Raw genomic sequence first — 144179 nt, 5'->3', positions numbered from 1 at the left:
ACCTGTCACTGTAACTTTGGTATTAAACAGTGTTTACATGGTATATCCAGGTTTTCACTGCAGTTCCAGACACCTATCGGAAGAACATCCAAGGAAATTCAAGGCAACAGAGTAAAGCTCCCATCAAACAATTCCAGGACAGGCACAACATCGGTTAGATATACAGTGACACTCCCTCCATACTGTTCCATCAAATATACCCAAACCAGTTACAGAAACAGTGCATACCTCCCTTTACATTGTTCCATCAAACACCTCCGGGTCAAGGCAATACAGATTAGATCCACAGAAAAGCTCCATCCACATTATTTTATCAAACACTACGAGGTCAAAATACAATTTAGGAACATAAGAACAGAAGTAGGCAAATTCAGCCCCTCGAGCCTGATCCGTCACCATCCAATCAGATCATGGCTGATCTCTCCATGGTCTCAAATCCACCTCCCCACCTGATCTCCATATCCCTTTATCCTGTTTTTTATTAGCTTCCTGTACACTGCCCCAAATTGTGCCTTGATCCTTTTTTGTGCCAACTTAAAAACTGGACAGGAAATGCAAAGACAAGAGGGCATTTAAGTAAGGGATGGATTAAAGTTTAAGTTCTAATCAAAAACGTAACAAGTTACCTTAATCACACATTCTACTACAAAGTCATATTTGTGAGAAAACTACATTTCATTTTAAAACTAGCTTCTTTGATGTCAGTTTTTCACTTTAGAAATTCAATATCAACACACAATTTGCACTGAGCAATTTTTTTGAACATCCTTAGATATGGAAATTGTGCTGGAGTACGGATTTGTAAATGGAACCTATCAGTTAAAAAGAAAGGAATAAATCAGGTAACTATAGACCAGTCAGCCCATCATTAGCTTATAGAACTCCTAGAGGCCATGGTGCAATGAAGAAAATGTACTGGATGTTGTGTGTATGACTTTTCAAATGATAAATGTCACATTGTAGTCTTTTTGATAAAATTAATGTGGTCCATTTTCAGATGATAGGATAGATATGTAGTTAGCTTTTTTTTCAGAAGATCTAAGGAAATTGCAAAGGGATATTGATAAGATAGAGAAATGGACTAAAAGGTGACAGATGGATTTCAATGTCAGGAAATGCACTTTGGTTAAAAAGAAGTCATTTGAATAGACTCAGTGCTCTGAGAAAGCAGAGGGATTTGAGGTTATAGATTCACAGAACAGGCTGATGAAGCCATCAACAAAGCTAATGGAAACCTAGATTTTAACATGAAAGGTATGGAATATACATGTCAGAAGGTAATGATGAGTTGATATAAAACCTTAATATGACCTCGATTAGGGTAGTGGGCAGTATTGGGTCCCACGCTCTGAAAAGGAAATTGAAGTTTTAATAACAGTATAATGCAAAGTCATAGGATGCCACCTGGTAAACATAAAAACATAAGAAAAATCCATGGCACATTCAGACCATTGCGCTTGCAAAATAGAACTTTCAAGTCTAATCCCACCTTCCAGCACTTGGTCTGTAGCCCTGTAGGTTACAGCACCTTAAGGAGAATCCCAACGCATTTTATTCATACGTTAGGAACAAAAGGGTTGTCAGGGAAAAAATCGGACCTCTCAGGGACAAAAGTGGGGAATTATGCTTGGAGCCCAAAGAAGTAGGGGAGATCCTAAATGAATACGTTGCGTCGGTATTCACAAAGGAGAGGGATGTGTTGACTGGGAGTGTCTCGGAGGGGAGTGTTGAACCGTTGGAGAAAATCTCCATTACAAGGGAGGAAGTGTTAGGTTTGTTAGAGAATTTAAAGACTGACAAATCCCCAGGGCCTAATGGAATCTATCCAAGGCTGCTCAGGGAGACGAGAGATGAAATCGCTGGGCCTCTGACGCAAATCTTTGTCTCGTCACTGGACGCAGGTGAGGTCCCAGAGGATTGGAGGATAGCTAATGTGGTCCTGTTATTTAAGAAGGGTAGGAAGGATAACCCGGGTAATTATAGGCCGGTGAGCTTGACGTCCGTGGTGGGGAAGTTGTTGGAGAAGATTCTTAGAGATAGGATGTATGCGCATTTAGAAAGGAATAAACTCATTAACGATAGTCAGCATGGTTTTGTGAGAGGGAGGTCATGCCTCACTAACCTGGTGGAGTTTTTTGAAGAAGTGACCAAAATGGTTGACGAGGGAAGGGCCGTGGATGTCATCTATATGGACTTTAGTAAAGCGTTTGACAAAGTCCCTCATGGTAAGCTGGTGAAAAAGGTTGGATCTCATGGGATAAAGGGGGAGGTGGCTAGATGGGTGGAGAACTGGCTTGGTCACAGAAGACAGAGGGTGGTAGTGGAAGGGTCTTTTTCCGGCTGGAGGCCTGTGACTAGTGGTGTTCTGCGGGGCTCTGTATTGGGACCTCTGCTGTTTGTGATTTATATAAATGATCTGGAAGAAGGTGTAACTGGGGTGATCAGTAAGTTTGCGGACGACACAAAATTGGCAGGACTTGCAGATAGTGAGGAGCATTGTCAGAAGCCACAGAAGGATATAGATAGGCTGGAAATTTGGGCAAAGAAATGGCAGATGGAGTTCAATCCTGATGAATGCGAAGTGATGCATTTTGGTAGAAATAATGTAGGGAGGAGCTATATGATAAATGGCAGAACCATAAAGGGTGTAGATACGCAGAGGGACCTGGGTGTGCAAGTCCACAGATCCTTGAAAGTGACGTCACAGGTGGAGAAGGTGGTGAAGAAGGCATATGGCATGCTTGCCTTTATAGGACGGGGCATAGAGTATAAAAGTTGGGGTCTGATGTTGCAGATGTATAGAACGTTGGTTCGGCCGCATCTGGAATACTGTGTCCAGTTCTGGTCGCCACACTACCAGAAGGACGTGGAGGCTTTGGAGAGAGTACAGAGGAGGTTTACCAGGATGTTACCTGGTATGGAGGGGCTTAGTTATGAGGAGAGATTGGGTAAACTGGGGTTGTTCTCCCTGGAAAGACGGAGGATGAGGGGAGACTTAATAGAGGTGTATAAAATTATGAAAGGCATAGATAGGGTGAACGGTGGGAAGCTTTTCCCCAGGTCGGTGGTGACGTTCACGAGGGGTCATAGGTTCAAGGTGAAGGGGGGGAGATTTAACACAGATATCAGACGGACATATTTTACACAGAGGGTGGTGGGGGCCTGGAATGCGCTTCCAGGCAAGGTGGTGGAGGCGGACACACTGGGAACGTTTAAGACTTATCTAGACAGCCATATGAACGGAGTGGGAATGGAGGGATACAAAAGAATGGTCTAGTTTGGACCAGGGAGCGGCGCGGGCTTGGAGGGCCTGTTCCTGTGATGTATTGTTCTTTGTTCTTTGTTCTTTCTTAAATGTGATGAGGGTTTCTGCCTCTACCAGCCTCACAGGCAGTGAGTTCCAGACCCTTACTATCTTATTGTAAAATAGCTCTTCAATTCCCCCCTTATCATTTCACTTTAAGTTTATGCCCCCTGTTTTTTAACTTAATTTCTAATGGAAAAAGGTCCTTCATATTCACTGTTATCTAGGCCCCTTATATACAAATATGAAGCCAGACATGAAAGGTGGACTCTTTTATTAGAACAACATAGATAAGATAAAAATTATGAAAGATTGGGACAGGATAGTGAGAAGCAGCCTGTTTTTAGTTGACAGGCAAGGGAGATCAAGAATGTTTGATTTGATTTATTGTCACATGTATTAACATACAGTGAAAAGTATTGTTTCTTGTGCGCTATACAGACAAAACATACCGTTCATAGAGAAGGAAACGAGAGAGTGCAAAATGTAGTGTTACATCATAGCTAGGGTGTAGAGAAAGATCAACTTAATGCAAGGTAAGTCCATTCAAAAGTCTGACAGCAGCAGGGAAGAAGCTGTTCTTGAGTCGGTTGGCTACGTAACTTCAGACTTTTGTATCTTTTCCCCGAAGGAAGAAGGTGGAAGGGAGAATATCCGGGGTGCACGTGGGGTCCTTAATTATGCTGGCTGCTTTGCCGAGGCAGCGTGAAGTGTAGACAGAGTCAATGGATGGGAGGCTGGTTTGCGTGATGAATTGGACTACATTCACAACCTTTTGTAGTTCCTTGCGGTCTTGGCAGAGCAGGAGCCATACCAAGCTGCGATACAACCAGAAAGAATGCTTTCTATGGTGCATCTGTAAAAGTTGGTGAGAGTCGTAGCTGACATGTCAAATTTCTTTAGTCTTCTGAGAAAGTCGAGGCGTTGGTGGGCTTTCTTAACTATAGTGTCGGCATGGAGAGACCAGGACAGGTTGTTGGTAATCTGGACACCTAAAAGCTTGAAACTCTCGACCTTTTCTACTTTGTCCCCAGTGATGTAGACAGGGACATGTTCTCCTTTACGCTTCCTGAAGTCGATGGCAATCTCCTTCGTTTTGTTGACATTGAGGGAGAGATTATTGTTCCAACACCGGTTCACTAGATTCTCTATCTCATTCCTGTACTCTGTCTCATCATTGTTTGCAATCCGACCCACTACGGTGGTGTCGTCAGCAAACTTGAAAATCGAATTGGAGGGGAATTTGGCCGCACAGTATAATAGGAGGCTGAGAACACAGCCATATGGGGCACCGGTGTTGAGGATGATCAAGGAGGAGGTTTTGTTGCCTATCCTTACTGATTATGGTCTGTGAGTTAGGAAGTTCAGGATCCAGTCGCAAAGGGAGGTGCCGAGGCCCAGGCCACGGAGTTTGGAGATTAGTTTCGTGGGAATAATAGTGTTGAAGGCTGAGCTGTAGTCAATAAATAGGTGTCTGATGTAGGTGTCCTTGTTATCTAGGTGTTCCAGGGTTGAGTGCAGGACCAGGGAAATGGCTTCTGCTGTGGACCTGTTGCGGCAGTAGGCAAACTGTAGTGGATCCAGGTAGTCTGGGAGGCTGGAATTGATTCGTGCCATGACTAACCTTTCGAAGCACTTCATAATGATGGATGTCAGAGTCATGTGGGTCATTGGTAAAATCCTTATTTTGAATGAAAGAGATTTATCAGTATTGAAGCAAAGAGTAATGAGGCTATGGAATTTACTTCCAGGATTAGTGGATGAAGCAAAAACTTTGCCAACGTTCAAGAATAGGAATCAATAGGTAGCTTAAGGAATGTGGGAACAATGTAGGTATGAATGTGATTAGGGTAGTTGTTCTGGAAATAGTAGAGAGATTATTTGGGCTGAATAGCTTGTTTGGTGATGTAATTTTATATTTTTCTGCATATGCATATCTCTTTGAAAGGACTATTAATTTTGTCCCAATCTCCTGCACTGCACTATTTTTTCTTTTAAATATTTATCAATTTGCTTTTAAAAATTGTTACACCACCATCCCTCCACCCTTCCTCTTCTTTGATTCATTTGGTGAGGATTTCACATTGATGCCATCTCTTCACCAAGTAGTGAAAATAATTTCCTTTCCCAACTAGAATATTTATCAACGCTTCAGATCACTTTTTCATCCACTTAGTTCCACTTTTTCTGCTTCCCCCTTGTAGCTAGAACTCTACTGTAATTTTAAGGACAAACTTCATTGGATTTCATGATCATGCTCTTAAGGCCTGTAAGAACTAGGAGCAGGAGTAGGCCGTTTGACCCCTCGAGCATTTCCACCATTCAATAAGATCATGGCTGATTTTTCGTGGACTCAGCTCCACTTACCCGCCTGCTCACCATAACCCTTAATTCCTTTACTGTTCAAAAATCTATCTTTGCCTTGAAAACATTCAAAGAGGTTGCCTCAACTGCTTCACTAGACAGGGAATTCCACAGATTCACAACTCTTTGGGTGAGGAAGTTCCTCCTCAACTCAGTCCTAAATCTGCTCCCCCTTATTTTGAGGCTATGCCCCCTAGCTCTGGTTTCACCCAGAGCTAGGGGGCATAGTGGAAACAATGGAAACAGTGGAAACAACCTCCCTGCTTCTATCTTATCTATTCCCTTCAATAATTTTATATGTTTATATAAGGTCCCCCCTCATTCTTCTGAACTCCAATGAGTATAGCCCCAGTCTACTCAGTCTGTCCTCATAAGTCAAGCCTCTCAACTCTGGAATCAACCTAGTGAATCTCCTCTGCACCCCCTCCAGTACTCAGTATGTCCTTTCTCAAGTAAGGAGACCAAAGCTGTACACAGTACTCCAGGTGTAGCCTCACCAGCACCTAATACAGCTGCAACATAACCTCCCTGTTTTCAAACTTCATCTCTCTAGAAATGAAGGACAAAATTCCATTTGCCACTTTAATTACCTGCAAACCAACTTTTTGTGATTCATGCACAAGTTCACCCACAGCAGCATGCTGCATTTTTTTTACCATTTAAATAATAGTCCATTTTGCTCTAGGGCTATACTGTGTTGCCAGTTAACCACTGGTTGAGCCATGTCAAGTGAGTTTGTTGAGGAAAAGCACAAGCTGCTGGAAATACTCAGCAAGAAGTTTAACAACACCAGGTTAAAGGTCCAACCTGGTGTTGTTAAACTTCTTACTGTGTTTACCCCAGTCCAACGCCGGCATCTCCACATCATGAATACTCAGCAAGTCAGGGAGCAACTGGAGGATAAAAATAGTGAACATTTCAGGTCAATGACCATTGATCAGAACTTTCCGGGTGCTACCTGACATGTTGACTATTTCCAGCATTTTATGTTTTTATTTCAGCATCTGCAGTGTTTTTTGCTTTCGAGTAAGTATCTTGAGTAGTGGTTAATCTACTTAATTGGTTAATTGCAAGACAAAGAGCTGCAGTAATTAACCACGATACCCTGAACCTAAAGCACACCCTTACATACTTTCAATTCGATTGATTTTCAGGGGGAAAGGATCTACAAGTAGGTAAATATAATAGATTCAAGGAAGGGTGGAGTCTCTCGGTTTGAATGCAGACACAACAGTCCCACCAAAAAAAGTGATAATTAAAATTATCAAGGGGTTCAATAGGATAGATGTTGAGATATTGTTTCCACTTGTGGATGAGTCTAAAACAACAGACTATGAATATAAGTCTATATATAATGAATCTAATGAGGAACTTAGGAAAAAACTGTTCTGCTATTCATACATTCTGATCACTTAATGAACACTTTTAGCACCTTTCTTTGTATTTATTTACATTTCCTTTGTCAAATTACAACCCCCCCCCCCCCCCCCCCCATATTATAAATCCCTTCTGATTTTCTTTGCTCTTAGTTCTGAGGAAGGGCCATCCAGGCTCAAAACGTTGGCTCTATTCTGTCCACGCAGATGCTGAGATTTTCCAGCATTTTCAGTTTTTGATAAACAAGTTCTTTTTCCTAACAGAGTGATGATAAAATGAGACTTGCTACTACTGTAAAAAGAACAATACAGCACAGGAACAGGCCCTTCGGCCCTCCAAGTCTGCACCGATCATGTGTTCCTAACTAGACCATCCGTTTGTATCCCCCTATTCCCAGTCTGTTCATGTGGCTATCTAGATAAGTCTTAAATGATCCTAGCGTGTCTGCCTCAACCACTTTGCTTGGTAGTGCATACCAGGCCCCCACCACCCTCTGTAAAAAAACGTCCCCCACATATCCGTTGCCCCTTGAACCTTACCTTGAACTTGTGACCCCTTGTGTTTGTCATTTCTGACCTGGGAAAAAGCTTCCAACTGTTCACCCTATCTATGCCCTTCATAATTTTATAAACTTCTATTAGGTCGCCCCTCAACCTCCGTCATTCCAGGGAGAACAACCCTAGTTTACTCAATCTCACCTCATAGCTAATACCCTCCATACCAGGCAACATCCTGGTAAACCTTTTCTGCACTCTCTCCAAAGCCTCCACGTCCTTCTGGTAGTGTGGCGACCAGAACTGGACGCAGTATTCCAAATGTGGCCTAACCAACGTTCTATATAACTGCAACATCATATGCCAACTTTTATACTCTATGCCCCGTCCAATAAAGGCAAGCATGCCATATGCCTTCTTCACCACCTTTTCCACCTGTGCTGCCACCTTTAAGGATCTGTGGACTTGCACACCCAGATCCCTCTGTGTGTCTATACTCCTGATGGTTCTGCCATTTATTGTACAGCTCCCCCCTGCATTAGATCTACCAAAATGCATCACTTTGCATTTATCTGAATTAAATTCCATCCGCCATTTCTCCGCCCAATTTTCCAGCCTATCTATATCCTGCTGTATCCTCTGACAATGTTCATCACTATCCGCAACTCCAGCAAACTTCGTGTCGTCCGCAAACTTACATCTTCTTCCAAATCATTTATATATATCACAAACAGCAGAGGTCCCAGTACAGAGCCCTGCGGAACACCACTAGTCACAGAATTCCAATCAGAAAAAGACCCCTCCACTGCTACCATCTGTCTTCTATGGCCAAGCCAGTTCTGTACCCACCTAGCTAGTTCACCTTTGATCCCGTGAGATTTAACCTTTTGCACCAGTCTGCCATGAGGGACCTTTTCAAATACTTTACTAAAATCCATGTAGACGACATCCACGGCCCTTCCTCGTCACTCATTTTTGTCACCTCCTCAAAAAACTCAACCAAATTTGTGAGGCATGACCTCCCTCGTACAAAACCATGTTGTCTATCGCTAATGAGACTATTCAGTTCTAAATGTGTATAGATCCTATCTCTAAGAATCTTCTCCAACAATTTCCCTACCACGGACGTCAAGCTCACTGACCTATAATTACCCGGGTTATCCTTGCTACCCATCTTAAATAACGGGACCACATTTGCTACCTTCCAATCCTCTGGGACCTCACCTGTGTCCAATGAAGAAACAAAGATTTCTGTTAGAGGCCCAGCAATTTCATCTCTTGTCTCTCTCAGTAATCTAGGACAGATGCCATCTGGCCCTGGGGATTTGTCTACTTTAATGCTTCCTAAAACACCTAACATTTCCTCCCTTGTAATTGCGATTTGTTCTAACGGGTCTACACGTCCCTCTGAGACACTACCAATCAACGTGTCCCTCTCCTTTGTGAATACTGATGCAAAGTATTCATTGAGGATCTCACCTACTTCCTTGGGTTCTAAGCATAATTCCCCTCCTTTGTTCTTGAGAGGTCCGACTCTTTCTCTGACAACCCTCTTGTTCCTAACGTATGTATAAAATGCCTTGGAATTCTCCTTAATCCTGTCTGCCAAGGACATTTCGTGACCCCTTTTTGCCCTTCTAACTCCCTGTTTGAGTTCTTTTCTACTTTCTCTGTATTCCTCCAGTGCTTCATCTGTTTTTAGCTGCCTGGACCTTATGTATGCCTCTTTTTTCTTTTTGATTGGACCCACAATTTCTCTGGTTATCCACGGCTCTCGAATCCTACCTTTCCTGTCCTTCCTTTTTACAGGCACGTGCCTGTCCTGCACTCCTATCAACTGCTCCTTAAAAGACTCCCACATGCCAGATGTGGATTTACCCTCGAACAGCCTCTCCCAATCAACAGCCACCAAATCCTGCCTAATCCGGCTGTAGTTAGCCTTCCCCCAGTTCAGCATCTTATCCGTAGGACAACACTCATCCTTTTCCATGACTATCCGAAAGTTTACAGAATTGTGGTCACTGTTCGCCAGATGTTCCCCCACTGAAACTTTGACGACCTGACCGGGCTCATTCCCCAGTACTAGGTCCAGTATAGCCCCCTCTCTAGTTGGACTATCAACATATTGTTCCAAAGAACCTTCTTGGACACATTTTACAAATTCCTCCCCGTCCGGATCCCCAGCCCTAAGGGATTTCCAGTCTATATGAGGGAAATTAAAGTCTCCCACTACAACAACCCTATTTTTTCTACACCTGTCCAGAATCTCCTTACATATCCGTTCCTCAACTTCCCGTGGGCTGTTGGGAGGCCTGTAGTATACCCCCAGCATAGTGACTGCGCCCTTCCTGTTTCTGAGCTCTACCCACAGTGTCTTGTTACATGATCCTTCCAAATTGTCCACCCTCTGTACCGCTGTAATATGCTCCCTAACCAGTATTGCTACTCCCCCACCTCTTCCAGCCCTTCCTCTGTCTCGCCTAAAACACTTATACCCCGGAATATTCAGCTGCCAGTCCTGTCCTTCTTTTAACCAAGTCTCTGTCACTGCAACCACATCCAAGTTCCGCGCATGCATTAAGGCTCTAAGTTCATCTGTCTTTCCCGTTACGCTCCTTGCATTGAAGCAGATTCACTCCAGACCTCCAGGCCCACTGAGTTCATCCTCCCCCAGATTGCTTTTCCTCTTGGATAGCCTTATCCTGGCCCCATGCTCGTCATGATGTGGAGATGCCGGTGTTGGACTGGGGTAAACACAGTAAGAGTTTTAACAACACCAGGTTAAAGTCCAACAGGTTTATTTGGTAGCAAATGCCATTAGCTTTCGGAGCCCTGCTCCTTCATCTGATGGAGTGGATATATTGGGAGCAGATATCCACTCTATCTGACGAAGGAGCAGGGCTCCGAAAGCTAATGGCATTTGCTACCAAATAAACCTGTTGGACTTTAACCTGGTGTTGTTAAAACTCTTACTGTGCCCATGCTCGTCCCCAGTCTCTACGCTTGCTGACCTATTGTTCTGAACCCCACTTAACTGTAAGCAATTAAGAAGAATTCTAAGGACGCATTGAAGTGAACGCTGGATGAACACATGAACATGAAGTAATGACTGCTTGTAGAGATGGACGAAAAGAGGTTGGTGTGGAGCCAAAAGAGCCAGCATGCACCGACTGGGACGAATGGCCTTTGCTGTGAATCCCATATAATTGTAATTTTCCTGCCTTCTTTGCTGTAAACTCTATGTAATTGTAATTTTCCCACAGTATACCAATTATACTACAAGCTGTAAGATAAAATGATTTATTGGTAAGTTTTTAAAAAATTGCCTCACACGACAACCGTCACCCTTCAAGTCCCGGATGCTACTTCCATCTAATGGCATTGAGATCTGAGGCCCCGCCCCCCCGATTCCCATGGCGACCAACCATTGTCCGAGTGGCTGAGGGAAGTGCGCCGGCGCGGACTCTGAAGCTCGCGCTTCGCCCGCGCAGCGAGACAACCGGGCGCGCGACGTGGCGGTTTGCGACCAATGGCAGCGCGCGCGCGGGAACCCACCAATGGGGAATCACCGATGTGGCGCCCGAGGAGAGGCGGGAATACGGGGGGCGCGCGCTGATTGGCCAACGGCAGCGGGTTCATTTCCGTTTGGGAGCAGGGGTGGGCAATTTCCGGTAGACCCCTTCAGAGTGAGAGTGTCCAGGAGACAGGGGCTGAGAGATTTGGTAATGATGTTTAATTTAGTTATAATTAATGCTTTAATACTAATGATTGTTATGCCAATTGACTACTAAATGACCTGCAAGGTATCTTGCAAATCTAGCTAATACAGGGTTAAGTATGCCAAATGTTGGGGTTAAGTATTGTTTTTATAATGGGTAAAATTTCAGTTTCAAGTTTACAGAAATGATGATTTTCTATCGGAGGTAAATTGTATTTAAGCCACTGAACCGTTAGACCGTTAATTGCTCAATGTTACAACACAGTTACCAAATTAATTTAGATCAGAGGATCATTGGGCAATGATCCCCTTTTGAGAATGTATTGTAGGGTTGGTTGACCTTTGTACTTGCAATTGGATTCCCCCACTTTTGATCTTAAATTTGAGGGTTGGTCAAAAGCAGGCTAAATAACATCTCAGCCTGGAGGGTTAGATTTTGTTGCTGTCAAGTTGGGTAGTATAATATTTTTGCTACTCAAGGAAAAAAAGCTTGTGTTTTTCACAAGCTTGGGGTGTGCCAAATAAATGTATTTCTGATAAGTAGTCATCAGAAAGGATGTAGAGGCAGCAATTAATTTGTCAGGAGAAGGTTCCATAAACATGAATGAGCTAAATGATCAGGTAGCTTGTTTTGATGATTAAGGTTTAGATATTGGCCAGAACACTGGGGATCTCCTTTTTGAATAATGTTATGCCCACCCTAAGAAGCACAGTAAGAAGTCTCAACACCAGGTTAAAGTCCAACAGGTTTATTTGGAATCATGAGCTTTTGGACTGCTGCTCCTTCACCAAGTGAGTGTGTATCAATATGAATGATCTTCTTGGAGATCCTCTCCACTTTGAGCCACCTGATGAAGGAGCAGTGCTCCGAAAGATTGTGATTCCAAGTAGACTGTTGGACTTTAACCTAGTGTTGTGAGACTTTTTACTCCCAGTCCAACACTGGGAGTAAGAGACTGGTGGCTACCTCATGGCCACCTTAAGAGGGCAAATGGGACCTAGGTTTAATGTCTTGTCCTGAATATTTTGCATAACTCTCTCGGGTCAGTTTTTGGAATGGAGACCAAGATCATTATAGATCCCTGGGTTTCTAGCTTTTGAATGCTTTAACTATAAATAAGAGTTAATCAAGCATAATTGTGACACCTGTAGCCTCACTTACTCTTGGACAAAGGAGCCATTTTAATTCTACCCTCAATCTGTGTTTGTGTTTAGATTAACCAGAAAGATTTGCGACCCAATGTGGAATGAAGTCTGTCTACTAGCTAGGTTCCAGGTTTGACCCTGTGCTTGGTTGCCAGTTCTCTGCCAGGGTGTAGTAACTGGCTCAGCATCTTTGAACTAGGGAGAGATTCTCTCTCCTGAGGTGTAAAATGGGATGGTGCAGTATGGTATTGGCTGTGATGCTTGATGTTGATGATGCACATAGACATGTAATCAGAAGTGGACTCTTCCTATGAAGAAATACTATTCTGAGGTGTCAGTTTTAGTGAATCAGGGATGAAAGAAATAAGAGGGATTCACTTAGTATGCCTGGAAAGGAAGTTTGTGTATATAAATTCCTCTTGACATGCTTTTGAGTGTTGGTATCTGTAGTCTCCCACTGTCCCATTTGATATGTGGATAAAAGCAATGTTTGCACTTACTAATGCACTTATTGCAAGCACACAAATCCATAATGCGGTAGAGAAATTTATCTTCATCAGAGATATCTGATAAGACTTATGAAAGTTTCAATACTTCCTTTTTCGTGGTTTGTCACTGAAAAGTGGTATTGAGTTTCAAGTGATTGTCCTCCGCCTGAAAGGAATCCACTTTTGATCTTTATAGTTGGATATAATAAAGAGGGACTTGCATTTACATTGTGTCTGTCTTGACCTCCGGACATCCTAATGCCAATGAAGTACTCTTGAAGCATAGTTACTGTTGTAATGTCGCAATGGTGACTATGTGGCATTACAAAGCAGAAGATCTGCTTTCAACTGGAGTGAGGCCCCACCTTGAAAAATTCTAACCTCAGCAGCACCACCCCAATCTTCCAATGAAGCACAGTGGTAAATGTTTTGAGATTGATCATAGCCAGCAGCACACAAAGGAATATCAAAGCTTGGATTTTGGTGAGCATTGTGAATTGTATGACATTGGCTTGTGCACTGGTGCTGGAGACAATTTGAGTGTCACAGGAAAGATAGATTGCACTTCAATGTGATGGTTGATAGACTAACCATAGTATTAGGAGTTAGCACAGAATGATGCTGGTTATTACTTTTTAAGCACAAACTTAGAAAACTGAAAATCTGAACGTGTTATTGGGATATGAGTGTCACTGGTTAGGCCAGTATTTGTTACTCATCCCCTATTTCCCTTGAGGGTGGTGGTGAGCTTCTGCCTTGAACTGCTGCAGTTCTTTCTGTAGTCTTCTGGTACCACTGAATGGCTTGCTAGGTCATTTCAGAATGCAGTTAAGTGTCAACCACATTTCTGAGAGGCAGGTGTTAAAATGTAGGCCAGATTGGGTATGAACAGAAGATTTCCTACCTTAAGAACATTAATAAACCAGACGGGTTTTCACCAACAGTGATCATTTCATGGTCACCATTACTGATACTGGCTGTCAATTACTGATACTGGCTGTCAATTCCAGGCTTGTTAATTGAATTTATATCCTCAGAACATTAGCCTGGACCTCTGGATTGCTAGATGTTACCACTATGCCAATCAAGATGTTCAAGCATTGTGTTAATTACAGTTTTTTATATAACCCAGCATTTTTTTTGTAGAGAGTGAATGGAGTAGTCCGCACATTACGGAACCTTATTGTGAGGTCAGGAAGGAATGTGGATCAACCTGAAAATGAAGAAATCTAACAGTTTCAGGGAAATGGCAACAGTTCAAGAAATGCATCTGATGCAAGTTGAGGAAATAGTTTTTTTTTATTGCCAGGACAGGGATATGCGGATGATGTTTTAAAAAAAGTTGAGTTTGAGGGGGGTGGAGCAGAGGGTCAAATTAAACGAGTGTGCTCGTGTGTATGGAAGGAATGGTCATGTTCTAGTAACCTGCAATGATTGAGACTTACTTGCCCAAAAAGATTTAAATCATAGCTAATTGACCTTTTCTTTGGCTGTATTTGGCATGGTGTTGAATCCTGGTGAGTTAGCTGCATCAGTTTCCACCTTTTTTTTAATACTAGCTGAGAATATAACCAGCATCTATTTTTTCTTGTTGGATCGTTTTTACAAATCCAGTTACGTTTGGGCTTTTATCCACGAATGATTTTCCTGGTATCAAGTTCTGAAAGCACCTTTTTTAGTACTTGAAGCAGCGAGATGAAGACATTTGATTCTTTAACCTCACTGTCTTATTGTGGTAATGGCTAATTCTTATAATTTTATGTGACTAAAACGGAATTTGTAGAAAGGACCGTGATCAGTCATTTTACAAAACAATTAAGGAAATTGAGTTTTAAGATCTACTTTGGTTGGGTTTGCTTATGAGACAAATGAATTGCATTTATTAAGTGTCTTTCCCGTCCTTGGCATTCAAAGCTTTTCAGTCTACGAATTACTTTTTGAAGTGCAGTCACTATTTTTGTAGGGAAATATGACAGCCAGAACATACAGAATGAGATAAATAACCAGTTTTTCTTTTGGTGGAGGGATAAAAGTAGGCTGGAACACCTGGAGAGCACCCCAGCTCCTCTTTAAATAACCCCATCAGATTTGTTTGAGGCCTCTTCAGCAGATACAGACTCTTTTATAGGTTTTTGCATCATAAAAACTATCTTCAATGTCACAGCACTGAAGTGACTAAGTTTTGATGCCCAGCTTTTTATCTCCTTGCAATTTACTCCTCCTGTGGCATGTGGTGCCCATAGATGTCAAATGTCCTGTAATACATCACCAAATTGGCCAACATGGGAGGCATTGCAGCCAAATCCGATTCTGGCCATGACTCTCAGCCACGTGCACATTCTGTAGCAAGCGTTAGTTACTAGATGGCAATCAGAAACTGGAACCTTTGTTAGTTGCAGGAATATTCATTCAAAGGTCAATGAAAAAGTAAATCTTCTACAAAATCACTGGCATAGGCATGGGGGCTCATCCGATTACCGACATGGGAAGAGCTGGCAGAATGCTAAGGCAATTGAACAAAACTTAATTGCTGCTCTTACAAAGCTTCGATGTTCTTGGTACCCAGTTTTCTTTTTAATTTCAATTCCAGCAAATAATGACTTCATTTATTTAACTCTCCCCTTTTCTTTTGTTCAACATCACAATTGTTCACACACGACCAACTTTTTGAGGGGATTTAATACTCTTCTTTCCTTTCAGAAAGACGACAGACATGATGGGTTTAACAAAGCTGGTTCTGTACCTGACCATGTGTGGTGTTTATGCTCTGAGCAAACCTACTGAAAAGAAGGATCGTAGCTTCCATGAGAAGGAGCTGAGTGACAAGGTGCACGATGACTCTGAGAACTTTGAATATGACCACGATGCCTTCCTTGGAGCCGAGGAGGCAAAGACATTCGACCAGCTCACTCCTGAGGAGAGCAAAGAAAGGCTTGGGTGCGTAAGAACATGTCAGAAAATATAATGGCTTGCATTAGCTATCGCACATGGCTAACTTTTTTATTTCATTTGGAACTATAAATACTGTATTGAGTTTGGATCTTGGACCACTAAATATATGCGGACTCTCAGAATGTGAGTTGCATTCTGTACCACTTAAAGATGAACAGCTTCCTCCTGTGGGAGTTGAATGCGCCAATATGGTGGTAGTTCTCTGAGCGATGAGGCTTTGACCCGCACTGTAGAAATAGATGAGACTCCTTGGCTGTTGGTCACTAACAGCAGAGGGTTAGAAACTTCAAATCAGTTCTACTTATCTGGATTTGACATTCTTATTTTAAAAAATAAACAAAACTTGAGCGCAGGATTTAAGTAGTCCATTTGTTGGCTTCCTCTGTAGAAACAAGTAGCCAGGTCATTTAGCTCCCCTTATTCTGATTGTTATTGAATGTTCTCTGAAATATGTAGTTTATAAAAGCCATTAGTGGGACCCATTTCAACTCCCTATGCCACAACTGTGGGTTTGATTGTGCTTTACCCTTCCTTGCTGCTAGGATTCCCCCTCCAGAATGGGGTCTTAAAATTTTAAGAGTGAGTGAAACGGAAAAAGTGCTGAATTTCAGTGTGGCATTCAACACTTTTTTAACAGGGCCATTTAATATATAATGTCCAAATGTATGCAGACAAGGAGAACAGGTAAATGCATATCTCATTTCCCTGGGTCACACTGTCAGGCAGTAAATCTACTTGCAGCTTCAGGGTGTGCTCTCTTTCTGTTCTCTCAAACAGGAAAATATAATCAGATGGTTTAAGAGCAAAGACATTCATTTGGAATATTTTTTTTCTAGAGACGGAAACAAATTTATTTTCTATGATTCTGTACAACATCCTGCTAGGCTTTTGGTCGTGGGATGGGATTTATACATGCTTCTGTCCAGTTCAGATATACAAGAACACCGTGCAGTAAAATATAATATTCTGTCCTTGTAAACAGCTGTTATTTAATGACCCATTCTCAGATTTTGGGGATGTAATAGGTTGGATCTTCCGAGTTTGCTGACTTTACCTGGGTTGGTAGGAGGTGTGTTGCAGCTAGCCTCTGAGCTAGGACAGCTAGCTTGAATTATGCATGGTGCTCAACCATGATCATTGTACAAATGGCTCCCATAAGAAAGTTGCTCAGGTAATGAGGGTATGTATTTTCCACATTTACTATTGAGGTTTGAATGTGAAGACTAGCCACTTGGGTGTGGGATAGTGTTTACACATGGAGCTAATATCTGAGCCAATAATTCCCTCGTGAAAAGGAGGTGAAGTCTCTTTCTCTCCTGGAAGTAATGTGATGATAAATGCATGTTAACTGAGTAACTCGCTATCTTTTTAAGCTCATTGTACAACAGTGAATCACTGGGACGTACTTGAAAACTGGGTTCATTTACCAGCACTCTGAAGTTGAAACAGAATGCTTTACTTTCATTTACTTCTTTTCAGTGCATGGCCTTTCCTGCAGTTTGCAATTTAAACCCTTTTTTGTTTGAGTCAATACTTGATCATCTTGTCCCTGTGTGCAAAAACAACCTTTTGATTTCTGACTTTGCAAGTTCCTTGTCCCTCAAGGCATTGACTTAAAATTCTCACATTAGCATTTGTGTTTTTCTACATCGAGCCTTACATTGCAGCCTACATATTCTAAGCTTTCAATTCTGATCTAAGCGTTGACCCAACCAACCATCAGTGGCATAACAATTCCTTCCTCCACCAATTGTTGCCCAGAGCCCTTGATGCTTCTTTCCTCGCCTTTGAAAACCTCATTAGAAATCTAGTTCAGTGTACCTCCACCTTCTCCTAATTTCCTTTCTATCTCTGCTTTTTGTCAGACTGTAAGTGAAGTGCTATGGAATGTTCTACTACATTAAAGGTGCTATAAGTTATCTGTATAGCCTTCAACAGAAATCCAGTTAAATTGGAGTTCCAAGCTGGGCTTTGAACCTGGGTTTCTTGATGGCCTGCACTGGATCTTGACCATTTATTTTCCACTGTCACCTGCCAATACAAAATGACTGTCCACACATGTACACATCTCTGTGCAGACATCATTCTGCTGTGCCCAGCCTGCCAGAAACCTTTTTCTTAAATCAAAGGCTGAGGAAATGGCTTAAGAAAGGAAAGAAGTTTACCAGCCCAAGCAAATTAATCTGAACCCAAAGGTACTTCTGAGTCACCGATATGTCTCAGGAAAGAGCTAAGATTAGAGGCAGAGTATGTTTGAGATTCATGATAAACAGACACTGCTTGGTTTCCTTTAGCATACAGACTGCATATGTATTAGATCGTGATCTGAATGTAGATAAAATTGATAGCAGAAGTAGGAATTCATTTTGTGGGAGATCACTATCTTGATCAATTATTCTATCTTGGCTGTCAGAAAGTGATGACTGTAAAACTATAGAACGATGTGGAGATGCCGGCGTTGGACTGGGGTAAACACAGTAAGAAGTCTAACACCAGGTTAAAGTCCAACAGGTTTATTTGGTAGCAAAAGCCATTAGCTTTCAGAACAGGCTGTTCCTTCGTCAGTTGGGTGGGAGTTCTGATCACAAACAGAACACAAAGACACAAACTCAATTTAAATGAATAATGATTAGAATGCGAGTCTTTACAGTTAATCAAGTCTTAAAGGTACAGACAATGTGAGCGGAAGGAGCATTAAGCACAGGTTAAAGAGATGTGTATTGTCTCCAGACAGGACAGCTAGTGAGATTTTGCACATCCAGGCAGGTTGTGGGGGTTACAGATCGTGTGACATGAACCCAATATCCCGGTTGAGACCGTCCTCGTGTGCGGAACCTGGCTATCAGTCTCTGCTCATTATATATACTATAGAACTATAGTACGTTATATAGTACTATAGAACGCTCAGGACTAGAACTGCAAATGCGTGGCGTTGGCAACAAATGCAGCCTTTGTTTTCCTGTAATACTTGAGCCACTCCTAAGAAATGTATCCATTTGTCAATACTATGCAAAAAAAATGCAATGTGCAGTATCCCAACAAATATTTAATGTAAATTTGATCATGGCATTAAGTTATTGCAGACCAGATCAATGTTTGCGTAAAAGTTTAAAAACCACTACAATTTAGCATCCCTTCTATATTTTTCCCTACTCCAGCAATCTATGACTCTCTTCAGTTATAGGTTGTGAATATTTATGGTCAGGACAGGTTGTTGGTGATCTGGACACCAAAAAACTTGAAAAAGTATTATTTCTTGCGCGCATACCTTACTTGGAGAAGGAAAGCAGAATGTAGTGTTACAGTAATAGCTAGGGGTGCAGAGAAAGGTGAACTTAAAATGAGGTAGACCCATTTAAAAATCTGATGGGAGCAGGGAAGAAGCTATTCTTGAGTCGGTTGGTACGTGACCTCAGACTTTTGTATCTTTTTCCCAATGGAAGAAAGTATAGAGTCCTTATTTATGCAGGCTGCTTTTCCGAGGCAGTGGAAAGTGCTGACAGTGTAAAAGAATGGCAGGCTGGTTTGCGTGATGGATTGGGCTTTGCTCATAACATTTTGTAGTTTCTTGTTGTCTTGGACAGAGCAGGAGCCATACCAAGCTATGATACAACCAAATGGCGCATCTGTAAAGGTTGGTGAGAGTTGTAGTGGACATGCCAAATGGTTGAGTCTGCCCATATTCAAACATCTTGGTGACAGACTGATTTCTTCTAATGGAGCTGGAATTTAACTCTGGTCCTACAGGTGAAATAATAGATTATGTAAATACTTTTTAAAAAAATTGTCTTTTAGGTTTCCCGGTAGTTACTGGGCCACAAAGACCAAGAGTCAGTCCCTAGTTTATATAGCTGGCTGATTGGGAGCACTGGGGCATTACAGTTAGTCTTTTTACCCATGCTGGAGAATTGAAGGAAATCAGCCAAGATTGCTCTTTGAGTAAGCAGCCCAGAATGGAAGTATATTGGCATCTGGTGAAGGTAGGATTTGCATGTAGTGACACCCTTGTTTTGTTTAACTCCCTTTAGTCAAATAAACGGGCACTCATGAAGAATAGCCAATTGGATGAGGTGTTGGAGGAAATCCTGCTGTACCCAGCATGAGTCATTGCCTTGGAGAAGGTGACACCGTGTTACTAGTACTAACAATATCTGATAATATGAAGGCTGTCAATTTTTTTTTCTCTTAGATGCTGTCTGATCCTTCCTATCCCAAACCTGCACAGTAAATGTAACTGTCTTCAACAAAGGCACTTTTATATTTAAAAGGATGCTGAAAAGATAGATGTACAAGCAGTATTCCTGCAGCTGATAGATCCTCTGGATGGCGACACAATTCTATCTGGTTTTCACTTAAATCCACAACTGGAATTTTAATGTCTCTTATAAATTGCCATACCCTCATCTTTGCTGGGATAGAAAAGTAAATAGGTGACTGCAACCCACAGAAGTGTCAGCTTCTGTGTAATGCTCCAGAATCCCCTACATTGAGCATAGAAGTGCCTGTTGATCAGCTTCTCCAAGCTCCTTTTCCTAATCTTTCCCGGGTTTTTTGACTCTCCCAACAGAAAAATTGTAGATAAAATCGACGGAGACAAGGATGGGTTTGTCACAGAAGAGGAGCTTAAGCAATGGATTAAATTTGCACAAAAGCGTTGGACTTACGAGGATGTCGACCGTCAGTGGAAAGGTCATGATCTAGACAGCGATGGCCTCGTGTCCTGGGAAGAGTACAAAAATGCGACCTACGGGTCCCTGTTAGGTAGGTTTTTTGACAACCCTTTAAGGTTCTGAGTCTGACTCTGCCATCTGCACATTTTTTGTCTCTGTAGAATGATAGTAGATAAAATAGATGAGGATAAGGACGGATTTGTGACGGAGGCAGAGCTGAAGGCCTGGATAAAGCGGGCTCAGAAGAGGTACATCTTCGAGAATGTTGGGCGCCAGTGGCCAGATTTCGACAGTAACCAGGATGGGCTTGTCTCCTGGGAAGAATACAGAAACGTAACATACGGCTACTACTTGGGTAAGGAGCAGCAGCGGGGGTGGACACGAGCTGCATGCAAATAATAAAGGGGCAGGGTCAGTGGCAGTCAACGGAACAAGGAATTACGGTGCTAAACACCCTGCTGTCAGTTGTAGGAGTGATTCAATATCTAGGACTTCTGATGTTCCTGGTATTACTGGAGACTTCAACTTCTAATCTACCCTTGTAGAGGTCAGTAATTTAACAGTAAAGGTCCATGCCATCAGAAAAATTGTATTCATAATTTCCTTCGCAACTGCATTTGGTATTAGATGTACTCTTTCCTCTCTTTCTTTCCCGTCCCGTCCCCCAGTTCTGTTGCTTCTGAAGACCCTCTACCTGGACCAAGTGACGACTTTACATATATGTAAAGATCAGTGACTTGGTTGGCTACTTAATCATGGCTATAGGAAAAGGAATAAACCATTGTGTCTGTTCCATCATTGTTAGATTGTGGTTGATCTGTCTGTGCCTCGCTCCATTTTAGCTCGTCTTGTTCCATATTGTTGTCTACAAAATTCTACCAATCTCGGTCTTAAATTTCAATTATCCCAGGTGCCTTCATAGGTTTCTGTGGGAGCAAGTTCAAAATTTTTCCTACCCTTTTGTGTGGAAAAGGTGCTTCACTATTTCATTCCTGATTAGCTTTAATGTTAAGACTTGAGCAGTGGGGTAGAATGGCTGCACCTTTCTCCAGGTTACTTCCTTCCAGGATATCCACAGTTCTACCCACTACCACAGGGGGTCATGTGGTGCAGTGGGTGGCATCCCTGCCTCTGAACCAGAAGTTCCAGGTTAGAGTCCCACTCCAGGACTTGATGGTCAAGTAAGGTACATTCATAACATGGCTAGCAAATTGAGTTGGCTTCTTGAGATTAGACCAAGTTGAAGGAGCTTTAACTTTATTTGGCCTAATAACAAGAGGAGGCTGTTATAAGGCTGCTGCACCATATAAAAAAAAATCATGCTGATCTTTTACTTCAGTTACACTTTCCCACATTAACACCATAATCTCTTTCTCCTTTGTATCTAGAACTGTGTAAATCCGTTCTATCCCCAGCAGAAATTTGTGAAAATTTTTGATTTGATTTATTATTCACATGTATTAACATACAGTGAATAGTATTGTTTCTTGCACGCATACAAAACATACCGTTCATAGAGAAGGAAAGAGAGAGTGCAGAATGTAGTGTTACAGTCATAGCTAGGATGTAGAGAAAGATCAACTTAATGCAAGGTAAGTCCATTCAAAAGTCTGGCAACAGCAGGGAAGAAGCTGTTCTTGAGTCGGTTGGTATGTGACCTCAGACTTTTGTGTCTTTTCCCTGAAGGAAGAAGGTGGAAGAGAGAATGTCCGGGGTGCGTGGGGTCCTTAATTATGCTGGCTGCTTTTGCCGAAGCAGCGGGAAGTGTAGACAGAGTCAATGGATGGGAGGCTGGTTTGTGTGATGAATTGGGCTACGTTCATGACCTTTTGTAGTTTCTTGCAGTCTTGGGCAGAGCAGGAGCCATACCAAGCTGTGATACAACCAGAAAGAATGCTTTCTATGATGCATCTGTAAAAGTTGGTGAGAGTCGTAGCTGACATGCCAAATTTCCTTAGTCTTCTGAGAAAGTAGAGGTGTTGATGGGCTTTCTTAACTATAGTGTCAGCATGGGGGGACCAGGGCAGGTTGTTGGTGATCTGCACACCTTAAAAACTTGAAGCTCTCGACCATTTCTACTTCGTCTCCTACATGAAAATGTGACTTCTTTGGAACTACAGCAATGATTTTGTGTGTAAAGAGAACATTTATCTGTTTGGATGCAATATTTTACTGTAATGCTGTAAAGCATTATCTTTGGTCAGTTACAGCAAATCTAGCTGGAATAAATGTAGTGTTGATCGACTACAATAACATACATAGCTACTTGTAAAAGTGAACAGAGTTTTAGAATAATGGAGAAGGGTGGGGAAATTTGCTGAATAGATGTATTTTTTCAAAGTTCTGTAACTATTTTACAACCAGATGATCAGCTTAGTGGGACATGTGCATAAGGTAATTCAGAAGTGGTTTTGACATTGAGCCACACAAATCTATCTTGTGTAGTTATTTATTTAAGAGAACTGATTGACTTACCACTCTTGCACATCAGTGTGCTATAAGGAGCAAATCTTAGGAGTTGTGCAGCTAAATATTCGAACTTGGACCTCTGCTCATTGAAGGTGGGTGAATTGTGAGTTGGCGAATCTCATGAAAAAGTGCCTTGGGTTGTAGTTTTGGTTGGACCATTTTATTACAGAGTCCTGTCGTAAACTGAATTATAGACGTTGCATTTTCTGCTCTGCAATTTAGAATGTTGCAATCTTTGTTCCACAATGTTCCCTAAAATTGAACATTTAATTGGTATACAAAAAGATTTGCACTTGGGGATTAGCATGTGGGAAATGTATGGTGATCAGCCTGCTGGCTGGTGTGCAAGCAATCACTAATTATTTATTGTTCCATCATGAAGGGGCTTATCCTGTTAAATGACTTCTGTCACAAACTTACAACTTGTCAGTTCAAGTCTTGGTAGATCCCCACAACACCACCACCACCACGAATAGTGGTGAGCCCATTTTTAAAAAAACATAAATGGAAGGAAAGTTCACTGCGAATGAGTCTGATGTTTTGATTTTTTTTTAATGGGCTAATATACAATAGGCCCTTCTGGTTTTCCTTTTTATTGCATATAGAACATAGAACATAGAACATAACAGCGCAGAACAGGCCCTTCGGCCCACGATGTTGCACCGACCAGTTAAAAAAAAACTGTGACCCTCCAACCTAAACCAATTCCTTTTCGTCCATGAACCTATCTACGGATCTCTTAAACGCCCCCAAACTAGGCGCATTTACTACTGATGCTGGCAGGGCATTCCAATCCCTCACCACCCTCTGGGTAAAGAACCTACCCCTGACATCGGTTCTATAACTACCCCCCCTCAATTTAAAGCCATGCCCCCTCGTGCTGGATTTCTCCATCAGAGGAAAAAGGCTATCACCATCCACCCTATCTAAACCTCTAATCATCTTATATGTTTCAATAAGATCCCCTCTTAGCCGCCGCCTTTCCAGCGAAAACAATCCCAAATCCCTCAGCCTCTCCTCATAGGATCTCCCCTCCATACCAGGCAACATCCTGGTAAACCTCCTCTGCACCCTCTCCAAAGCCTCCACATCCTTCCTGTAATGTGGGGACCAGAACTGCACACAGTACTCCAAGTGCGGCCGCACCAGAGTTGTGTACAGTTGCAACATAACGCCACGACTCCTAAATTCAATCCCCCTACCAATAAACGCCAAGACACCATATGCCTTCTTAACAACCCTATCTACTTGATTCCCAACCTTCAGGGATCTATGCACACATACACCTAGATCCCTCTGCTCCTCCACACTACTCAAAGTCCTCCCGTTAGCCCTATACTCAACACATCTGTTATTCCTACCAAAGTGAATTACCTCACACTTCTCCGCATTAAACTCCATCCGCCACCTCTCGGCCCAACTTTGCAACCTGTCTAAGTCTTCCTGCAAACTACGACACCCTTCCTCACTGTCTACCACACCACCGACTTTGGTGTCATCAGCAAATTTGCTAATCCACCCAACTATACCCTCATCCAGATCATTAATAAATATTACAAACATAACTAGAAAGTGCGAAGTCCTGTTCTCAGCAGCAATTTCTGCTGTAGGGTAGCACCAAGGCAAGAATTAAGTACTTTACAGACTAGCGTATTAAAGATACTTTTTGTTTCAGCAGTCGGTCACTGTCAGTTACGGAACTTTATCTGGAACCTGACATTCTCTCCACTTTCTGTTTACTAATATTGGAATTATTTTTCCCCTCGTGCCCTTCTTCCCTACCTGTTTGATCTCCACAGATGATGTGGATGCTGACGATGGCTACAACTACAAACAGATGATGGCAAGAGATGAGCGTCGGTTCAAAAGGGCTGACCAGAATGGTGACCTGTTTGCCACAAAAGAGGAATTCACTGCCTTCCTGCATCCAGAAGAATATGATCACATGAAGGACATTGTTGTGCTGGTCAGTGCTTTGATGCTGCAATGTTTTCTTCCAGCTCTAATTTAACGAACGTTATGTAATATTTACAGCATTGAAACCAGCCATTCAGTGTCGCTAGTTTATGCTGGTTCATCCTGTACCCAAGCCTCCTTCCATGCTGCTTCATCTCCCCTTATTAGCACATCTTTCACTTTTTCTTTGTGTTTTCTAACATGATCTTTTTGATTATTTAATGCATCAATTTATAGAAGTGGTGAATGAGTATCTGTTGAGGGATGGGTTTGAGGGTTAGAAGTATAGATCCGACTGGCTTCTTGAAATTATGCAGCTGGTTAGAACTAAGTAATGGGGGCTGTGATACATTTTCATTGTTGGTTCATGAAGCACCTACACAACAAGAAAACATCACTGCGGCCCATTTGGCTCATCCCCAAAACAGAAACCCTAACAAAAATACTTTTGTCTCCTCAATAACACTGGCTCCCATGAAACCGCTGATATCCGTTCTTGTTGGATTTCAAAATTATCCTTCCACCTTCTTCAACTTCTGGACTGAAGCTGTCTCGGAATTTGGGTCAGCTGGTTCAGGTTCAGGGTTGCTCTGAATGTGGGTATAGACCAGTGCACAAGCAGCAAAGCTGAATTGTCCAAGTGTTTTTTAATGTTAAAAAACCGGGCGGCACGGTAGCACAGTGGTTAGCACTGCTGCTTCACAGCTCCAGGGACCTGGGTTCGATTCCCAGCTTGGGTCACTGTCTGTGTGGAGTTTGCACATTCTCCTCGTGTCTGTGTGGGTTTCCTCCGGGTGCTCCGGTTTCCTCCCACAGTTCAAAGATGTGCAGGTTAGGTTGATTGGCCATGCTAAAACTTGCCCTTAGTGTCCTGAGATGCATAGGTTAGAGGGATTAGTGGGTAAATATGTAGGGATATGGGGGTAGGGTCTGGGTGGGTTTGTGGTCGGTGCAGACTCGAAGGGCCGAATGGCCTCTTTCTGTACTGTAGGGTTTCTATGTTTCTATGTTACTCTATTAAAATTGATGCATGACACATTACAAAAGTCTGCTTTTTGGATAGTTGGATTTGGCTCACTGTCCAAAAAGCAGACTTTTGTAATGCGTTATGCATCAATTTTGATAGAGTAATAGAGACCAGACTTTGCTCAAGTAGAATTTCTGTGTATTCTGAGATGCATTATTGTTTCTCCTGGCAGGAAACCATGGAAGACATCGATAAGAATGGAGATGGTTTCATTGATCTGGAGGAGTATATTGGTAAGTAGAGTGTTGGAAAGATTTTAAAAACTGAGTACAAAGTTACCCCTGATCAGTTATTGATAATAGCTTGTATGACTGTTTAGCCGTGGCAGCATGTCCTGCGAGAGCTTGGACAGTATATCAGACTAATGAAGGATGTACTGGGGGGTGGGGTCATGAAGAGGTAGATTATAGTCAACTACACCAGAAGCCACAAACTCAAGAAGGGTTTTGCAGTGGCTGTCGCGTTATATATCTGACTGACCATCTCGGGGCTGTGAACAGAATTTCTGGTGAGCTGCAAAGAGAAAATTCAACCTTGGGAGAAGTGGCTGAGATTGGTTCAGGGGTCTGTGGAGAGGTGAGATATGGGGTTGACGTAGAGTAACTTGTGTTTTGAATGGTGCAAATACCTGAACAGGTAGAGGAAGTTGCATTTGTATAGCATCTTTCACAGCCACAGGACATTTTAAATGGTTTACAGCCAATTAAGTACTTGCATTATTGGAAACACAACAGGAAGGAAGAGAGACGTGCTTTTTACCTGCAGTAATTCAACTGACAATTTGGAAGAGGAGCTCTTGGTGCTGAGATGTGTGTTGTTTGTTTGAGTATGAACCAAGTTTGATACTTTTCATGCTGTATCAATATGATTCGGCAAAAATGGTTTTGTTAACTAGGAACAGGTATCAAGACGATCAAAGGAAAATGTTGTGCACATGTCTGACCGTCCCTCATTTTTCAGGTGATATGTACACTGCGGACAGTGATGGCCATGAGCCAGAGTGGGTCAAAACTGAGCGTGAGCAGTTCACTGAGTTCAGAGACCGCAACAAAGATGGCAAAATGGACAAGGATGAAACCAAAGACTGGATCTTGCCAGCTGACTATGACCATGCTGAAGCTGAGGCCCGCCACCTTGTCTATGAATCTGATGAAAACAAGGTGAGCTGTGCATGTTACTTCTCACTAAGATGAAAGCAAAATACTGTGGATGCTGGAATCTGAAACAAAAAACAGAAAATGCTGGAAAATCTGAGCAGGTCTGACCGTATCTGTGGGGAAAGAATAAAGCCAACGTTTTGAATTTAGATGACTCTTCATCAGAGCTCTGAAGAAGGTTCATCTAGACTCTAAAAGTTGGACCCTATTCTCTCCCCAGAGATGCTGTCGGACCTGCTGAGATTTTCCAGCATTTTCTCTGTGTGTGCATGTTGCTTGTTCAGTTTTGCATATTTGACTATCAAATATTTTAGTGGGGGGGGGGGGGGGGGGGGGGGCATAGTAGCACTGGGGGGGGGGGGGGGGCATAGTAGCACTGGACTAGTGGGGACCTGGGTTCAAATCCCACGATGGTAGATGGTGAAAATCGAATTCAATAAAAATCTGGAATTTTAAGTCCAATAATGACCACAAAACCATTGATTGTCGTAAAAATCCATCTGGTTCACTAATATCCTTTAGGGCAGGAAATCTGCTGTACGCACCTGGTCTGCCTAAATGTGACTCTAGTCCCACAGCAATGTAGGTTGACTCTGAACTGCCATTCAGTTCAAAGGCAATTGGGGACAACAAATGCTGGCCTTACCAGTGATGCTCACAATCCATGAAAGAATAAAGAAAAAAGTCCTATTAGTGAAATTTTCATCAATTCCCCATAGCTGGCTGAGCTTGCAGCTGCTTAGGACCTAGGCTCTAGAATATCCTCAAATTTCTCTGCCTCTGCCTCTCTCACCCACTTTGAAATACCCTAAAATCCCCTTATGTGAATCTCACTTCGTCTAAACAGATGGTTCTGTGATTTTTCACACTTAACAATTTGCATTTCGATGGCACCCTTTAAAACAGTAGTAGGTCCAAAATGTTTCATGCAAATTGATAAAATTGAACCCCAAACCACACTGATCAGGCTTGTGTCTAATGTGCGGTAGACTTTAAGGGCTTGTTTAAGTAGGTGAGTGAGTGGCAAGCATTAAGGCATGAAATAACTGCAAATTTTGTCCCAAAATGGACTGATCAGTGTTGGAATGGAGCAGCAATATGGAGGCAGAAAAATCAGCTCGAGTTCTTGTTCTCGTGATTGAAGTGCCTCTGAGCAGCATCTTAAGACATGATGAGGCTTTGGAACCTTCTAAAACAGTGGAGATCAACATCCTAACCCAACATAGATGAAAACATGACCACGGGATCTTTTAGAGGCTGCTAGCTTCTTTAAAACCCTCACCATTTGAGTTGGTTGAGAATACGCAACCAAGTTTTTTTTTCATTGAGTACTCAGAGGAGGAATAGGATATCAGTTTTTTTCCTCTACTGTAGTTAGTGAGTGGAAAATTGAGATTTTCCTCTAAAATTAGGTGGAAATTGATACAGCTAATTGTATTTACAGCTCCAATTCCAATAAAGACCAGTTTTAAAAATTCCAAACTTATTCAAGTATCAGCGCAGGTGTTGAGCAAGCATCTTTTTACTGAAGAGACATTGTGGAAAAAGTTGAGGGGAACGCATTGAAGGGGAGAATTCAATAAATTGGAGGCAATTGAATACCCTTCTAGGGAGAAGGGATTAAATGGTGGATGGGATTGATGTATCCAAGAGGTCATTCCTTGTTCTTCAAAAGCTGTTCTGCTGTGAATAGATGACTCTCATGTAATTGTTTGTCTTCCAATCTGTTGTAGGATGGAAAACTCTCAAAAGAAGAAATAGTCAAAAAGTATGATCTGTTTGTGGGGAGCCAGGCCACAGACTTCGGAGAGGCCTTAGTAAGACATGATGAGTTCTAAATATGTAGATAACTACTGCAGAGAACGAACAAGAATCCATTCCATGAAGAAGGGATAATTTATTTTTTACAATTTGCTGTTTAACTCGGTGTTCTGTTCTCAGGTTGTTTACTGAGCTTTATTCGGAAGCAGAGAAGGGAGTTGGTGGCTGAAATGAAGCGGCCATCTTGTGCCTGGAAAGTGACGTGTAATTACTGATATATATTTACTTCCCATGTATGTGTAGAACCTAACTACATTTATTTTTTGTATTTGTTTCTTCTTTGATTGGATGACTTTAGAACTTCTAACCCCATGCAAAGTCTACTTATAGAAAAGCCCCAGGCCTGATTTCTCGGAGTCCAGAACAATTGCTTGTGCATAAAATTGAAAATTGCTTCAATTTATGGAAGTGTTTTTTGATCAGATCACTTTTTTTCATACCCTAACAACAGGTGTATTTGTACAATTGCCAAGTACATGTAGATACACACACGTTGGGAACCAGATACACCTCAGTAAATTACCTTGGCCATCTGTTACACTGTGTTATACAGCATTCCACCATCCTGTAATGTACTGCCACAAACAACACGAGGGAGTAGAGTCAACCTATTAACATGCATGAAACTGAAGGCCAGATAAGCTGATCTTAATTGTTTTGGAATAATGTCATGCATCAGTCAGAATAGAGATAGTAAAGACCAGCTGGTCCATGAGCCTGCTTCATACTTGATGGCTGGAGTATCATCTTTTTGCCCTGTTTTCCTCCACTGCCTTAGCCATCATGTAATTTCCCCAGGTAATCACCTGGACTGTGTATTAGTTATAACAATACTTGCCTTTTTTGCCCTGGTCACAAACCAGTTGAGCTCATTCTGAAGGCATATTAATTCAACATAATATTGATCATGTGATTAAACAAATCATTTTTTGATACCAATTCAACCTTTCACTGGTCTTATGCTGCCTTCTGTAGCTTAAAGTGTAACAAAATTTGGAAATAAACAGTATTTTGTATTTTTAATCCAAGTGGCAGTTGGTTTTAAGGCGAGTTAATCTCTGGGATGGGGGAGGCAGGTGCTCCATTCTGCTGATCATTAAACTAAGCAGGCAGCCTTTGTGAGAATTGTAACTTGTGTCCAAGGTTAACATGAAATATTGCCCTGTAACTTTACTGGCCATTTTGTTGTCCTGTATTTTGAGGAGAAAATGTATATTTGGAGAGATTTAATATAAACGATCACAGAAGTAACATACTATTAAAAAGCACCTACATTTAGTCACTAAGTAAATTCAGTGTTATATTTGTACACAATGAGACCTGTAGTTGATTTTTCTTAGTTTTAATGCATTTATGTGCACATGGTGAATGCATTGTGCAGTTCACTTTGATAAAAAACAGAAAATGCTGGGAACACCCAGCAGACCAGACAGCATCTGTGCAGAAAGAAACTGACAGTTTTGAGTGGATGACCTTTCATTTGAGCTGGAAAACAAAAAGTTGGCAAATATTGAGGTTGGTGCTGACTAGATCTTTAGGACTATAATTTGCATTCTTTGCATTTGACTAAATTGGTGTTTAAAAGCACATGGGTGATGTTGGTGTGCAAGGTTTTGGGGAACAAGCCATGAGTCTTGTGAATTCTTCCACTTGCGCTCGCAACTAACGAGCATCTGTGGGAGATGAGGGAAGGAAACAGGAAACGTACATCAAAGCTACTGCACAGCTTTTCTTGTGGTTTCCTTTAGTGTGTATGATCGAAGTTAAACTCACATCAACAATGTGGTGTGGTTAGGCTGCAGAGACATGCGTAAAATTCTTGGTATCTTTGGTGTTTCAAGCTACACACCATATTAAGAATAGCTATAGTCTGACTTTATCCTACTACAGCTCTGATCTGTATTCATGTATTAATCAGTTGTGGATTCTTTCCTTGCCTGTGCTGCTAGCATTTGAAAGCAACTGCTGTTTCCCAGTGTGATCTGTCATTAATCCTTGCATCCAAAACATTGACCTGTGTTTCTTGTTGATTTGAGTTTAAGATCCATCATTTCCTCCTTTTGTTTTTACCACTAAAAACAAGCAATGTCTTTTTAAATGTATACTGTAGTGCTTTGCCTGTCTTCCATGCGCTCTCAAATGTAACAATCTGACCTTCATAACATGGAAATTATAGCACCAAAACAGGGCATTTACTCCAATTGGTCTGTGACAAGGAGTCACCAATACCCTCCAGTGAAGTGCCCAATTCCAAGCATTGGATACAGTTCATTGAAGCACTTGAAGGGAAAATGGGATTCATGTTCTCCAACTTTATTCCTCCCTGTTAAGTAACATCAAACAAAAGCATAGAATACTGTAAAAACTCAAGTCTGGCAGCATCTATGGAGAGCAAAAGAGTTAATGTTTCAAGTCTGTATGACTCTTCAGAGCTGGGAGAAACGTGGTGGATTATATACTGTACAAGAAGGCATGAAGCAGAGTAGAAGGTCAGTGATTGGTGGGAGCTAGGAGAGGTTGCAACAAAAATGTGTAGGTCCCGAAACAGGAGGCATTAATGGCAGAAGAAGGTTCTAGAAGTTGCATAATGGTAAGATATCAAATGTTGAATTTTAATCTGAATCTGTTCTGACAATTAATTTGACTGGTTTTTCAGTCTCAAAAGTGGCTCCTGGTGATGTGTAATTGTCAAATCACATTTCACTTCACATTGAGCTGATTGCATAACCAGGAGGGCAACTATTCTCCAATTCCTAATGACAATCTTAATGGACATCTTTTTGGATGCCTGTCTTGAAGTTGAGCGTTGAGTTTCGAGTGTCCATCTCCTTCCCTTGTACCACAGCAATTTTGATATCCCCCTCCCTGCTTTAACCAGACATTTGGAGTCTTTCTTTCAGCAAACATTAGATTTCTTTTAAAAAAATAAATGGGCAGTAACATCCAATTACAGACTGGAATCTAATCAAGGAGTTTATATTATTTTAGGATGAAGGATACCTGTGAGTGAGTTATAGACTGGACTAACGTAACTGAATGCCTGGAATTTTAGTAATTAACTTCAGTGGAGTATTTTGTCATTCTCATTTTATACCAACAGCACCATGATTTTGGTACGCTGAAGCTTCATACCCCCACCCTCCGAACCCTGTGTAACTTAGCCAATCTCCCTGCCAAAAGTGGATTAGATTATTTTCTTGTTGGCAATGGAGGTGAATACGTTTAGATTTTGTAAATGTCCTTTTTTAAATATTAGTTAAATCTAGTTTAGTAGCTACAAACCTCTTTTATTCAAAATCGGTATCAGTGAATTAGACAGATGTGTGTTTTTACAGAAAAAATCCTAAATGACATTTCACCCGATGCATGAGAGCAAAATTTCGATTGTAAGGACTAGTTTGGACTTGGATGTCACATTTCCAGAGTTAAATAACTGCCAGTGCTCAATGCCTGTAGCTGACTCTGGTTACATGGAAAAGGTATCGGGCAACTACTGCCTGTATATTTTTAAAGTGTCCCTGGGAAAACCAGCACTTTGTAAGCAGAGAAAACTAAATGAGAGAGAACCGAAAGATGGTTTAGTTTGAGGGAGGGGTCCAAATCTGCCACTCAAATCTAATTGACATGCATCTAATTGGGTGAAAAGGGCAGATGCACATGTTTGTAAATTGAATCGCTGCTTTTATCATGTGACCGGGAAGGTGTGATTTTTTTTTCAAAAAAATCAGTTGCAGTGCACCACTGGAATATTCAGCACGTGTTTGCTATATATTTTCACAAATCCATTTAACCATTGTCTTGCTGCCTGTGGCCATAAGGCAGGTCTGAGCTGTCACTCGCACTGTACTTGAAGTGTCAGTAAATAGCAAGTTTTTGATATGTCAACATTAGTATATTTTCTCCATGTAAAATGTTTGCCTGTCTGCTTTGAATTGAATTCTAATCCTCAATAAAGTCTTTTTTTTAAATAGTGTGGTCATTTATTTTACTAAGTCCCCAGTTCTGATTTTGTGCTGTCATGATTTTTTTTTTTTTGCAGTTGTTTTTGTTCTAGTCCTCCAGTGTTGTGGATCGCCAACTTTTCCTGTTCCAGTTGTAATTCTTGCATCAGACCATTTTTTTCCACCCTGAACAGTCTTGCATGCTTTACTTTTCTGTACTGTCCTCGTACCTGTTGAGCATTTGCACCACTTGCAGTCCATATTTATCAACAAACGTACTTGCCAACTCTCTTTGTAGTAGATGTTAACTACACCAACCAGAGACATTGAAACTAAACTGAATAAGAATATGAAGCAGAACAATCCTCGAATGCCAACAGGATTGTTTGATAACCAATGAATTATATCATTTTTCAGATATATTCTAGTCACAGATCAATATATTCTAGTCTAGATCAACTGTTGTCTAATTTTAATCAGATGAAAGAGTTAAACGGTGGGAATATGGTAAAGGTATGCACATGGAATTCAATCACCAGTTTAGGCATACAATTCCTCATTCCATTTTTAGTCACCTGTCTTCATTTAGAATGTAGATTTTGTATTACTATGCTTTCTTGTAGTGATGGTATGGGATTGGGTGTAGTGTTGTATATTCACATTTTCAGTTGCAATTATTAATATGGCAATTTGTACAGGAAAATGAATCATGTATGTAGGTCAAAGATGTAGAGGGTTAATTATCTTTGTATTAAATGTTAGGTGAATATATCAATGGAAATTTCAGATCCTGTAGATTGAGGGGGATGGTTTCTAAATTGGGCTTGCTGTTTCAAACTGAGCATCTCTTCAGATTATCCTGTAGATGGCAGGCTTATGAAGTCTAGTGCATACAATCACAGAACATACAATTGCCAGAGTATTCCAAGAGGAAGTTGGATTCAGGAAATGATCAGCAAACATTTTTCAAACATCTCGGTTAAGAGCGTTTGCATCACACTGGCTGGGTACTTGTCATGAGTTTCAGATGGTCTTAGAACAGTAATTTTCGATACTTTCTAAACATTAGGTTACTCCACAGAACCTAATTATGCTCTAATATTCAAGGCTGGTGAATGAATTTACCAAGTTTTAGTTTATAATCATTCAACATATCACGGGCAGGCTGCAACGCCAACTTCCTGATGTGACCTTAAAACAAAAAGGCAGTTCTTTGTTCCATTGGAATACTTGATCAGTTCAAGGATTGCATGAAACCAATATTTAGCTCTAATTTTTGTCATAACTCGGGTAAACTTGCCATTGCTCTTCTGCAATACTGTTCTGTGTTAAAGAGTTATGACATACTTTGTGGTATTTAACTTCTGTTTGATTAAACACTTAATCTTGGTTTACCAACTTGTAGCTCTAATATGTTTGTGGCTTTGTGGGCCTACTTCCAAAGTTCTTCACCTCTGCTTAATCTATGGACTGGAACACACCGCCTTCAATTTCTCAGCAATATAGAACATAGAACAGGCCCTTCGGCCCACGATGTTGTGCTGAGCTTTATCTGAAACCAAGATCAAGCTATCCCACTCCCTATCATCCTGGTGTGCTCCATGTGCCTATCCAATAACCGCTTAAATGTTCCTAAAGTGTCTGACTCCACTATCACTGCAGGCAGTCCATTCCACACCCCAACCACTCTCTGCGTAAAGAACCTACCTCTGATATCCTTCCTATATCTCCCACCACGAACCCTATAGTTATGCCCCCTTGTAATAGCTCCATCCACCCGAGGAAATAGTCTTTGAACGTTCACTCTATCTATCCCCTTCATCATTTTATAAACCTCTATTAAGTCTCCCCTCAGCCTCCTTCGCTCCAGAGAGAACAGCCGCAGCTCCCTCAACCTTTCCTCATAAGACCTACCCTCCAAACCAGGCAGCATCCTGGTAAATCTCCTCTGCACTCTTTCCAGCGCTTCCACATCCTTCTTATAGTGAGGTGACCAGAACTGCACACAATATTCCAAATGTGGTCTCACCAAGGTCCTGTACAGTTGCAGCATAACCCCACGGCTCTTAAACTCCAACCCCCTGTTAATAAAAGCTAAGTAAGAAGTTTAACAACACCAGGTTAAAGTCCAACAGGTTTATTTGGTAGCAAAAGCCACTAAATAAACCTGTTGGACTTTAACCTGGTGTTGTTAAACTTCTTACTGTGTTTACCCCAGTCCAACGCCGGCATCTCCACATCAATAAAAGCTAACACACTATAGGCCTTCTTCACAGCTCTATCCACTTGAGTGGCAACCTTTAGAGATCTGTGGATATGGACCCCAAGATCTCTCTGTTCCTCCACAGTCTTCAGAACCCTACCTTTGACCCTGTAATCCACATTTAAATTAGTCCTACCAAAATGAATCACCTCACATTTATCAGGGTTAAACTCCATTTGCCATTTTTCAGCCCAGCTTTGCATCCCATCTATGTCTCTTTGCAGCCTACAACAGCCCTCCACCTCATCCACTACTCCACCAATCTTGGTGTCATCAGCAAATTTACTGATCCATCCTTCAGCCCCCTCCTCTAAATCATTAATGACCTGAATGTCCATTACTTATGAACTAAGTTAATTTTTAAAAATTCATTTGTGCGACATGGGTGTCGCTGGCTAGACAACATTTATTGCCCTCCCTAGTTGCCCTTGAGAAGGTGTGGTGAGCCACCACCTTGAATCGCTGTAGTCTGCTGTGGGCTGACCCACAATGCAATTAGGAAGGGAATTCCAGGATTTTGACCCAGCGACTGCGAAGGAACGGCAATATATTTCCAAGTCAGGATGGTGAGTTGGAGGGGAACTTGCCCTTGTCCTTCTAGATGGAAGTGGTTGTGGGTTTGGAAGGTGCTGTCTAAGGATCTTTGAATTGCTGCAGTGCATCTTGTAGATAGTACACACTGCTACTAAGCGTCGGTGGTAGAGGGGAATGGATGTTAGTGGTGTCAGTCAATTGGGCTGCTTGGTGGTGTCAAGCTTCTTGAGTGTTGTTGGAGTTGTACCCATCCTGCCAAGTGGGGAGTATTCCATCACACTCCTGACTTGTGCGTTGTAGATGGTGGATAGGCTTTGGGGAGTCAGGAGGTGAGTTACTTGCCGCAGTATTCCTAGCCTCTCATCTGCTCTTGTAGCCACTGTGTTTATGTCCAGTTGAGTTTCTGGTCAATGGTAACTCCAAGGAAGTTGACAGTAGGGGATTCAGTGATGGTAACATCATTGAATGTCAAGGGGCAGTGGTTTGTATCTCTTATTGGTGATGGTCATTGCCTGGCATTTGTGTGGCACGAATGTTACTTGCCATTTGTCAGCCCAAGCCTGGATCTTGTTCAGATCTTGTTGCATTTGAACCTGGACTGCTTCAGTATCTGAGTCGTCGCAAATGGTACTGAACATTGTGCAATCATCGGTGAACATTCCCAACTCTGACCTTATGATAGAGGGGTGAAGCAGTGAAGATGGTTGGGTCTAGCTTATTACCCTGAGGGACTCCTGCAGAGATGTCTTGAAGCTGAGATGACTGACCAACCACAACAACAACCATCTTCCTATGTACCAGGTATGGCTCCAACCAACTGTGAGTTTGCCACCTGATAACCATTGATTCCAGTTTTGCTAGGGCTCTTTGATGCCACACTAGGTTGAATGTGGCCTTGATGTCAAGGGCTGTCACTCTCACCTCATGAATGATCATATGAATTCATACATTAGACACTGGACTAAAAATAACAAAGCTGATGTACATAGTTAATTTGGACTAGGGTAGTTATTTTAATCATTCTCATTGTAGCTGAGTATGTCAGTCAAGTAGACCCTGTTACATTGTTTAACAATGCCAATCTAATTATACAATGATTACCAGATTTTTAATTTAACAAAGGAAAATCCCTGAAGTAGGGTTTTTTTTCCCCTTCACTCTACATCCTGTTAGCACAGGTTCCTAGCCTGGCAATGCCTCAGTTCGTTTATGTTCTCATTCAAATTCCTCCATGACCTCCCCTCCCCATCTCTGCAATATTTTCCAACCCACTGATCTCTGTGCTCCTCTAATTTGGTTGCTTGTTAATCCTCCAATTGACCGTGACTTCATCTGTTTTAGCCCTAAGCTCTGGAATTCCATTCACACGTCTATCTATCTCTAACCTTAAACCTACTTCAGATCGAACTTTTAGTTGTGCACTTAATCATGCCCAGACACTGCCTTGTGATGTTTTACTATGTTGAAGATGCTATACAGATGCAAGCTGTAGTTGATTTTGTTCAACTAATGCAAATCTATTGATTTACATTAATATTTATACAGCAACTTGACCTCTGGCTATCCTAAGCATCTTGCAGACAATGTTACAATTACTGTTGTAATATAGAAATGGGACAGTCAATGTATGGACAGGAAGGTCTCAGAGCATTTAAAAATGACCACCTCATTGTTTTTAATGTCAGCTAAGGGTTAAATATTGACCAGGACACTAGAGAGTATAATGAGTTTTGCTGCAGGACCTTTTCATTTCCGAGGATAAATGGGATTGCAGTTTAACATCTCCTCTGAAAGACAGTGCCTCTGATAGATTATTCCCTCCGTGTCGTTTTTGGTGTTAATCTGGATTCTGCTTAAATTTTGTCTTCCTTTTAACCTCGATCCTGTGTTCAGTTGGATACTTCTGACTGTAGCCTTAACTGGGATCAACTCATGCAGCAGAGACCATGAGATAAACTGCTAACCATCAAGTGTGTAAGGCCCAGTGCCATAACTGGCAGTGCCCTTAAAATGCTTTCAACAAATACCTAAAGCCAGATAACCTGGTTGCATTGTTGTGTGTGAGGACTTGTGTGCGCAAAATTGGCCGTGGCATTTCCTACATCTCATCAGTGACTACACTTGCAAAGGATGGCACAAACTGTAAAGTGTTTTGAGATACCCCAAGGTCATGAAAGATGCAATATGAATGCGAGTCTTTTTTGCACACTCAAATATCAGGTGAGCTCGAAAATATTTTCACAAATTAGTAATTGTTCCCTGAAACAAAATACTGTAGATGCTGAAAATGTGAAGTTAAAACAAAGTTCCAGAAAAGCTCAGCAGATCAAGAATTAATGTGGATGGCATAGTGGCACAAGGGTTAGTGCTGCTGCCTTACAGTGCCAGGGACCTGGGTTCGATTCCCAGCTTGGGTTAATGTGTTTAGTATGCACGTTCTCCCCATGTCTGTGTGGGTTTCCTCCAGGCGCTCTGCTTTCCTCCCATAGTCTGAAAGATGTGCTGGTTAGGTGTATTGGCCATGCCAAACTCTCCCTTGGTGTACCTGAACAGTGTGGCAACTAGGGGATTTTCACAGTAACTTCATTGCAGTGCTAATGTAAACCTACTTGTGACATTAATAAATTAAATTAATGTTTAAGGCCAATAAAAAGAGGATGAAAGCAAGATTGGAAGAAATGAACTCAGTAAGGCAGAACAGGCTGATATGATACATCTACCAGAGCAATCCAGTTTGTGGATTTTGGGAAGGAGGTAGAAGTGGGCTGTGCGCGGTTGGGGATATGTGCGGTTGGGGGTATATGAGGTTGGAAGCTGTGGAGGGGAGATCTCCAGAGGCAAAGAAGTCAGTGACAGTCCTGGAAACAACATTTAAGATTGATGGATTTCATCATGCACAGTAGAAGAAAGAGATTTAGGTAAGCAGGGAAAAAAGAAAGGAGTGAGAATCATAGAATCTCTACATTGCAGAAGGAGGCCATTCAACCCATTGAGTCTGTGCCAACCACAATCCCACCCAGGCCCTATTCCCATAACGCCACATATTTACCCTGCTAATCCCCTAACACTAGGGTCAATTTAACATAGCCAACCCGCCTAACCTGCACCTCTTTGGACTGTGGGAGGAGCCCAGAGCACCCGGAGGAAACCCATGCAGACACGGGGAGAACGTGCAAACTGCACAGACAGTAACCCGAGGCTGGAATTGAACTTGGGTCCCTGGTGCTGTGAGGCAGCGGTGCTAACCACTGTGCCGCCCTGAGGAAAAACAAAAGCGATGGTCTGTGATAGGGTGAAAAGCAGGAATGAATAAATGACAGAATGGATGATGGTGCAGGACAAAAGAGTTAATGGAACAAGAAAAAGTGGTAACAGCAGCATCATTACCAGAACCTACTGTCTGGAAAATGGGAGACGTGGTTATGATTTGAAGTTCTTGACGTCAATGTTGAGACCGCAATGCTGTAAATGTCAAATATGCATGCTATTTCTCAAGCTTGCATTGAGCTTCACAACAGTGTAGGAGACTGGGCTGCAATCATTCTCGTCAAGTGACAAACTAATGCCTCCACTTCCTCATTCAATAATTCAGCTGGTTATGAAAAGCTCTGTGGTTCTGATCTTCCTTATCTCACACCATCAAAGAGAACAAATTCTAGTTAGTCATTTTGTGAACTGGCCGTGTCATGTTTGTCGACATGGCAACAATGGTTTCATTTCTGAGGTAATCCCTAGGCCAGAAAGTACTTTGCAACACACGGAGACACCATAAGATGTTCAAAAAATTAATATTTGTTTTCCACCGTAAGACTGGGTTTACCAATGCTGACTGAGTTTCTGACTCTGTGTTCGCTGACTGTATGTAAACAGGGATGAGATTTTTACAATCGAGGAGTTGTTGCACCAGGATTGGATGTAGATAAGTGAGGATGGGGTGATGGGTGAATGGAAATTAATATAAGTTCAGAGTTTTGGAAGAACTGGAGTAACTGATCTCTGATGCTTTCCCTATGGTTTCACACTCTGCAGACTGATGACAGACTTAGAAGAATATCACAGTGTTGGGAATTCAGGAGGGGTTTAAAGATTCTTCTAAACTTTAACTATCTTAAGCTGAAAAGTGAGAATCAGATCATCCTCTCCAAACAGGAGACTTCATTTAAAAAATACCTTTCAGTAAGAATAAAGTAAAGCATTAAAAAAAAACAGGATTTGTCCATAATCTCATATTTTAAACTTACAAAAATCCTAAGCAAGTCTCTTACTCCTGTTCCAATGGGCATGGTGTAGTTTTCTGCCAGATGTTTAACCTCTCTGCAAACTGCCACGTCTCTTCATCCTCAGCCTGGACACAAGCAGAGAGGCTCGGGTTACTCATACACATACAGGCAGCAACAGTCTCCTCAGGATGTAATAAGGGGAGATCTTTGCCTTGAAAAGATTTTTAAAGCTAAAAAACCTTTGCATTTATATAATAAGACACATCTCCTAGAATGTTCCAACGGGCTGTCTATCCATCATATTACATCTTAGACTGTGAAAAGGGAAGGCACCTCTCTGATCAACTGCTTTCATATTCTGTTCACGGTAAAGTTAGATAGTTAAAGTTTCTACACAGTAACACCAAACTCTCCCAGGACAAGTGCAGTATAACTTAGATACAAAGTAAAGTTCTCTTTACATTGCCAGTCAAATGTTCCTGGGGCAGGTACAGCATGGGTAAGATACAGAGCAAAGCTCCCTCACACTGTCATCATCTAACAAAGTAAGAAGTCTCACAACACCAGGTTAAAGTCCAACAGATTTATTTGGTAGCAAAAGCCACTAGCTTTCTAGATTTCTAGCTTTCTAGCCACTAGATTTATGAAAGCCTTTGGCTTTTGCTACCAAATAAACCTGTTGGACTTTAACCTGGTGTTGTGAGACTTCTCACTGTGTTTACCCCAGTCCAATGCCGGCATCTCCACATCGTCATCTAACAAACCCAGGGCAGGTACAGTACTAGTTACATGCAAAGCAAAATGAAATAACTCCTCAGAGGCCGGTGTCCCTTTGCCAGATTCCCTTTATTTACAAACTTACCTCCACTCCTAAGAATGTTTCGGGTACAAAGTCAGAATCTGGAGGGTCAGTAGACCTAACGCTTGTCATTATATACACAGGTGAGACTCCCTGATTGGGCAGGTAATCATTACCTCAATCTGGGAGCTCATACTCCAAGAAGCCCACCTCAAGGGCCTCATTGAGGTCATTACACCCCTCCCCCTTACGTCCAAGGAACCTTGGTGGTTCATGCCCCTCATGGGTCTCTTGCAACATCTCAGCACTGGATCTGGTTCCTGCAACTCAGCGCCCAATGTGGGCAGATATATTGAACAGACGCTTGTCTCTTACGCCGCGAGTGCCGGAGTTCTGGTCCACTCCATTCCTCGGGAGGCAAGGGAGTAGCCGCGGCTTCATCCGCAATCCTAACTATGAGCGACGGAGCGCCGGGGGGGAGGCCAGTCCTGGAGGAGTCTCCTCGGCTTTCAGCCCACAGGGCATAGTTGGCTCCTGGACGAACTGTGATTTCAAAACTTGCACCTGATCCAGATGTTTTTCTGAATGGCCTCACCCATGTGTATTTTGTAGGATGATGTGGAGATGCCGGTGTTGGACTGGTCCGCACAGGACCTTCAACCGATGCTATACACTAGATACATCGATGACATTTTCTTCCTTTGGAGTCATGGCGAGCAATCACTGAAACAACTATATGATGACATCAACAAGTTCCATCCCACCATCAGACTCACCATGGACTACTCTCCGGAATCGGTTGCATTCTTGGACACACGCATTTCCATTAAGGACGGTCACCTCAGCACCTCACTGTACCGCAAGCCCACGGATAACCTCATGATGCTCCACTTCTCCAGCTTCCACCCTAAACACATAAAAGAAGCTATCCCCTACGGACAAGCCCTCCGGATACACAGGATCTGCTCGGATGAGGAGGATCGCAACAGACACCTCCAGACGCTGAAAGATGCCCTCATAAGAACAGGATATGGCGCTCGACTCATCGATCAACAGTTCCGACGCGCCACAGCGAAAAACCGCACCGACCTCCTCAGAAGACAAACACGGGACACGGTGGACAGAGTACCCTTCGTCGTTCGGTACTTCCCCGGAGCGGAGAAGCTACGGCATCTCCTCCGGAGCCTTCAACATGTCATTGATAAAGACGAACATCTCGCCAAGGCCATCCCCACACCCCCACTTCTTGCCTTCAAACAACCACGCAACCTCAAACAGACCATTGTCCGCAGCAAACTACCCAGCCTTCAGGAGAACAGTGACCACAACACCACACAACCCTGCCACAGCAACCTCTGCAAGACGTGCCGGATCATCGACACGGATGCCATCATCTCACATGAGAACACCATCTACCAGGTACACGGTACCTACTCTTGCAACTCGGCCAACGTTGTCTACCTGATACGCTGCAAGAAAGGATGTCCTGAGGCATGGTACATTGGGGAAACCATGCAGACGCTACGACAACGGATGAATGAACACCGCTCGACAATCACCAGGCAAGACTGTTCTCTTCCTGTGGGGGAGCACTTCAGCAGTCACGGGCATTCAGCCTTGGATCTTCAGGTAAGCGTTCTCCAAGGCGGCCTTCACGACACACGACAGCGCAGAGTCGCTGAGCAGAAACTGATAGCCAAGTTCCGCACACATGAGGACGGCCTAAACCGGGATGTTGGATTTATGTCACATTATCAGTAACCCCCACAGCTTGCCTCCTTGGCTTGCAGAATTTCACTGGCTGTTCTGTCTGGAGACAATACACATCTCTTTAACCTGTGTTGAATGCTCCCTCCACCCACATTGTCTGTACATTTAAGACCTGGCTGGCTGTAGAGATTTGCATTCTAATCAGTATTCTGTAATTTGATTTCTGAGTCTGTTTGCACTGTTTGAGAACAGATAACCACTCCATCTGATGAAGGGGCAGCGCTCCGAAAGCTTATGGTATTTGCTACCAAATAAACCTGTTGGACTTTAACCTGGTGTTGTGAGACTTCTTACTATTTTGTAGGATACCAGCCCCGGTTTAGAGTCAACTATTCCTGGTAGCTATGCCCCCCTTGTATAATTCTTTACCAGTCCTTTTTCACCAGCCTCTGATTGTCTCTCCTGGCTGCTGTTGTTGTGGCCTCTGCATTGGTCTTCTTGCTGCCTTCCCATCTTCCCCCCAGGTTAGGGACGATCAAACTCAATCGAGTGCAGAGTTGTCTGCCCATGAACAATTCTGCAGGTGCTATTCCCATGATGGGGCTGGGGGTTCCCCTATAATAGAATAACCAATGGAAGAGCTTGGTGTCCATTGAGGCTGCCAGCTTTTTTTTTAAACAATCTTTTAACGTCCGCACCACTCTGTCCATGAGGCCGTTCGACGAAGGATGGTATGGTGTCATTCTGATTTGTCGAATCCCATTCGACTTCATGGACTGGTGAACTCCTTGCTGGCAACAGACAGTCCATTGTCAGAGACCAGCACCTCCGGGATCGCATGTATCGAAATGAAGATGTGATGTTTTTCTACCATTATCGGTGAGGTCGCCGATATGAACATCCATCCACTTGGAGTAGGTGTCCACTATGACTAGAAACATCAGGCCCAGGAATGGGCCTGCGTAATCCACATACAGCCTAATCCATGGTCTACCCAACCATTCCCATGGTTGTAGAGGAGCTGCTGGTGGCAATCTTTGTCCTTGCTGGCACTGCTAGCACCGATCCACGAGCACCACTATGTCCACGTCCATTCCGGGTCACTGAACATAGCTTAGAATCATAGAATCCTGCAGTGCAGAAGGAGACCATTCAGCCCATCGAGTCTGCAATGACCAGGCCCTATCGCCATAACCCCATGTGTTTACCCTAGCTAATCCCCCTGACACTAAGGGGCAATTTAGCATGGCCAATCCACCTAACTCGCACATTTTTGGACTGTGGGAGGAAACCAAAGCACCCGAGGAAACCCACGCAGACACAGGGAGAATGTGTAAACTCCACACAGAAAGTGACCCAGGCCGAGAATTGAACCTAGGTCCCTGGCGCTGTGCCACCATGCCACCCAAATGTACCGCTTCTTGCCAACATCTTCATTTTGGATACCCCAGGATGTGCGTGATGTTGTTCAGTTAATATGGAACGGTGGCCCTGACTTGGGATTATCACTCGTGCCCCTCATAGTAGTACGCCAGTGAGCTGCTCTCTTCAATTCCAATACAGGTGGAATTGGGGTTGGACTGGCCTTTCCATTTCCCCGTCAGCACTAATTGTTTTGTGTTCAAACCTTGGAGTGGAACCTTGTGATTCAGGAACAGGAATGATATCAACTGAGTCACTGCTGGTTGTTTTCTGGTGATCCAGTACTAAACTTTAGACCTGAATATTCCATAGTAGAATCATATAACGCAGCATAGAAGGGAGGCCATTCAGTCCATTGTGCCCGTGCCTACTCCCTTGCATTTTCTTCATTGCCCTGTAAATGTTTCCTTTTTAAATACTTATCCAATTCCCTTTTAAAAGTTAGTATTGAAACATCTTCTTCCACCCTTCAGAAAGCTCATTCCAGAGCATAAGAGCTCACTGCATAAAAGGATGTTCTCCTTTCTGCTCCTTTTGTGAATTAACTTCAATCCGTTTCCTCTGGTTCCTGACTATCCTGCAGCTGATAATGGTTTCTCCTTATTGTTGGCATCACAGCCTGTGCTGAGTTTGCTGATCACAGCTTGGGAAGAGGTTGCATGTTCGATGATACTGTGCCTTTAAGAAATGTATTTTAATCAAGTTTCTTTGTAGGATGTTTCTAGCAGGTCCTAGCATTGTAGTGGCACCGAGATGTAGCTGGTGTCCTCTAATTAATTACTGAAACATTATGCTAATTTTAATTTGGACTAATGCAGTGTCCTGGGGTTTTACAGTCCTTTGGGGATTGCTGAGTGGAGCTTAACTTGCGGATGATTGACAGGTCAGGTGATGCCTGGGGACAGATCTTTCCACAAAAAGTACAAGTTTTTAGTTCCGGTTTAGTTGCTGTTAAAAACTGGTGGAAGAAGGCAGTGTCACAGTCTTTCTCTCTCCAGAGGCGTGCTGAAAGTTCCAGGACTGGGAAGCCTCAGAGATTTGTTCCAATATTCAAAGAACCAATACACAGCAGGTGTAAAAGCTGGAACCCAGCATCATGTGAGGATACTTGCTTTATGTGCAAAGTCTAGAGAAGGGTGTATGTCTATGGGATGGTGTTTGACTTGGAACAACATAGATAGTTAGCTGTTAAGGTTTATACTGTATCATGTTTAAATCTTGGTAATTGGTAAAATTTATGCTAAATCTTTTTATTATATTTTAACTGTGTTCTTAAATAAACTTTGTTTGATAAGAGCTTCCTAGTGGGTCACTTGAATGGAGTGAAAGATCTTATGCTCACCTAAGCCAAATTCAAATGTAAAAACTTAGGGTCCCAGCTAATTTCATAAAACACCTTGGATTCTGGCCTAAGTCTTAACACATGGCTACAATTGGCCTCAGAGTCCTTGGGCGAGTGAGAAACAGATTTCCAGCTTCCAATTGCTATCCAGTGTCCTCTGGTAGAAAAGGGTGTGCATATAAATATTAGGCAAGACAGAAGGAATTTGCATTTTTTATATAGCACAACCTCAGGACACCCCATAGCTCTTTACAGCCATGATTAACTTTTGAGTTTTTGCCACTGCTGTAACATCAGAAATATAACAATCAATTTGCATAAAAACAGCAATGGGACAAATGACCAGATTATTGTACCAGTGGTGCTGGAATGGCAATAAATATTGCCCAAGGCACCAGGGAGAAGTACCTTGCTCTACTACAAGTAGTGCCATGGGATCTTTCACATCCACTTGTAGACAGACAGAGCACCAATTCAATGCCTCATTTGGAATATGGCACTTCTGACAATGCAGCATTCCCTCAGTCCTGCACTGGGAATGTCAGGTCAAATTGTGTGCTTGGGTTTCCGGAATGGAACTTGAACCCACAATCAAACTTAGTCTGTGATGACCTCGGCAGCTGAATAACCTGCTGACATTCTTCGTCGCAGCTCACACATGAAGACTGGCCACATGGGCAAGGTTCTGTAAGGTGGACGTATACCCCCAGCCAGAGTCAGGGGTGCAGGAGGTGAAGGGAAAAAACTGACAAATGGGTTAAAGCAATGGCTCTGATGTTTAAACAGAATAAACTGTGAATCTCTAATAAATGAAGGGTCATTAAGAAATTATAGAAAAATGCTGATTATTTCTTTCTATCAGCAGAATCAAAATTAGGGCTCGTCCGGGATTTGAACCCGGGACCTCTCGCAGCTTAGAATTATGAATTCCCCTAAGCGAGAATCATGCCCCTAGACCAACGAGCCCTCTGCTAGCTGTAACTGAAGACTTTTAACTTGTCTCTCACAGAACTGCCACGTCTCTGCTACTTCAGGCTGTATATAGGAGCTGTATGGAGGATGGATCAGATTACACAGACACCCAACAGTAATATAACTCACACACATGTTCCTTGTCAGCTGGGCAGCATCTAACAGAAACATGCAGAGCAGGAATGTAATCTGTACTGAGTCGTATGATCTGAACCAGCTGGTATTTGAGTTAATAAAATTAGCCTGTGTGTATATATACTGGGGAAGTAAGACACATCAGCCAAAGTTCCTGCTCCTGATCTTTGCCTCAGCTACCCCTGCTGGACAGTGTGAGGATCGGGTAAAGCTTTGGTGTGATGTCCTCCAAAGTCAAATATCTGGTCTGAGAACTTCAAAGACCCCTACTCGGGCTCATGAGTCAGAAAGTTGTGGATTCAAGACCTGCTCCATGAGTTTAATGTTTATTTATTAGTGTCACAAGTAGACTTACATTAACCCTACAATGATGTTACTGTGAAAATTCCTCAGTCGTCACACTCCGGCGACTGCTCAGGTACACCATGGGAGAACCCAGCATGACCAATGCTCCCAACCAGCACATCTTTCAGACTGTAGGAGGAAACCAGAGCAACCGGAGGAAACCCACGCAGACACGGGGAGAACATGAAGACTCCACACAAGACAGTCACCCAAGCCAGGAATCAAAGCCGGGTCCCTGGTGCTGTGAGGCAGCAGTGCTAACCCCTGTGTCGCCCATTACACATCTAACTGAGGATAGCACTGTTGGCGATGCTACCTCTTGGAAGAGATATCTGAATAAAATTCCTTGCCATTAGTTGAAGAAGAGCAGTGGAGCTCCCATCCTATGTCCTGCTCAATATTTTTCTTAACCAATACCTAACACAGATTACCTTCTCCTTTCTTGTCTGTAGGCAATCTCTAGGTGCAGTGGTAGTGTCTGGGTTCAAGTCCTAATTCAGGACTTGATGATGACGGGAGGTGTGTTTGTAAAGTGGTCAGACAGGTTGATTATCAGCCTATAGAAACTTCCAATCAGGTGGGGAGAGTTTCCTGGTCAGCCATATTACAGAAGGCAATGGCAAACCATTGCAATGCTTTGCCAAGCGTAATCATGGACCACTCCAATGGAAGTCTGTGGTTGCCAATGCCATAATAGGGCATGGTACCTAATGGAGAAGGCCATTATCCTCCATTGCTGTTTGTAGAACCATTTAGTCTGTAAGTGGACTGGTTCCTGCGCACAGATCACACTCCAGAACTATTTAATTGGTTAAAAGATTTGGATTTCCTGTGATTGGGAAAATACTTTATTTTCTTTGCTGGTTTAAAATGTGAATTATACCACTTTGCAAACTGCGAAATTCATGAAGTTTATTGCCAATCTGTTAAAAGGAAAATGTACTGCATAAATACACATAGATGGATGGTTATCTTGCAGTGTGGGTGTCATTTTGTCTGAAAGGTAGGGTAGGACTGATGAGACTAAGTCCTTGATGAGCATACGATGGCTGCAGACTCTGTGCTGGCTGTACATGGAGGCTGTTTCTGTAACCTGAGCATCCCTCCCTCTAATGGCTGCGTGCAAGGAAATCATACAGATGTGGCTGCTCTTAGAGAGATCGAGAAGCAAACCATATGGAGAAGGGCTCGTTGGTCTAGGGGCATGATTCTCGCTTAGGGAGCTTTTAAAGTCAAAATTGCGAGAGGTCCCGGGTTCAAATCCCGGACGAGCCCTGTTTTTCTCTTTCACTGGATGAATATAAACCATGAATCTCACTGTTATACATTTATTTTACAAAGTTTATTTCCTGTATAATTCTACTCCCACCACTCCAGCCTTCTCAAATAAATTTCAACCTTGTGTTCCCGAGTGTCATAGATACAGAAAGTCAACCTTGCCCATCTGTGTTCTCTTCATCCACACTCCCACAATCTTTTACCGTTTCCTTCCTGTTCTTTATGGAATCTTGCTGTGCAGATTTAAGACCACTCTAAGGAAAGTGTGTGGGGCAGGGCATTTAGGGTTTAGGAATTTGAGTCATAGAGTCATAAGCTGGAATTTTACTGGAAGGTTCAGCCCAACTTTCTGATTTATGTACGGAATACCACTATTTATGAAACTCAAGATTCCACATGTTTTGCTAATTGTGATCTCAACAGCTGCTGGGCCAGCCCAAGATCTCTCTGTCACTGCACATAGTCTAAGAAACGTTAAGTCGATATTGTCTCACTCAATGTCTTCTGTCAAAATACATTACCTCATAGTTCTCTGTATTAAATTTCATCTGTCACTTTCTGCCCATTCTACTAATCTAGCCTGTTGCAATTGATTAGAATAAACCTCACTGTTTGCCACACACCATAAGACCTCAAGACCATAAGATATAAGAGTAGAATTAGGGCACTTGGCCCATCGAGTCTGCTCCGCCATTCAATCATGACTGATATTTTTCTCATCCCCATTTTCCTACCTTTTCCCCATAACCCCTGACCCCCTTATTAATCAAGAACCTATCTATCTCTGTCTTAAAGACACTCAATGACCTGGCCTCCACTGCCTTCTGTGGCAGAGTTCCACAGATTCACCACTCTCTGGCTGAAGAAATTCCTCCTCACCTCTGTTTTAAAGGATCATCCCTTTAGTCTGAGGTTGTGCCCTCTGGTTCTAGTTTTTCCTACTAGTGGAAACATCCTCTCCACGTCCACTTTATCCAGGCCTCGCAGTATCCTGAAAGTTTCAATAAGACCCCCCCTCATCCTTCTAAACTCCAATGAGTACAGACCCAGAGTCCTCAACCACTCCTCATCTCTCAAGCTCTTCGTTCCACATCTCCACTAGTACGTTTTATTCTGTATTCCAATATCCAAGTCGTTTATTTCTAACAGAGACCCTTTGGGAACTCCACTACCTATCATTCTCCAGTCTGAAAAATAACCATTTAACACCACTCACTGTTTTCTGTCCTTAATCTATCCTTTTTTTATTCAGGCTGATATTGCCCCTCCTATTTCATGAGCCTCAGTTTTGTTAACTAGCTTTTTATGTGGTATTTTGTCAAATTCCTTCTTAATATCCATACAGACAACATTCATTGCATTTCCTTCATCAACCTGCTCTGTTACTTCACCAAAAAATTCAATCCAACAAATTTGTCCAACGTGATCGATCTTTAACAAACCCAGCCTGTGGAGAGTTGCCCCGCGATTCCCTTTGACTTCAATTTTACTCGAGTTCCTTGATTCGACGTTTGATCAAATGCAGCCTTTACATTGAGGGAAGCCGCTCTCATCTCATATTTTGAATTCAGCTCTTTTGTCCATTATCGCAATAAGGCTCTTCTGAGGCCGGGAGCCAAATGGTTCTGCCAACACCCAAGCATTAGTGAGCAGGTAAGTGGAGATATCTTCTCTGTGTCTAACCCATCAAACACTTGCACTATTTTAAGGACCTCTACATACAGTCTTCTCTTTCTAGAGAAAAAAAATCCCAGCCTGTTCTTTCTTTCCTGATTGTTATGGCCTCGCAGTTCTGGTATTATCCTTGTAAATCTTTTTTTGCACCTTCTCCCACACCTCTGTATCCTTCTTGTGTGGCACAGTGGTTAGCACTGCTGCTTCACAGTGCCAAGGACTTGGGTTCAATTCCCGGATTGGGTCACTGTCTGTGTGGAGTTTGCATGTTTTCCCCATGTTTGCATGGGTTTCCTCTGGGTGCTCTGGTTTCCTCCCACAGTCTGAACATAAGAACATAAGAAATAGGAGCAAGAGTAGGCCATCTAGCCCCTCAAGCCTGCTCCGCCATTCAATAAGATCATGGCTGATCTGATAGTGGGTTCAGTTCCATTTACCCGCCCGCTCCCCATAACCCTTAATTCCCTTAATGGTTAAAAATCTATCTATCTGTGACTTAAACACATTTAACGAGGTAGCCTCTACTGCTTCATTGGGCAGAGAATTCCAAAGATTCACTACCCTCTGGGAGAAGAAGTTCCTCCTCAACTCTGTTCTAAATTGACTCCCCCATATTTTGAGGCTATGCCCCCTAGTTCTTGTTTCCATTGTAAGTGGAAATAACCTCGCTGCTTCTACCCTGCCTAGCCCCTTCATTATCTTATATGGCTCTATAAGATCTCCCCTCAACCTTCTAAACTCCAATGAGTACAGGCCCAGTCTACTCAATCTCTCCTCATAAGCTAACCCCCTCATCTCCGGAATCAACCTGGTGAACCTTCTCTGTACCCCCTCCAAAGCTAATATATCCTTTCTTAAATAAGGGGACCAAAATTGTACACAGTACTCTAGGTGCAGCCTCACCAGTACCCTGTACAGTTGCAGCATGACCTCCCTGCTTTTATACTCCATCCCTCTCGCAATAAAGGCCAACATTCCATTTGCCTTCTTGATTACCTACTGCACCGGCAAACTGAGTTTTTGTGATTCATGCACAAGGATCCCCAGGTCCCTCTGCACAGTAGCATGTTGTAATTTTTCACCGTTTAAATAATAGTCCATTTTACTATTATTCCTTCCAAAGTGGATAACCTCACACTTGTCAATGTTATACTCCATCTGCCAGATCCTGAAAGATGCGCTGGTTAGGTGCATTGACCTGAACAGGTGCTGGAGTGTGATAACTAGGGGAATTTCACAGTAACTTCATTGCAGTGTTAATGTAAGCCTACTTGTGACTAATAAATAAACTTTACTTTAGCAGTCTGCACAGTATAATATTCCAAATACTGTACCTGACCTAGGATGTTTCATAGCGTGGCTGTATAGAATGGATATATTGCCATTTCACAGTACTGGAGGGAACTATTTCCTCCAACCTTAGTTTCCATCCTGAAACAAAAGCAAAATGCTGTGGATGCTGGCAATCTAAAATAAAAACAGAGATGCTAGAAATACTCAGAGGTCAGGCAGAACCTGCAGAGAGAGGAACAGAGTTTACGTCTTAGGTCAATGCTCTCCATTGGAGGTGATGGTCTAGTGGTATTATTGTTAGACTATTAATCCAGAAACTCAGCTAAAATTTTGGGGACCTGGGTACAAATCCCACCATGGCAGATGGTAGAATTTGAATTCACTAAATAATATCTGGAATTAAGAACCTATTGATGACCATGAAATCATTATCGATTGTTGGAAAAATCCATCTGGTTCACTAATGTCCTTTAGGGAAGGAAATCTATCATCCTTACCCGGTCTGGCCTACATGTGACTCCAGAGCCACAACAATGTGTTTGACTCTCAACTGCTCGCTGAACAAGGGCAGCTAGGGCTGGACAATAAACGCTGGCCAGCCAGCGATGCACATGTCCCACAAATTAACGAATAAATTATTTTAGAAATTACACAATGTCAAAAGACCAATGTCCGTCTATTATTATTTATTAGTGTCACAAGTAACACTATATGAATACTGCAATGAAGTTACTGTGAAAATCCCCTAGTCGTCACTCTGGCGCCTGTTCGGGTACACTGAGGGAAAATTTAGCATGGCCAACGCACCTAACCAGCACGTCTTTCAGACTGTGGGAGGAAACCAATGCAGACACGGGGAGAACATGCAGACTCCGCACAGACAGTCACCAAGCTGGGAATTGAACACGGGTCCAGTGCTAACCACTGTGCCACTGTGTCACCCTAGTTTGCAGTACTACAGACATGGTATGGATTTTATGGAGTAGAAACCCTCCATGACCCTCTGTGCCCCTGTGCATGCAATGCCCTAACCCCAACTTCGGAATGATCCTTATGAGAACCAAATAGGCTGCTTAGAGATGGTTTATCTATACCAGACGGGGTGAAATTCTTGACCTGCTCAAACTTGCTACCATATGGAGTAGTTGAAGCAAATAGCATTGAGGTATTTAGTGGAAGCTAAATAAACACTTGCTGGAGAAAGGTATAGAAGGTTACATTAAATGGTGAGATGAAGTGGGTGGGAGGAGGCTCATGTGGAACACAAATGCTGGCACAGACTAGGTGAGCTGAATGATTCGGTTTTGTGCTGTAAATTTCTCTGCCAATCTATGTAAATCTTGGGTCAAGTTCAGAGAGCAGTGTCCCGGACAAGATTTTCAATGTGATGGCATCTACCCACCTTGGGCGTGGATGGACTGTACTCAGGGTCTATGACACTTCCATATTGAACATGTCCATTGTGGATGAGGAGACCGATTCATGAACCTTCCACAGCTCTGTTTGCAGTTTCAAAACCACTAGTCTGACCATCATTTTGTAGTTTGAATTAATATGTTCTTAAGCATTCTGTGCTAAATTGATAGAAACCAATTTAATAAAATCTAAACCAACATTACTGGAAAGCAGCCAGATCAGTTAAGTAGACAGCCTTAATTGTAAGACAATTAAAGAATAAATAATTCATTTATAGATATATTAGAAAGGCTGGAAATGTAATTTGGAATACAAAAGTTTATAACTTTTATAATTATAACATACTATTAACACTTGATTACGAATATAGATTCTTAAAATGCTGTGGGAATTATAAGCTTGTCCCTTCTTTAGGGACTTTAACTTTCAAATATTGATTTGAACCTTTGTAGGTCAAATAGTTCGGATGGGGCAGTTTTTGTGCAGTGTGTGCAGGAGGGTTTCCTGACACAATATGTGGATAGGCCGACAAGAGGTGAGGCCACATTGGATTTGGTACTGGGAAATGAACCGGGCCAAGTGTTAGATTTGGTTGTGGGAGAGAACTTTGGAGATAGTGACCACAATTCGGTGTCTTTTGTTATTGCAATGGAGAGGGATAGGGCCGGACGGCAGGGCAAGGCTTACAATTGGGGGAGAGGTAATTATGATGTGATTAGGCAAGAATTAGGGGGCATAAGTTGGGAACAGAAACTGTCAGAGAAAGGAACTAATGAAAAGTGGAACTTTTTCAAGGAACAAATACTGGATGTCCTTGATAGGTATGTCCCTGTCAGGCAGGGAGGAAATGGCCGAGTGAGGGAACCATGGTTCACGAAAGAGGTGGAATGTCTTGTGAAAAGGAAGAGGGAAGCTTATGTAGGGATGAGGAAACAAGGGTCAGATGGCTCGATTGAGGGTTACAAGTTAGCAAGGAATGAGCTGAAAAAGGGGCTTAGGAGAGCTAGGAGGGGACACAAGAAGTTCTTGGTGGGTCGGATCAAGGAAAACCCCAAGGCTTTTTACTCTTATGTGAGGAATAAAAGAATGACCAGGGTGAGGTTAGGGCCGGTCAAGGACAGTAGTGGGAACTTGTGTATGGAGTCAGTAGAGATAGGCGAGGTGATGAATGAATACTTTTCTTCAGTGTTCACCAAGAAGAGGGGCCATGTTTTTGAGGAAGAGAAGGTGTTACAGGCTAATAGGTTGGAGGAAATAGATGTTCGGAGGATGTCCTGGCAGTTTTGAATAAACTGAAGGTCGATAAGTCCCCTGGGCCTGATGAAATGTATCCTAGGATTCTTTGGGAGGCAAGGGATGAGATTGCAGAGCCTTTGGCTTTGATCTTTGGGTCCTCGCTGTCCACGGGGATGGTGCCAGAGGACTGGAGAATGGCGAATGTTGTTCCTCTGTTTAAGAAAGGGAATAAAAATGACCCTGGTAATTATAGACCGGTTAGTCTTACTTCGGTGGTTGGTAAATTGATGGAAAAGGTCCTTAGAGATGGGATTTACGACCATTTAGAAAGATGCGGATTAATCTGGGATAGTCAGCACGGATTCGTGAAGGGCAAGTCGTGCCTCACAAATTTGATAGAATTTTTTGAGGAGGTAACTAAGTGTGTTGATGAAAGTAGGGCAGTTGATGTCATATACATGGATTTTAGTAAGGCGTTTGATAAGGTCCCCCATGGTCGGCTTATGATGAAAGTGAGGAGGTGTGGGATAGAGGGAAAGTTGGCCGATTGGATAGGTAACTGGCTGTCTGATCGAAGACAAAGGGTGGTGGTCGATGGAAAATTTTCGGATTGGAGGCAGGTTGCTAGCGGAGTGCCGCAGGGATCAGTGCTTGGTCCTCTGCTCTTTGTGATTTTTATTAATGACTTAGAGGAGGGGGCTGAAGGGTGGATCAGTAAATTTGCTGATGACACCAAGATTGGTGGAGTAGTGGATGAGGTGGAGGGCTGTTGTAGGCTGCAAAGAGACATAGATAGGATGCAAAGCTGGGCTGAAAAATGGCAAATGGAGTTTAACCCTGATAAATGTGAGGTGATTCATTTTGGTAGACTAATTTAAATGTGGATTACAGGGTCAAAGGTGGGGTTCTGAAGACTGTGGAGGAACAGAGAGATCTTGGGGTCCATATCCACAGATCTCTAAAGGTTGCCACTCAAGTGGATAGAGCTATGAAGAAGGCCTATAGTGTGTTAGCTTTTATTACCAGGGGGTTGGAGTTTAAGAGCCGTGGGGTTATGCTGCAACTGTACAGGACCTTGGTGAGACCACATTTGGAATATTGTGTGCAGTTCTGGTCACCTCACTATAAGAAGGATGTGGAAGCGCTGGAAAGAGTGCAGAGGAGATTTACCAGGATGCTGCCTGGTTTGGAGGGTAGGTCTTATGAGGAAAGGTTGAGGGAGCTAGGGCTGTTCTCTCTGGAGCGGAGGAGGCTGAGGGGAGACTTAATAGAGGTTTATAAAATGATGAAGAGGATAGATAGAGTGAATGTTCAAAGACTATTTCCCCGGGTGGATGGAGCTATTACAAGGGGGCATAACTATAGGGTTCGTGGTGGGAGATACAGGAAGGATATCAGAGGTAGGTTCTTTACGCAGAGAGTGGTTGGGGTGTGGAATGGACTGGGGCCTGCAGTGATAGTGGAGTCAGACACTTTAGGAACATTTAAGCGGTTATTGGATAGGCACATGGAGCACACCAGGATGATAGGGAGTGGGATAGTTTGATCTTGGTTTCAGATAAAGCTCGGCACAACATCGTGGGCCGAAGGGCCTGTTCTGTGCTGTACTGTTCTATGTTCTATGTTCTCAGACAGAACAAAAATAACGTGACTTGTTAACATTGACGGAAGGGAATGAATAGGCTCCTGTTTAAGATGTGTCAACTTTTAATGACAGAGTTATGTTAACTAATTATTGGTAGACACTCAAGCCAGCTCAAGATAAGAGGTATAAGGTGTGGTCTTATGACCTTGTCCTGCCTGACCTTTAGTGACGTGAGGTGATAAGATCGGGCAGGAGGCCAAAAATCAGGTTCGTACCGGTTTTTCGTCTTCCCTGATTGTACTGCCACTGTTTTGCCAGTGAAATAAGTTATTTAATATTTAAATATTAGTGACATCATTTGAATGTCATTAAAGAGTCCCGGACATTATCATCTGTGCTCACTTACCCTACCACCTTGCCAGCCAAGTTTTTCCCCGGCGAGAATCACGTGTTGTCCCCACCAACGGGGACCAGATGTGACTGCCTCGCTGGGGGGATCGGAGATGGCTGAGGGCATGACCGGGTGGTGCACATGGGGAAGTACCATTACCATCCTGGCAGTGGCCACCTACACCCTGGCACTGCCCACCCGTCACCCTGGCACTGTCCACTGGGCACTATTACTGTGATGGGGCAGTGCCAAGGAGTGGAGCTAGAGTGGAGGTGGAACCAGAGTGTGGGCAAAGCCAGAGTGGGGGCAGAGCCTTGGGGTGGATCTATGACAGTGGGGAACACAAGCGGGGAGCTCCACAGGGGTGGGAGAGAGAGAGGGAGCACTGCTAGGGGGCGATCGGCAGGAGGAGGGAGGGAAGGGGAACACAATCTGGGGGGGGGGGCGGTGCAGTGCAGGGGGGCTTGGTATAGGAGGGAGGGAACTCTGCCAGAGGAGCGGTCAGCAGGCAGGGGGAGATACTCTGCTGGGGGAGGGAGGCGCAATCGGGGAGGGAGGGAACTCTGCAGGGGGAGGTAATTGGCTGGGGGGAGCGGCTGTGGTGATGTCTATGGGGGGGGGGCCAATGTCCATGGGGTGCGAGGTGGCAGGTGATCTCCCAGTACAGGTGTTGAGAGGTGCTGGTTTTACATGTTATCCACATTTTTGGAGCCGTCATTACACATCCTAGTCTAAGAAGAGTGGCAAGAAGTCAGTTCAATTATTAAAATTAAGTTTTCTAGTCTTACTGTAATTAATTACTGCCAATTGATACTACTTTTTATCTTTCTGACTTGTTACCTTTTTAATGGTTAATAAACTTGCTGAATTCACTAGTTAAAGTGTTCTTTTTTGCCATATGGTTAGGTCTCTGGAACCTAGTGCGATTTACAATTTGCAGGTTATTGCAAACAAGTGAGCCCAATAAATCCTAGTTCAAATAAATCAAACGTCTTACAGCTGGCACAGGTGAATAGTGTTGGCCCAAGGTCAGCTGATGTTTTTTGCTTGCAATGGGCTCTGTTTTCCACCATCTGCTCATTTCTATTATCCTCTCTCTTTTCCATACCCTTCCTGACTGTTTGTCTCCAGGGACTCCAATCGGCAGCGAGGACTTCCCATGTATCAACTCTGTTCCTGGTCAACTTCATGGGATGTTGGCATCACTGCCAGCATTTGTTGACCATCCCTAATTGCCCTTGAACTGAGTTGCTCAGCCATTTCAGAAGGCAGTTAAGAGTCAAGCACATTACTGTGAGCCCAGAGTTGTATGGAGACCCGACCAGGTAAGGATGGCAGATTCCCTTCCCTCAAGGACATTAGAGACTCAGGTGGGCTTTTACAGCAATGAGTGATGGTTATCATCAGCAGTGTAGTGTCAAATTTAGAGGTGCCAGGGTTCTAAGAAAATATGTCGCCCATATCATTTCAAAATCTATGTACATTATTTTCTTATGTATCAATTACTTGAGTCCCCAAAAGTCAGTAAAACTGCCTTTTAAGTGAAAAATATTGGTGTCCCCACTACCACCAACCTCTTTCTCACCCCTCCCTCCAACAACAGCCCTCTAAACCCTCCTTTGCACAGTGATTAGCACTGCTGCCTTACAGCAACAGGGACCCGGGTTTGATTCCCAGCTTGGATCACTGTGCGGAGTCTGCACGTTCTCTGAGTGGGTTCCCTCCAGATGCTCTGGTTTCTTTCTCCAGTCCAAAGATGTGCAGGTTAGGTGGACTGGCCATGTCAAATTCTCCCTCAGTGTGCCGCAGTGTGGTAACTAGGGGATTTTCACAATAACTTTATTGCAGTGTTAATGTAAGCCTACTTGTGACACTAATAAATAGACTTTAAAAACTATCTGCACACACCCTCCTCATGAGGTGCCAGAGCAGCACACTGGTAGCAATACACCCCTGGTTATTACAGTCGCCCTCACTGAGACTAGTGTTCTATTCAGATTTTTGTGCCTCTTGTGGAACAGAAATTCTGACAAGGACCAAATGGCCTATTTCAATGCTTTAGATTCAATATATTTCGATGCAATCCTTACTAAACAAGAACTATCAATCTCAGCCTTGAGAATTTTACTTGACTCAGCATTCAGAGACATTTGGCGGGGGAGAGTTCCAGATTTCTACTACGCTTTGTGTGAATAATTGCTTCCTGATTTCACTCCTAAATGGGCTAACCTTAATTTTAAATCTGACCTCTCTTGTTCTGGATTTCTCCAGCGGAGTTCCTGTCCATCTATCCTCTTGAATCCTGTAATCAGTATAAAGACTTCAACCGTTCAATCTTCTAAACTTGAGGGAATAAAAGCCAAGTCTACACAGCTTGCTTCTTAATTTAATCTTTTGAAAATAAAGAACTGCATTTATATAGTGCCTTTTTACCACTCCAGGAGATGCAAACTACTTTACAGCCAATTAGTTATTTTTAAACTGTAGTCACTGTTGTAATATAAAAAATATGGAAACAAATGTGAGCACAACACCACAAAGAGCAATGTGATAATGACTAGATAATTTTTTTTTAGTGATGTTTATTATATTGGCCAGGACAATGGGGATAACACTCCTTTGAAATAGTGCCATGGGATCCTTTATGACTGCATGAGAAAGCAGAGAGAATCTCAGTTTAATGTATCATTCAAAAGATGGCAACTTTGATACTGCAGCATTCACTCAGTGCTAAATTGAGTTGCCAGCCTAAAATTTTGTGCTCAAGTTTTTAGAGTGGAACATGAACTGACAACTTTCTGGCCCAGTTGAGAATGCTCATAATCTCCATATTGTTCTGGTGAATCTGCATTGCACCCACTCAAGACCCAATATATAATTCCTGGGGTTTGTGGTCAAAACTAAACACACTGCTCTGTTTGGATTTGGACCAAGGCTCTGTACAACAGATGAATCGCTTCCTCCCTGATGTATTCCAGCCCACTTGTTTTTTATAATGTCACTGTCAAACTGGCCCTCCTCTCCCTTTTGTCATTTGTGTTTGATTGTGTCTCAATCTCATCTTTCTTTGAAATGATTTCTTTGTGTGTGATATAAATGGAGACACATGCACACCGTAGTGTCAATCTAGGCTATATACTGAAGTGGACCTTGAATTCACAACCTTCTAAATCAAGGTGTTATTAGCTGAACCAAGTTGACACCCAATTGCTGATAATACAGTTATTGCCCTTGAATGAATATTTGAAATCCATCCATCAGCTGATGGATGTGACAAAAAACATAGGAATAAGAAAAGGCCCCTCATGCTAATTCCACCATTTAACTAAATCATGGCTGAAATGCATCAACAACACCACTTCTCTGCCTTGGTTTGATAGCCCTTAATATCATTGACTAACAAAAATCTATCATTTCTGTTTTGACATTTTAAGTTGACGCTCAGCCTCAATAATTTTTTGTTTTTTACCCCAGATTTCCACAACCCTTTGTGTGAAAAAGTGCTTGCTGGCATCATCCTTGAGTGGCCTAGCCCTAAATTTAAGGTGATGCACTTCGTTAGGAACTATAAAGAGGTCACATACTTCTTGGATAATAAGCCTCTAAAAGGGGTAGAGGAGTAATTAAGGGATCTAGGCATAGTCATTCACAACTCAGTAAGCATGTTAACATGACCATGAATTAAAAACACGAACTGGGATTCATTTCTGGAGGAATAGAATTGAAAAGCAGGGAACTTACGTTAAATTTGTATCAAAGAGCACAATTGCAATCCTGTTCTTTCTTTATTCTTTCATGGGATGTTGGCATCACTGCCAGCATTTGTTGACCATCCCTAATTGCCCTTGAACTGAGTTGCTCAGCCATTTCGGAAGGCAGTTAAGAGTCAAGCACATTACTGTGGGCCCAGAGTTGTATGTAGGCCCGACCAGGGTAAGGATGGCAGATTCCCTTCCCTAGAGGACATTAGAGGCCCAGATGGGCTTTTACAACAATGAGTGATAGTTATAATCAGGGATGTAGTGTCAAATTTAGAGCTGCCAGAGTTCTAAGAACATGCATTGGCCATATAATTTCAAAATCTACTGTACATTGTTTTCTTATATATTAATTATTTGAGTCCCCAAAGGTCAGTAAAACTGCTTTTTAAGTGAAAAATATTAGCGTCCCCACTGCCACCAATCTCTTTCTCACCCCTCCCTCTAACAATCTCACTTACCCTCCCAACTATCTGCACACACTCTGATCGCAAGTTGCCAGAGCAGCGCACAGGTTATTAGTCACCCTCACTGATACTAGTGTATATTCAGATGTTTTAAATTAATTGAATTTAAATTCCATCAGCTACCATAATGGGATTTGAATCCATGTCTCCAGCACATTAACCTGCTGCACTAGATAACCAGTCCAATGATATTACCACTACACTACCTACTTCCTCAGGTCTCCATATTACAAGACAGGATTGGAAAGTGGCAAAAATGATTCACAAGGCTGATACTTGAAGTGAAAAGATATACTTGTCAAGACTGAACAGATTGGAGCTCTATTTTCTCGCAAAGGGAAGGTTAAGCGGTGACCTGACGGCCTACCATTATTAAAAAGATTTGATACAATAGATGTAGAGAAGGTGTTGATATAGAGAAATTGTGGGAGTCCAAAATTAGAGATAATAAATATAACTTAGTCATTAATAAATCCACTAAGGAATTCAGGGAAAAATTCTTCACTCAAGCACTGGTTGAGACAAATAGCATTGATGCATTTAAGGAGAAGCTAGATATGCATGAGAGAGAAAGGAATGGTAGGATATGCTGATAGAGTTAGAGGAAGAGGGCGAAGAGGTGGCTCTTGTGGAGCAGCAATTCTGACATGGACCAAGCGGCCTATTTCTATGCTGTAGACTCAATATATTTGAATCAATATAAGTTTTTGGAGTGGAACATGAACCAACAACTTTCTGGCCCAGTTGAGAATGCTCATAATCTCCATATTGTTCTGGTGAATCTGCATTGCACCCACTCAAGACCCAATATATAATTCCTGGGGTTTGTGGTCAAAACTAAACACACTGCTCTGTTTGCACTTGGACCAAGGCTCTGTACAACAGATGAATCGCTTCCTCCCTGATGTATTCCATCCCGCTTGGTTTTTATAATGCCACTGTCAAACTGGCCCTCCTCTCCCTTTTGTCATTTGTGTTTGATTGTGTCTCAATCTCATCTTTCTTTGAAATGATTTCTTTGTGTGTGATATAAATGGAGACACATGCACACTGTCGTGTCAATCTAGGCTATATACTGAAGTGGACCTTGAATTCACAACCTTCTAAATAAAGGTGGAGTTGTTATTAACTGAACCAAGTTGACACCCAATTGCTGATAACACAGTCCTTGATTGAATATTTGAAATCCATCCATCAGCTGATGGATGTGATAAGAAAATAATAAGAAAAGGCAATTCAGCCCCTCAAGCTAATTGCACCATTTAATTAAATCATGGCTTAACTGCATCATAACTTCTTCTTTCTGCTTTGATTTGATAACCAAAAATTTATCATCTCTGTTTTGACATTTTTAATTAATGCCCAGCCTCAATGGTTTTTTTGGGGGAGAGTTCCAGATTTCCACAACCCTTTGTGTGAAAAAGTGCTTCCTGGTATCATCTTGGAAGGGCTTAGCCCTAAAATTAAGGTTATGCCCCCCCAACCCTCTTCACCATATGGTGGGGAATTAAAGCAAGCCTTTCTTTTCAACCTCTATTTTTCTCCTTCTCTGCTGCATTATAGTAGACCATGATGTGGAGATGCCAGCGTTTGACTGGGGTGGGCACAGTAAGAAGTCTCACAATTCCATGTTAAAGTCCAACAGGTTTATTTGGAATCATGAGCTTTTGAAGCACTGCTCCTTCATCAGGTGAGTGGAGATTAGTTCACAAACATGGCATATAGTATCACAGGTGCTGGCTTCACAGAACTGTCTGAAGTGGCTATTTGTCTGTGGATTGGGTTGCACTGTGGTTAGCAGTGCTGCCTCACAGTGCCAGGGACCCGGGTTCGATTCCTGGCTTGGGTCACTGTCTGTGCGGAATCTGCACGTTGTCTGTGTGGGTTTCCTCTAGGTGCTCTGGTTTTCTCCCAAAGTCCAAAAGATGTGCTGGTTAGGTGCATTCGCTGTGCTAAATTCTCCCTCAGTGTACCTGAACAGGTGCCAGAGTTCGGCAACTAGGGGGTTTTCACAGTAACTTCATTGTAGTTTTAATGTAAACAAACCTACTTGTGACAATAATAAATTAACTTTAACTTTATTCAGCTACAGGGGGAATGATATTGAATTTTTCTTCGAAGATAAATTGGAAACATATTCCAGTGAACAAAGAACAAAGTACTGTACAGGAACAGGCCCTTTGGCCCGCCAAGCCTGTGCCGATCATGATGCCTGCCTAAACTAAAACCGTATGCACTTACGGAATCCGTATCCTCCCATTCCCATCCTATTGATGTATTTGTCTAGTTGCCCCTTAAATGCCGCAATCGTATCTGCTCCCACCACCTCCTCAGGCAGTGCGTTCCAGACATTCACCACCCTCTGTGTAAAAAAACTTGCCTCACACATCTCCTCTCAACTTTTCCCCACGCACCTTCAACCTATGTCCCCCTAGTACTTGACTTTTCTACCCTGGGAAAGGGGCATCCACTCTGTCCATGCCACTCATAATCTTGCAGACCTCTTAAGATTTTTCAGTTACTCAAAGCATCATTACCCCAGTGGAATGGGAAAGATTGGTGTGCTGTTTGGTGACAGACAGAAGGCCAGGAGTCCATGTGTGTCAAGGTGTGTCTGTGTTGACCTGGCAGCTTCCTGCCTGTGCGGAACCTCAGAGTGAGAGCTGGGTGTTCCAGTCGGAGGGTTGATTGTGTGAAGCCGAGTTCCGGTGCGGGCTCAATGGCGGCAGCGAGAGCTTGTGAAGAAATTTAAAAAAAAACAGAAGGAAAAAAAACCAATAGGGATTTTAATTTCGACGACCCGAACGAAGGGAGCGGGGCACGCCGGCGCACCGAGCGGCTTCCAGTGCCACTGTGCTGCCCACTCGGTGCCGGAGCTGCCGGCGCCATGGCCGGGGACAGGCCCTCGCTCACCGTCGTCTACCAGGCCGTCAAGGCGCTTTACCACGACCCGGACCCGGCCGGCAAGGAGCGCGCTTCCGTCTGGCTGGGCGAGTTCCAGAGATCGGTAAGGGGGGGGGGGGGGGGGAATGGAGGGCGGGCTGCTCGAATCCCGGGGCTTCAACCCTGGGGGCCTGCGGGGCTCCTCTCATCATAGTCCGGAGAAGAGGCCGAGGCAGAGAGAGAGAGAGGCGGCAACGGAGACCGGGGCAGGAGGAGGAAATGGGGAGCTGCGAGCTGGGAAAGTCTGTTCAATTCAATACAACTTGGCTTTAATGTCACGGATTTCGGATCAAAAGGGGCGCAATGAACCCAAAAGGGAAACTTGTGTCCAAGTGAACTGGGATCCTTGTGATTGTGGATCCTGTGAGCTCAACAACTCCACAGTTAATGTTTATCTAAACTTGTCACCAAGTGAAATTCAGCTAGGGATCCTTTTAATGTTGGAACCAGAGGAGGAGGAGGAGGAAATCGTTCTTTAAAAATCACCATATTCAATCTGCTCCACTCTGATATCAATTTAATTCCTTTGGATTAATATTAAATGTAAACTTGTCAGGAAGTTAAAATAAACGTTTTAATAATAGTACCAGTGGAGAGAACAGTTTAAAAAAACTTCATACCCAATGGCTTCTAGTTAAATAATTTTACATTTAATATGTAATCTGAAGGTGAATATGTCAAGTGAAAAAAACATCTAAATTGTTTTGATACTGGAGGAGAGAAAACAATTAAAAAATTCAGGGAACTCCGCTCTAATATAAGTCATTGCGTATTTAATATTAATTTAAAAGGTTAAACTGGTAAAGTGAAAATAAACCAATTGAGTCAGTGGCAAGGCAGGCAGTTGGAAATCTTTACCAAATCCAGGATGATCTACTGTAATGAAAGTAATTTCCTACTTGATAATCTTTACTGAAGTGTTGCATTTCCAAAGTCTGCAGCATTTCCAGACTGAAGAAAAATGCTGTTTAAAATAACCCAGTGTCAAATTGACTCCCCATTTTAATAATTCTTATTGCTTGTTTCAGATCTTCAAATGAAATATTGATGAGAAGGATGGAGGATCAATGAGTGTGCATCTCTTTAGAGAAATACATTGATTTAAGCTATTAGAATTCAACAATTATTAATTTAAGATAGTAGAATTTAGTGATTATTTGGATTATTTCAGATCTGACTGATAGCCTTAGAGGTTTACAATGTAACTACAGTTTAATCTGTGTTGAAACATCAGGTCCCAGTGTTCTCAATTATTTTGGGGATGTGGACGATGCTGACAAGACCACATTTGTTGTCTTTGTGTATGAGGTGTTGGTGGCCTTGTCCTTGAACTGCTACATCTCTTGCACCAGTGCTGCTACCTTCAGAATATTCCAGGAGTTTGACCCAGCAAAGGATGGTGATAAATGTCAAAATCAAGATTGTCGTTAATGGATAATGTTTGTGTTGGCTGGAGAGTGGATTGGTGTCATGTGTTACAATGACAAAAAGGCGCTTGTTTTAGCTGTCAGCTCTGGATTAGTGTGTAGCCCTCTCCTCTGAGTTAGGTCATAGATTGAAGTCCCATTCCAGAAAGATGAACACATGATTCAGGCTGATACCTCAGTGTGGTGTTTGGAGGGGGGAGGGGGGGGGGGGATGGTGTTGCACTGTTGGCGGCATGGTTTTTCTGTGAGATGTTAAACTGATGCCCCATCTGTCCCCTTAGGCGAATGTAAAAGATCTGGTTGCATTATTTTGAAGAAGAGTGGGTGAGGATGGTGGTGTTCTCCTGATTTCCTGGCCAATAATTATCTTGCAACTAAATCACTGGCCGTTATCTCATTGCTGTTTGTCAGACCTTCCTGTGCACAAATTGGTTTCTTCATTATCCAGTTTTACTCAGTGACTACACTTCAGAGTTACTTCATTGGCATTGAAACACGTTGAGATGCTCTGACATGAAAGATGCTATCTATATAAATGCAAACAAAATGGTGTTTAATTTATTCAAAGGTCATGTAAGCATTAAGAATATTTGCTGAAATGTAGCGTTTTTCTGGTATGTAATAATACGATGTTACTTAATTACTTAATGTTGAGTTTTAAGAGGCAAAAAAAAGCCTCATTGCACTGTAGAGTGTGTAATCTGAGAGTATTCAAGCACTTCACGTTGTCACGTGCTATGTGATGCATTTAGGAGTTTACTTTAACTTACCTTTGCTTGAAGAGATTTTGAGAAAGAAGCTTTAATTCATTTCTCCCGACCTGTAGGATAGAAATTAATTTTGAGTTTTCTAAGGAAGCAACAAAGAATGTTCTCTGCAGCAGAGGTGTTTAGGAATTCTACATGCTAGATGATATTCTGAGCAGAAGGTCCCAGGTTTGTGTTGATCTCCAGGAACATTCACATGATCTTGGCTATGGGCCAGGAAGGGAGAAATCAGGCAGTTCCTGTTCCTGATTGTTAACCAGTGACCTTTGCCATTAAACCTGATACCCTGAGCAGGCAATGATTGCTGTGTGGGTGTGATTTGAAAGGTCCTGAGCAGGCAATGGTTGGCAATGGTGAAATTGAAAGCTTTGAGCGGTGTGCACCCCCAACCCACCCGGGGTTGGGTTGGGGGGGGGGGGGGGAGGATTTTTAGTCACTTGCTAAGCCGCTGTCATGTTTGGCACCTGAAGTGGAGCTGCTCATATTTAATCTTTGAACAGGTAAGAACTAGCATGAGCAGCTCTGGCTTACTGGCACTGCTTCTATTGCTGTGTGCTCAGTATGATACTCCAGTGCAGTGAGCATGTGAGGTGAAGGATGGTGCAAAATGGGCAAGTTGTGTTGTCTGGTGGGAAAGGGTATGGGTATGGAGTGTGATGTGAGGAGGGTGTAAAGTTGCAGTGTAATGTACAAAGAGAACAAAGAACAGTACAGCACGGGAACAGGCCCACCAAATCTGTGCCGACACAGATGCCTCGCTAATCTAATATTTTCTTGCCTACGTAGTCCATATCCCTCTATTCCCTGCCTATTCATGCATTTATCCAAGTGCCTCTTGAACATTGTTATAGAATCTGCTTCCACCAACTCCCCCAGCAGCACGTCCCCCACCTCACTTTCAACCTAGGTCCCTGAGTAATTTACCCTTCGACCCTGGGAAAAAGACTCTGACTATCCACTCTATCCAAGCCTGTCATAATCTTGTAAACCTCTATCAGGTCCCCCCTCATCCTCCGATGCCAGTTTTGTATCCATCTTAGCAGCTCCCCTTGGATTCCATATGACATCACCTTTTGTATCAGCCTGTCATGAGGAACCTTATCAAAGGCTTTACTAATGTCCATGTATGCAACATCCACTGCCCAGCCCTGGTTAATTTTTTTTTGTGACAGAAGATTAGCTCATGCTGTCATTCTCTTTGTTTCCTTGTTGTAAAGTAATTTGGAACTCATTCCCTTGGTGCAGTGTGAAATTGATTAATCACAGAGGAACATATCTATTAATGTGATTCTTCCCAGATCTATCTTCTGGCCATATGACTCTGCAGCTTCAGTCAGCTGTTCACTTTTTTTGTGAGTGACAGGCAAGATTCCAAAGACTGATGCCAATGCGGAACAGAAAATGTGCTTTACTGCATGAAGAAAATAAAGCTTGAGCAGAATTTTATAGCTTGTCTAAAAATTGAAATTAACTGGAGATAGTGTCAAAATAGATAGCATTGTATGTTGAATGTTGGTTGCCACTGTGATTAATTCAATTTTTGCATTCCCTTGCATCTTCATTCTCTTGCCTTGTCTGAAGAGTCTGCCTGATCCTGTACCCCTATTGAGGCAAAGTCGCGACATGGCATTTTAAGTTGGTGACACGATATGGAAGAGAAAATAGAACTTCAGTGATTCATTTATGTCACTCCCCATTTTGCAATGCAACTTTGGGCCAGTTGAAAGACCAGTAGGATGATTTTAACTCTAATGGCTTCTGTGAAAACCCATCAGTCACTGGCTCTGTATGCTGTGTACTTCCTGCATTGCTGCATATGATACAACCACTGTGGAAGCAATGGTGACATGAGGAAGAGCATTTTTGAGCAGCAAATGGTTAGGGTTTGGAATGCACCACCAGAATGTATGGCAGAGACAGATTTAATTGTGGCTTTCAAAAGAGAATTGGATCATTATCTGAAGAGGAAACATTTTCAGGAGCACATCACAAAAGTAGGGGAGTGGCACTATGTGATTGCTCTTGCAGGGATTTGGCACAGATATGGTAGCCTAATGGTATGATTCTAAGCAAGATCTCCTTTCTCAGCTGTTGTATGTGAACTTGTCTGACATGTTTGTGGCGAGCACTGTGTGGCTCAACTGATTGCATCCACTTTTAGAAGAAGGATTGTATTGTCAAATTTCTGAATTGTTGAAATTGTGTCCTTTTTCAAAAACTGACTTTTGAGTAATGCAGCTGAGCCTAAAAGGAAGGAAGGCTTTTGGTATCAGTAATCTTGAAGTATGCAGAGCTAAGTAACTTTAATTCATTTTCTTCCAGCTTAGTTTTGTCCTTTTTGTTGCCTTCAACAACTTTTCTAGAACCTATTATCCTCTGCTGCCAAAACAGGAAGGCTCATAATCCTAACAATGCAATGATATTCTGGGGGGGAAAAAACATTGTTCTGTGCTGACTCTCTCTAACTAGAGCCTGACGTTAAAGCTGACTCCTTAAGTCTGCCCTTGATCAATGTCATGATGTGGAGATGCCGGCGTTGGACTGGGGTAAACACAGTAAGAGTTTTAACAACACCAGGTTAAAGTCCAACAGGTTTATTTGGTAGCAAATGCCATTAGCTTTCAGAGCGCTGCCCCTTCGTCAGATGGTGTGGATATCTGCTCTGATCAATGTCTCCAGCATTCACTGAACAATTGAGTGCTGGTCAATAATTTGAAGGATCACCATTTACCCCCTTCCAATTTTGCGGAGTCCATTTTAAATATTCCAATCCATGTGGATGCTTTCTTATTCCAGCGAGCTTTTGAAGGATATCGACAAAGGGATTTGCAGTCACATCATCCAGTTCCACCAATGCACTTTGATGGAATTGGAGTGCTGATCCTTATCTGCAGTTTTTTAAACCTTCACTGTACAAGGGGCCCCAAGGTGCTTTACAGAGAGGCAAGTTAAAAATAGATAATTTCACTGTTTTATAGATGTCCCTTTCCTGATCCATCCCTGCACATCAGGATTCTTAAAAAAATGTTATGTGAATGATACTCAAAGTAGACAGCATTTATGCACATTAAGAGTCAGCCACATGGTATGGGGCAAAGATCAGGTCAGGGAAGCAGAAAGTCATTTTCCAGATTTATTGAATTCAGTTTAATAACTGCACAGCTTGAGTTATGGACTCCTGATTGCTCGGCTGTTAGTCCAGCACAGTAATCACTGGGCTACCTGAAACTTTTTTTATAACTGGTCTGGCCTCATTAGTCCTTTTGTGATGTTGATGTTTCACAGTGCTACTTAGAAAAATCTGGACTGTTTAATATGTGGATACAGCTCTGATATTACAAATTACCCAACTTAATCCTGTCCTGGGGAGTTGCCTCGTTGGGTAAACTTCCTTGTATTTGGACCAAAGAGCGTCATTCGATATTCGCCTTAGAAGTAACCTCTTACCGCCTATTCAGTTTCCCTACACCAGCCGTCCTTCTGGTCTTTTAGACTCCATCTAGTTGTTTTGTGTCCCATTTCTGAACCTGTGATTTTCGGGAGCTTGGCCAAGGTTAGTTGATGCAGGACCTTCCATTGGCAGAGAGAGAGAGACTCTTTTCGGTGGACTAAATTCCCAATACAGTTGAGTTTGCAGTGTTAGTTGCATTTGTAGTTTTGCTACAGCACAGTCAGCTCTTGAAAAGGAGTCTCACCATCAGTACTGAAGTGAGTTGCATCTCCTTAACATTCTTCGTTTCTTTCTTTCCTGTGTTCCCTATTTTGGCAAGAGCAATGCTGGTGGCTTAGTTGGAAGAATTAGATGGTGGGAGCTATTGAGTCGTACAGAATGAAGGAGCTGAATTATCCTGCTTACCCTAAATGGCTACCGATGAACATCATAATCTTGGTTGTTGGTAGATTATGGGTTCATTGTCATCTCAGCCTGCATGCTGATCCAACTTCCAAACATTTGACTTTCAATCTTTTTGCAACCAGTACAGTGTTTCTGATGGTGATCCAGTTCCTTCGCACTAACTGAACTCTATGACCCTTGCTCTGGGTGAAACAGTGTTTGGAGTCCACGTGTGACTACGTCCCAAGCACCTTCTTTCCCTGCGTGGGGAGGAGGAAATGGCTAAAGGAGAGTGAGGAAATCTGAGATAGTTTTGCCAGATATTTACATAAGCCATTTGCTCAAAGGTTGTGTGCTTGGAGAATGAAATTATTCCATAAGGCCATAAACCACATCCTTTTTGGACCAGTGGTTTATCCTCAGTTCAGTAGAAACACAGAACAGAATGAGGCCATTTAGCCCATTGAGCCTGTTCTGGCATTCAGTCAAATTATGGCTGATTTGGCCTCTGGCCAGATCCCTTAATAGCTTTGGTTAAGAATTTTTAATTTGGGGTTAATAGATTAATAATTGACCGAACATCAACTGTTGTTGGTGGAACGGAGTTCCAAACATTTACCTTTTTTATTTACAGCTGTTTCTGAACTTTCAGTCCTAAAAGGACTAGTTCTAATTTTTAGGCTGTGGTCCCTCATCTTGAGACTTCCCAACCAGCAGAAATAATTTCTTTCTACCCTATCTGTTACTCATAATATCTTGAAAATATCAACCAGATAACCTCTTAATTTTCTGAATTCCAGAAATTGGTCTTTATTGTGCTAATCCTTCAGAATAATTCTACAGAACAAAGTTAATACTAATAAAGAAATTTATCGAATGCCTTTCACAACCTTGGGATGTCCCAGAGATCTTTAAGGTCAATTAAGTACTTTTTGAAGCATATCACTGTTATAATGTAGAAAACATGGTAGCCAATTTGTGCACAGCAAGTCCCGTAAGCAGTAATAACATAATGGCTAGATAATGTGTCTTTAGTTATGTTGAGGGTTACATAGTGACCTGAACACTGGGCAAACTTCCCTGTTGCTCTTCAAAGTACATCCACCTGAGAGTTCCTCGGATCAATGCCTCATTTGTAAGCACCACTGACAGCACAACACTCCCTCAATATTGGATCAGGACTATTAGCCTGGATTCTGTGCTCAAATCCCTGGATTTTGGGAAATACTACTTCAGACACTTAGACAGCTTTTGGAAAGGACTCCCAGGTACGGTCATGAAGGGCAAAGCCCAGCAAAATCTAAGAAGCAGGTTGTTACTCTGATGAGTTTGACTTAATTTCTCTGAATGGATGAGCTATGATAAAGCACGATGCATCTCCCTGTCCTTATTTCATGAAGTCAGCTAGTGGCTGGAGTGTGAACTGGTCCTCCACGATCTCCACTTCCAACAGAACATTGTATAAGCGGTGGTTCATGTTAACAGGTTTTAAACAACAGAAATATTTGCACAACAGGAAAGGTTGATTTGCACAGTTTTTGGGCTCTGTTGGTTTCACTGCAAGTGACTAGTGATAGAGTTCATCAAACCATTTATTTGAGAGTTTAGATGTTCAATCCATTTAGGTTGTTAGTATAGGGGAAAAAGGCTGAATGGCAATCTTGTGCTGAAATCTTGATTGTGTATGAAAGGATAGTCCTTCATATGTGCTGTATATTTCTCTTTCTCCCAAAGGTTTTATGTTCATGGGCATCGTGCCCACCTGTTTGTTCCAAAACTAAAGCCCTCATCAATGTTATGTTGCTATCAACCAATATGGTTGTGCTTCAGATGATGTTGAAGTGCAGAGATTTGCCTTAAACTCTTTCCTGTGAGAGCTGCAAAAATAACCCAGTTTATTTTATTGTAAATATTTGATCCTTTGTAGTTAGAATAAACCTTGAAGCGGAAGTGTAAAGAGATTTCTTTGACGGGGGCTGGGGCCAACCTAACAGAATTGTGGACTTCTCAAGGCCTGTACAACATTGAAATGTTATTGATCTCTTTTTCTCTTTCTCATTCTCTTCTATGTCTCTTTATCCCGCTCTCTCCTCCCTCCCCATCTCTCTTTTTATCCTTTCCCCCCTATTTTTCTGTCTCCCTCTACTCTTTTTCTTTCTCTCCCACACTTTCTCTTTTTCCACCCTTTTTCTCTCTCTCTCCACCCCCACCCCCCACATTATTTCTCTCTCTCCTTTCACCCTTTTTCTTGCTCTCTCCTCCCACCTATTCCCTCCCTCTCTCCTTCACTCTTTTTCTCCCATCTTTCTCTCTCCCTGTCTCTTCCATCACCCTTCAGATGTATGCCTGGGAAATTGCCGATCAGTTGCTCCAGCTGCAACAAGAAGTGGAGCTCTGCTACTTTGCAGCGCAGACGATGAAGATGAAGATTCAGACTTCATTTAATGAACTTCCACCTGAAACACATTCATCTCTGCGAGACTCACTGCTCACCCACATTCAAAACTTGAAGGATGTGTCTCCTGTGATTGTTACACAGGTGAGTTGTTGAACAAGCAAGGATAGACAAACTTGTCTCCCTGATTTCTACGATGTAGGTTACTTCTGTGTAAGTTTTCAGGTGGGAGATACTGAACTGATCTCATGGCCATGAGATAAAAGCTGCTGTTTTGGATTTCATCTTCACTTGAGAAGACCCAGACTGATGCAAGGTGGCACTTCTCTTGTGCACCTCTCCACTCATCCTATGAGAACATGGGCCATGTTAATGTTATGTGAATTGTATTGTTCAGCATAATCAGGTGGAGTGTGTTGAATGATTAAGTATCTTGTGCACATATAAAAAAGATCTTGTGTCGCAATATAGTGCATCTGACTCTCAATCAGAAGGTTTCGTGTTCAAATCGTATCAGGCTCACGGAGTTTTCACAGCAGCTGCAATATTCAGATTTGAAACATGGAATGGCTCACTCTGTAACACATTGTCCTCTGGCTGGGGAGGGACCTGATTTAAAACTGACCCAGGACTTGGGCGGTACAGGAGTAATGTCTTTCTGGATTGAATTTTCACACATCCTCTATGCTTGCAACCATACTAGTCTGAAAATGCTTGACCTCATCTGATCTCGGAAGCTAATCAGAATTAGGCCTGGTTCATACTTTGATGGGTGATTGCCTGGTGAATACCAGGTGCAATAGGCTTAGCAGGGGATGATAGTATAGTGACAATGTTGCTGCACTAATACAAAGGCCTGGACTGATGCTGCAGGGACACAGTTTCAGAAAAAAGGACTGCTGGGGCACTGGAGCGTTGGTAGGTAGGTTGGTAGAAATGTAATACTGCATTCTGTGAAAAAGCCTACAATCAAGAAAAGGATCTGTGTCTAGTTTCACCATCTGCTTGGATCCATGTGATGGGTTGAAGGACAGTTTGTTTGTGATGGACACCGTGATCTGACTGGTTTTCTAAAGTGTTTATTAGTCACAAGTAGGCTTACATTGGGCGGCACGATGTGGAGATGCCAGCGTTGGACTGGGGTGGGCACAGTAAGAAGTCTCACAACACCAGGTTAAAGTCCAACAGGTTTATTTGGAATCATGAGCTTTTGGAGCACTGCTCCTTCATGAAGGATCTGCTCCTAATGGGGCGGCAAGGTAGTACAGTGGTTAGCACTGCTACTTCACAGCGCCAGGGACCTGGGTTCGATTCCCGGCTTGGATCACTGTCTGTGTGGAGTTTGCATGTTCTCCCTGTTTCTGTGTGGGTTTCCTCCGCATGCTCCGGTTTCCTCCCACATTTTGAAAGACGTGCTGGTCGGACTGTGGCGACTAGGGGAATTTCACAGTAACTTCATTGCAGTTTTAATGTAAGCCTTACTTGTGACAAATAAATAAATACAGGAGCAGTGCTCTGAAAGCTCGTGATTCCAAATAAACCTGTTGGACTTTAACCTGGTGTTGTGAGACTTCTTATTGCCGCATGGTGGCACAGTGGTCAGCACTGCTGCTTCAGCGCCAGGGACCCAGATTCGATTCCCGACTTGGGTCACTGTCTGTGCGGAATCTGCTCGTTTTCCCTGTGTCTGTGTGAATTTCCTCTGAGTGCTCTGGCTTCTCCCCACAGTTCGAAAGACGTGCTGGTTAGGTGCATTGGCCATGCTAAATTCTCCCTCAGTGTACCTGAACAGGCGCCGGAGTGTGGAGACTAGGGGATTTTCACAGTCACAATAGTGTTTCACATAAGAGATACATTGTATCTTGAACACAAAAGCAAAATACTGTGGATGCTGGAAATCCATCCATTGTAACTCATCCCAGTGTGAATTGTTTCAATGAGGTCTCCTGACCCCTACCTTCAGCACACACTGACTGTCACCCAACTAAATTATGTGGAACGCTAAGTTTCAACAATAAGGAAATGTTATCCCTGACAAGTAAACAGCAAGTCTCTACTATCACATGGCCTAATGCTGAATTGTCCCTTCAACTTTTCACCACCATTCTGGCCGTGGCCTCTCACCGTTGACTTGGAATTGGAAATCTGTCATGTGATGAGCTGCAGACCAGAATCTGTTTCAGGGCTATGAGCAGTGACAAGTGAAGATGGTTAAAACTTTGCCAATACCGTGGGTGTTTCTCTTCTGCAGAACTGATGAACTTTTATGCGGAGTTGCAGTTTCTGAAACACAATTTCTTTCTCCCTTCTCCTCAGCTGGCACTGGCGATTGCGGATCTTGCCTTGCAAATGGCCTCGTGGAAAGGATGTGTGCAAATGCTAACTGAAAAGTAGGTGTCTATGGGTTTGGGGAATATTAATATAAAAGCAGAGGAGCTGCATCTTTCCTCAGTGCTAGTTATCCAAAGACGGTCACTGCCAGTTCAAGTCTGTTTCTCACAGTTCTTTCCCGCATCCACATGTAATTTAATTGGAAAGGTGGGTGAATGTTCGGCAACCTGTTCTTGCAACTCTCCTGTATTTTTTTTTTCAAGGACTGCATCTATGCCAAGGCCTTCCAACAGTTGAGGTGAACAAAGGTACTCCTGTATCATGGTTCTGCTGGATGAATTTCCGAGCCTAAAGTGACACAATGTGATTTAAACTCAGCTGTTCAGTGAAAGTATAGCTATATTACATGAAACATGCACTTCTGTCAGAGATCTCCCTGACAAAATTTGCTTTACGCTGAGATTGCTGGAGCAATATACTTTTAAATGGTTATATTTAGGTCTGAAATTTTGTATGAGAGAAAGAAGTTGAATGTTGGTATCTTTTTTGGGGGACAGATGGTGCCTTGTGGTTGCCAACACACTCGGGTAAGTTGGCTGCCTCTGTTCTATGTTTAATCTCAGGTACGCCAATGACCAACCATGCCTTCAATTTCAGGTATAGCAATGACCCGTCATCCCTTCCCTTCCTGTTGGAAATCTTGACTGTGCTTCCAGAGGAGGTTCATAGCCGCTCCCTTCGAATTGGAGCTAACCGCCGCACTGAAATAATTGAGGACTTGGCATACTCCTCAAGCACAGTGGTTTCACTGCTGGTATGTATATAACGTTAATACCTGGAAGGAAAAGAATGGTCAGAGGGAGTACAACTTAATTTTCCCTTTCTACCCATTTTTCCCTCCTCTTCTGCTATCTTGTCATGTAGAAAAAGAGGTGGTGAGTATCAATAGTCTTTTTGAGTTTCATGAGGGGGGATGGGGTGTTGGAGGGCAGGGAGGAAGCAAAGGAAAATCAGAATCAAATCTTATCTCATCCTCGTCCAATCTCCATGTATAATGCCAGCTGGAGTGATGGGGTAGAGATTAGGAGAGGGAACCTTGCCCACTTTTTCCACCTTCTTTGCTCTAGGCAGTGAGGGCAGTGATACCATCTTAGCTGGCACAATGGCTAAGATCAGCTAACTCAAAACCTGGGGACTTTCTCATCTGTAACTCAGCGTGCAAGGTAAAGGAAGAGTCATGTAAGTTGTTTCTTGTCTAGTTGCTTTGCACTAGCTGATCTGTCAACAATTAACTTCGGCATCCATTCTGCCAACCTATGTGTTGATGAAATACAAAGGCTTCTCATTTCAAGTGGTTTTATATTTCAAAAATAAGCTATATTTGTGTATAGTGCCTCTTGCCCTCAGGGTGTCTCAAAGAGTCTTCACAGCCTGTGAATTGCTTTCAGGAGTTACTGTTGCATCAGGAGAGCAAGGCCTTATAGACCAGGAGCCAAGATAAGGATGATAGGTGAGCAGGACTTAATGCCAGATGGGATACAGGCAGCAGTGTTTTGGATGTGCTCAGTAATGATTTAGCATCACTATTGTCATGGCCCTTCTCTGTCATCTCTTCTCGAGGCTTAAGAACCCTGACCTCCCCAATCTTTGCTTGTAATTCAGTCCCCAAACTAACCTTGGTAAGCAGGATAGGTGTGTTGCTTGTGGAGACACTTGTGTCATGTACAGTAACCTTGGTCAGTGCGCTCAGAGTCTGTGGGTTGGTGCATTGTAACTTATCTGATATGTGTGCAACTAAATTTGAATATTTTTGAGTTTTGTTCATTTGCCTGTTAAACTAAGCCAGGTCCTGATAATAGTGTCAGAAAGTAGCAATTCAGGTGAGGATTGAGCCCTTTTTTACACTGATGGGTGCAGGATTCATGAATGGGTGACAAACTACCTACTATTGCTATTATAACCGGTTCTCCTGCCCTGGCAGACATACTTTGCCTCCAAACAAAATCGGTTTTAAAAACAGCAGTTCAGATGTCCTCATTGTCAATTCTGTTATACCTCTCTGTTTCTTGATCTTTTCTTTTTACACTCACATCCTTCCTCACTGTACTGAGGGTCTACTTCTAACTTTGCACTGTGGTATTTAGGATCTGCTGTTTCATTTGTTTAGGGAAGCACACACTGTATGTGGTGTTGCTGCGGCTGTTTGAAACTTGCATACTATATTTAGTTGAACTGTGAAAATTGCCTGGCAATATAGTTAAAGCTTTGTCTTTCTAAAATCTGGTTGAAACAAGTGAGAGTGCTTTGTGCTGTACAAGTTTGGGTGCTGCTGAAGGCCAAAGTCTCAAAGAAGTGTTTTCACTGTGAGTCAGCCTGAAGCATATTGAGGGTTGTAGCATGAGGTGATGCAGGTGTACTCGGGGAGGACAGATACCTCCCATGGAGTGGAAGGGCACACAAGTCTATGTGCATGATTCTTCAAGGAAATTTCCGCAAGCAAAGCCAGGACAAACATTTTCCCAAAGGAGGAGAGGAAAACCTATTCAGCCAATACTTTTTTAATTACTGCAATGACCCTGCCATCCAGTCACCCTCCCTCTACTCCCTTGCTGGAAAACAGATGGGAGGGGACTGCTCTGAGTTTCATTTTGGTCAACAGTTGAAGGCTATGAAATAAGGTTGAGACACAGATGGAAGGAATCAGATTTCTTTTAAGAACAGTAAGTTTGAGAGCTGTGAGTGGTGATAAATTGTGGATCATATACAGTGAAATCAACAGACTTTAAAGCTTGTGGTCATTGAATAGCAATCAGCAATACTGGCCAATTTTCTTTCTGTCCAATCTTTCCATCCACTATCTAATGTAGGGGTACTGAAACAAGTTGTGATGTCCCTATTTCCAAGGCTCCTTGTGGGTCTTTGAACTTCAATGTTCGCAGTCAATCCAAACAGAAGATGAAAAAGCACTCCCTTCGTTAGAGAAACATAAGGAATGATCTACTTGAAAGATATAAGATAATCAAAGGATTTGATAAAAGCTTTTGAGGCTGGGACTTAGTTGAAAATTTCAAAACTGAAATCATTAGATTTTTGTTAGGCATAAGTATTAAGGATTATGGAACCAAGGAGGGTAAATGTTTTGCCTCTCCCAAGAGTTAAATAAATAGTTAGGATGCAGATCTACTATTATGTACCTGGATGGCGGAACAGGTTCAAGGATGATGAGGGATACTGTATGAATGCCTCCTTTGCTTAGTGGATGGTGAGAATGTGGAACTTGCTCCCATAAGGGCTCATGTTCGTAGAGTTTTATGGCCCATCATGTCTACGCCAGCCATCAAGCACCTATATTCTAATACAAAAACAAAATGTTGGAAAATCTCAACAGGCCTGACAGCATCTGTGGAGAGAGAATAGAACCAATGTTTCGAGTCTGGATGACCCTTCTCTCTCCACAGATGTTGTCAGACCTCTGAGATCTTCCAGCATTTCCTGTTTTTCTTTCAGATTCCAGCATCCACAGTATTTTGCTTTTACCTCCATTCTAATCCCATTTTCCAGCACTTGGTCTGTAGCCTTGGACACTATGGCATTTCAAGTGCTAATCTAAATGCTTCTTAATTGTCGAGGGTTCCTGCATCTACCATTCCTTCAGGCAGTAAGTTCCAGATTCCCACCACCCTCTGGGTGAAAAAGTGTTTTCTCAAATCCCTGTAAATCTCCTGCCCCTTACCTTAAGAGTAATGTTTGAGGTGAGTGGCTTAGATGCATTAAAGGGGAAGCTAGTTCAGAATGAGGGAGAAGAGAATTGAGGGTTCCACTGATATTTATCTTATTCTTCCTCATCAAACTGAGTGTTGCCTAAACGCAGGCATGGATTGGTTGGGCTGGATTACATACTGTATTGTCCTCTGTCAAAGTGACAGGAGAAGCCACCGTGCTGTATATTCAGTATAATCTTGATTCAGTGCTTTACTAAGTGTTTATGTGTAGGGATAGGATGACCCACTGCCAATAGTTGATCAGCTTGCCCCAGTGCGAATGTTGAGACTCTTGCATGAGTAATCGGCACGTTGAGATACTGGCAGCACCTGTGAAGCTGTAACTCCTGTAGGGATCCACATCTTTAACCAAGGAGGAAAGTTTGTTGCTACATAAAGAAAATCCATAATAGCCATCTCTTTTTCCCCAGACAGCCTGTACAGAACGTAGTGGCAATGAGGAGAAGACTCTAATCAAGGTGTTCCGGTGCTTGGGGAGCTGGTTTAACCTGGGTGTGTTGGACAGCAACTTCATGGCAAATAATCGACTGCTACTAATCCTTTTTCAGGTTTTGGTGAGTGTTTTGGGGCTAGCTGCCCAGTATTCTGCATGGTTCACTGATGTAGAGGAAGTCTGAAGGATGTGTGTGTGTTGAACCGAAACCCCATTTCTATTGTTTGATAATGACTTTATTATAGCAAGCAATATATGAAAAAGAATGAGTTCACATGTGTATAATGGTTTAATAATTGGACTTGAAGAGGCAACAATATCTCATGATAAGACAATGAGTTTGCAGTGAGGCAGCTAAAAAAACAAATTCACTGAGAAGTACTTCGTGAAGTTGTGAAACGGGGCATTCTAATGCTTAAGACATTAAAATCCCTCCCGTGCAGAAGGTGGCCATTTGGCCCATCGAGCCTGCACCGCCAACAGTCCCACCCAGGCCCTATCCCCGTGACTCCATGTATTTACCCTGCTAATCCCCTGACACTAGGGGGCAAAGCATGGCCAACCAACCTAATCTTTGGCCAAAAGCCAATCTGAGTTTGAGCACATGTTTGCGATTGCAAGTGACCTCCGTTTCCTTGAGTTAGGGATGGTCCCTGTCTTCTGTCCAGGGACTCTCGCAGGGAAGCGATGGGTGTAGACATTAACTGAAGATATGACCTGGTTCAGCAATGAAGGAGTCTAAACAGCTTGTCAGTCAAATGACCCACTGGCATTAAGTTCTTTGGACTCCTTCATGATGACTGGTTGTTGGCATATTACAGGAATGCACCCAGTGCCTGTGGAACCATAACCTACTAAGAATACCACACCAAAACTTTGTTTATGTTTTTTTTGGTTGTTAGACGTTCTCCCTTATTCTATTATCTTCTAGGGCAGCTTTGACATTTTATTGCTCTGTTCCCACTTATTCCTCTGTTTTTTGGCTGAAGTCATGAACGTTTGCAACTGCAAGTGATGTACTTAAGCTCAGTAACACAACATGTCAGTGCCTAGTACTGACATTGAGGGTCACTATGTTTTGAACAAGAGTGGAATTCCTGGCTGGTTTCTCCCGTGCTAACCCAGCAATGCTGATGGAGTGTCTTTCTATTTCAGCAACGTGATGATACCTCGACAAACCTACATGAGGCTGCTTCTGACTGTATCTGTGCGGCGTTATATGCCATTGAGAATGTAGAGACAACCCTACCTCTAGCTCTGCACCTATTCCAGGGTGTGCTAACTCTAGAATCTGCATATCACATGGCTGTGGCACGTGAGGACCTTGACAAGTAAGGATCTTGTAAATTTAATAATTGTAAGGCTCTGTTAAAATGTGACATTAGCAACATAGCTTCCCTTGTTCCTTAGACACTAGATGATGCTGATGCAAATTGGAGTGGATTTATTTTGGCCATAGTGGCAAGTAAAAGCAAACTTGCAATTTTTTCCTGTATCTATGTTCTAGAGGCTGCAGGCTGTGGTGACTTATAAAAGTCATGTTACCCGAGTCTTTGGAGCATGAGGCTCGCCTCGGGAGGGGTTTGTCCCAGTATTGCTGCAATTGAGCTGTCACTGCCTCCCACAGTTCGATTTGATACGCTGATGGGTATGATCTGGAATATAAGACTGGTGGAGACTGCCTTGGCTAAGGTGGCAAGTATTAGGATGGTGGGAGAAATTGCGAAAGCAATTGCTGAATGTGGTAATGTATATGAAGTGGAATTGACAGTAGCAGATGCTGTTATCAATACATTGGAACTCCACAATCACCTCCCCTCTGAATCAGTCCACTGCACCACCCAATGCCATTTTTCCTGAACTTGGCTTATTTAGTAAAGTGCACTGAGAAAAATACATGTAGTAAGGGGTTAAATTTAAGTTGAGAATGAAAGGGGAAGCAATCTGAATGTTTGAAAATTGAAATAGCAGAGGCTGAACATACAGGGCTGTTGCATCAGTTCAAAGTGACAGGCAGTTTTACATTTCGGGTGATCCTTCATCAGAGCTAGAAACAGGGAGATGGGCAAACCAATTTGAAAAGATGACATCTGAAACTCTAACGTGTCTTCTCATTCAGATTGACCTGATCTGCAGTTCCAGTACTGTTTTTATAAACTTCAGTCAATTTGAAATGAATTCTCTTCTCTCATTGATCTTTTCCGGTCATGTGCATAAGCAATGGGTTTAATCTCAAGTCTTCCTGCTTCCTGTGCAGATTGGTTGCAAACATTCTGCTGAGCCAATAGACTTTTGGATTTTTGCTCTATCGTTACTCAGTCTGCCCCATTTAAAAAAAAAATTCTTGGGATGCGGATATTGTTCTTAAGGGTGGCAATTATTTCCTATCCCTAGTTATCCTTGAAAAGATGGCTGTGGGCCTTTTTCTTGAACTAATGCAGTCTGTATGGTGAAGGTCCTCCCACAGTGCTTTTGTTGGGTAGAGAGTTCCATGATTTTGACCTGATGATGGGAGTGGGAGTATGTGTCCATATGTGTGAAACTTTGAGAGACTATCCCCAAAGTGTTATAAAATGTGGTGTAGAAAGGTGGTCGTTGGGCTAATATTTCTTCTCTCAAGTAATGTGACAACATTTGCCTGCTGTCTAGCTGTAGTTACCCACAAGGGTGCTCTGTGTTCCCTCTATCTATGACGTGCACATACTTGATTTCTGCTTTTTGGGCATGTGTGCCTGCCACACACACTTTGCTCCACTCAGGTTTATGCATGAGCGCTCTCTCCCTTTCACGCTCACTTCTCTCTCTCTCTTGTGCCTCCCATCATTGTAAGATCTTTTAATGGCAGCTGTTATCTCCCCTCTTTCCCCTCCTTCAACCTTCACTCCTCTTGGTGCACCCTTCCATCACTTTTTATTTTGCTTTCTCCTCACATACTGTATATGCGAGAGGTATCCTTGCCATCTCCCTTTGATGTGTTCTCTTTCCTGCCATCTGATTTTCAATAGTTTACTGGTTATGTTACTGGGCTAGCAATCCAGAGACTGCACTGTAGTTCAGCGAATGAGAGTTCAAAATACACCGTGGCGTTTTGAGAATTTGTATTCAGTTTAGAAAGAAAATCTGAGAAGTGAATAAGGGAAAGAAGCTGTCAGATTTTCCCAAAGGAAGGAAATCTGCCATTTTTTTGTGGGGGTGGAAACCTGTCTTTTTTAACCTGGTCTGACCTGTAAGTGACTCCAGACTTGCACCACATGATTGACTATTAACCAGCCTCTGAAATGCCTCAAGCCCCTCAGTTAAATTGGGCAGTATCGGTGGAGTAGGGGGATGGGGCAGGATCAGTGGAGTCAGGAATTTGATTCTCATTGCCCTAGACCCTAGGCAGTAAACAAAACATAGCATCCAACTGCGTGAGAGCAGCTCATGAGGGACGAAGCTTATGTTTTGAATATTTTATCCAATGTAACATTGTTAATTAATAGGGCATCAGGATTCATTTTTAAAGGAGGAAACTGAAAGGACCAGATTTTACTCTGCATTCCATTCTGATCTCTAGTCATTCTTTCTCTGTACAGGGTTCTGAATTATTGTCGTATTTTTACCGAATTGTGTGAGACATTTCTAGAGACAATCGTACAGACCCCTGGGCAAGGGCTCGGAGACCTGCGGACACTGGAACTATTACTGATTTGTGCAGGGCATGCGCAATATGAGGTAGGGAGAGAGACCTGGTCACAGCATGGTGGGCAGATCCTGGCAACGATTTTACTGCATCAGCTTTGACGGGTCGCGTTATACTTTTTCCCCTCTTCAGAAGGCAGGGGCCTGTGATGGGCACATTTCCTTGGTGTCAGTTGCCCCCCTGTTCCCCAGTCAAGGGACATGGTTGAACAAGGGGGTGCAGTGTTGGAGCTTTCAGCTTTATTCACTCCTGATGCAGTCCTCTCTGCTGGGCAGCCCTCAGCAGGGAATCACTGGGTGGGAGAATCTACTGAACTTTCCTAATCTGTCTTCGGCAATGAAATGTTTGTGCATTCCCCATTGTCCTGGCTGAGTTCAGCGAACCTGCTACAGATCAAGGACTGACTTTGTGACCATGTTTCACAACCTGGAGAGCAATTAACCATGGAAATCTGAACCCTTCATTTTGAAGAAAAACTTGTGCGTGTGTGCGTGCGTGTGTTAGTTTTAGATATAGATATGTACTTACCAACGATCAAACTTGTATTTATATCGTGCCTTTGGACAACCTGAAGTGCTTTACAGGCAGTAAAGTACTTTTGAAATGTGGACACTGTTGTGATGTAGAAAACATGGCAGCCAATTTGCACATAGCAAGGTCCCACAGCAGCAATGAGATAAATGACCAGATAATCTTTATGATGTTGGTAACTTAGCGCGACATGGAGAATCAGCACAAGCATGGATGTTCACAGGAATTCAACAACAACAGCACCTTATGTTTATATGGTGCCTTTAACATAGCATAATAACCCAGAGCATTTCACAGGAATATATAATCCAAATTTAATATTGAGCTACAGAGGGAGGTATCAGAATAGATAACCAAAAGCTTGCTCAAAGAGGTAGCTTTTAAGCAGTGCAGTAAATGAGGAAAGGAAGCTAGACTGGTGTAATACTATTTGATTTGATTTATTATTGTCACGTGTATTACTATACAGAGAAAAGTATTGTTACTTGTGCGCTTTACAGACAAAGCATACCGTTCATAGAGAAGGAAACAAGAGAGTGAAGAATGTAGTGTTACAGTCATAGGATGTAGAAAAAGATCAACATAATGCAAGGTAGGTCCATTCAAAAGTCTGATGGCAGCAGGGAAGAAGCTGTTCTTGAGTTGGTTGGTACATGACCTCAGACTTTTGTATCTTTTTCCTGATGGAAGAAGGTGGAAGAGAGAATGTCCGGGGTGCATGGGGTCCGTTATTATGCTGGCTGCTTTGCCGAGGCAGTGGGAAGTGTAGACAGAGTCAATGGATGGATGGCTGGTTTGCGTGATGGATTGGGCTACATTCATGACCTTTTGTAGTTTCTTGCGGTCTTGGACAGAGCTGGAGCCATACCAAGCTGTGATGCATCCAGAAAGAATGCTTTCTGTGGTAAAAGTTGGTGAGAGTTGTAGCTGACATGCCAAATCTCCTTAGTCTTCTGAGAAAGTAGAGGCATTGGTGGGCTTTCTTAACTATAGTGTCGGCATGGGGGGACCAGGACAGATGATCTGGACACCGAAAACGTGAAAAACGTGGCTCTTTAAGGGGCGATCCTATGTCGGCCACATCATTGGGACAGACTCGATAGAGCCAAGGTGCGGAGAGCTGGACCAATTGCAAGCGAGGGCGTGAGTCCTGGGACTGGGCGGACCTCAATTGGAACTAGGGAGGAGAAGCAAGTAGATCTGTGCATATGTTCTGTCAGACCCTTAATGTGTAAATAGTTATTATAGTTTAATAAACCTTTCTTGGTGTTGGAGCCACATCAAGTCACCTCCAATCTTTTACACTTGCGATGAGGAAAAACTGCGCAAGTGGCCGGGAGATTGCAGCACGTGGTTAGAGGGGGAGGAAAGTGATAATTGAAGCCAAGAAGAGAAAGATACTGGCACCCTTAATCAGGAAAGTAGAGTCGTTTGACTGGAAGTTGAGAGCCAGGCAATATATCACATTATGTGATATTTCTTTGTGGCTAATGAGATCACTACGGAGGAAAAGAAAAGGTAATAGAACTCTCAGTTTATGGCCCACAAACCTACAGCCTGCTGAGGAGCCTAACATCACCTGAAGCTCCAGTCACACAGTCTTTGAACTGGTCCATTTTAAATTCCAACCTTCAAACACCATGTTAAAGTATAAGTTTCATTCTGTGAGGGAACTGGGGAGATGGTGTCCAGGTCCAAGGCTAGACTGCGATGTTTAACAGTGCACTATGGGTTCTGCCCAGCTTTAGGGGAGATGTTGAGAGACCGTTTGTTCTCTGGATCAACAGCCTCATTATACAAAAAAATCTGCTGGCTGCGACTAAAATTTCCTTGGAATAACTGTAGAAATGGCTCAGGTGACTGAATGCACTGAACACGGCATGAATGAAGTACAAGGTGAGCCATTTGTGGTGGGGAATGGCTGCTGCGAGGAACAGTCCCAAGTGACGGTGCAACACATCCCAAAAGGAGTAGTAGAGCACCAAGGATGGAAGCATGCTTTGGGTGTGGGGGAGAACACTCCCAGGTGATGTGCCGGTGCAAACATTATACATGTTTTCACTGCAAGAAAAAGGGTCATTTGCAAGCTTGGTGAACAGCAAAGGAGGCGGGTCAGAACACACAAAAAAAATGACGGTTAAGGCAACAACGTTAAACCAACTGGCTGAGGAACCTAACAAGGAACCTGAACTTTATACATTAAACCAGGTCCAACTTAACAAGGTACCAGTTGAGATAATCCTGATGGTCAATGGCAGACCTCTGCAGATTGAGGTCAATACTGGAGCCACAGCCGCAGTCGTAAGTGAACAAGCATTCGGGTACCTCCAGAAAGGACTGCAGCCTATGAGGTTGAGTTGTTCCAAAGCCATTTTATCAATCTATACGGGAGAGATGCTGAAGACAATAGGGACAGTTACAGTACTTGTATCTTATAGGAACCAGGCAGCACAGTTACCAGTTCTAGTGATTGAGGGTCACAGGCCTTGTCTCATGGGTTGAGGCTGGTTGAAACAGATAAAATTGGACTGGCTGGAGCTATTGAGTGTCAGGGATGGAGGTTTTCAAGAGCTCCTGTGTAGATACCCAAATTTTCCAGAAGGAACTGCATCGCATAAAAGGGGCAAAAGCAAAAATTTACTTGAACCCTGATGCCAGACCTAACTTCTTTCGAGCCCGCCCTGTGCCTTAGGCACTTCATCAAAAAGTGGAAGTTACAAAGATTGGAAGACTTGGGTGTCATAAAACCAGTGCAGTTTTCTGAATGGGCTGCACCCATCGTCTCTATTTTGAAGCCAGATCACACTGTGAGAATCTGTGAAGACTATAAGTTAACTGTGAACTGAGGAGCCCAGATAGATTGATACCGCGTTCCGAGAATAAAAAACCTTAATGCAAAATTAACATCAAATTAGATCTTAGTCATTCATACCAGCAGCTGGAACTGGATGAGGATGCTCAAAGGTTGGTCACCATTAACACCCACAAAGGCAGTTAAATCAATACACTTACCTGTCATTTGGGGTCTCATCACCCTGCACCATTTTCCAACGTATTATGGAAAGTTTATTGCAGGGAATTCCCAAAATGGTGGTATGTTTGGATGATGTCCTAGTTACTGCAGCATCGGTTCCTAGGAGCACAGGGCATACCTGGAAGAGGTCCTAAAAAGGTTCAACGAAGTGGGCATCTGCTTAAATGCACCTTTCTAGCAGATGAGGTTACTTACCTTGGTTTCAGGGTAGATGCCAAGGGTTTGCATCCCCTTGAGGACAAGGTGAAAGCTGTCAAACAAGTGCCACAGTCTAGGTAAATTATTATGGGAGATTCTTGCAAAATGTGTCCACAACTCTGGCCCCATTACACCAACTACTGAAGCATCAGCAGTGCAAATGGAGATGCGCAGAAAGAGACATTTGCTAAAGTGAAGCAAGCCTTACAGTCATCAATATTACTGTTACCTCTTGATTCAGCCAAACCTTTGGTGGTTACCTGTGATGGTTAGCTGTCCTATCCCACAAGATGTCAGACGGAGTAGAGAGACTAATTTATTCGCATCAAGAACCTTATCTGATGCTGAGAAGAAATATTCTCAAATCTTGCGGTAATCTACATGAAGAAGTTTCACCAATACATATCAACATAGGAGGCACTTCACCATTGTATCGGATCACAAGCCACTGTTGGGACTAGTCGGAGCGGTGAAACCTGTGCTGTTGATTGCCCCTGCGAGGGTACAGAGATGGGCCTTGCTGTTGGCTGCATACAACTGCTCCTTCCAATATAGACCAGAGGCGCAAATTTTGAACATGGATGCATTCAGCCGCCTCCCTCTGCAGCAAACTATACCATCACCACCTGTTCCACAAGTAATAGTGTTGGCATTGTACCTACCAGAGACATTGTAGGTTTTAGTTGCCAGTATAAAGTCCTGGACCGAGAGGGATCCATTGCTCTCCAAAGTTATGAAGCTGGTGCTACAAGGTTGGCACTGTGACAAATTGGAGCAGATCAGACCCTACCTACAGCATAGGATGGAGATATCATTTGAGGATGGCATGTTACTGTGGATGGCTCATGATATAGTGCACTCCAGGGCTATCAGCTTTTACTACAGGAGTTGCATTATGCACACCCTGGGCAGATCAGGATGAAGGCACTGGTCTGAAGCTATGTCTGGTGGCCTGGCATCAACAAGGAGATTGAAAGAATGGTCAGTCAGTGCCTGAGGTGTCGGACCCAACAGTCATTGCTGCCACCAGCAAATATGCATCCATGGGAGTTGCTGGACCAGCCATGCTCATATTTGCACATAGATTTCATTGGACTGTTCATGGGCCATATGTACCTCATCCTAGTTGACACACATTTAAAATGGCTAAATGTCCAACTAATGAAGTTTGCCACAGCCACGATTGACAGGTTACGGTAGATCTTGGCATCCCTGAGGTCTTAGTGTCTGACAATGTAGGTTAATGAGCACAGTGGTGAATGGGACTTGGTGAGAGGAAGGACATGGCCACCAGAGTTTTCAATGCCCTGAATTTTACAAAGAATAAGGGAAGCTGGTGAGATGTGTGTTGAAATAATCAAGTCTATTGATAATAAGGGTACTGTTGATAATTTTGCCACCAGGTTAGCTGAGGCAGGGGCAGAGTCGGGCAATGTTACAAAGGTCTTAGTGATGGTGATGGCGCAATATGTGGTCAGAAGCTCATTTTGGGGTTACAGTCTGGTTCAGCCTCAGACAGATGTCAGGGTTAGCAATGGAGTTGGTGCGTTGGAAATGGAGGTTATAATGGGAGAAGAAAATAATGGCTTCAATCTTGACAATATTTAATGGGAGGAAAATTTTGCTCATTCAATGCTGGGTGTCAGACAAGCTTCTGATAATGTAGACATAGTGGAGAAGTCATGAGAGGTGTTGCTGCAGTAGAGCTGGGTGTCAGTCAACATGTGAAAATTGATACTGTATATTTGGTTGATCTGGCAAGGGGCAGCACGTAGATGAGAAATGGGATGGAACCAAGGATAATTCCTTGCGGGGGGGATACCTGTAGTTACAGTGCAAGAGTGGATGATTCTCATTGCAGAATAATTGCAGATGATTCTCTGGCTGAACAGATTGTGGTCTGTTAATTCTAATTGTATGCTGAGGAAGAATGATTCTGAAGCTAGCCTGTACCTTAAAACAGTTTTATTTCCAAGACAACAAAGTAAAGTCACAGACTTTCCCAGACACCCAGCGTGATTTGGTTTATGTAGTCTTGATCCTTCCCCAGTTAGGGAGAACTGTGCTTAATTAACAACTTAAAGCATGTATTCTAATGCAGAACAGTTTCAACAGTAACACGGTCGACTATAGTTGAGTTGCATTTAGAGAGAGAGATTTGAGCGATGTAACAGTGTATTTATTGATATAAAGAGTTTGCATCAATAAAGCAGTTTCCCAAAGTGCTGGGGAACCAACGAAGTACTTCGTTGTAGTGCAGTCACTATTATGTCAGCAACGGCACTATCTTGAGCACTGTACGATCTCATAAATAGCATGTGAGCCCTGACCAGAGAACCTGCTTTTAGTTGAATTAGGATTGTTTGCTAATGTGCTTAGGAAAAACTCCTGATTTTATTTTGTTGAATTACTCCAGTGGATCAGTTACATTCACATAAATAGATGACCTGTGCCAATGTTTAACATCTTTTCTGAAAGATGACACTTGCAACAATGCAGCACTCAACGCTGCTCTGAATTCTAGGCCTTGGTTGTCTTGGAATCCTAGAGCAGTAGCACAAGTGGTTACAAAACTCTCACTGATGGTGGTGGTTAGGAACACTATGAAACGATGAAGGGAGGACATCCTGGTGATGTTCAGGAGGAATATAAGTCCTCTTAAATAATGTCTGCAACTTATTGACTAGTTTTTCTGTGTTGTCGAAAATACGTTTTTAGAGAAACGGTAAGCTGTATTTAAGCAGGCACTGTCCTGTTTTTCTGGTTTATGAATCCTTTCTGTTTATGCAGGTAGCGGAGATCAGCTTTAATTTCTGGTACAGATTGGGAGAGCATCTCTACAAAATTAATGACCCGTCACGTCACGCTGTCTTTCGTCCATACATTCAGCGGTTGCTTCACGCCCTGGCCCGGCATTGCCAGTTAGAACCAGATCATGTAAGATTTTCATGAATTTATTCATGACCTTTTTAGCCAGAGTAGCCTCCTGAGAAGGGATATTAGTGGAATCTAGCTGATGGACCATTGGTGTGTGTTCATAACCAGTAGGAATGGATTGCCATGATGTCGAAGGCGACCTGTGTATGTAACTTGGAGACATGGCATCAAAGAAACTGCATAATTTAGTTAATGGGAGTACATCTCTCTTGGCGTCTTTCCCAAATTGGTTCCTTTATCGCTGAGCCTCAATAATGTTTAGGGAGGTGCTGTTCAATTGAGGGATGTAACAGCAAAGCTCAGCTTGATCTTGTGCTTTTTCATCCCCTTCCCATAAGGTTGATGCCAACTATCACCTGTTGACTCAGCAGTGTTGATGGATCTAAGTCCAGAACACTTTTGTCTCTGACTCAGGAACGAATTATGCAATATTAAAAAACATGAACACCTTGGGGACAATATCCTAACCCATGCAGCGAAACAGTGAGTAGCAACTTCTTTGACTGGGCACTATCGGATTGACAGCCATTGAGAGGGAGGCCAATCTCACCAGCTGCTAACTTCTGCCCCCAATAAAAGCCAGCTAAATATTTCACTAGGCTCTGTGGTTCATGTGCAACCGCAAATGAGAAAACCTGAAGGGGCAGCAGGTCAGTCTAAACGGTTGAAATATAGGATGGAGAAATAATCTGATTTTTTTTCTCCATTACTTTTATGATGAAAAGGTAATTATATAGAATTTCAGAAGATGAAATGGATATAGTCAGCTAGAGGATAAGAGTGTCCGTGGGTTCTGGAAGGAGATTAAATAGGTGGAATTGAGTCTCTGATGGGGTAATGTGTACTATATGGATATATAAGATTAAATTGGTGGGTAGAGTCTTTTTGACTTACGATAAGGTAGATTTGTACATAATCTATGGAAGAAGGTTGTGTGAAAAACATTTAAACAGTGCTGTCAATATCTTTCACTTTAGTCCCCCTTCTTTGAAGATGTTGGTTTAGCTCCTTTTTTATGGTAACACTCGATCCTGAATCCCTATTCTTGGCAATTATTACACTCGTTCATTATCCTACAAGAGTGAATTGAGGATTTTCTATCTTTCTTTCGCCCTAGTGAAAACTTATGAATTTTATGCATGTGACCTCTAGTCTTGTGATGGTACTCCAAGTAATTAGCTTGTTTACAATAACCTCACTGGCACCTTTTGCAGGATGGAATTCCAGAAGACTCCGATGACTTTGGGGAGTTCCGGATGAGAGTGTCTGATCTTGTGAAGGATGTGATATTCCTGGTTGGTTCGATGGAATGTTTCACACAGGTGAGAAACGAGGTTCAGAAAGAATCTGAACATGGATCATAATTTAAGAGAAATATTGTGCGCGTGTTTTAGATTTGACTTCTGAAGGTACTGACTCGTGCTGGAGCAAGGTTTGATAAATGCTGCAAGCTCTGCGGTAATTTTGTCGATTGATCCCCCTTCATCTGTCAATCAAGATCATAACGGTATGGCTGTTTGGCTGTGGGAGCCATTGTGGCTGAACCTGTCCTTGCCAGATGTCCAGATTTGTCCTGTCTGTTGGTCACTGGATAACAAGTAGACAAACCCTGATTGATTTTTCTCTCTCTCAACCAGCATCTGGCTCCCACATGAAAGATGCAGTGGTGAGACACTGGTGAAAGGCTGCCATCAGTGGAACTAAATTGTCAGGTGTCAGAACATTTAGAAGAGAAAATTAAAACTAAAAAAAAATCTCCCGTAAGGTATAAAAACCTCAATGACATTGTAGAAACTTTAATGTGTGAACATCTTGTATGAAACTCTCTTACTTGCTATTTTAGCATGACCCATTTATAATAGTGTAATGCTTCCTTCGCTCCAAGGGACCAGGGAATCTATACACTGTCAGTGTGTGTTCAGAGTTTATATTTTTTTATAAAAACATTGGGTGAATAGAGTTCATGATAAGGTAGCGTGTGCATGGGCAATGGAAGGAGATTAAGTAGATGAATGGAGTTAATGTTAGAATAACAGATACCTACATTTATATAGTACCTTTAACACGGTAAAATATCTCAAGGCACTTCACAGGAGTGTAATCAGATAAAAATTGACATTGAGCGAAGGAAGGAAATTTTAGTACAGGTGACCAAAAGCTTGGTCAATGAGATACTGTTACTTCTGGGATGGGAGGAGTGTGCGTAATATTTAGACCACTACTCCACAGGTCATACCATTAATTTAAAAGTTTAATTTACTCACCAAAATGACCAATTGTTTATCTTTACTGGTACCCAGAATAAAAGGGACTTTAGCCAGGCTTCTTTCAATAAACTCGGAGTGATTGTTTATTATAAAACAAAACTTTCTTTAACCATTTGCAAGAATTGGTTAACACACATTGTACTCTGAAAGTATAACTATTTATCTCTTAAAAATCCCCCCCCAACATGTGTGTGCAAAAATCAACAAAGGACAAACAGATAGGGCCTCTCTGTAGAGATGAGCATTAGAGTATCAGGATAAAGTTAGCGGGATCTCTACGCTGTCGATCTAGAGTTCCATCATGTGAAGACGGGCCTATAGTCTTGGAAGTTCTCACCAATGGGACTTCGGAGTAGTGGAGAACATAGGACGGGATCAATTCTTCTTGTCTCAGCTTTGCAGGTCCAAATGCAGACAAGTTACACGCAGATGAAGATTCTCTGGCAGTAGGTTGAGAGCCACACCCAATTTCAGACAAGGCAGAGAGCGAGTCTGGTAGGGTAGCCTTTTTCAGCTTATTCCCTAACAAGACTGACTTCAAAATCAGTAGGGTCAAAATGTAAAGATTGGCTCATCATGCAATTTGCAGCCTTTCAGTTCTCCCCCCACCCCATCAATTAAAATAATTTGCAGTTCAAAACAAACAAACAGATCTTCCTCAAGTACTGTGCAGACCAGGTGATTTCTTGGAAGAAGATAGGCTTGTTCCCAGTCGAAGGTGAGCTTTATAAAAACTCCAGGTCAGCATCTAAGTGTCCAGATAAAACAATAACTTTCCATATGTAAAAGAATATATAATTTTGAAACGCATGATTTTCCCAACAGTACATTTTAAGGAGCAAGGTAAATTTTAAAGAAAAAGAGAGAGGCGGAGAGATTTAGAGGGGTTTTTGGAGCTGAGACAAAGGAAAGCATAGCTGCCAGAAGTGGGGTAAAGGAAATTGAGGATAGTGTACCAAAATTGGAGTAATGCAGAAGACTAGGAGGGTTCGAGTCTAGATTTGCATGTAGAAGATGATTAAATTGGTGACTAGATTCCATGATAAGGTAGAGCATATATGCGCTGTGCAGAGTACACTGTGGGCAAAATGCCTTTGATCCATTTCATTTTTTTCAAGTTGTGAAATAATTAGAGTTGATATGCATTCTAATTGACTGGTGGAACAGGCTCAAGGGGTTTAACGACCTACTGTTCCAAGTTCTAAAAGCATTTTTGTGTAAATTTCTATTTAATGATATTGAATTGTCTTATTCATCTTCTAAGCTTTATTCCACACTGAAAGACAGTGGGCCATCCTGGGAGATCACTGAAGCTGTCCTGTTCATCATGGCATCCATTGCAAAAAGCGTAGATCCGTAAGTAAAATAGAATTATAAAATTCTGGAAAGCTCATTGTTTTTTCGAACACTGTGTTGCTCCCCATTGAACTGAGCTGTTTCTTTCCACATACCTTTTAAAATTATTTTATTATTCATTTTCCCCACTAAATGCAAATTGACTTTGCTTCAAGGCACTTGTAATATATTCCGTTAACTCTTTGTCTCCCTTCCTTACATTTTTGGTGCTATTCTTGAATTCGTGCCCCATTGGAAATAATCTTTCACCATTTATTCTCCAGTCTTCCTCTTGTTACTTATTCCATGGCTTTGTGAATATTTGTGTGGAAATGATTTGCCTTTCTTATTCCAAATTAATTTTTAACTTGTGTCTCCTGGGACTCCGATACAGTTAGTGACTTGCTGAAATCAGCTTCAAGCTCCTTCATAATCTTACAGTCTGACTTGAAGTTCACTTTTCCCAAAAGAAAGGGAAGGGGAAGTTGAGAGAGAGAGTAATCTTTGTTCTAAGTATATCTATTTTCTAGGGATAAGATTGCAATGTTAGATTAAATGAAACAGCACAGATCATATTTCCGATCACTGTCTTGTGATTCCCAGCTGTATTGTGCCTGTGTGTGGACATTAGCTGAAGATAGGCTCATATTTAGCTGTTGAGCCTCATGGTCAAGTTGTTTGGGTGAGAGGCAAAGAAAGCTCACTTCAAATTGGCTGCTGTGGAGCTACCCACCTGTTCAATACCAGGCTCTGCCGGCTGTGTGGATTTCTCAGTAGTTTCTGGGTCAGGCAGCTCAACGGCTTCTGACAGGCAGGTGAGAAATTGTGGCTTTGGAACTCTTTAGACTTTGGTTTAAAAAGCCTGAGAAATGGAAAATATTTTCTGATCCTTTTGGCTCAGTTGGTATTTCTCTTGCTCTTTGAAATCAAAGGTGGGATATGGGCATTGCTGGAAAGGCTAGCGTTTGTTGCCCATCCCTATTTGTCCCTAAGAACTGGTGGTGAGCCACCTTCCGAAAACACTGCAGCCTATATGGATTTTGATCCAGTGACAGTGAAGGAACAGTAATATATTTGTAAGGCAGGATGGTGTGTGGTTTGGAGAGAACAGTGTCATAGTTGCAAGGTGGGATGGTGTGTGGTTTAGAGGGGAACTTACAGATGATGGTATTCTCATGCATCCGCTGCCCTTGTCCTACCAGGTTCACATCCCGCCTCAAAGAATTGAGCATGCAATCTACTACTTTTGACACATCAGTGCAGTATTCGTTATATGCTACATTGTCACAGGGTCTACTTGAAGGATTCTTTGTTACACGGATGGTTCTATGTCTCTGGGGGCATTAAAAATCTCATCATACTGTTCAAAGAATAGTTGGGAATTCTCCTAAAGTTCTCTCTCAGCCTGGACTATCAAAAACATATGACCTGATCGTTTATCCTGTTGCTGTTTGAGGGATCTTGCTGTCTGCAAAATGTTTTCTGCATCTCCATACCTAATAGTTACTGTACCTGAAAGTATCTGATGGATTTTGGTAGTTTTTGATACACAATGAGGCACAATAAGAATACTTGTATAACCATTGCAAAAGATTAAATGTAGGAAAACAAAATCCCTGTTTTCTAACATAATTCATTCTGTGCTTTTCTTTGTGTTTTTAGTGACAATAACCCTACCTTGGCTGAAGTACTTGAGGCTGTAGTCCAGCTTCCAGAAACTGTGCACATGGCAGTCCGATTCACTAGCATTGAACTGGTCGGAGAACTGAATGAGGTTGTTGATAGAAATCCCAGATTCTTAGGTGTGTGATATCATTGTGTACAGCAACTGTGATGGTAAAGTTCCATTTTCGTGTTCCCTGTGTGTCTTTGTCATAGTATATCCTGTGACTTACTTTTCTTTCTGCCTGGTGTATGTTTGAAAAGTGCTATTGAAGAGCAATAGGTTTTCCTCATGTCCTTCAACCAGCACTAGCCATGAAACAGGTTAACTGGTGGAGAAAGGAATCAAAAGATATGTTAGGATTTAATTAAGTAGGATGGGAGGAAGCTCATGTGGACCAGAAACACTGGTTTCTGTGCTGTCAGTGCAGTGTAATTCTGCAGTCCCATCTCACAGTTCTTTGTACGATGTTACTGCTGTATGGTGGCTTACCTCTTTTGATTACACTTCACAAAGTCACTGATTATGTGAATCACTTTGAGTTGTTTGAATTGATAAAATGCTATGTAATTGGGAGTCACTATTGATTTCAGCTGACTATATTGTGAATAAATAGACAAATAACATTTTTAAACCCTTGGGTTTTTTTGTTTGAAATTTAATGTTGAAGTTTAACCCCGAGTTGATTATTTCTCCACCATAACTCAGAGTCACGGAGAATAGAAAGATGGGGCACAGCAGAAATCCATTCTGCCTCATGTCTTGGAAAGAGTTATCCATGTAATCTCACTAATCCTCGCTCTTTCCCCTGTAAATTTCTCCTTTCCAAGTATGCATTCAATTTTCTTATGAAAGTTACTGATGAATCTACCTTCAGCCTTTCAGGCAGTATGTTCCAGAGCATCAAAGCAGTTTTAAAGAAAAATAATTCTCCTCATCTCCCCCTTGACTCTTGAGTCAGTTACCTTAAATCTATGGCCCATGGTTACCATGGATTGTAGAACACAAACCATTTATTTATCTGAGATCACAGAGCTCGGCAAAGCTGGAGGAATTGAGGCCTGGTGACTTGTTGATTTTAATTTGGGAGGCTTCTGGGAGCATTTTCAGCTCATTTTCCTGTCAGTTAAATCTTTCAAAAAAGCTTTCTAATAGAGAAAATGCAGAGGGGATGACCTCATATGGGTCTTTTAAGATTATGAAGACGTTCAATAGATAGATGTAGAGAAGATGCTTCCACTGTAGACAGATCCAAAACTAGGGGCGACAATTATTAGATAGTTATTAATTCCAATAGGGAATTCAGGAAACTTTCATCATAAAATGTTGAATGAACTTGTACCATGTGGTATAGTTGGGACAAATAACATCGATGTCTATAAGTAGAATCTAGCTAAGTACATGAGGCAGAAAGGAGCAGAAGGATATGTTTATAGGGTTAGATAAAATAAGATGGGATGAGGCTGGTGTGGAGCATAAATGCCAGCATGGATTAGTTGACCAATTGGGCTGTTTCTATTGTGTAAATTCTATCTATAATAATGAACCCAAAAAATTGTGTTCTTCCTTCCTGGCCCCAACTAGATCCAGTGTTAAATTATTTAATGAAGGGACTGCGGGAGAAAACACTCGCATCAGCATCAGCCAAAGCCATTCAAAACATCTGCTCCTCCTGCCGCGATCACATGACTCAGCACTTTGAGGGCCTCCTGGAGATAGTTCGTTCTCTTGATACCTTCAGCCTCTCGCATGAAGCTGCCATTGGCCTCCTGAAAGGTATTCAGATCTTAATCTGTATTGCATACTCTGATACCAACTGATTACTGTCAGCTTTTCACTTAGTGCTGGAAAGATTATTTCATACTTGGCAAAGTATGATGGTGAGTGTGTGAAATGTTACTAATATTGGGAAGATATCTAGCAGCACAAATTTTAGATTTTTTTAACTTCTAGGCTCTTTGGTAAAGGGCCTTTTAGGAATGAGAATACTTGGTTGGAATAAGTTTGGTGGCAACAGTGTCAATGTTCAGGTGGTGCTTTTGAGCACTGAGTTTACACTTATGTTTGGTGTTAAGTTTATTTTTGTGTATAGATCTGGCTCAGTGGCTAGCACATTCACTTCTGTCTAAGAAGTGAAGATCAGCCTGGTTCCTGAGCTTATACCTGAGGCCAGCGGTTCCCAGCCTTTTCCTTTATGCCGATCGCTAGATCATACCCAAAAGCCTTTGTGGACCAAAACGTATGCAAGCCATTTTGAACATTTTTTATACATAGCCTTTGGCTGACAGGAGTCCAACTTGAAAAACGCAGCTATTTCTAATAGTTTTTGATGCACACTCACAAGTACGTTGCACTCGTCACAGCACATTTACCTGCTGTACATCTACCAGTGGAAACAGAAAGGTAAGTTGTACGAAACGCTTACCTAATGAGAAGGCGGATGTTGTTTCACAGACGTCACACGCTGGATGTCAGGTTCCAGGAATGATAGACTCAATCGGAGATCTGGTTCAACATTAAGTTTATTCTGCTATTTGGTCTTCAACGCAGCAGGCCCTGAAAATCCAGTTTTGCAAAGGTAGGTTGTAGGAAAAGGCATCAGAATCTTTACTGCCTCATCGAACGATACTGAAGCAACTTCAAGCCAAATGTCAGTCAGGTAGTCCTGAGAACAATCCAGCTTTAAAGCACTGTCACAGGACAGTTCCACAAGGCTGGCTTGCTCTCTTGAGGTCAGGCATGTGAGAATGTCATCATTAAGGCTCGCAAAGGGATTTCATATCCAGTTAAACTTTGGGTTGGGAACAGGGAAGTACTCGCATAACTGTTTTCAAGCTTTGCAGTTGCTCCCTGATGTCATGTTTCACACTATTTGGAAGCTGCCAAACAATCTGACAGATTCGCAAACAAATCATAATTTGACTAGTTGTTTGGCCCACATCTCTATTTTCCTTGATCATTGCATCCATTTTGTCCTGCACGTAAAAAACTGTCACCGATTTTCCCTGAAGATTGAGACCATTTAAGTGATGAAAAATATATGCCAATTTTACAAGCCACTGAAAATCGCTGAAGTGTTGTGAGAATGCAAACTTTGTGAGGCAAGTGAAAAATAATTCACTTCATCGTGTCACTTGAAAAGACGTGAGTATCATTGCTCGGAGAGCCAGTGGTCCTCGGTGGGTAGAAGCAGTGATGGTGAACTCTGTCCATCTTGTCACATAGAGCTGCAAATATTTGCGATTTCAGTGGATGGGCCTTGATAAATTAACTGTTTTAATTGCTTCCTCCAAAACGGTCATGAAATCGGCAGGCATTTTCTTTGCAACTGATGCCTTCCTATGGATGCTGCAGAGAATGGATATTGGTGGCGGAACCACTGTCCTTGCATGTGGAACAACCCCACAGTGTTGGCCTAACCCAGCATGGGCCCCACCTGTGCTAACTCCTACACATTTCGACCAATCAATCCCAAAACAAAAACAAAAAATCCAAGATGGCGTCGGAGCGAGGCGACTTCTTGCAAGCTGTACCCAGCATACCTTCTAATTAGAACATAGAACATAGAACATAGATTCTATCTTTTATTCTCGTTCTATGCTTCTAAAACTTCATTCTAACTCGTTTAAACTATCTAACAATGCTTTAATGCAATTTACCTTGCATTAAGTTGATCTTTCTCTGCACCCTAGCTATGACTGTAACACTATATTCTGTATTCTCTCATTTCCTTCTCTATGAACGATATGTTTTGTCTGTATAGCGCGCAAGAAACAATACTTTTCACTGTATGTTAATACATGTGACAATAATAAATCAAATGGTTCAAAAAAATGTGAATAATAATGTAACATCAATTATGATATTTAAAGGTACACAAAGTTGTATTATTTATTCTGCACGGACCACAGGTTGGAAACCTGGGCTGATACCCCCAGTATGGGACTGGGGTAGTGCTGTGCTGTCAGTAGCTGCCCTCTTTCGGATGACTTGTTAAACTGAGGGCCTCTTTTGCTCGCTCACGTGCTCCTTCAAGAGGAGCAGAAGAGGTCTGTCTGGTGCCCTGGCCAATATTTACCAGCATAATGACCAGATAATCTCTTAGATATCATATTGCTGTTTGTGAAAGTTTGCTGTGCTCATATTAACTGTTGCGTTTCCTACATTACAGTTGGGCAGCTTTGAGCTAACTCTGCCTTCTAGTACTTCTGTGCATCAGTCCAGATCAAAATGTGGAGGGCTTGAGAGACGGGGCTGTACTGTGCTCTGAAATGTGAAATAATTGGAACCAAAAGTCTAATTTCCGCAGAGAGCTGAGTTTGAGGGTTCCACCTCGAACACTGCAAGATGGGGTTGAGATCAATCCACTGAGGATTGTGATTTTTATTTTCAGCCGGATGATTCCTTTTTGTGCCTTAAAAAAGTACTTGGGGTAATTTAACCTCATGCATCAAAAGGCCGAACCTGCCCATATTGCACAGCAAGCTAAGTTAAAATTGCCAACTCTGTTTTTGTACCATCTGCATGTATAACTTACTTAATGTATTTAAGAGACCCCAAATCTGGCTTGGAACTGGTAACATCGAGGTGGAAGATAAATTCTGTGTTTTTTAATTATATAAATTTCCTTTTTCGTGATAGGCACAGCACTTGTTCTTTGTCGGCTCCCTTTGGAGAAGATTACCGAATGCCTCAGTGAGCTGTGTGCTGTACAAGTCATGGCATTGAAAAAGGTAAGAGTGTAGAGTCAGAAAATGGGCAGTGGCTAGTGGATTAATACAATATCTCTGCAGCTCAAACTTGTGGCAAACTTCTGCTAATCCTCTCTGCTGATGTCGGGATCTTCCCAACTCAATTTCTGGTGGGCTTTTCATGTCACAAAACTGTCTCTTTTGAAACAGAGTCTCTTCACTTCCCCTCCCTGCTGTCACCACCTGTTCAAGCCCCAGTTCATCAGGTAGTAAGCATGATTTCTTTTACTTCCAGCTCCTGGCACAAGAGCCTGCCAACGGCCTCGCTACGGACCCCACCATATGGCTGGATCGGCTAGCTGTTATTTTTAGGTATGACTATGTTTTCTCAAGACCATCTTTATTGCGCTGTAGTAATGGTGCAGCTATATTCCCTATTGTGCTGTTGGAATAACAAAGTTTGTAAAGGGCCTGTCATTGAAACAACAGTTGCAACAGAGTTAAAAGCAAATGCTGGAAATCTGAAGCAGAAAAGAGTATAAAATCTAGTAAGTTATGAAAAATCACTGGCTAGACCTCAGCTGGAATACCCAGAATTGTATCCAGTTCTGGACACCTCATATTAGGAGGTATGTCAAGGCATTGGAGAGACTACAAAAGATTTTCTGTGTACCTTAAGCTGGGAAAGGTCAGGGGAGATTTAACTCCAGCCAGTGGAGAGATCTCCCCCTCTTCCCATTGGTTTTAATTTTATGAGGGCTCCACAATGCCACATGGTCAAATGGCTGTATTGAAGTCAAAGACATTCACTCTTGCCTCTGGAATTCAGCTGTTTAGTTCATGTTTGGAACAAGGCTGTAATGAAGCCTGGAGCTCAGTGACACTGGCAAAACCCAGACACAGCATCAATGGGTAGATAAGTGCCACCTGATAGCACTTGGCTGATAATTAAGAGTGGACTGGGGTAGTAGTTGATCGGGTTGTATTTGTTTTGCTTTTTGTGGACATGTGCCTGGAATTCGTTGCCGGGGGAGGTAGTGGAAGTGGATACGGTAGTGACTTTTAAGGGGCATCTTGACAAATATGTAAATAGGATGGGAATTGAGGGATATGATCCCCGGAAGGGTAGGGGGTTTTAGTTAAGTCAGGCAGCATAGTCAGTGCAGGCTTGGAAGGCCGAAGGTCCTGTTCCTGTGCTGTAATTTTCTTTGTTCTTTGATCTACCTGAGCAATTTTCCACATTGTTGGATAGATACCAGTAGTTTGCTGGGGCTACTGGTGTGGCTGGCTTTGGAGCACAAATCTTCAGCACTATTGTTGGGGCCATAGGCTCTCCTGCATTCACTGTGCTTGACCAATTCTTGATATTATAGGGAGTGAATCAAGTTGGCTCAAAACTGAATTCTGTGATGCTGCAGACATCATGAGGGTTATCCACGCGGCAATTTTGATTGAAGATGATTGCAAATGCTTCAGCCTTGTCTTTTGCACTCAGGTGCTGGGCTCTGTCGTTACTGAGGATGGGGATGCTTATGGAGCTTCCTTTTCCCACTGGTTGTTTAATTATCTATCATCATTTGTGATTGGTTGCAGCAGGACTGAAGAGCTTTGATCTGATTCAATCACAGCTCTTTCAAAAGGCCAATGCAGGTACAATAGGTTGGAAGGTACATGGGCACCTGCCACCTCTAAGTTCCCTTCCAAGTCTCTCACCATCTTGACTCAGACGTATTATTCCTTCACCATTGCTGGGTCAGAAATCTTGAATTCCCTACAATGGTTAGCACTGTTGCATCAAGCACCAGGGACCTGGGTTCAATTCCAGCCTCTGATCACTGTCTGTGTGGAGTTTGCACGTTCTCCACCTGTCTGTGTGGGTTTCCCCCAGGTGCTCCGGTTTCCTCCTACAGTTCAAAGATAGAGTCATAGAGAGAGTCATAGAGGTTTACAGCATGGAAACAGGCCCTTCGCCCAACTTGTCCATGCCGCCCCTTTTTAAAAAAAACCCCTAAACTAATCCCAATTGCCCGCATTTGGCCCATATCCCTCTACACCCATTGTACCCATGTAACTATCTATAGAGTCAAAGATGTGCAGGTTAGGTGCATTGACCATGTCGCAAGATGTGTAGGTTTGATGGATTAGCCATGGTGAACGTGCGGGGTTATGGGGATGGGGGAGAACAGGACCTGGGTAAGAAACTCTGTCAGAGAGTCAGCGCAGACTCGATGGGCCAAATGGCCTTCTGCACTATGGGGATTCTATGATGATTCTAACTACTGTGGCAGCACTCTCACTGCATGGACTGCAGCAATTCAAGAAGGCAACTCATCACTACTTTCTCGAGGGGAAGGATGAGCTATAAATGTTACCGTTGCCATGCCCATTCCTGGTGAATGAATGAAAAAAAATGGACCCCACCCAGAGTGTATTCACTGCTCCTGCTATTCTCCGTGCTTCGAAGTAGTGTTCACCATGAGGAATACTGATTCATCACCTGAGGTAGAGATGGTAAGTATTAATCACAGAATTATTACGATGCAGAAGGAGGCCATTCAGCCCATCGTGTCTGCACTAGTTTTCCAAATGAGCATTATGACTTTGTGCCATCCTACTGCCTTTTCCTCATAGGGGTCTGCACATTGTGTCTATTCAAATAATCATCTCATGCCCTCTTGAACCAGCCTCCACCACACCTTCAGGCAGAGCATTCCAGATCCAAACCATTTGCTGCGCGGAAAAAAAATTACTCTCGTTCTTGATTCTTTTATGAGTGGGAACAGTTTCTCCTGTCTGCTCTGTCCAGCCCATGGATTTTGAACATGTCTAACAACTCTGTCCTTTGCCTTCACTCCAAGGAAAACAGTCCCAATTTCTCCAATACATCTTCATAACTGAAGTTTCTCATCCCTGGAATCATGTTTGTAAACCTCTCATGCACTTTCTTGCGTTCACATCCTTCCTAAAGTATGGCGCCCAGAACTGTATGCAATTCTCCAGCTGAGGTCTAACTAATGTTTTATCAAAGTTCAACATAACCTCCTTGCTCTTGTATTCTATGCCCCTATTAATAAAACTTAGAATAGCATATGCTTTACTAACCATGCTCTCCACCTGTCCTGCCATTTTTAATAACTTAATGCACATTTACACCCAGGTTCATCTGCTCCTATTGCTTTAGAGTTGTACACCTTATTTTCTATTGTCTCTCCATGTTCTTCCTACCAAAATGAATCACCTCACATTTCAGCGTCTTGAGCTTCATCTGCCACTCATTGGCCCACTCCATCTGATTCTCTGTCGTTTTGAAGTTCTATACTGTTCTTTTCACAGTTTGTATCATCTACATACTATGAATTTGTCCCCTGTCTACCAAGATCTAGATCATTAAAATATATCACGAAAAGCAAGGATCCCAATACCTGTGGAACAGTATGAGAAACCTTCCTCCAGTCTAAAAAATAACCATTACTCACTGCTTCATATTACTCAGTTAATTCTGTATTCACGTTCCTCCTGTCCCCTTTGTTCCATGAGCTACAACTTTTCTCAGGTCTGTGGTGTGGCACTGTATCAAATGTCTTTTGGAAACCCATATACGCCACATCACTATTCTCATCAATGAGGGAAGGCGATAGCCTAGTAGTATTATCGCTAGACTATTAATCCAGAAACTCCGCTCATGTTCTGGGGATCTGGGTTCGAATCCCGCCACGGCAGAAGGTGGAATTTGAATTCAATAAAAAATATCTGGAATTAAGAATCTACTGATGACCATGAAACCATTGCTGATTGTCGGAAAAACCTATCTGGTTCACTAATGCCCTTTAGGGAAAGAAATCTGCCATCTTTATCTGGCCTGGCCTACATGTGACTCCAGAACCACAGTAATGTGGTTGATTCTCAACTGCCCTCGGGCAACTAGGGATGGGCAATAGATGCTGGCCCAGCCAGCGACACCCATGTCCCATGAATGAATAAAAAAATCCTCTCTGGATTTTTCCTCTCTTCAGAAGACTCCAACCAGTTAAATATGATTTTCACTTAAGAAATCCATGCTGACTGTTCCTAATCAACTCATATTTTTCCTTGTGATTATTGATTTCATCCTGAATAATTGTTTCTAGAAGCTTCCCTTCCAGTTAAACTGACTAGTCTGTAATTGCTACAATCTTTTCTGAACAAAGACACAACGTATGCAATTCTCTAGTTCTTGGGCAGCTCTCCTGAGTCTAGGGAAGACTGAAGCATTATGGCCAGTGCCCCTGCAATTTCCACTCTCACTTCCATACATGTATCTCAACTGGTCCCAGTGCCTTGTCAACTTTAATTACTGACAGTTTATCCAATACAAAATAATGTTTGTCAGGGTCACTTGATGGTCACATGGCTTCCCACATACCTCAGGATGCACATTCAGCAAGTTTTTCCCTGTTGTTTGACCTCTTGTAGGCTGGCCTGCTGGAGGCTCAGGAGTTCAAATGAGAAGTTTTAAGATTAGTCCCCCTCTTCCTGTAGTTTCTAATAACTGAGTGATGTTATGTTGTGGGAGGAGTCATTCGCCCAGCCTGTTTTATAGTATTTAGTCTGTGATGACTAGAGCAAGTTTTAATGGGTGCTGGTATTAATGTCATAAACTTCCATGTTTCTAAACTAGATTGCAGAGAGAAAATTCTTCTAAGATACAAGATCATTATTCTCTTAGGTATGGTTTGATGCATCGGCACTGAAAAGGCGTAGGAACCAGATTAAAACACCACTCTTGAGGCCAGTACATTTTGGTGTTGTGGAATGTCCTTAATCCACCATCTGGGATTTCTCCTACCACCAATGATAGACCTGTACCCACCAGGGCCTCTATTACACAGTTGAAACTCCCCTCTCCAGATGCTGCTCACGCTTACAAGAGCAGAATCTGCAGTTTTGTTTCGTTATATACTTAATTTGGCGTAGTATGAATATTTTGCACAACCAGCATTAGGTTTTTTGTTTTTACTCTTTCATGGACTATGGGTGGTGCTGGCAAGGACAGTATTTTTTGCCCTTTTCTAGTTGCATTTAAACTGAATGGCTTGCTGGGCCATTTCAGAGAGCAGTTAAGAGACAACTGCATTTCTGTGGGTTGAGTAACATGCAGGCCAGACCAGGTAAGGACGGGAAATTTCCTTCCCTAAAGGACATTAGTGAATCAGATGGCGTTTTACAACAATCAGTGATGGTTTCCATGGCCATCATTAGTGACACGAGTTTATGTTCCAGATTTATTAACTGAATTTAAATCTGACTAGCTACCATGTGGGATTTGGGCATCAACCTGGGCCTCTGAATTACTGGTCCAGCAACGAGGCTCTTCTGAAATCGCGTAATCACTGCTTGTGATAATCCACTCCAAGGCTTCTGCTTGGGTTAGTTAATGAGAGACAGAAGTGTTTGGCTGTCTCATGTTGCCTGCTGTGACAATCCATTCTTTTGGAGTTGCCCCTTTTGCCTTTCCAAAGATGTGTGGGTTAGGTTGATTGGCCATGCTAAATTGCCCCATAGTGTCAGGGAGATAAGCAGGGTAAATACGTGGGGTTATGGGGATAGGACTTGGGTGGGATTGTTGTTGGTGCAAGCTCGATGTGCTGAATGGCCTTTTTTCTGCACTGTAGAGATTCTATGATTGTTTGCAGAATTCCACAACAACCAATTATAAAACAGGTTCAGTGACATGGAACTCATACTGACACAGCACCCATGTCTTTAAGAACTATTTTTTCTTCTTCCTTTTCTCCTGGTCTTGGTTTGTGTTCCACATGCCAGCAGCTCTCCTGCATTGTAGCTCTCTACACAGTCAGGGATGAGTGCCCACAGGTGGCCCGGGACTGCCCTTGCTCTAGCCACCTCTCCTCCCTGGGCCAGCAAGACTGATGTAGAGAACTCTGTCCCTGAAACTATGAATCCATATCCCTAACCTGCAAGCTACACTGAGCTCTCAGTCCCCCTACAACCACTGTGAAGACCCAGGCCAGAAACCCCAAGATGTTTTATGAAGATAGCCTAGACCCTAAGTTTGAATTTGGCATGGGTGAGCATAAGGTGTGTCACTCCAGCTATAATTCTAGTGATCCACTAGGAAGCTTTTATCAAACATAGTTTATTTAAGAACACAGTTAAAATATAATAAGATTTAGCAAAACAATTATCAATGACAAGATTTAAACATGATATAGTATGGACCTTAACAGCTAGCTATCTATGATGTTCCAAGTCAAACAACATCCCACAAATGTACACCCCTTCCTAGACTTGGCACAGAAAGCAAGTATGCTCATGTAATGCTGGGTTTTCAGTTTTTTAACACCTACTGTGAATTGGTTCATTGGATGTTTGATTAAATCTCTGAGGCTTCCCAGTCCTGGAACTTTCCCAAAAGCCTCTAGAGAGAGAAACTGCCTGTCCCCATGAGCTTCTAACAGCAGCTCACAGACAGCAGAATTTCCAATTCCAGAGAGAGGAGAAAAGCGCAATTGCTCTGTCCAACTCAGAATACTACCGACTACTACTCAGACTAAAAACCTGGACTTTTCTGTGGAAATAAACTGTCAGTAAGAGTTTTAACAACACCAGGTTAAAGTCCAACAGGTTCATTTGGTAGCAAATACCATTAGCTTTCGGAGCACTGCTCCTTCGTCAGATGGAGTGGACGAAGGAGCAGCACTCCGAAAGCTAATGGTATTTGCTACCAATTAAACCTGTTGGACTTTAACCTGGTGTTGTTAAAACTCTTACTGTGTTCACCCCAGTCCAACACCGGCATTTCCACATCATGAAATAAACTGTCCCCAGGCATTACCTGACCTGTCAGTCATGCTCCACCCAGCAATTCCAAGAGGACCATAAATCCCCAGTGCACTGCATGAAACCAGATTAAAAATAAACCTGATGTCCATTATATTGCTTTAGTAACAATTAGAGACACCATCTACAGACAAAGCGGTGCCAATAAAATGCTCAAAGCTGCTTTAAAAACCTGCAAAGAGACACGATTAAAAATACATTACTTAGAGGCACAGTATCATCACACCATACAGTTGAACTTTCTGCTGTATTCAGTAATGAAACAAAGATTTGCCCTCCACTCCTCCTCTGTATTGAGGTCAGACCAATGGTCTTATCAGTAACAGGATGTTATATTTTTCTTACCCTCCATTGTCTTTCCTTCCTGCTGATGCTATTGACTCTTGCAAGGCTACGTACAGTTCCATGGATGCTGATTGCCCTGACACCTTAATTCCTCACATGTGCAGCCAATGTAATGATATTCAGCTGCAGAGATATGACAACCAATCTCACTCACACTCTCACACACACGAGTGTGCACAGTTCCCAGCACTGTGCATTGTGGTTTATTGCTGCAACCCAGCTGACATCAGCTAACTGGGCTCAGTGGTAATTGAACCTGGGACCTTCCTGGTCTCTATGACTCAGCTGCTCACAGCTTGCAACAGCTGATCCATCAGGGGAGCGATGTAATGAAAACCATCCTTATAACCTTGTTCCCGCAGTTAGCACATTCTCTCGGGCAGTTTGCCATAAATTTACTACCTCAGAAAACAGGAACTGCAAACAGTGATTAACCCATAGCCTGCTGTACAAATGACACGGTGATTAACACTTACTCTTGCTGTGTGAACAATGGAACCGCTGGGTGTTTTAACCCTTACTCTGCTGTACAAATTGTCCGATGGGACATCCCAAAGATTAACTTCATCCTGCTGTACAAACTGTGGATCTGCACTTAACTTGCTGTGCGAAGTTTGGAACTAGGTATTGTTTTAACTCTTTCCTTGCTATGATACTATACAGTGGTAGAGAAATTATTGAAAAAAGTTCTAAGGATCAGGATTAACCAACATTTGGAAAGGCAGGGATTGATCAGATATAGTCAGTATATAGTTTAAGTTTAAATTTTGTGTTTCTGTATTTGTGCTAAGAAAGGTTAAAACTTCAGGTTGGCTTCATGTTAGACGGAGGTATCTCCAAATCTATAGTTTGGTTTCACTTTACAAGCGTTGTATTTTAGGTTTTATGATGCAAGAGCAATTACAGGCTTTGAAAAAAAAAAAGTGGTTGCTTAGCAGCCAGAGGCCTGAAACAGGTAATCCATCCAGAAGAAGAACAGAAGTTTCCGGTAAAAGCAGGACAATAAAGTTAGGGTAGAATGCAAGTCCCAGAGTTAAAGACTAGAATGTCCAGAAACCAGGGAATGAAAAGAGGAGTCCTGGGAAGACTGAAGTCAAAAGTACAAGAAGATGAAACCAAACATGGTGCTGTTCACTGAAGTTAAAGAAAAAGGCAGAGAGCGGCTCCCAGTTAAATACAGGGCTGCAAGGTGCCAGACATCCAAAGTTGTCCTCAGGTTACTGACAGCTTAATACAGGCTTTGAAGTAGTGTTGTTCTGTTGGCATGGCTGGGTACCTGAGAGACTGTGTGGAAGCTTGAATGCATGTGGCAATCCAAGGTGAGGAATGCTGAAAAGAAAGGCTGAAATCCTGGAGGTGGATCCTTGGTGAAGGCATTGAGAGAAAACATTATTTAGGGAAATATTCCAGGCATGTTCTAAGAGAGTGGAATTTGGGAATATTTGTGTTGAAAGCCAGAAGTCCAGTGAGACCAGCTGACTGTGTGACAAGGATCTGGGGGATTTGATGAGAAATCCATAGAAGTTGTATTGGGTGGCATCTGTCACTTTGTTTCAGAGGTGTGTCTGACCACATTTTGCCTGTTGGTTTACATGGACTGTGTACTTACTAAGAATATATCCTTATAAATCTGTATATATCTGAAAAGGTATAACCGGAGTGATGGAGTAGTGTACTATAGTTAATCTTTTCATTTTAATAAAGGTTTCATTATTTTGTTAAAAGTTAATTGGCTGTCCTGTGTTCATCCATGTCTCTAAACAAAAAAACAGAATTTGCAATCTATCGAGCTAGGCTTCTACTCTGGGATCTGACTGCCCAATAGTAACATCAGCTGGGATTGTAACATGTGTCTCAAGACTCTTTCAGAGGATCAATTCAGACAGAAATCTAGATCTAGACCACATAAGGAGATGCTAGGGCAGGTGACTAAATGCTCAAAAGTTGAAGGTGTGTTTTAGGGAGGAGCGAGAGATAGAGAGGTGACCAATTGGTGTAAACAATGTGAGTGCTCACTGAGGTAAAGTGTCAAATGTCCAAGTGACCTGACCTTCACACAGATCAGTTTGATGATTCTGCCGCCTTGTGATCATTGCCACCTGTGCTCAATCATGTTAACTCGGTGTGAGAAGACTGCTTGAGCACAGATCATGAATCGGGTCACACCAAGTCAGAAGTGTGGAGTGGTGGGTCAATGAACATTATGGAAGAATGTTGAAGTTTGAAAGAGAACTCCTGGCAAAAGCTAGCAAATCTAGTAAAATGTTAATATTTATTGCAAGGGAAATTGAATACAAGAGTAAGGAGGTTATGTTTGAGTTAAACAGGGCATTGGTGAGATCACACCTGGGAAACTGTGTACAGTATTGGTCTCCTTATTTAAGGAAGGATATAAATATATTGGAAACAGTTCAAAGGAGGGCTCCCAGACTAATACCCGGAATGGCTGGTTGTCTTGTGAGGAGCGGCTGGACAGGCTAAGCATGTATCTGCTGGAGTTCAGAAGAGTAAGAGGCAACTTGATTGAAATATGTACGGTCCTGAGGGAACTTTCACAGGGTGGATATGGAGAGGATGTTTCCTCTTGCGGGAGAATGTAGAACCAGGGGTCGCTGTTTAAAAATAAATGGTCCTCCATTTAAACAGTGTTGAGGAAAATTATTTTCTCTGTGGGGTATGAGTTTTGGAACGCTTCCTCAAAAGGCAGTCGAAGCAGAGCCTTTCAACATTTTAAAGGCAAAGATCGATAGATTCTTGATGAGCAAGAAGGCGGAAGGTTATCAGTGTAGTCAGGAGTGTAGAGTTGAGGTTAAAATCAGATTAGCCATCAGCTTGTAGAATGGCAGAGCAGGTTTGAAGAGCCGATTGGCCTTCTCCTAATTTCGATTTTGTATGAATACTGTTACTAATTTCCCCTCTGTACCCATGACCATCTTTTCTTTTCTTTTCTGTATTTAGCATTATATAGAATTTCAGATGTGTTATTAATGATTTAACTTGTTCATGTTTCAGACACACAAACCCTATTGTCGAAAATGGGCAGACGCATCCATGTCAGAAGGTGATACATGAAGTAAGTGAATGTGTCAGAATGACACAGGCTGTGTTACTGATGGATGAGTTGTTTGTTGTGGGTATGGGATCTGCTGTTGGGTTGTTTGACTTGCTACATTTTAACCACTGGCCCTTCACCTCCAACCCAACTCCATCTTGGAATTGGCTCCTTTGAAAATATGGGCTCTGTGGTTTGACACATCCATTCCTGTATTTTGTCCTTCTCAGTCCATCCCTTTATTGAATCTTGGTTTAATCAACGTCTAGTGGCCTGAGACTCGAGTCCCAGATACAATTGGAGTAGCAGTTCAGAGCGCTATAGGTGAAGGGTGACAGCCTTTGGAATTTAAACATCCACTCTCTCCACCACTGGCACATCGTGGCTGCAGACTGTCTACTTTCTGCATGATGCACTTCAGCAACTTGCCAAGGCTTCTCGGGCAGCACCTCCCAAATAAACAATCTCTTCCATCTTAAAGGACAGGAGCAGCAGTAGTATTGCAAAAATATCACTTCCAAGTCACCTACCATCCTGACTTGAACATATATTGGCTGCTCATTCATTGGGTTAAAATCCTAGAGCTCCCTACCTAGCAGTACTGTGCGAACCCCTTTGTCAATCAAACTGCATTGGTTTAAACAGAAAGCTCACCATCACCATCTCAAGGTAAACTGCAGATGGACAGTTAGTGTCAGCCATACCAACGGTGCCCATATCCAGAGAATTAATTTTTTAAAAAAATATGGCTGTGCTATCCCTTCCTTTCTTGAAGACACTGACAGTTATAGTATCACTGGCTGCTGTCTTTCAATAGATGAGTCCAGACTTGGTACATGGAATCTGAGCTGTTCTTCCTTCGCCCCCATTTGCACCCTTTGGGAGGAGTGAGCCACCGATGCATTTCTTTTGTTTTCAGTTGAGCTCCTCCCCTTATGTTTCAAATCAGTAACATGTGACATTCATGTGAGCTCACATTGCATAGTCCTCAAGCTGTTCAACAACTTAGCCCAGTTAAGTCACATCGTTACACGTTAAAGCCCCGATTCAGGGCTTGAGTAGGTATCCCGGCTGAAATGCATTATGCAACTCGGGAGTGCTGCATTGCTGAAGTTGTTGGACATCGATGAGATGTCGAAAAAGGACCCTTGTCTACTTGTTAGTTGGTTCAGATGGATATCAAAGATCCCGTTGTATTAGTTGAAAAATAGTGGGACTGTCACACCCTGGTCAACCGTCATCCACATCTCCAAACATTGGTTATCTGATCACTGATCTCGTTGCTCTTTATCAATTTGCATAGATTTGCTTAACATAAGTCATATTAAAATCATTGTGTGAAGTGATCCTAGATACATTCACTTATAGTTTAGCATATTAAGTTAAGGTATTACCCTTTCCTGCCACAAGCTGGAATGTGTGTATACATTAAGCAGACAAAGGCTCTGCAAGCCCAAGTTTGCTCCACCATGTCCTGACTACTCATGAGTAGCCCACTGAAGGATTTAGACCTCTGCGTTCTACCATTCATTGTTATTATGCAAAGAGTTTTGTGTGTCTGATACGAAGCCATTCAGCCCATGGAGCCTGTTCCACTATTCAATTAGATCATACCTGATGTACATCTTAGCTCATTCTACCTGCCTTGGGCCTAAAACCCTTAAAATCCTAACCCAACAAAACCTCAGTTTTGACATTTTCAATTGTTCCCCCATTCTCGACAGTCTTTTGGGGAGAGAGCTCCAGACTTCTACTAACCCATCCTAGCACAAAAGACAGAAGAACTAGGAGAGAGCTGAGTTACCCAGTTCACTCACTATCTTTTTCAGAAGGTTGGTTGTAGCTGATGGCATGTATAGAAACATAATGTCAGCCTGAGGCAAGAGTCTGACTTTCCCACACTCCTTACCCAAAACCATGTTATACGTGTGGATGTTATAGGCTATAATGGAGATTAGCTAACTCAATATGGGCCAGCCTTCCTGTCTGAGCGTCTCCTGTGTTTGTTGAATAAACTCGCTGAGCTGTCAGGGAGGGCCCTGTTTGTCTTTTGGAAGAACGCACAGATTGCGTGGCAGTTTGCCAACATTGCTGAACCACTAGTACACATTTCCACAGAGTGCTGCAATGTGGGTTCATCCTTCAGTTCTTTCCCTTCAATCTATTTATCCATTCACCTGCTTCCTCCGGTCTTTTCTGAGTTTCCAGTATACAGCCATGCAGAGCCGCTGACCATCAGCAGTTGGGAGGTGGTGCCCTTTTCCTGAATGCTGGCTTCAGTCCAGCTCAGACTTTCTGGGATGATGATGTCTGCGTTCATTCCATTTTATTTGTTCTTGGGATATGGATGTTGTTAGAAAGGCCATATTCATTGTCCAACCCTAATTCCCTTGCTTACATCACCTGATGAAGGAGCAGCGCTCCGAAAGCTCGTGATTCCAGATAAACCTGTTGGGCTTTAATCTGGTGTTGTGAGACTTCTTACTGTACACTTAAGGGGGCATTCAGAGTGCCACATACAATGGCACTAGCGTTGTGAGAAGGTCAAACCAGATAAGGGCAGTATGATGGCGCAGTGATTAGCACTGCTGCCTCTCAACTCCAGGGTCCCAGGTTCAATTCCAACCTTGGGTGACTATGTGGAGTTGCGTGTTCTGCAAACTCTTTTCAGAGTCAATGGGCCAACTGGCCTCTTTCTGCACTCTAGCGATTCTATGGTTCGACGTGTGAAAGATTCACTTCTCTGAAAAATATTAGTGATCCAGTTTTATTTTTACAACAGCCTGCCGGCTTTCATGGTAATTTTTCTGATCATCAGGCCCATCAAGCCCAATCTTTCATTTGACTAAATCTAGCCCCACCTTTTTTCTCAGCCTGACCTAGCCACCTTCTACATTTTCCCCAACCCCACCTTCTCACCAGATCCCTCACTCTTCACAAATTACTAGTTTATTAAATTTAACTTAACTTGCCATGGTGGGATCTGAACTTGTGATCTGTGGGATGCGAGTCATGCGCCATAATCATTAGGCTACAGTTTTAAGAGTCCCATATGTGTGAACGTTCTAAATCCAGTTCTGAGTGGACATTTTCCGATAGCACCTTAGTGCCTCTATTTCAGCAATAATGTGTAACTTTAGAGGTTCTAGAATGAGATGTAACAGTGTAGAAATAACTTTGCTTTGTATTTATTCCTGTATCATGACTTGGCAGTGTTTGACCCATGACACTGGGTGTCCAGAATGTAAAATATTCTGTTGCTCAGCACTAACATTCCTTGCCTCAGAGCATGAAATTCCCCGACAAGAAGTTGATTTGAACAGTCATCCTTCGATTCTATTAATGAAAAATAGAGGTTGAAACTGAAACGGACAATGTGCTTGCCTGCTTTCAGAATCAAAAATTATACTCTACAAGATTAACTAGGTAATTGAATAGGTTTGTGAGCCCAAAATCAAAAGGGCAGTGTTTTAAACAAGGGTCTCTGGTGTTGGTCAACCTGTAGTGCTGTTCCACATTCTTGTGACTCAGTTATTAGCTCTTCTTTCATTGAGTCAGAAAGCTGTGGATTCAATCCCAGGTCAGAGACATGAGCATAAACATCGAGGCTAACACTCCAGTACAATACCGAGGAGTCAGAGGTCCTGGTCTTTCGGAGAAGGTTCAAATAAAGCCCCCTCTGGTACCTCGGGTGGATATAAAAGATTTTGAAGAAGTGCAGGGGAGTCACCACTGTTGTCTTGGGCCAATATTTATCCCTCAATCAACGTCACAAAAGAAATAGAGTTACCTGATTCGTCTTATGTTAGTGTGTGGGAGCATGCTGTGTGTGAATGACTCCTGCCTTTCCTACAAGACAGCAGTGAACACACACAAAAGAAAAACGTACTTCACAAACTGCAAAGCACTCTGCAAAGTTGTGAGGGTTTGAAAGGCATTTTGTAAATGCAAATTCTTTATCTTTAACTTTATTTACTCTCTGACTGCATTTTATTTTCTCCTCCCTTCCCTGTTTTTTTTAGATCTGGCCTGTCTTATCTGAAACTTTGAACAAACATCAAGCAGACAATCGGATTGTGGAGCGCTGCTGCCGGTGTTTGCGTTTTGCTGTCCGTTGTGTGGGGAAAGGATCAGCTGCATTGCTTCAGCCCCTGGTCACCCAGGTAGGATGGTTTGTGGATCCTGCAACCAGTGGAGGAATAATTTTAAAGGTAGACCTGCTCATGATCATGGGCAGAGTTATTAGCAGTTGTGAATATTGGCCCAGTCTCCCAGTAGCTTGCACTCAAATAGGCAATAGGACATGGGTGACTGGTTTCTCTTCCTCCCCAGTTCAACACTTACGACGGCATAACTGGAATTGGAGAGGAGGAGTTGGAGTGTGAGGGAGGGTGTGGGATGTGGGGGCGAGTTTGGGATGTGGGGGAGGGGAGGTTTGAGATGTGAGTGGGGTGGTGGCAGGGTGGTTAGTGTCTTGTGGTGAATTGATTGTAAACCTGCCCCTTCCTAGTTGAGGGATGGTTGTTGTTCAGCACTGCCTCAATCCTGCGTTGATCTCGTTCATTTGTTCAAGTTCTAAAGTAGGACTTGAGCCCACAGCCTTCGAAACTCCTGTACAGGGAGAGGGTCAGTAAAGAGATCTTAAATGAGCGTCTTGGGAGAGTTGTCACTGACTACAACAGCATTGAATCATGCCATTCTAATCCTGCACCTTAAATGTAGAACCATGTTGCAGTGCTGGGATTGGGAGATGTTGTTGTCTTGGGAAGCGCCACCTCTTGGATTTGAGTTGGGTGCTTCCGTTCCATTTATTTCCTTCCTGTGCTAAAGCATCTTATCTCTGTCATTTCCTCCTCAACTCTGAAAATTGGCAGCTCACTCAATGTCCTTGTGTTGAGCAATAGCTGTGTTCTGCTTTCCAGGAGGGTGTGGTTGCATCATTAGCTGCTTCAAAGCAATGGTGTAGCATTGTCCCCTTTGATTCTTCTTTAGGTCTGTTGTCACAGGTGGGGATTATTCCTGAAATGAGAGGGATCCCTTTGCAATTAACTGTACACTTCAACTTACTACCTTCACTATGCCTGAAGATGGAATGTAGACTCATGGACACTGGCTTTCCTTTACAGTCAATGTGTGTCAAATCTACAGAACTTAATAGCTTCTAGTGTACTTGGGTGTCCCAGCTAGTATACTGCTGTGCCCCAACCATAGCCTTTATAGTGGCCTTTGGTTTGACAATAAATAACAAACCCACACCAATGCAGTGATACCCTGAAAGATTTAAGTGTGGATGTGATGCTGCTGCCATATTTTATGCACAACACTAGAGGGTGATATTGTGCAATGTATGGTATTCCTGCAGCTAGGTTAATGTCTGGTGAATTTCTCGGCAATATTTATGCCACCAGATTAGGCCATTGTGCAATCCTTAATGATCTTGCAGTGTCTGGTTGGTGCCACTAGCTGCCTGCAGTGTAAGTACCGAGTGCAGTTGAACAGTGCAGTCACCTTGGCATGATGTGATGTAAAGCGCAGGGATGGGGGAATGTTATGACCAGCATTTCCTTTAAGATTGCACGGGCCCAGCTAAGCTGTAATCTTAATAAAGTGGCACAGTGCAACAAGCAGGCTGAGGACAGCTAAGAATAATTCGATGGAATATTGATTGGGAGTCCGATTTATCGTCAAAACATTGATCACAATCACACAGGGCTAAAAATTGCTTTGTTTTGTTTTTGCTTTTTGGGCACGGTTGTGGTGGTGGGGGAGGAGTCGCAATTCATGACGTATGTGCAAGTTTGATGCTGCCACTTCATTTACATGAAGTTGGGCGGAGTGTTTCTTACACTCTTGGTTGCCTGTGTGTGCTGCCAGCTACTTTGCACTCAGCAGCGGTGGAACAGCGTCATACCAGACTGCCATGCAGCTCCCGTCACCATCAAGGGGTATGTCTGTGGGGTCTGGCTCCATCTTGGCGGGATACATTTTCCAGAAATGCCCTTTCAGCTGCCTCTGCTCCATTTCCTGTCACGTTGCAGCCCCAGTACCAGTGCAGCTGCTATTCTCTATACCTGTTGGTCTTTGTATAGTCAGGTCTCCAAACCTTCAGCCTTCTCAGTCAGGATGCCTTAACACTACCTGCAGAATCCAGGAACTTGACATAATACCAGCAGCAATCCCCCACAGTACCTCAAGAAACTTTGCAATGGCAGAAGTTCTTAAGAAATCATCTATCTGCAAACTGGGTACCTGGTCCCTTAAATAATGCTTGTGCTGGGCACCTCTTGGTGCTGAAAGCCAGATTGATATACAAATTCATACACTGGACAGGTGTGGTCCAGATTTGGGCACTGGGCATCATTTACTATAAGGCTGTGTGACATCAGGATAGCTCCAGTTCAGTTGCATGCGGGGGATACTCACACAGGTGTCCATTTCAGGGTGACATGTCCAGCAGCTGCTGGTGTACTGTGTATTCCCCCTGGAAGACAATTAGCAGGCAGCAAGAATTTGCCCTCACAGACCTGCTCATTTTTCACAGCAGAGTTAATCAAAGGCTGAACCAATGTTCCCCCCTCAGCGGGTACCACCAAATAAATGAGCTGGAGGTTCAACTTGTACATCATTTTGGGATTGTGTTGTGTGCTCAATAGTTAATGTATTTGCCACCACTGGGGACTGATCAAGATAATTAATCATTTGAATATTATTTGCCATGGCCCCAAATATTCTTAATCCAGCTGTGGTTAGTTTGGAAGTGAGTGATAGATATTGTATCTTCTAAACCTGCGCAATCAACTAGTTGAGCTGACTGTGAGAGATTGAAGCCACAGAGGTCTTACTGTGTTGTATCAGGTACCGTACAGCACATTGGGCCCTGTGCCATGTTTACACGCTCACAGGACAAATGCAAATGAGGTTGTTCATGTAGAATGTGGTCACTCGTGCACCTGGAAAGAATCCTACACCTAGACTTCTCCCAGCACCCGTGCCGCCTCCCACCATCATCACATTGCAATTTCTATTTCTTCACTTGTATGTATTGATCCTTGGGATGTGGACAGTGCAGGCAAGATCAGCATTTAAAAACACATCCCCAGTTGCCCTGAATTAAGCGTCTTGCTGGGCCACTTCAGAGGGCAATTAAGGGCCCGTTTCATTGGTATGAGACTGATGTCACGTGTAATTCAGACTGGGTAAGGATGGCCAGTTTCCATTACTGAAGGACACTGCTGACCTGGTTGGGAGTTTTACCGCAATCCCAACAGCTTCGCTGACATTGTTCCTGTTATCAACTTCTTATTTCCTGATTTTGTTTTCCAAGCTGAATCCAAATTCTCAAGCTGTCACAAGTTTAAACCTACATTCTCTGGAGTATTAGCCCCAGCCTCTGGGTACTAGCTTAGTAACTAAACCAAAGTGCTATCATTGCAGGGCTTTTGCCTCCATTTTCTTATCCTAACAGCTGCATGATGGGTTCATCAGTGTTTGTGTGAAGAATGTCCTGGCATCAGTTCTGAATATGCCTGAGTTTGACTTCTTCCCACAGTTTCTGGACTTACCTGTCCTTTTATAAACCTTAATCGAAACATAGAAAATAGGAACAGGAGTAGGCCTTTCAGCCTTTCGAGCCTGCTCCGTCATTCATTATGATCGTGGCTGATCATCTAACTCTGTAACCTGTTCCTGCTTTCCCCCATATTCTTTGGTCCTTTTAGCCCTAAGTGCTACATCTAACTCCTGAAAACATGCAATGATTTGACCTCAATTGCTTCCTGTGGTAGAGAGTCCATTGGCTCACCATTTTCTGGGTGAAGAAATTTCTTCTCACCTCAGTTCTAAATGGTTTATCCTGTATCATGAGATTGTGATCCCTTGTTTTGGGCTCGCCCACCATCAGGAACATCCTTCCTGCATCTACCGTGCCTTGTTCTGTTAGAATTTTCTATGAGATTTTCTCTTTATTCTTCTAAACTCCAGTGAATATAATCCGAACCAATTAAATATCTCTGTGTATATCAGTCCCGCCTTTCCAGGAATCTGCCTGATAAACCTTTGCTGCTCTCCCTCCATAGCAGCTACATCCTTCCTCAGATAAGGAGACCAAAGTTACACACATTATTCCAGACCTCTCACCAAGGCCCTGTATAATTGCAGCAAGACATCCCCACTCCTGTATTCAAATCATCTGACTATGAAGGCCAACATACTATTTGCCGCCTTCACCATCTGCTGCAACTACATGCTTACTTTCAGCAACTGGTGTACAAGGACACCCAGATCTCGTTGCACGTGTCCCTCTCTCAATCTATAGCCATTCAGCTAATCTGCCTTTCTCTTTTTGTTACAAAATGGATAACCTCACATTTATCCACATTATACTATATCTGCCATGCATTTGCCCATTCACTCAAATTGTCCAAATCACGCTGAAGCATCTCTGCATCCTCCTCACAGCTCGCCCTCCCACCCAGCCTCGCCCTCCCACCCAGCCTTGTGTTATCGGCAACTTTGAAGATTTTACATTTAGTTCCCTCATTTAAATCGTTAATATATATTGTGAATAGCTGGGTTCCTAGCACTGATTTCCCACTGCGATACCCCACCAGGTCACTTGCTGCTATTATAAAGTATAAAGTCAGCTCTCAGTTGCCACCTTTCAAGCATGAAGAGCCCAAGTTTCTTCAGTCTTTCCTGATAAATCTCAGCCTCCTGAACCAGATCAGCCACATGATTCTTTTGTTCTATTAAAGAATAATGAAATTAAAACTTTGAACGATAGAAAAGGGGAGAGTAGTTCCTATCTTTAATCGGCACTGTCAGGGCAGGATTGTAGTTGTGAGTAGTTTGGCCCTTTTCGAGGAGTGATTTTAATTCTACATGCTTATTTGCATGATATTTCTTTAAATACAAAACATTAACATTTGAGTGGAAAATCGAGGTGAGGCTAGGCCGTTTGGTCCAATAACAGACAACTGAAGGATAGCCTGATGAAGAAAGTGGAAAGTTCATGACTTGGGGCTGTGTATGTCTAGTATGGGGGTGCAGTGTTTGTTGCTGACCCTTCTGCTGTTTCTCCTCCCCATGTAGATGGTGAATGTGTACCGAGTGCACCCACATTCCTGCTTCCTCTATCTCGGCAGCATCCTGGTTGATGAGTATGGCATGGAAGAAGGTTGCCGGCAGGGACTCTTGGACATGGTGCAGGTATGATATAGCAGCCCGGTACCACAAGGAAGCTCTGCTCTGTGCTGAAGGAATTGGCTTTGGAGGAGGCTTGGTCCTTTCAATTCCTGGTTCAGACAGGAGGTTGGGGACACTCTTCGTGGTCCTTTCCTGAAGGAGATGGGTGGAGGAGGAGTGATAGTGAATTGATTAAAGAGCTGTGTACATCTCAGGAACTCCTGATTCCTTTCTTTTCACCATTGGCTGTTGTGCCTTCAGATGTCTGGGCCCTAAACTCTGGAATTGCTCCCTGTCCCCAAACGTCTCTGCCTCTCTACCCATCTCCTTAAAGCACTCCTTAAAATTTAAAGTAAAGTTTATTAGTCACAAGTAAGGCTTCCATTAACACTGCAATGAAGTTACTGTGAAATTTCCCTAGTCGCCACAGTCCGGCGCCTGTTCAGGTCAATGCAGTTCGTTCAGAATGTGGGAGGAAACCGGAGCACCCGGAGGAAACCCACGCAGACACGGGGAGAACGTGCAAACTCCACACAGACAGTGACCCAAGCCAGGAATTGAAGCCAGGTCCTTGACACTGTGAAGCAGCAGTGCTAACCACTGTGCTGCCCTAAATTTAGCTCTTTGACTAAGCTCTTGATCGCCATTCCGAATATCTGGTCAAATGATTGTTGATTTTTGTTAACGTTTCAGTGAAACACCCTTTTACTAAGTTAAAGGCATTTACAAATGCAAGTTGTTATCAGAGTGAACTGTCTCCAGGGAAGCAGTGAAAGATAAACTTAGGCTCCGCTACATTGGTAGACATTGAAGCTTCTGAAAATGGGAAGTGAGCTCCAGAGAATCAAGGCTCATCATGCAGTCTCCTGCTTCGACTCGGAACCACAGAATTGCGGAACTCCTCAACACGATCTCCCAGACCTTCTGCAACCAAGCACAGCATCACCTGATTATTACAAGTTCCTGATTGCACCACTCTACAACTTCAGTGGTGTTCTGCACTGTGAGCTTTAACCCTTAAAATAGATTCTCTTTGTATATAAAAACTCTATAAAATTTCAAATGAAATTCAGCGCGACTGAATGGATGATTGATTGACTGTGCTGCATTCAGTCAAGTTGCCATATTTATCCTCTGACTGACAGCCTGTTGAAGATGACTACCCCCCACAACCCTCCACACCCCCAACAATGTCAGGGCACGTACATTTGGATTTATTTCACTGAGCTAGATGCAGGAAAAGGCAGCCAAGCTGAAACATCCTTCCCCAGTAGGTGGCAATGGTTTCCATCTTTCTCCATTTGACCAGCAGGTAGTATACCTTTAACTCCTAACTTTTCTTTTGCAGGCCTTATGTATGCCAACATTTCAGCTGCTCGAACAACCAAACGGCCTTCGGGATCACCCGGACACTGTGGATGATCTTTTCCGCCTAGCAACCAGGTACTGTGAGGACTGTGTGGTATTCTCTTGCCTGGAATGGGTTGCGGTGGTGTTTACTTGGAACAGTCACCCTTTTGATAGATTTCATGCCTCGCATTGGCTGAAACTCCCAAACACTGACACCTTTTTTAGAAAGGTGCTTCTGTCAGTTTATTTGCCCATGCAACGCATTTTGTCTTCCCTGCTCTTAAGAATCATAAGGACTCAAATGGTTAACTTTGTTCCTCTTTCTACAGATGCTGGCAAACCTGCTGAGTTTTTCCAGTATTTTCTGCTTTTATTTCATTGAGTCTTCCCTCTTGTGTCAAATGCAATGTTCTCTCTGGAACTGAGCCTTGTGGCCAGAGAAACTAGCTTGATTCCTGACCTGTGCTGCGTTAGTTGGAATGGTGTTGTGGGAACCTCCGCTGGTTCCAGTTTCTCTCTCTCTCCACCCTGTGCCACTGCAACCCCCCCACATCAGCTCCTGTAAACAGCATAGTGAGATTGATCATAGATTGACATCTCTGGTCATTTTGTGCTCCCTATCCTGGACATGGAGATCCTTTTATGAAGAACATCTGCTGCTCCTGCATTAGAAATCAGCTGACTTGGCATTGACCAGGCGCTGACCAGACATCCAGCCTAGCTTAGGAAAGCTTGCAAAACTGACAATGGGGCTTTGAATAGGATCAGCATTGAGCCCTTCACATCCTGTGCTGAAAGGTCACTCCATCAGCAGCCTTTCATCTGCCTCAGCATCAAACCCATGTTCCTTGAACCAAACTGAAATCTAAAGTAATGTAGGGAGTTGAGTGAGGGAAGCTGCAATTTCCTCTCTAGTCCTTTACTCCATTAATAAACCAGAACTAAGATTTGCTGAGGCATTGTGCATGATGACACACCGTGATAGTGGTGCTTGCTGTTTGGTATCATTTCTCTGTGCCTCTTGGAGAATCCTACAGCACAGGAGGAGGCTGTTTGACCCATTGTGCTCTTGAAAGAGCTACTCAATTAAACCCATTCCCCTGCTTTTTCCCCGTAACCCTACAAGTGTTTCATTTTAAGTAGATATAATTTATTTTTGAAAGGTACCCTTGAATCTGCTTCCATCAGCCTGGCAGTGGATATAAGATCATAGCAATCTGCTGTGTTTTAAAAAAAGAACAATAGCTTCTCCCCCGTGGCAATTTTGCCACATAGCAGATGAATGCATAGAGCTTGATGTGTCAGTGAACTCCAGCCACCCATTCCTAATCAGATATTTATCCAGTTCTTTGTTTTGAAGATTAGAATGATTCTTATATATCAACTTGGTTCTCATTCTGCTGAAACTGTGGAAATTTAATCTCTTGAAAGCTTGATTGCAGGCTTGAATAATGGAGGCATAAGTGTAGGTTGATATTGTGGAGTCTCACTCCGGTCTCTGTGGAGCTTACAAAGACTTTTTGTAAAGCTTCCCCTCGGAAGATGCTGCACACTAATAAAAAGTTTTGTTTTTAGAATGATAGGGATTTTTCCATGAGTATTTGAACACTTTGAACATATCCTTCTATTTTTCTCTCTTTCCTATGTTTAGCTTCCTCTTAAATGCATCTATGCTGTTAATCTCAATTACTCCATGCAGTAGCAAGTTCCACATTCTAGCCACAGCCTAAGTAAATAATTTTTTTCTGTATTCTTTATTGGACTGATTAGTGACTATCTTAATTGTCATGTCCTCTGATTTTGATGAATCCAACAAGTAGAAATATATTTTTATATCAAGCCCTTTTATAATATTTAAGACCTCAACAGGTCAAAACTCAGGCCTCTTTCTAGAGAACCAAACTGAAATCTAAAGTAATGTAGGGAGTTGAGTGAGGGAAGCTGCAATTTCCTCTCTAGTCCTTTACTCCATTAATAAACCAGAACTAAGATTTGCTGAGGCATTGTGCATGATGACACACCGTGATAGTGGTGCTTGCTGTTTGGTATCATTGTTCCACAGGACCAGGCTGAGGAGAAGGCAGTTGGTTTGTTCACTACATTTATTTATTTATTTTAAGTTAAATTTGTGTAAAAAAATCGGAGGTTTTTTTTAAAACAGGAAGTGGGCCCAGCAGGAGTCTGGGAAGGTTTTTGGAGGGTTTAAAAGTAGGCCGCACTTTTGAGCGTGCAGCGTCGTTAGCGGGCAGCAGAGTGAGCAGGAGGCAGAGTGAAAGCTGTAGGGCTTTGGCTCACAGGGCTTGGGCGAGCAGGGGTGAGTTAATTCATTTTTTGCTGTTTCTACCTGGTACTGGCAAGGTATCTAGAGGGGATGGGTGTGAAGGCAGTGCAATGTTCCTCTTGCACTATGTTCGAGGTGAGGGACGACGTCAGTGTCCCTGCTGATTATACCTGTGAGAAGTGCATCCATCTGCAGCTCCTCCAAAACCGTGTAAGGGAACTGGAGCTGGAGTTGGAGGAACTTAGGATCATTAGGGATGCAGAGATGGCCATAGACAGAAGCTTCAGGGATACAGTTACTCCGAGGAATGAAAATAGATGGGTGACGGTGAGAGGGGCTGGGAAGAAACAGTCGGTGCAGGGATCCCCTGTGGTCGTTCCCCTTAGCAATAAGTATTCCGCTTTGGATACGGTTGAGGGAGACGACATACCAGTGGTGAGCCGCAGTGAGAGGATCTCCGGCACTGAGTCCGTCCCTGTGGCTCAGGAGGGTAAGGAGGAGAGCGGGAGGGCAATAGTTATTGGGGACTCGTTAGTTAGAGGGATAGATAGGAGGTTCTGTGGCAGCAAAAGAGACTCGAGGATGGTTTGTTGCCTAGCGGATGGCAGGGTCCGTGACGTCTCGGACCGTGTTTTCCGGATTCTTAAGGGGGAGGGGAAACAGTCACAAGTCGTGGTACACATTGGTACCAACGACATAGGTAAGAGAAGGGACGGAGATTTAAAACAGGAATTTCGGGAGCTGGGCTGGAAGCTGAGAGCAAAGACAAAACATGTGGTCATCTCTGGTACGCTACCGGTGCCACGTGATAGCGAGTTGAGGAACAGGGAGAGAGTGCACTTAAACATGTGGTTGCAGGGATGGTGCAGGAGGGAGGGTTTCAGATACGTGGATAATTGGAACACGTTCTGGGGAAGGTGGGACCTGTACAAACAGGACGGGGTGCACCTGAACCAGAGGGGCACCAATATCCTGGGAGGGAAATTTGCTACGGCTCTTCAGGGGGATTTAAACTAATTTGTCAGGGGAGTGGGAAAAGGAGTTGTAGTCCGGAAGTCAGTGTTGAGGGTGGTGAGATATTGGGGAAGGTATCAAGGTCAAGGGTGGGTACCGGTAGACAGGAAGATGGGTTGAAGTGTGTCTACTTCAATGCAAGGAGCATCCGGAACAAGGTGGATGAACTTGGGGCGTGGATTGCTACTTGGGACTACGATGTTGTGGCCATTACGGAGACGTGGGTAGAACAAGGACAGGAATGGTTGTTGGACGTTCCGGGGTATAGATGTTTCAGTAAGTGTAGGGAAGCTGGTAAAAGAGGTGGAGGAGTAGCATTGTTAATCAAGGATAGTTTAACGGCTGCGGAAAAGCACTTTGAGGGGGATATGCACACTGAGGTAATATGGGCTGCAGTTAGAAACAGGAAAGGAGCGGTCACGTTGCTAGGAGTTTACTATAGGCCCCCAAATAGTAATAGAGATGTGGAGGAAGAAATTGCAAAGCAGATTATGGATACGTGTGGGGGTCACAGGGTAGTTGTCATGGGGGACTTTAACTTTCCAAATATTGATTGGAACCTTTGTAGGTCGAATAGTTTGGATGGGGCACTTTTTGTGCAGTGTGTGCAGGAGGGTTTCCTGACACAATATGTGGATAGGCCGACAAGGGGTGAGGCCACATTGGATTTGGTACTGGGAAATGAACCGGGCCAAGTGTTAGATTTGGTTGTGGGAGAGAACTTTGGAGATAGTGACCACAATTCGGTGTCTTTTGTTATTGCAATGGAGAGGGATAGGGCCGGACGGCAGGGCAAGGCTTACAATTGGGGGAGAGGTAATTATGATGCGATTAGGCAAGAATTAGGGGGCATAAGATGGGAACAGAAACTGTCAGGGAAAGGCACTGATGAAAAGTGGAACTTTTTCAAGGAACAAATACTGGGTGTCCTTGATAGGTATGTCCCTGTCAGGCAGGGAGGAAATGGCCGAGTGAGGGAATCGTGGTTCACAAAAGAGGTGGAATGTCTTGTGAAAAGGAAGAGGGAAGCTTATGTAGGGATGAGGAAACAAGGTTCAGATGGCTCGATTGAGGGTTACAAGTTAGCAAGGAATGAGCTGAAAAAGGGGCTCAGGAGAGCTAGGAGGGGACATGAGAAGTCCTTGGCGGGTCGGATCAAGGAAAACCCCAAGGCTTTTTACTCTTATGTGAGGAATAAAAGAATGACCAGGGTGAGGTTAGGGCCGGTCAAGGACAGTGGTGGGAACTTGTGTATGGAATCAGTAGAGATAGGCGAGGTGATGAATGAATACTTTTCTTCAGTGTTCACCAAGGAGAGGGGCCATGTTTTTCAGGAAGAGAAGGTGTTACAGGCTAATAGGCTGGAGGAAATAGATGTTCGGAGGGAGGATGTATTGGCAGTTTTGAATAAACTGAAGGTCGATAAGTCCCCTGGGCCTGATGAAATGTATCCTAGGATTCTTTGGGAGGCGAGGGATGAGATTGCAGAGCCTTTGGCTTTGATCTTTGGGTCCTCGCTGTCCACGGGGATGGTGCCAGAGGACTGGAGAGTGGCAAATGTTGTTCCTCTGTTTAAGAAAGGGAATAGAAATGACCCTGGTAATTATAGACCGGTTAGTCTGACTTCGGTGGTTGGTAAATTGATGGAAAAGGTCCTTAGGGATGGGATTTACGACCATTTAGAAAGATGCGGATTAATCCGGGATAGTCAGCACGGATTTGTGAAGGGCAAATCGTGCCTCACAAATTTGATAGAATTTTTTGAGGAGGTAACTAGGTGTGTTGATGACGGTAGGGCGGTTGATGTCATATACATGGATTTTAGTAAGGCGTTTGATAAGGTCCCCCATGGTCGGCTTATGATGAAAGTAAGGAGGTGTGGGATAGAGGGAAAGTTGGCCGATTGGATAGGTAACTGGCTATCTGATCGAAGACAGAGGGTGGTGGTGGATGGAAAATTTTCGGACTGGAGGCAGGTTGCTAGCGGAGTGCCGCAGGGATCGGTGCTTGGTCCTCTGCTCTTTGTGATTTTTATTAATGACTTAGAGGAGGGGGCTGAAGGGTGGATCAGTAAATTTGCTGATGACACCAAGATTGGTGGAGTAGTGGATGAGGTGGAGGGCTGTTGTAGGCTGCAAAGAGACATAGATAGGATGCAAAGCTGGGCTGAAAAATGGCAAATGGAGTTTAACCCTGATAAATGTGAGGTGATTCATTTTGGTAGGACTAATTTAAATGTGGATTACAGGGTCAAAGGTAGGGTTCTGAAGACTGTGGAGGAACAGAGAGATCTTGGGGTCCATATCCACAGATCTCTAAAGGTTGCCACTCAAGTGGATAGAGCTGTGAAGAAGGCATATAGTGTGTTAGCTTTTATTAACAGGGGGTTGGAGTTTAAGAGCCGTGGGGTTATGCTGCAACTGTACAGGACCTTGGTGAGACCACATTTGAAATATTGCGTGCAGTTCTGGTCACCTCACTATAAGAAGGATGTGGAAGCGCTGGAAAGAGTGCAGAGGAGATTTACCAGGATGCTGCCTGGTTTGGAGTGTCGGTCTTATGAGGAAAGGTTGAGGGAGCTGGGGCTGTTCTCTCTGGAGCGGAGGAGATTGAGGGGAGACTTAATAGAGGTTTATAAAATGATGAAGGGGATAGATCGAGTGAACGTTCAAAGACTATTTCCTCGGGTGGATGGAGCTATTACAAGGGGGCATAACTATAGGGTTCATGGTGGGAGATATAGGAAGGATATCAGAGGTAGGTTCTTCACGCAGAGAGTGGTTGGGGTGTGGAATGGACTGCCTGCAGTGATAGTGGAGTCAGACACTTTAGGAACATTTAAGCGGTTATCGGATAGGCACATGGAGCACACCAGGATGGTAGGGAGTGGGATAGCTTGATCTTGGTTTCAGATGAAGGTCGGCACAACATCGTGGGCCGAAGGGCCTGTTCTGTGCTGTAATGTTCTATGTTCTATGTTCTAAAAAGGCCCCACATGTTCAGTCCTTTCTGATAATTATAATTTATTGGTAGCACTTTTGTAGATCTTTTTTGTTCTTTCTAGAATGCCCACATTATCTTTTTGTAAAATGGGAACTGGAAATGTACTTCTCCCAGATATTTATGGAATTCCCCTTCTTTTCCCTGCACAGATTTATTCAGCGAAGCCCAACCACACTCCTGCAGAGTCAAATCATCGTTCACATCCTGAACTGTGCCATTGCAGCCGTCATCCTCGACCACCGGGATGCTAACTGCAGCATCATGAAGTTCTTGAGGGATCTTATCCACACAGGGGTTGCCAAAGACGTAAGTTTGTTCCATGATTGAGCCCAGAGTATACAAAGAGAATGAGTATCTTTAACTTGATAATGGCTGTCGAGTGGCAGCGCTCTCACGCAGACTTGGAAGATTGCAGGCTCAAGCCCCTCTCCAAGATTTCAACACGCAATCTGGGCAGTGGCAGTGAGCAACTGCTCTGTGTCTGTGTCTCCGGGTGAATGAGATCCCACAGCATTATTTGAACACATGTAAGAGAATGACTCTAGGCCCTGGCCAGCATTGATCCCTTGGCCATCACATCCATGGTGATTCATTGTGGGATCTTGTGAAACATGGCTGCTTGTTTGTGTCTGCTGTACAAATTTCTGCTTCTACTAAGAAAAGCCTTACTTTCTGACATCTGAGTCACCAAACTTAATGTGATGATTTCATTATGCTTTCGATTTTAGAAAATAGCTTTCCTGTGAAGTACTTAATTTAGTCTCATCACAATACAGCTTGTGTCTATATTTCAATCTAGTTCTTGTATGAAGGAAAAACTGTAAAATATTTGCTAGGTGTGACGGTGTATTGTATAAACATTCACTATGTGCCGATTTCCTGTTTGCCCATTTCCTGGAGGTACATGTATGTGCATCCTAACATCCATGTGTGGTGTACATCAGTACTGTTGCATTACTAAACTTTCAAACTAAGGATCATTGGCCCATCCCATACTCAACCTCATTCTTCCCCAAGACAATGGGACCTCTCGCCTCTAGCCTGCTGTTAACCCCTGCAATCTCTAAGTTCTTAAAACCCAATCTTGTCAGAGTCCAACATCCCACAAAACCAAAGCTTGTGTCATACCCTGCAGGCTTTCGAAACTCAAACTTGGTGTAAACTTTAGCATCCTGACTTTGCCCCATCTTTTCCTGGAATCACTACAATACAGAAGGAGGCCATTCGGCCCATCAAATCTACACCAACTCTCCGACAAAGCATCTCACCCTGGCCCTATCCCCTCAACCCCACGTATTTACCCTGCTAATATCCCTAACCTACACATCTTGAGATACTACGGGACAAGTTACCATGGCCAACCCACCGAACCTGCACATCTTTGGAGTGTGGGAGGAAACTGGAGAAAACCCACGCAGACATGGGGAGAATGTGCAAACTGCACACACACAGTCCAGGCTGGAATTGAAACTGGGTCCCTGGCATGGTGAGGCAGCAGTGCTGAGCACTGTGCCACCATGCTGCCCTCTCCAGCCTTTCTTGCTGTTCTGTAACCTGGTATCTGGGGCTGTGAATAGGTTTCTGAATTTAAAAAAGGAGCTCCCAGACTTGCACGCCACTGCATGCCATTCTCAGTGTGGTGACTGAAACACCTAAACAAACGTAATAGTAATAATTGGATTTTGTTTCCACAGCACGAGGATGACTTTGAACTTCGAAAAGAACTGATCAAGCAGGTGATGACCCAACACGGTCAGCAACTGGTCAACCAACTGCTCCAGGCTGTGTGCTTCTGCCTTCCCCCATATACCTTGCCAGATCTAGCTGAGGTTATATGGGAAATCATGCAGGTTGACAGAGCGGTAAGGTCAAGATTGTATCTAATAAACAGTAGGAGGCTTTATCTTGTTAATAAATGGGGTGGGAAAGGATGGAGTGCCCCATCTGCCATGGTGTGGTCCTTTCAGTTTCTCACACTGCCCTTCCTGTGACCTCTGATTAAGATTTTGCAGTCATGGAATCATACAGCACGGAAGGAGGCCATTCAGCCCTATGTGCCCATGCTGGTTTTTGAAAGATATGTTCAATTAGTCCCTCTCCCTAGCTCTGCCCCATAACCCTGAGTAAATCTTTATTGAGTTTTAATGCAAGTTATTATTGAAACTGCTTCCACTGCCCTTTCAGATAATCTATCCCGCTTCATAGCAATTCACTACATTGAAAATAATTCCCATTACCTCCCCCACCAAACCCCGATGATTCTTATAGCGATAACCTTAAATCTGTGTTCTCTGATTACTAGTCAGCTGCCAATGGGAACAGTTTCACCCAATCTATCAACATCTCTTTAAATCTCCTTATGACTGTCTCTTTTTTAGGAAGACCAGCTTCCCTCGTCTTTCTATATAACACAGAGTTATTGTTGCACTGGGGCAGTTTTGCACAATTGCCTTGCCCCTATCGGGCAGTTCATGCACTCGGGTAGAACCTGTGCATCTTTCCCTCAGAGGGAAGTTCCATTTTGCCCATCTGGGCAGTTCCAGGTTTGAAAGGCCAATCAGACATCAAACATTAAACACTCTCAAATTGACAGCTGCCTCAGCAGGGCTTTACACATTTCCAGTGATGCTTTGATAAAACAGCTCTGCAGTAATTACACTCGGAGTGCAATGTTTTTCTCACCTGCCAAATATGGTGCAACAACACTGGCAATTCATATGTTCACTTTATTTCACAGAACCAGCTAACTAGAGTGTAAACTTTTCAATTTTGTAAGGCCTTACAATTTTTAATTTAACTGAAGCCCAATGTTGCACAGAAATACAACGTTCAACCTTCCTGCCAGTGTTACTCAGTTTCACAAACACTTGAATCAGGAATGCATACAAATGCAGGTGTAATGTTGGTGCTGTCCTCTGGGCTCTATTGCAAGTTATTCAGTGTCCTTAGTTAAAATGCACTCCTATTATCTAAGAGGAAGTATACATGTGTGAGTGTGTTAATGTATGGTTTATCTGACTGAGTAAGAACAATATGTGTGTGACTGCACGTGTGCCAAACATCTCTACATTTCCCCTTCCTCTTCACCTTGTACGTGCAAGAAGGCGCTGTCTGTCAGTCAGTGAGATGCTGCCTGTTTTAAAAAGGTGATAGTAATCCAATTATAATAAACTAGGAAGTAGCATCTGCCTGACATTTAGACTATGTTTTCGGTTAAGGTGTTAATCTCTTCCCAACTCCCACCCTCACCACTCGTGCTTTCTCTCTGGATTTTCTATAAATCTTTGGGTGTTTCTTTGCTCTTGTCCCCTGTAGACGTTTTGCCGATGGTTGGAAGCTTCACTCAAGTCACTACCTAAAGAAACAGCAGGGGGTGCTATCACAGTAACACACAAGCAGCTGACTGACTTCCACAAGCAAGTCACCAGGTGAGAACAGATGTTTGTAGAGCTGTTCAGCGAGCTTGCAAAGACAGCCATTTCTAATGGGTTCACTGTGAAGTTTTGAGAAGGTGACAAATGCCTGTGTTGGGAGAATTTGAAAAGTCTTCCCCTCCTTAACGCCTGCTGTCTGCAGCCAGCACACTTTGGAAATTGGTGAGATTACCTCCCACTGGTCATTTTAATACATCTATAGTAAAATAGCAGCGTGTCGCTCAGAGATTGCAGCTCGCCAATTGCAAAAGATTTTCCTGGAACTTTCCTAGCAATGTAAGACAGCCTAACCCATTTCCACAGAAAGAACAGCTACAGGGAAGGAAAACTTACAACCCTCAGCGATATGCCCAGACCTGTACAAGTGCTGTCTGTTTATAGTGGAAGTCAATTACTAAGCCTCCCCATAGTACAAGATGCTGGCACTGGGCAAGTTCTGACTCGAATCATACAATACAACCAGTTTTTGCACTCTCACACTTCCGAGTCAGGAATGACACTAAACAGCAGCCCGTGCCGTCTGAGCCCTCAGTGCTCTGAAACTGCTTTCCATATTATTCAACTCTGAACAAAGGAGAGCTGTTATAAAAGGTTGACATTTTACTGTTGCTAATAGTTTAAGCAAACTGACTGGGGTAGATGAGTCAGTGATTGTTTGTGCTTCTGTGAAATCTGATGTTTGAATTTTGGCATTGCACCTAAGCTGGATACTGCCACCATTTGAGATTGAGAGGGGAGACCCTGGTTGATTTTATTTTTTTGTCCCCCTTACTCCAGTCTTATCACGGATGATTGACCATTACTACCTAGGAAAAAGGTGATTAAACTCCTGATATAGCCTCACCCAGAAACATGGCAGTGTGATCATTCAGACATTAAATGTGAATCATAGCTTTACAAATTTTAGCTTGCACCTGTGGTTCTAGTTTGACAATCAGCAAGTATTTTTAGTGAACGATCACTCTCTGCAGTTTGACTTTATTCATGTAAATTTGTGATTGAATTGGTTGAAACATGACTTGCTTCTCTGTGACCTTCGTGCACTTGCCAATTTAAACAGAGAAAGACACCAGCTTTTGTACAGCGGGCTCTCTTACTAAAAGCTTTTATTTCTTCTTTATATACATTGAGATTTCCTTTTCAGTACAGCATGTTTTGCAATCAAACTGCCCTTTTTTAATAAATTGTACAAAGACTGTGTGGATGGCCAGCTGGGTGGACATGCCAGCTCCAGTTCATTAAATTACACAGAGCAGGGAGCTCCAAGGTTTGATTCTGAGACTGTGTAGTTTGCTAACATCAGTCTGACTAGGCACAGTAGTCTAGCCACTGGACTCTGGCTAATTGTGGCTTCTTAACTCAGAGCTCCTGATTGTTATCCAGTGACTCTCTCTGCTGGACAGTGAGTATGTGTGCAGATGAGTCCACTGTCCCTCACACTTGGAGTAACCACAAGGTGCTTCTAAAAAACACAGAACCCCAGGCAAGAAGTGTGAGAAAGGAGAAAAATAAATCGGAATGGGAAGTCAAAAGCATTGAAAAAAACAAGTTTGCCCGTTTTGATTATTTTCTCTATTGATAAATAAATGCAGCTATCTCCTTGGGCAGGAGGTTCACCTGGAAGGAGCAATTGATCCCAACCATGCAAAAAATGAGTTCACTTCCGTGGAGACCCATTCACTGAAAAGACTGTCAATGATGGTGGTTCCTGACACTTGCCTTTATTACATTGGCCGTTCTTTAAATCAGAGCTTAGTTATCTTTGAACCTCTGTACAAGTTCCTTTGCCTGTTCATAGAGTTAATGCTTTTTGTGATTTCCCTCTTATCTTAACAGTCCTTGAGGCACCTTGTGATTGTGCGTCAATGCATTGTGAGAGCCCAGATAAAAAGAGCATTATTTTAACCCAGGGCTCTGGTAATTTAACGTGGGTTCTATGATATATAATGAATGTAGATCAGTGTTAATGAAGCCCATTTCTCCATGTTATTTTAACCCAGTGTTCTGTTAATTTAACCTACTGCTCTGTGCTGCTAATTTATATGGACCAGTGTTCAATGTTTAATTTAACTCCATGCTCAATGTTGTTTTATCCTAGTGTTCTGTTGATTTAAAATGTGTCTCTTTTACCTGTTGCAGTGCTGATGAATGTAAGAAAGTTTGCTGGGCTTTAAGAGACTTCACACGCCTCTTCCGATAGCTGTGTTCACAAATCCATGACTTGCATCAGTCTCCCAGGTAAGAGCTGTCCATAAATGCAGTTGCAGATATTCGCCAGTTAGACTAATGCCTCTTATCTGAGGAACCAGGAAGGAGTGTCTCTGGAACATTAGACATTTTTCCTTGCTTCCGGTCTGTCTTGTTTTTTTTAAAGTGACCCTCCTTTACCCACTCCATCACCACAGAAACTTATTGGTGTCATTTAATCTCCCAGATCACTACTTAGGGAGGTGGGTATGAGATCTTTAAAATCCTTCCAAGGTGGGAGATAGTGGCAATGTCAGTGGACTAGTAATCCAGAGGCCTAGGTTAATGCTCTGGAGAAACTGGTACAAATCCTACCACAGCAGCTGGTGGAATTTAAATTCAATTAATTCATTAAATAAATCTGGAATTGGAAGCTAGTCTCAATAATGGTAACAATTAAACTATTATCAATTATTGTAAAAATCCACCTGATTCATTAATGTCCTTTTAGGGAAGGAAACCTCCCATCCTTACCTCTTCTGGTCTTGGTGTGACTCCACAATGTGGTTAACTCTCATTTGAAACGGCTTAGTAAGCCACTCAATTCAAAAGCATTTATGGGCAACAAATACTGGCCTTACCTGTGATAACCACATAGAATCATAGAAACCCTACAGTGCAGAAGGAGGCCACTCAGCCCATTGAGTCTGCACCGACCACAATCCCACCCAGACCCTATCCCCGTCACCCCACATATTTATCGCACTAATCCCTCTAACCTACGCATCCCAGGACACTACGGTTAATTTAGCATGGCCAATCAACCTATCCCACGCATCTTTGGACTGTGGGAGGAAACCGGAGCAACTGGAGGAAACCCACGCAGACACGGGGAGAATGTGCAAACTCCACACAGAGTGACCCAAGCCGGGAATCGAACCCGGGTCCCTGGAGCTGTGATGCAGCAGTGCTTGCCACTGTGCCGCACATCCAATAGGAGATTTTTAAAAAAGAGATGAATTGCGTGTTAGGTTTATGGACTGCATGCCTTCCTCTGAGGTGTCTTCCTCCCACTTATTTAAGGAGAATTTTAAAGCCATCTGTCTCTTTCTCTCTCCCACACACACTTTTTTTGCTTTTTTTTCTCCCCTTCGTTGAACAGTTGGAGGTAGTGCAGGCTGTCCTCACTCACATGCAATTTCCAATAGGGATTCACTGAATTGCTGTGCTGCCGAATGTTCTTCTTCAGAGCTCTCCACCACCAAGACAAATTGTATAACCCAGTTAACCTACCTGAAGGTCTGACAACTTGGCTGAGGAACTGGGGGATCTGCAAGTCCCTCACTGAACCATTGGGGCAGTTTCAGAGCCTTTACTCTGAGGTGCCTTCTCCTCTTCATGAGACAACCTTCAACAGTGACCTAGAGACTTTCTCCCCAGTTGCCTGCAGTGTTAGTCTGAAGCTGCCTGCTTCACTTGATCTGTTCTAACCTTACAGCAGCACCAGTTTTCCCATTTCACATAGCAGTCATTCTGATTATGAGCAGTGAGATATTTATTGTGCCTCTTCCTGTGCTCTCACCAGAGAATCTCCCTTTGTGTCCTCCGGTGCCACTTTTCAAAATGTTCATTTGCTGGGAGGGGGCTCATCCATTCCTGCACTTTGCTTTGGAAGAAATATCTCAACGTTTTGCCAGCTGAAACCTACCCCACCACTGGTAATCCTTTCTCCCTCACCAGCCTGAGCTGTACCTTCCCTCCTTCCATAGCATTTTCATTCCCTCCCCACCCCATTAGCGATTCCTCTACTTTCTCCCTAGGTGTGGTATCTTCCAATTCATTTTCCTGGTGTTTCAAGATGTCTCTTTCCCTGCAGGGAGTGATTTGCAAGTGCAACAACTTGTATTTACATCATGCTGTTAACATCAGAAAATTGTCCTATGGTGGTTCAAAGGAGCATATGAGCAATGCTGACACCAAGGGCAGATGGTCAAAGATATAGGTTTTAAAGCACATTTTAATAGTAGAAAGAGAGGCAGGGAGGTTTAGGGAGAAAATTCCAGAGCTTGGAGCCCGAGCAGCTGAAAGCACGGCCGCTAATGGGGCAGCAATTAAGATTGGGGTTAGATGAGCGTAAATATCGTAGGATTGTGGGGCTGGAGGAGATTATAGAGATAAGGAAGGTGGAAAGGAGGAGAATTTTAAAGTCAAGATGTTGGTTAACTGAAAGTGTGGTAGATAAGTGTGCACAAGGGTGATTGGTGAATGGGACTTGGTATGAATAAGGACACAGGTAGCAAAGCTTTGGATGATCTCAAATTTACAAAGGGTAGAATGTGGGATCAGAGGACATTGAAATAGTTGAGGTTAAAGATACTAAGGCATGAATGAGGGTTTCAGTAGCAGATGAGCTGAGGCAAGGACAAAGTCAGCTGATTGTTATGCAGGTGGAAATATGCAGTCTTAGTGATGGTGTGAGTATGTGGTTAGCAGCTCATTCTGGGGTCAAAAACAACACCAAGATTGTGACAAGTCTGGTTTAGCCTCACAGTTGCCAGGATCAGGGATGGAGTCAGTAGCTAAGGATGGAGTTTGTTTCAGGGGCAGAGAGCAATGGCTTCAGTCTTAACAGTGTTTGATCGGAGGAAATTTCTGTTTATCCAGTACTTTATGTTGGATATTTAGTCTGAACTCCACTGCGGCTAAATTATCAGAGAGGTGGTGGTGAGTGTGTCATCGGTGTCCGTGTGAAATCTAACACGCTGCTTTTGGAGTTGGCATATTATTCAATTCCATTCAGTGTATATTTAAAAGTTCTTTCGCAAACTCTTCTAAAGTTGTTGTTTATTTTTTCCACAGAGGACTGTGTCTCAAAAAAAAGACCAGAAATGCAAATCAAAATAAAACCCAAAATGCCATGGCCGGGTCCCAGCGAGAGCAAATGGGACAAACAATCACAAGCAGAGGTCTGTAGCCTGGGAGAGAAGTGCCAAACGCCCTACTGCATAACGCCACATGGGTGCCGCTTCCCTGGCATTGTGCATCAGGGCATGCAAGGGATGGGGGAGGCCCAGGATTTTTGTCCCCCTCCCAGCATCAAGATGGCTTCAACAGGGGATCGACAGCATGAAAGAACAGCAGCCAAAATGACTGGTGGCAGAAATTCAATTGCCTCGAGCTTGTATGTAAAAGAAGGATCTGGAATAAACCAGCTTTTAAATCAGCCAGAGTTTCTTCAGGGAGGAGTTTGTTTTGTTTATTTTTTGGGTGGGGTGGGTAGGCTGGGGCAGGGGAAATTATTGTGCATAGCACAAGAGACTTTCTTAATGATTTTTAAAATGAAAATCATATTTAGTGTTCATGATTAATGGACAAAAGGACAGAATGAGCTTTGTAACCTCAGCTGTGTCACAACTTTAAAAAAAAATTAGGAAGAGCATTAATAAAAAAAACACACAAAAAAATCCAGAATTCCTAAAACGGAGCCATGGATCTCTGGGACGTGGAGTTGTGGATCTGAGTCCGACCTTAGTGAGGAGGAAGGGGTGGAAGAGTTTCACCCTCATTGGTTGTGAAGATTTCGACTGAGACTGAATAACAGGTCAGAATAAAAAAACGAGTGAAGGGGCGGGTGGACAGTGGCTGTTACAGAAACATACCAGGATAGCACTGTCGAGCTGGGCGGGTGGGGATGGGGGCAGGAATCTCTGTAGAGGGGGTGGGGAGGGTAGTGCAGGGGGGGAATGAGGGTGTGCAAGTGCTGTTCCGTCTGGTGTTGTAACCATTTCGAGAACAATTAAAAAAAAAATGAATATGAATAAATGTGTGTGTGGCTGTTTTTATAGTGAAAGTTCAGGTAGCAACAGCTTCCATAGAGTTTACAGCACAGACACAAGTCATTCAGCCCAACTAGTCTGTACTGGTGCTTTTGCTCTGCACAAGCCTCCTCTAATCTATTAAAATATCCGTAAATTCCTTTCTATCTTGCATACGCATGTAGCTTTCCCTTAAACGCATCTATGCTATTCACCTCAACTGTATCAGATGGGAACAAACTCCACCATCTCACCACCCTCTGGCTAAAGACTTTAACAAGCGTCTCAATGTGACCTCGCAGCTCCCGGCTGGACCTAGGCATTGCAATGTTAGTTTCAAACCTAACTGACTCACCTACAGCATTCATAGAAGGCTCACCACTCTCCCCTTTGTTGAAGTGTGGCGGTTGGGAAATCCATCTCCAGCAGTCTGTGAATCATTTTGGGAGGGAAAAAGCTAAATTAGGACTACGCCAAGGGGAAGAACCTCTATAAGGATCCTTCATGCACCTCCCCCCTCCCTTCCATACGCATGCATCAGACTTGCTCATGAGTCACTGAGCTGGTAAAGGGAGTCTTTCTTTCAGATCAGGAACAGATTGACACTTCCTTATGACAGCAATTTCACTTCCCTGCTTTAGTTTTTCTCTCTTCAGAAATGTTAAGACTTTTTAAACAGAAAGGACAGTGAAAGCGACTAAGATTTTGTGTTGTCTTTCTCATAGTAAGTCCTGAAGGAAAGTTGGACTTGTTTTCTTTGGAAAAAGGGAGACATTTGAGACGGTCTGGTTATTGCAGTAGGCTAATCATTATGATTTCACCCAGAGACTTGGATTCAAGCCTAGCTCAGGTTGATGGGATGTAAGATTTCGTTCTCTGCATATTATAAGTTAGGAATGATCTGCATCCTATTCCTCTTGCAGACATGGTTTCTTATACATTGGGTCGAGAGGCAGCTGAGCTGCAGTGAGAAGAGTGGTGAAGTCGAGATTGGGAAGAATATTGCAGATAATAAGCAGTGACTTGATATTAAAAATGCTAGAAATACTTGGCTGAACAGGGTAACATCTGTGGAGAGAGAAACGGTTAATGTTTCACATAAAAAATGTGACCCTTTTTCCTCAACTGAAAGATGTTACAGATGTAACAGGCTTTAAACAAGCACAGAGGCCATAAGAAAGGGGAGAAAACAAAAGGTCTGATAGTGTTTTAAATGATAAAGATTAGATGGTGCAAGGTAAAAGGAGATGGTAATGAGATAAATAAAGAAACAAAAGATGAGTCTTAAGGTCAAAAGCAGAATCATTTCCAGCACCTGCTATCTATTTGGGAAAAAAAATGGGAACAGTGATCACGATGTACAATTATTGAACTCCGTGTTAAGTCTGGAAGGTTGTAAGTACTCGATCCAAAGAAGAGATCCTCTTGAATTTTGTTGAATCAATGTTGGAAACGAGGATAAGAGAATCAAGATGACAAGCGACTGGAAGCTCAGGGTCACACTGAACTGAGGCATTCGACAAAGCAATCACCCAGTGCATGTAATCTCACCAAGGGAGTGGAGACTGCATTGCAAGCAACAAATAACAGCATACTCAATTGAAATAAGTAAATTACTGATTTTCCTGTAAGGAGTGTTTGGGACCTGGAACAATGGAAAGGGAGCAGCTGAATGGGGAAGTGCTACATCTCTGCTTGCATGGGAAGGCGTAGTGGAAAAGGGATTGATTGATGGAAGATGGAACCAATATGTCACAGAGGGAACACTCCCACTGGAATGCTAAATGCGATAGGGTTGGGGAAAATATGTCAGATAGCAGCAAATGATCCATTGAATGTGAACGAGGGGAAGCGGTGGCATAGTGGTATTGTCCATCAAGCAACCCGCTTGATTGGCACCACATCCACAATCATCCACTCCCTCCACCACCGAAACTCAGTATCAGTACAAGATGCATTGCAGAAATTCACCAAAGATTCTTAGATAGCACCTCCCAAACCCACGACCACTTAGAATCCCTACAGTGCAGAAGGATACCATTCGGCCCATTAAGACTGCACCAACAACAATCCAACCCAGGCCCTATCCCTGTAACCCCACATATTACCCTGCTAGTCCCCCTGACACTAAGGGGCAATTTATCATGGCCAGTCAACCTAACCTGCACATCTTTGGACTGTGGGAGGAAACCGGAGCACCCGCAGGAAACCCACGCAGAGGGGAGAATGTGCAAACTCCGCACAATCACCCGTGGCCGGAATTGAACCCAGGTCCCTGGTGCTGTGAGGCAGCAGTGCGTGCCACTGCACTGCTCACTTCCATCTAGAAGGATAAGGGCAGCAGATACATGGGAACACCACCATCTTCAAGTTTCTCTCACCATCCTGACTTGGAAATATACCGCCGTTCCTTTGCAATTGCTGGATCAAAATCCTGGAATTCCCTCCTTAATGGCATTGTGGGTCAACCCATAAGCATGTGGACTGCAACAATTCAAAAAGGCAGCTCACCAAGGTCAACTAGGGAGGGGCAATAAAGGCTGGCCAGCTGGAAATGCCTATGTCTCATGAATGGATAAAAAAACTAGACTAGTAATCCAGAGACCCAGGGCAAGATCTGGGGACTCGAGTTTGAATTCAACCATGGTGAGGCGTGTTTGGGTCCCTGATGGTGAAATTTAAATTCAAAATCTAGAATAAAAACATCTAATCATGACCATGAAACCATTGTTGATTGTCGTAAAAACCCATCTAGTTCATTAATGTCCTTTAGGAAAGGACATCTGTCATCTTTACCTGGTCTGGCCTTCATGTGACTCAAGATCTACAGCAATGTGGTTGACTCTCAAATGCTCTGAAATGGAGGGCAGTTAGGGACGGGCAGTAAACGCTAGCCCAGCCGATGACATCCACATCCAGTGAATGAATTGGATTTTTAAGAAGAGTCTCTTCCCTCCCCCCGCAAACAACCACCTCAGGTTCCTCCTAGTGTCTTAATTCTGCAAAAGCTGGAATCCTGTAGTACTCAAACTTGTGTTCATTCTCCCCGTGTGATCACAGGCAATGATTTTTGTGTGTAGCGGGTAAGTGGGCTGGCTATTTGATCTGAGTTATATATAAGCCCAATTCTATCCAAACCCCCAGCATATGCACATCTGACTGAACTTAGTGGAACAGAAGCCCACACTGTTGCATTGCTAATAGCACAAGATCAGGATGTAACTTTCCTATCCATTCGGCTCATGAGCTCACTGGACATTTAAAACAATGAAATCCATCACTAAGGAAAGGGTTGATGTGTCCATTAATAGAGAAGGAATAGGACTTCAGTTTATGTTCTTTGAACTGGTCACTTGTGTAGACAGATTTGCAGCATGTTTAATGTAAATGCAATTTATGGTGTTAGGCTGAGGGGCTTAATTTCCTGGACTTTTATCTGCTTAATATTTATTTTAGTCTGTGGAGCTACATTTACCTGCTGTGATCTTCTCTTCCATGGCTCACAGTACCTGAGGTAACCCATTTTTTCCCACCTGGCAGAACTTTGCTCTGGGTTGCTTCCATAGCAAAGTCCTTGAAAAGAAAGGCTTGCCTTCTCTTGCCTCACCTTAGATAACCTCAGGATGTTTCAAAGCACTGTACACCTAATAAGGTACTTTTTATAAGATATTCACTGTTGTAATGAAGGAAATGCAACAACCAGTTTATGCATGGCAGGTTCCGACTAACAGCATTATGGTTGATGGATAAATATTGACCAGGGCCCTTGAGCTAAGTCCTTGCCTGCCCATGGAAGGAGAAAAGAGGAATGTCTCTTGCGAAAGATGAATTGAGTTTCTGGAGTAGAAATTGAAAGCACAATTTTCAGGTGGAGAGGCTATCAATTGAGCCAGAGCTGCTGCTGCTTCTTGGAACAAGTTGTTAGTCTGACTTGCGCCTGCTGGATTAAAAGCATTGTTCAGAGGCAGAACCCTGCTCACCACATTCAGAAACTGGAACTCCTGTCTCCACTCAATGGGTCTGGCTGCAGCAAAGTTCAAATCCTGCACCTGTATCGGGCAGAAATATTACCCCTAAACTCAGGCTTACTCATTGACAGGTCTACCCGATAGTGTGTGAGTGAAGTGAAGCCAAGTAGTTGAGATATTAAGAATTTTTGCCTGTCGGGCTGGTGTCTCAATGCTCTGAACTACTCCTGTACTCTTTCTATAGAGAGAGTCTACTAATGTTTTCCCTTGTACTTTCCGCCACTGATTGAAAACAATTCCCTTGTGGAATCAGAGTGATGTCAGGCTAATGCACCTAAGGTTGGTTTGTACGATGGAGGGGGGAAAGGGAGGAATCACAGGCATACCGATGTTGTGCTCACCTGACACACACACCCATGCAAATAGGAGGGATCTTCATTTCTATGCAAATCAGATCACATTGGTTTCTGCAGGGTTTCATTCTGGACTTGGACCATAAGAAATAGGAACAGAAGTAGGCTGTTTGGTCCCTCAAGCCTGCTCCATCATTCAATAGGATCATGGTTGATCCAACATTCCTCATGTCCACTTTCCTGCCTTTTACCTGTAACTCTTTATTCATTTACTAATCAAAAATCTATCACAGCCTTAAATATGCACAAAGCCTCTGCCCCACAGATCGCTATGGCATGGAGTTCACTCAGCAAATAAATTCCTCCTGATCTCAGCTTTAATTGGCACCCCTTTATTCTGAAACTATGCCCTCTGGTCCTAAACTCTCCCATGAAGGGCAATATCCTCTCAGCTTTCACCCCGTCAAGCCCCTTAACAATCCTATATGTTTCAATGAGATCACCTCTCATTCTTATAAATTCCAATGAGTCCCAACCAGTTTAATCTTTTCTCATAGGACAACACAAGAAGAGGAGAAAGTTTGGTCCCAAACCAGTGTCCTCTGTTTGAACAGAGGGAAATATGATAGGATGAGGGATGAATTGGCTAAGGTAGACTGGGAGAGCAGGCTGGCAGGTAGGATAGCTGAGGAACAGTGGAGGATTTTTAAGGAGATCCTTTTCAGTTCTCAGCAAAAATATATTCCAGCAAAAAACAAGGATTGTAAGAAAAGGGAGAACCAGCCGTGGATAACGAAGGAAATAAAGGAGAGTATTAAAATAAAAACAGCTGCGTACAGAGTGGCCAAAAATAGTGGAGAAACAAGTGATTGGGAAAAATTTAAGAAACAACAAAGAGAGACTAAGAAAGCGATAAAGAAAGGAAGGATAGACTATGAAGCTAGGCTAGCAATTAATATAAAAAATGATAGTAAAAGTTTTTATAAATATATAAAAAGGAATAGAGTGGCTAGAGTGAATGTTGGACCCTTGGAGGACGAGAGGGGGGAGTTAATAGTGGGAAATGAGGATATGGCTGAGTCTTTAAATAAGTTTTTTGTGTCGGTCTTCACGGTGGAGGACACAAATAGTTTGCCAAATATTAACGATAGAGGGTTGGCAGCAGGAGAAATACTTAATACAATTAATGTAACCAGAGAGGCAGTGCTGGGTAGACTAATGGGACTGAAGGTGGACAAGTCCCCGGGTCCGGATGGAATGCATCCCAGGGTATTGAAAGAAATGTCAGAGGTAATAGTGGATGCGTTAGTGATTATTTATCAAAACTCGTTGCATTCTGGGGTAGTGCCGGTTGATTGGAAAACGGCTAATGTTACGCCGCTGTTTAAAAAAGGAAGGAGACAAAAGGCGGGTAACTATAGGCCGGTCAGCTTAACGTCTGTAGTAGGGAAAATGCTGGAATCCATTATTAAAGAGGAGATAGCAGGGCATCTGGATAGAAATGGTTCGATCAATCAGACGCAGCATGGATTCATGAGGGGAAAGTCGTGCTTGACGAACATGTTGGATTTTTATGAAGATGTGACTAGGGCGGTTGATGGAGGAGAACCGGTGGATGCGGTGTTTTTGGATTTCCAAAAGGCGTTTGATAAGGTGCCCCATAAAAGGCTACTGAAGAAGATTAGGGCACACGGAGTTGGGGGTAGTGTGTTAAAGTGGATTGGGGACTGGCTATCCGACAGGAAGCAAAGAGTCGGAATAAATGGGTGTTTTTCCGGTTGGAGGAAGGTAACTAGTGGCGTGCCGCAGGGATCGGTACTCGGGCCGCAACTATTTACCATTTATATAGATGATCTGGAGGAGGGGACGGAGTGTAGGGTAACGAAGTTTGCAGACGACACAAAGATAAGTGGAAAAGTGAATCGTGTGGAGGACGGAGAAGATCTGCAGAGAGATTTGGACAGGCTGAGTGAGTGGGCGAGGATATGGCAAATGGAGTATAACGTTGAGAAATGCGAGGTTATACACTTTGGAGGAAATAATAACAAATGGGATTACTATCTCAATGGAAACAAATTAAAACATGCTACCGTGCAAAGGGACCTGGGGGTCCTTGTGCATGAGACGCAAAAGCCCAGTCTGCAGGTACAACAGGTGATCAAGAAGGCAAATGGGATGTTGGCCTATATTGCGAAGGGGATAGAATATAAAAGCAGGGATGTCTTGATGCACCTGTACAGGGCATTGGTGAGGCCGCAGCTGGAATACTGTGTGCAGTATTGGTCCCCTTATATGAGGAAGGATATATTGGCATTGGAGGGAGTGCAGAGAAGGTTCACCAGGTTGATACCGGAGATGAGGGGTTTGGATTATGAGGAGAGGCTGAGGAGATTGGGTTTGTACTCGTTGGAGTTTAGAAGGATGAGGGGGGATCTTATGGAGACTTATAAGATAATGCGGGGGCTGGATAGGGTGGAGGCGGAGAGATTCTTTCCACTTAGTAAGGAAGTTAAAACTAGAGGACACAGCCTCAAAATAAAGGGGGGTCGGTTTAAGACAGAGTTGAGGAGGAACTTCTTCTCCCAGAGGGTGGTGAATCTCTGGAATTCTCTGCCCACTGAGGTGGTGGAGGCTACCTCGCTGAATATGTTTAAAGCGCGGATGGATGGATTCCTGATCGGTAAGGGAATTAAGGGTTATGGGGATCAGGCGGGTAAGTGGTACTGATCCACGTCAGATCAGCCATGATCTTATTGAATGGCGGGGCAGGCTCGAAGGGCTAGATGGCCTACTCCTGCTCCTATTTCTTATGTTCTTATGTTCTTAACACCTCCATAGTGGGGATCATCCTCGGGAACCTTCTCTGAACTGCCTCTGATGAACTAATGTATTTTCTTAAATAAGGGAACCCAAATTCTCTCAGTATTCCAGATGTGGTCTCACCAGTACCTTGTACAGTCGCAGCAAGAATTCCCCACTCCTGTACTCCAACCCCCTTGAAATAAGGGTCAACATTCCATTAGCCTTCCTGATTACCTGCTGCAGCTCTGTGCTAGCTTTCTGTGTTTCATGCATAAGTACCCCAAGGCCCTTTATATTGCAGTTTTCTGCAGTTTTTCTCCATTTAAATAATACTCTGGACTTTTATTCTCCCTTCCAAACTGAACAACTTCACATTTCCCACACTATACTTCATGTGCCAACCTTTTGCCTACTTACTTAACCTATCAATATCTCTGTAAACTGTTTGTATCCCTTTTGCAACTTGCCTTTCCACCTATTTTTGTGTTGTCTGCAAATCTGGCTGCAGTACAATCACTTCCTTCCTCCAAGTCATTGATATATATTGTGAACATTTGCAGTCCCAGCACTGATCCTTGTGGAACCCACTGCTACAGGTCACCAACCTTATCCCCTCTCTCTGTTTCCTGCCCATTAGCCAATTCTCTATCTCTTTAAATATATTATCCCCAACGCCATGGGCTCTTATGAATTAACCTTTTGTGAGGTACCCTGTCAAACACCTTCTGGAAGTCCAAATGCAACACATCTACTCATTCCCCTCTACTGTAGTTGAAACTTCCTCGAATAGTCAGACACAATTTTCCTTTCATTAAGCCATGCTGACATTCCTTAATGAGATTATGATTTTCCAAATGTGCTACTATTAATTCATTAATAATTGATTCCAACATTTTTCCAAAATAGATGTTAGGTCAATTGGCCTATAGTTACCCACTTTTTGTCTCCCTCTCTTTTTGAATAGGGGTGTCTCATTGGCAGTTTTCCAATCCTCCAATATTTCTCCAGAATCCAAGGATTTTTGAAAAATTACAACCAATGCATCCACTAGCTCTAGCTACTGCTTTTAGGGTTCTATTATGTAAGTCATCAGGGCCAGGGGACCAATCTGCCTTTAGCCCCATTGGTTCTTGTAATACCACGGGGGAATTTTCTCATCCCGCCCTCCATGGGAATCGTAACAGGCAGGGAGCAGACCATGCAAAGGTCCATTGGCCTCGGGCAGGATTTTCCGGTTTTGGGACGAGCGCAGCCAGAAAATCCCGCCAAACTTCTCTAGTGATAGTACTTAATTCCTCCTCCGTATTCTTTAGTATTAATGGGACGTTTGACGCATCTTCCACCATGAAGATGGATGGAAAATATCTGTTTAATTCCTATGCCATTTCCTTGTTCCCCATAACTATCTCCCCAGATTCATTTTCTAAGGGGCCTATGTTCACCTTGACCTCTCACCCTTTTTATATATTTAAAGAAGCTCTTGTCAGTTTTTACATTCCTTGCTAGTTTGCCCTCATAGTTTATTTTCTCTCTTTATTATCTTTTCAATTCTTTGCTGGATTCTGAATTTATCCCAGTCTTTGGGGTTATCACTGACTTTTGTCTCCGTGTATGCTTTTCTTTCAGCTTCATACTCTCCTTAACTTCCTTGGGTCATCATGGTTGGTTTATTCCCCTTGTATATCCCAGTAAGGAGGAAAGATTCTGAGAGTCATGAATTACCTCAAATGTCTGCCACTGCTTGCTTACTGTCTTGCCTGCTAGTCTATCTGCTCAGTATACTTTGGCTAACTCTTAACCTCATTTCATTGTAATTCTCTTTAAGTTAAATAGTTGTTTCTGACCCAAGTTTCTCACTCTCAGACTAGATATTAAATTTATCATGCTATGATCACTTCCTCATGGATCTTTTACTTGAGGTCATTTATTAAACCTGCCTCATTGCCCATTACCAGATCCAAGATGGCCTGTTCCCTGGTCGTCTCCATGACATATTGCTCTCGGAAACTATCGCTAATGCACTCTATGAAATCATTGTCATAGCTACCCTTTCCAACTTGATTAACCCAATCAGCATGAAGATTAAAGTCACCCATAATTATTGCTCTATTCTTTATACGTGCTCTTATTATTTGATGATTACAGCATAGATACTGTTTGGGGGTCTATACACTTTCACTTGCTGCTTTTTATCTCCACCCAAATGGACTGTACATCTTCTGAGAGTAGTCTCTCACAACTGACCTAATTTCAACTCTTATTAACAGTGCTACCTCACCACCTTTTGTCTATCCAAAAGGTCAAATGTCCCTGAATGTTAAGTTCCCAGTTTTGATTTCTTTTTAACCATGTCTCCATAATGTCTATGAAATCATATCCATTTATCTTGATTTGTGCCGTCAATTCATCTACCTTATTCTGAATGCTTCATGCATTAAGATACAAAGCCTTTAGACTTGCCTTTTTTGCCATTTTTAGTCATCCTAATTTTTCTTCGCCCAATTTGCCTCTTGCCCTTGAATACCCTATCTACTGTTTTGCATAGTAGATAGTTCTTTATTTTATTGCTGTTCCTGT

General features: G+C 42.9%; 2 protein-coding genes and 2 non-coding genes across 7 annotated transcripts; 3 read left to right on the top strand and 1 right to left on the bottom strand.

Annotated features, from left to right (window-relative positions):
- Positions 1-11130: 11130 nt before the first annotated feature.
- LOC144508020 (calumenin-like) lies at positions 11131-30426 on the top strand. Of its 4 annotated transcripts, none has more exons than XM_078235730.1 (7): positions 11131-11261; positions 15592-15828; positions 20675-20868; positions 24782-24948; positions 26138-26198; positions 26926-27125; positions 28856-30426. In XM_078235730.1, exons 2-7 carry the CDS (start codon positions 15605-15607, stop codon positions 28958-28960), a joined length of 951 nt encoding a protein of 316 aa, XP_078091856.1. In that variant the 5' UTR covers positions 11131-11261; positions 15592-15604; the 3' UTR covers positions 28961-30426. The 4 variants fall into 4 exon arrangements, with proteins under 4 accessions (XP_078091856.1, XP_078091857.1, XP_078091859.1 ...); XM_078235731.1 differs by lacking the exon at positions 20675-20868 and adding an exon at positions 20411-20604; XM_078235733.1 differs by having other exon boundaries at positions 11181-11261; positions 15596-15828.
- Positions 30427-46050: 15624 nt separating this feature from the next.
- On the bottom strand, positions 46051-46140 carry trnap-agg (transfer RNA proline (anticodon AGG)). Its single transcript is given in 2 exon segments — positions 46051-46086; positions 46105-46140. It is a non-coding gene; the product is annotated as a tRNA-Pro (tRNA).
- Positions 46141-47811: 1671 nt separating this feature from the next.
- trnap-agg (transfer RNA proline (anticodon AGG)) lies at positions 47812-47901 on the top strand. Its single transcript is given in 2 exon segments — positions 47812-47847; positions 47866-47901. It is a non-coding gene; the product is annotated as a tRNA-Pro (tRNA).
- A 14481-nt stretch (positions 47902-62382) lies between these two features.
- Positions 62383-133888, top strand: tnpo3 (transportin 3). Its single transcript, XM_078235734.1, has 23 exons — positions 62383-62731; positions 71035-71235; positions 73408-73481; positions 74080-74236; positions 77615-77758; positions 78793-78968; positions 81213-81351; positions 87873-88019; positions 89234-89341; positions 91551-91642; positions 93284-93423; positions 94869-95060; positions 97926-98017; positions 98271-98347; positions 108173-108233; positions 112235-112375; positions 117303-117419; positions 118744-118838; positions 125193-125349; positions 126738-126905; positions 128359-128471; positions 130617-130715; positions 133524-133888. The coding sequence occupies exons 1-22, from the start codon at positions 62612-62614 to the stop codon at positions 130675-130677; spliced, it is 2772 nt and encodes a 923-aa protein (XP_078091860.1). The 5' UTR covers positions 62383-62611; the 3' UTR covers positions 130678-130715; positions 133524-133888.
- The last annotated feature ends 10291 nt before the right edge of the window (positions 133889-144179 follow it).

This window comes from Mustelus asterias, chromosome 19, assembly GCF_964213995.1.
Source record: "Mustelus asterias chromosome 19, sMusAst1.hap1.1, whole genome shotgun sequence".
In the NCBI taxonomy this organism is placed as follows: Eukaryota; Metazoa; Chordata; class Chondrichthyes; order Carcharhiniformes; family Triakidae; genus Mustelus; species Mustelus asterias.
Note: the sequence above shows the minus strand (reverse complement) of the source record. Positions and strands in the feature narration are given on the sequence as shown.

What these genes read in the sequence shown, in the direction of transcription:
- LOC144508020 (XM_078235730.1), top strand. Translation starts at nt 15,605, where the DNA reads ATGATGGGTTTAACAAAGCTGGTTCTGTACCTGACCATGTGTGGTGTT. An exon ending in GAGAGCAAAGAAAGGCTTGG is followed by an intron (nt 15,829 to 20,674) that starts GTGCGTAAGAAC and finishes TTGTCTCTGTAG; the next exon opens with AATGATAGTAGATAAAATAG. An exon ending in TGATCTGGAGGAGTATATTG is followed by an intron (nt 26,199 to 26,925) that starts GTAAGTAGAGTG and finishes CTCATTTTTCAG; the next exon opens with GTGATATGTACACTGCGGAC.
- tnpo3 (XM_078235734.1), top strand. Translation starts at nt 62,612, where the DNA reads ATGGCCGGGGACAGGCCCTCGCTCACCGTCGTCTACCAGGCCGTCAAG. An exon ending in GCCAGTTAGAACCAGATCAT is followed by an intron (nt 88,020 to 89,233) that starts GTAAGATTTTCA and finishes CACCTTTTGCAG; the next exon opens with GATGGAATTCCAGAAGACTC. An exon ending in CTTTTCCGCCTAGCAACCAG is followed by an intron (nt 118,839 to 125,192) that starts GTACTGTGAGGA and finishes TTCCCTGCACAG; the next exon opens with ATTTATTCAGCGAAGCCCAA.